Consider the following 143,701-nt stretch of genomic DNA (forward strand, 5'->3'; position numbering starts at 1 on the left):
AAATCATGAATCAGCTTCTATTAAGAATCCACCTTCCTCATTTCTGCATAAAATCCTTTCTAAGAACTAAGACCTGTTAAAATACCCAACATCCTCTATCGTCATGTCCACCTGCCCCAGGGAGAGGCCCGCTTCCATTGGCTCAAAGGACAGCCAATGAGCTGCCGTCTCAGCAGTCTGGGGGAAGGCCATTCAAATGATGTGGCTGAGTATTCATGAGGTCCAGCTTTGCTTGGAGAACCTTGTCACACACAGCGAGCTACGGTCACAACAGTCAGGACTTCAAAGGCAGCCAGCAGCCAGGGGCTGTTGGTGAGAAGTGTGAGTGACAGGAAGACAGACGCAGGGACAATGAGACGGGCTGAGAGTGTGACACAAGGGCAGTAGATGGAGACAAAGTTTGGAGGCGTAATAAAGAGAGAGTGACAAACAGTGCAGTGAGTGATTCTTAAATCTGTAGAGGAGAAGCAGACAGGAAAAGACGTCCTCGGACACAACATTTTTCCTCCTGTTCGCAGCATGGTGGTAGAGTGCACATGGATTTAGTCGACCTCTACCTCCCAGAGTGTTTCACCTACCACTTTGACACAGAGTAAGTACTTTCGCTCTGCAAAATGACTAAACTGAGCAGTGAGGTGTATACTCTTAAGATGAACAAGTGTCACACACACTGAGCTCAGACTGTGTGAGAAAGTTATCGTAGTAATGACTGACTGCTTCCTTATTTGACCTGTGGGGCTTTATGTGTGTGTCCTATGACTCATAAAGTTTCTGCTCGTGCTCACATATTTGCTATTTTTTTCTGTTTGTGCTGTACACGTGTTTACTTACTGCTTTGCCTTCTCATGGTGACACATTTGTGTGCTTGATATAAATAGAATTTTGTGCGTTATGAGAGTTGGAGTGTGAGAACCAGGATCCACGTAGATCGAGAAAATCGTGAGTGATGGAGAACTCCAGTGATTCATCTGCTGTGCTTAAGCATCATCACTTTTCCCTGTGTCTTTATATTTGCTCCTCCACTGGTTACAATTTACAGTCTCATTATTTTTTTTTTCAGAGAAATGCACATATGTAGCTTAAACATTTAACATGATCCCTGTACTTGCCATTTACCTTCATTATTATTTAGCCAGTCTAAATTAATTTGCCATTAATTACCAGTAGGCCAGAGTTATTTCTGATAACCCTGACAACTATTTCCCTTAGCAATTAATCATGTGATTGTTGACTTATTCATCGTACAGTCTATAAAATAAAAAAATAAAGAAATTAAAGTGATATAAAACAGAAAAAAGAAGAAAATGCTCACAGTTTAGCTCATCAAAATAGATTCTGCATGTTTGCTTTAAATGTTCTCAAACTATTAATCAGTGTTCAGAATAGATGCTGATTTTCCTTCTGTTGACTGACATCGATTGATCGAGTAATCGCTTCAGCTGTAAGTGTAATAGCAAAGGATTTACATCAGTCACATCAAAGAGGAAAGTTCTTGTCTCTGTGCCTTTGGGGAGTTTGGTGTGGAAATTTGTTTGCATTACAGTTGTCATTGTGTAGCATGTTTGTTTGTTGATAGTGAGGGCGAGTGGGTAAGACCAGTTCAGAGGAAACCATAGTCCTGGTGTCAGCTCATCCAAAGCTGGTAAAAATCTTCCCCCGCAGACATACGGACAAAAAACCAAAAAAACAAAGCAAAGCCTGTGACAAGACGTGCAAAGCAGCTGTTTAATTACCCCAAGACTGCTTTTTGATTGCCTTTCTTTTCTGTAATCATAAAAAAAAAAAATGTCTTCGTTATGATCACTGCTGCTTTTTATCAGCTGTGGTATAATCACTTGGCTCTGAGAACCCATCTCATCAAGCATTTTAGAATTGAAATTAACTTCCTCCAGCAAAGAAAGATCAGGAGAACTCAGATACAGACAGACAGACAGACAGACAGGTGAAGACCATGAAGACATGTGGATGTACAAGTTGGCTGATTGATGGTGACAGAAGCAGCCAGATAAAGAATGGGAGAAAAGGTGGCGATGGCTGCAGATGATCCCCTGTGTGGCACGCTATCCATGTTTCAAAAGCCTGTGGGTACAAGCTCCAGCCACAGGCACCTCGTCTCCCAGCTAACAGCCTCGTCCAAAGCCTGACTAAGGCTCTTAGGGTTGGCTGGGGGTGCCACTGATCCCTGCTCATCTCCTACTGGCTCATTAGTGAAAAAACACTACTGAGACCCCACTGACCTAAATAGCTGCACCTCGGGGTTGGGGTTAGAGCTGAAAGGTTAGTCAACAGGACCTCAGAAATATTTGCCTTTTTTTGTCATATTGTGTGCAGAATCTCTATCGCTTTGCATTTTATTTTCACTTCCCCAAAGCCTTTTCTTCACTCTGTTTTCTCTGTATTTGTTGGTCAGCTCCCTCTTACTTTCCTTCCCTCCCTGATTTCTTCCCTCCCTCCCTCCCTCCTTCATCTGTTGGTTCATTGTCTGCATTATGACACTGCTCATTTGAAAGTGAGTGTTGCCCTCTCTCTTTTTCTTTCAACACCCCCAGGTTAATGAGCCACAGGACTGCCCCTTTCTTTCTGTTCCCGTCCGGCCTTTTCACACTCCCTCTCTCTGTCTGCCTCTCTTGTAATTTCCTCCCGTCTCTCTTCTTCTTCTCTCTTTTTTTTCCTCCTTGTCGTTTCACGCTGCATTTTGGTCTTTGTTGCCAAGGTGCAATCAGAGTTGTTTTGGACACAAAGGAGGTAAAGGTATGATAACTTTGAATGCCCACTGGCACACACACACACACTGATTTATCTGCTGCTGCTGCTATTGCACCAACCGTCTTTTGATGGGCTTTTGTATATTAGTAATCTGTCAGAGTGAATACTACATCACATCTGATCACCCCACTCTAAAGTCATTTCATTATGAAAGCACCCCCCCCCATGCATTATAATGGGAGAGTACAGAGAATACCTAACTCCGTACCTGTCACAGACTTGACACAGCAATATGGACGGCTGTGATGGATAGCCAATAAGTAAACCCGCGAGTCACTTTAAGAGGAAACTGAAATCTCTTCACTGTACTGTTTTTATAGTCTTCAAAGTGGATTGGAGAGGTGAATGATGGAAAGGGAGGAGGGGGGGAGAATTCTTGTTTGTTGGTTATTTTGGTAAAATTTGGGTGTTAAAGACTTGAGCAGGGTGTTGTGGGAAATGTTTCAGTTCTGGTGCTGGTACGATACCTGCATTTCATAACTACGTGATATTTTTTTGGAAATCTCATCCTTAGGGATGTTGACACGATTTTCCAAGAAACTGTCAAATGTTTACAGCTGCACTTATATATTTATGCTCACAATTGATCAAATCAGCAGGTGTAACAGAGAGTTATCATCTAATCTACATAGCTTTTAAGCATCCTAAACTAATTGTTTTGACTTTGTTTTGACGTATTGCACACGACTTCCACTTTTGATTTACTCTCATCACTCTCCTTGACATCGTTTACAGCCCAAGAGGGAAATGTTTTCAGTCAGAGAGCTAAATTCATTGTGTGGTACCTGCCAAGCATCAAATAAAAGATGACCAGATGACGTTAACCAAAACAGAACTAAAAGCAGAGTGAATGTTGACAAATTCATCAGATAATTCAAAACCACAACTCCAAACAAATGCTAATGTTGTTCTTTGTCCACTGCATGTGTAAACAGGCAGTTATTTCAGACTGACAAGATCAGGCTACTGTCTAAATAATTGAAGAGATGACCATAATCTCATTTTCACCAGGAGTCGGTATATTGTATGTATAAATTCGCCAGTCAGATCTGATTTTTTAAAAAATAATAATAAGGTTTTAAATGCTTTTTCCCCTTAAGGTTGGTCCTCTGCTACACACGCGCAAGGTAACACCACAATCTTTTTACGGTTCAATCCAGAGTGCTGTGGCATGATGCCGTCAACCCATCCCTTTTTCAACACGAGATAACATGGGTAACAATCCTGAGCAACTGCACAGCCACCTTCCCGCCACCAAGCGGTTGAAACTGTTGTGCAGCAACATGACTGGCTGTCATAAATAGATACAAGCAGTTGAACAGTAACTTCACCTAAACTGCAGTCTAAAGTTATGATATCAAAACTTGACCACAGAAGATTCAAATTCAGTTCCACTTTGATACTGCGTTCTATGGACATATTTCTATCTGTGCAAAATAGTATTCAGGTTTGATACCCAGCCTCACATATGACAGCAGTTGTTGGCTCCCCTGATATCTTTACTTTTCGGTCTGTCTCTTACTGTCCGTCTGTGGGTCTGTTGGTGGGTTTGTAGAGGGGGTCAATAGCGTGTGCCCATGGTTTACCCTGGGGGTGGTTAAAAGCAGTCAGTTTTTTTGCCTACCAAATGTCTTGCGGCCGAGAAAACGCTGATTTACATGACAGGAAACAGACTGACTTTGATCCACCTCACCAGGCCAAGATGAGAGTGAGAGAGACGTACGGCTGTAGGGATACTCAGTGTGTGTGTGTGTGTGTGAGAGAGAGAGAGAGAGAGAGAGTATGTGTGTGTGTGTTTCCCTGCATGTGGAAGAGTGTGACAGAGAGTGAGACAGCAGAGGGCTTTTTAAAGTTGGCCTGGCGACAAGCAGTTGCATGCAAGTATGTGTTGGGGTGTTTATGAAGACACTTGCTTTAAAATGTGTCTGTAAGTGTGTGTGCAGGGAGCTTGAACATGTTCCTCATCACGTGAACCTGAAGAGCATGTAGAGAAGTGGGAGACTGTCTATGATTTTTATTTTTACATGCACACATGAATGCCTGACACCACAATGTGAGTGTGTGTGTCTTCAGGATGTGTGTGTGTGCGAGCAAAGAACACATGCCTGTGAGCCTACTGTACACTTCAGCTGGTTTCAGATGCTTTTTTTCTCCTTGGTGTGGTGACAGAGAGTCTGTTGTGGTCACATTGCAATCCAATAATAAAGTAATGATACGCACTTTGACATGCAGACTTAGAAAGAAGATTTATTTCAAGCAGTTATAATGGACGTATTCTTAGAAAGTAATCCTAAAAATATGCTGTTAATGCCAGGACACACGACATGTGTCATGTCATTAGAAAGATTGAGATAATTTTCAACAGAAAGAAAAAAGTACACTGTACGCTGTTTTTCAGCCCCATGCCAATACTTTTGGCTTAATGCTTACCAAAGCATACCAGTGCACAAAGCAAAGTCTGTAAAGACATGGTTGGATGAGTCTGGTGTGGAAGAACTCGACTGGCCCACACAGAGCCCTGACCTCAACCCCATCCAACACCTTTGACTTGAAATGGGACAGAGATAGGAATCCAGGCCTTTTTGTCCAACATCAATTCTTGACCTCACTATTGCTATACTGCATGAATGGGCAAAAATCCCCACAGAAACACAGAAAGCTGACTACGTATTTAGCATGCAATGTTATTAAAATTCCATTTGGCGTAATGGTCAAGTGTCCCAATATTTTGTTCATATAGCATATTTTGTTCTTGGAACCAGTGATCTCAGTTGCTGCATTTCAAAGCATTTGCTGTTACATCACTTAATGCTTTTTTAAAGCAATATCTTCATATTTTCTATAACAGTGAAAATGAAAGCTCTTAAGTGTTGAAATAAACTGTTAGCTGTTGTAGGCTGGAGTGTTTGAGAAGTATGATGAGCAACTAAGGGACACAAAGACAATAGAGAGAGATTAAAAGGCAGAGACAAAATATGTGTGCAAATGATGACCGCGTTTAAATTGAATGTACTGGCGATGTTGATTGCTGGTTTGGACATTTTCATAGGTTTGCTTAAGCCACCTCCTTCTTTGAAAACAAAGCAGTGTAATGGACAGCAGCTTTGCATATGTGGGAAATCACAAACGGCTGGTTTAGATAGGCCTAAGATGGATGAATGCATGAATGAAGATGTGGATATAGTTACAGCTTTGAGAGACTGATGAGGATTTAAAAGGTACAGTCGAAAGAAATAGGAGCTTTTAAAGTGTTTTCAAGAAAATTTCAATTAACATAAATGATGATGTATATTGATAGAAATAATTTATGGAAATTATTTTTTCCCAAGCTACTATTAAATGATTACTATCTGTGTAAATGATGCCTGACTTAATAAAACAAATCCCAGCCTACAGAGTTGAAGGTCAATTACCAGTCATTAATATAGCAATACCAAGGTGACTAAAGCTTACCTGAATGTCAAACCTCTCACCATTATGAACATGTATTACATTAAGGTGCATATGCAATCAAATTTAATACATTGTCCTGTCTTCCTCTCTGCTCTTTTTCTCCCAGACATCTTGACAGGATGTCAGTGAGGGGCTTGGACCCCACCTGTCCTTCCACTATAAAGCGAGAGGCCTCCAGCCCCAGCCCCAGCTCTCAGGGCGACGTCAGCCCTGCCCAGCCCAGCCCTGGAAGCTCTTCCTCAGACACAAACTCCAGCTACGGGCCCCTGATCAAAGGCCAACATCAATGCAATGGGCTTGACTCACCAGGCCTTTATGGTCACACAGCAGGGTTGGCCAGCAGCGTCGGAACAAACAGGTTGGCGTTTGCATTATGTTGAGCTATGTTTTGTGTGTTACTATCTGAGCACATTTCTCTTAATTCCTCTCCTTCACTTCCTCCCTTCTTCTCTGTCCGTTCTTAACCACCTCCTATCCAGGAGGTTTGGAGATGAAGAAAGCCCAGTGAAGTGTGAATTCATGCTGGGCACAGTGGCTAAGCGGTTGTGTCTGGTGTGCGGTGACGTGGCCTCGGGCTACCACTACGGTGTGGCCTCCTGTGAAGCCTGCAAGGCCTTCTTCAAGAGGACCATCCAGGGTAAGAGGAAGACACACACACACACACACACACACACACACACAGAGAGAACACACATTTACATACAGAACCATGCTCAGTTTTATACTTAGTAGCAGAGTTTATTGTGCATCACTGATAATGCCTTCCTGCATCATATAAACCTGTTTTACAAGCAACACGTTGCAGATGCAGTCGCACCCTGAGCATTTGTTTGGGTATAAACAAGCCTCGATCCATTCCACCTTCCAGCTCTCAAACTGCAGAAAGGTTTTAAATAAAGACCTGTTTGCAAACAGCTGATATGCAGTTAAACTTGAAGCGTATGGTGTATATAGTCAACATGTTAGAGTTTGGGCTTTAAAGCTTCAGATAACATATGGCGCTGACTGTGTGTGCATCCGCTTCAGCCCTGAAATCTGTCAGTAGTGAGAGCCAGAGGAAAGCATTGTGGGTGTTTTGAAAGGATCGTCCTGTGCTTTGCCGGCTCGCGGCCCAGGTCGAGGACCTGGCAGGCTGCGCTGTGTTTAGGCCTCTAGAAGTTGGCCACTGTGGACAGGTTCAAAGGGCAAACAGGATGAGAGGCTGTCGGATCAAACAGGGAGATCTGATGTCTGGCTCATCAGATACTTCCTGTTTCTGATTGAGGGAGGCAGCTGAGAGCGCCTGCAGCTGGATGGATGCCGTCGGGCTTAACGTGCACATTTGGCTGCCATGACTATTACTCCCAGTTACGTGCTAGAAGCGTTTTTTTTTTTTTGGCGGTTGTACTGATTATGAACTATGAAACTAACATTAATGAGAATGTTTAAAGGTGCATTCCACTGATTTAACGCCTGAAATTTGGTTTACTCATCATAAGGAGTACTTCACAGCCTGTGAAGTAGCCCATTGATTAATGTCCTCTGTAGCTGTGGAGGGAACATGTATGAGAAAATAAGTCTGGTGATGTCATAGTGATGTCATCAAGGTTATCTCAGTTTCTGTTTAAGATTACAAATTTCTAACAGAAACCCTGGGTCACAACAACTGTGGGTGTGGAATTTGACAAGCAGACACGGTCTAATGAAAGACCCTTACCAGTTGCATTCTGGGAAATGTGTCCACACCAGGGACTAAAAGTCAGGACATCTCTGTCTCTACAGCGTCAGTTTTGACCGTTTAAATCTCTGTCTCATGAATCTCACGACTCTACGGAAGTATCTTACTAAATCATTGGAGTACCCCTTTAAGCTCTGATTTTTTTCAAAAAGAAATGAAGAGATGATTAATGATAATGTTTAATTATTTCTGAATTGTCTCCATTCTCCATCTTATGTTTGTGCTTTTCTTTCTCTCTTCTCTTCCAGGCAACATTGAATACAGCTGCCCAGCATCCAATGAATGTGAGATCACTAAGAGGAGGAGGAAGTCCTGCCAGGCCTGCCGATTTGTGAAATGTCTGGCTGTGGGCATGTTGAGAGAAGGTCAGCTATACACCGAAAATCACTTTAAGACCTGGGTCAAATCAGTGTTTGAGCTGTTTTTTCAGGGATTGATCGGTTGGTAGACTTGGCAGGAGTTCAAAACTCATGCTTTAGACAGTTGAAACAGACAAAAAGCACCTGGAGAGTGACAGCTAACACAAGTCTGACTGCAATTTCTTTGTTGTGCGTTGCTGAAAACAATATGCCGATTACCAGCTGAGATTCTCACAGTTTCTCACCTGATAAACTGGTGATGGCATACTGTGATTCTGTGGACTCCAGTGAAACCTAAAACTTTTGACAGTTAAACTTCAGCCGCTTAGTGCCAGCTGTGGCGCGTGTGTGTATGTGTGTGTGTAGGTTTGTGTATGGGTAGTAAACACAGAGCTGAACAATGCATAGACATGTCTTTGAAGGGGAGGAGAGGGCTACTGACTGTTCGATTGTGTCAGTCTTTACTTCACCGGTGCTCCTCTGAAATAGCTTCTGGAAATCTGCCAGCGTGTTTGTGTCAGTCTGTCTGCAACACTGAAGCAGCAAGTGAGATAAATGAAGGAGACATAGTTAGGGGCACGTTAAAATTAAAATGTAGCGACTTTTCAAGTTTAGATTTTAAGTTTATAAGTAGGGAATTTAATGAGAAGAGTAACCTAGCCAACCCAGTTTACTACTTTGTGATAGAAAGCAAACTCAAAGGTTGAATAAACATTGAAAACTCTTTTGCTTTAACATTCAAACACTTTTGTGCAGTCAATCTCTGCTGTACAAAACTTGATTATGTATGCTCAGAAATATGGATGAAGAGTCGTGACATGTATACATACCGCACAGAGAGTCTGTGACAGCAGTCAGGTGCTCTTTTAGTCCGACTGTGTGCCTGTCTGGTGACATATTGTTGTCCAGATTTAGAAGTGACTCAAAAAGGAAAACATTAGCGACCTCCTACTGTACTGGCCACTTGCTGCATGCTGTGTAGAGATGATAATAAAGAGGGGACAGAGAAGATAAAGTGTGTTTTGAGGAAAGAGGAACAGAAAACTTGCATGTCGTTTGCTGTCACTTAGCAGCTTTTCAGCTCAGCCACTAACGGAAAAATTATTTTTTATTCAAAAAATATTCATAACCCGACTCCTGTCTCATAACTGTCTGTACACCATGCTTCTGTTATCCTGTGACAGAGGAAACACAACAGGCTGCAACAGCTTCTTTTTGGACTCTTTGTTCCCTCGGTTGCCAGCGCTGACAAGTCGCCTTGCTAACAGTCAGCTGCGTGAATTTACAAGTCAAATTTGTTAAACCTGAACTTGAAGTTAATTGATTTTAATGCAAAATTTTGCCAGTTTTCCCAAATGGGACCAGGCCTTCCTATAAAGCTGCATGTTAGCCCATCTTATTTGGAAGAGAAAAGTGACCTGTGAAATCATAACCCAATTGGTCTGTTGTAAACATTCTATACGGGCCAACCTGCAGCACATATCAAATCATGTCATATCAGTGCAATGAGAGATAATTACAAACATTTTGGTTTTACCTTCAAATAAAATGATAATGTGGCTGAACGGTTTGACTTGTTTGCAACCCCGTGTGATTGTCTGACCACTCGTCAGACGTGGTTGTGTCGGTGTCACCATATTCTCCACTATCAGCAATTACTTTCATAAGTACAATGTTGTCATAACCAATAGAAGTGGTGGCCAAAACCATGAAAATAAGATCCTGGTTATAATAAACTGGAATGATGCTTTAATGTCACCTACTCATCTCCAGCATCTGTTTATTGCTTCTGTGCATGTTCCTAAATATGTGTGTGTGTGTGTGTGTGTGGGGGGGGGGGGGGGGGGGGGGGTACACAGAATTATAGCATCTTTACACTCGTATCAGTTTGTGTATATGAGTTAGTTTAAATGTGTCACATTTATGCCCACACCTCTGTGTGTTTTTGCCAATGTGTGCATGCCCTTTTTCTAAATTAGCTGCTTTTAATAGGGTTGGGCCATCAACAGCATCCCAGGCTGCCTCTCAACCCCACCGCCCCTCGCCACCCCCCTTTTGCTTTCCCTCCCCCATCGTAAATTCCTCCAGATGCCTTGTGGGATTCCTGGACCTCCGTGAAATGCGAACTGCCCCTCATAACTCCTGTCGTAAGCGCCCTCGTAACGCGCTTCACCGTGTCTCATAATGCCCCTGTTCCCTGGAGAGGACGCAGTAAAGGCTGAGACAGAGGAGCTGTGAGGTTTAATGGGGAGAGTCAGAGCCATATTAAACACACAGCTAAAAGACATATAGACCCCAGGCAGGATTTGATTAAGCCCTGTTTAGTGCTCAATTCTCCAGTTGCTGTCGCTTCTAAGGGCAGTAAACATGTAAAACATGTATGTTAGCAAAAATCTGTGCAGTATTTCAAATATACAATATATCATACAGATGTAATTGTGTGACCCTGTATTTTGACAGTTTATGTTCTCTGGAAATATGGTCAGTGGTGCAGTAATACCTCTATTTGTCTCCTCTTCACTGTCTCATCCCCACTTCCTGTCGGCTGAAATTGTTTGGTCTCAGGTGTGCTAATCATGCTGTGTTAATCTGTGTTCTGAGAAAAGCGTCAGAACAGAGTGGAGGGACTATGTGTGTGTTTCGCCGCCAACTTTCCAAATCCTTTTCATTGGTTAACAAGAAGCAGCGTGCAGGGAATGTAACGCCACTGTATCGTTGGGAGCAGCCATGTGTACATTTGTCACAATATCTGAGAAGCGTGGGATTGTTTATACTGAACACATGCTTGTGGTGACAGCAGCAGTGATGGAGGTGAGGGGCAGTGCTGCTGCAGGGGTCAGTCTGGATCGGGGGCTGAATGTCAGTGTTCCTGATCCTGCTGCACTGTGTGCGTTTTGGGAACCTGTAAAGCCTCTCATTCTAAGATCCAGACACCCTCAAAAGAAGGCTGAGTGATGGAAGCGGCAAAAAATAGATCAATGTCTGAGTAGTCTGTGTTTATCGAACTCTGATGGGCTGTACAGACGGACAGGAAGGAGGTGTGTGTGTTTGTTCTGTTATCCACCAAAGCTATTCTCGGCCTTTTGGTTGTCAGCACATTCCACTGTGAAGAGTTACACTCAGCTCAGATGTGTGTGTTTGGAAAATTGTCACATCTGAGCACAAACACACACACACAAACACACACACACACACAAATAAACCCATAAAAAACACACTTTTCCTACATCTTGAACAACCAGAAGTTCTGTAATTAAATTATATAATTTTATTTATTTTGTGTCAAATCTGATGACAAGACACATGTAAGCACCCTCATCCCTCATCTCACACTTCAGAGTGCCACCTGCTGAGTGCCCAAGATAATCCACACTTACTATTTGCCCCTCATGACATCACCTGAGGGTCAGGGGGCATTGGGTTTATCTGACCAATCTCATCTTTAAAACCTTACTCATTGTCTTGAGTATGACCTGTTCTCTTCATCCTCTTAACTCCAGAACTGCCAACTCATGGCATGGCTATTCCTTTTAACAAAACAACCCCAACTCAACACCAGTTTACTACCTTTTCTCTCAACCACATTGCACCATCTACATCAGCAATTTGCTCATTTTTCACATAGATGGATCTGTTGATGTCTGAACCTTGTGTTATAATATATATATAAGTCTTATAATTTAATTCATAACACTATTTGGACTTTTTGATAAAATGTGTAACAGCAGATCTAAAAATGACTTTATCTTTGTTATACATTCTCCTGAGTTTTGTGCCTACATTATCCTAAATGTTTCTAACAATGTCCAAACCCAGAGAAATCTGTAATTTTAATCAGGCTAAAGGGGCGTTTCATTTGGTCGCCCTGTCACCATAACTTCCAGGAGAGTCTGAAAGTGAGGAATGAAGTCAGTGAATGTGACTGAACGTGACATGAATATGTGAATGTCTTTTGTTTTCTTATTAGGAGAATTTTCTTTATTTGTCCCACAGTGGGGAAATTTGCGTTGTCACAGCAGCACAAGCACAGCAATAAGGTGCAAAGAAGTTGAATAAGAAGTATGCAGAAACTATACAAAGTAGATTCTTGATATTTACAACTAAAATTCTTTCCAAGGAAGGAAAACTGCACAAAAGAAAAAACACACACAATATAAAGTGACGTCAGAGCAGTACAGAAAGTTACAGCTAAGGTTACCACATTGCACCTGACCTGTTGAAGTCATTACACATATTTATTGTGCACAGAGTAGGAGCTGCTGTAACAGGCAGCCACTCGTGCAGCGCCATCTTGAGTTACATTATTATTAAGAGATCCCTAGCAGCAGAAGCTACATACTATGCATTCAATGTTGAACAATTTTGTTTTTGGAGCTTCCACCACTGATAAGCATATTTACATACTGAACATGGGCATGAGAATGAATCTGGGTTGGTGACACATTCACAAAGTGATTCACTTAATTTGGTTTATCATCCAACTGAAGGGTAGTTCAAAGAGTGTTTGGTATTTCTTTCTTATGCGCTTATTACTTATTAAAAGTTTACTATGGTTATTTAAGCTTATTTGCTTAATCATCACTATATGGGTGTATTTTGATCAAATTGACAGATTTGATACCATTTTCCAATTGTGTCTCGACCCCATCACAAACGATTCAGAAGAACGTTTAAGGAAAAATTTAAATACAAAAATCTCAAATCTAAAATATATTTTGTTACTTCTGATAGTGTGATGCAACAGCTGAGTGTGATATTTGAGAGTAGCCTTATGGAAGGGCCCACTAGCTTACAGTGAAGGTCACGGGCCACGTCCTCACCCCATCACTTTGTTATGGGTGGTCCCCTTCTTTCCATTGTACCTTCCTCCTATCTCTTCTCATGGTACATTAAGTAATAAAGCAGAACTTCAATAAAATTGTTGTCATGGTAATAGCTTCACTATATAATGACACTTTAGAAACCAATGACGCTGACAACTAAGAACCTTTCCATAAACTGATACAACCCTACAGCACATTTTACACGCCTGATTAAGAGGACGTTGTGTTATTTAATGTGGATGTTCATGCAAACTCTCCATAAAGATATGCATTAGTAAGAACAAGTACAGGAGGCAGCCGGCTCAACAGGATGGAGTAGCAATGCGAGGTGTCAAGTGGGAAAATAATTCCCTTGGAGTGTCTCTTTCAGACGCGAGTGCTGTTATTGATCTACCCAGGGCCACTATGGCCGTTTACACTGTGCAGATCAGGTAACCCAACACCACCACTAAAGAGACGCTCTCAGTGACTGTCTCACAGGATGTGTGTGTTTCTCCTCCACAAACATGAATCCAGTCAGCTTTTCCTTATCTAACTGCCCCTACACACACACTCTTAACACTGGCAGGGTGACAAGGTTACCACAATGCTTGTTAAGATGAGCAGTTGTCATCAGTTGCTCTAAAGTTGTTGGGTGTCATGTTTCAGGATGCGCGCTGCTGTGCCATTAGCTGTTTGAACTGTGTCAAATACATACAATACAGGACTGACATGTTGTCTGTTTAGATAAGTTTGTTGCTGTTTTCATCAATGCTAATGAAATATGATAAATTACAGTCATCTCAGTTCAAAGTTCTCATCTGCTCACCTGATGTGATTACTTTTGGATTACTAATCAAACAAAATCATAATTTCAGCGAGTTCTCTTTTACATCCGGATGGCTTTTTAATCTTTAAATCAAACAACAATTTCTTTTTCAGCAGTATTCTAAACACCATTTTCCATGAGTAAAAAATATTATGAAAGATTATTAGTATTATTATCATTCAATTTTTTTTTTATTATCAGCCACTTTTTTTGTAACCATATAGTCAGTGCATGTGAGTGAATGTTTTATGTATTTAGCACTTTCCCTGTGATATAAGGGCACCCGGGCATGCAGGCTATATTTAGACTGTTTATGCCATATGCATCATTAATATCTTGTGTTTGTGTTTCTGTAGGTGTGCGTTTGGACCGGGTTCGAGGTGGAAGGCAAAAGTACAAGAGGAGAATAGACGCAGAAAACAGCCCGTATCTGCATCCACAGAACGCCTTGCCTCAGAAAAGAACATGTACGATTACACGCATTAGCATTAACACACATAACTGCGGTGCATTATAAGATAAGATGAACTTTATTGATCCCGCAGTGGGGAAATTCACTTGTCGTGGCAGCACACAGGAACAGAAGAAGAGTACAAAAACAGTTACAAAAATATAGAGGTAAAATAAATTAACAATTTACAAGGTACAGTAAACACAGTACAATATACAGCTATGTACAAGTCCTCATAAGGGAGGAAAAGGGGACTAGACCATAGAATTATATAGTCTAACAGTATTATTGTTAATAATGGAATTCCTTTATATGATATGACAGTCTCTGATTTCATTTACTTTCTGTGTTGTCTGTCATAGCATTTAACTATTTTTTTTATAGCTGATATTTGCTAATTTAAAAAAAGAAAAAAAAAACAGCCCCAAAATGCCTTGCAATTTTCAGATAAGCCTGTTGGTTTGCAAAAGGCCTATCTAGCCATTTCATTACATCTCATAAAGGAACACGTTATATCTTATGATTCAAAATCACACATTTGGAGCTGTGTGGTTTTCACTGGTCAAAAATCATATTTCATTGAATAAACTGCAGCAGAAATACAATATTTTATTAGTGGTGGAGATAACTTGGCTCTCTCAGACTTTAAAACACAACTACTGACCACTGATGGTCGTCTTGCTAGTGATGCATTCTGTTTGTGAGTTTGAATATTCATGTATTAAAATAAATATCAGCAACAGCATTTCTCAAACGACTCTAACCTTTTTAAACACGGTCGTTTCAGATGGTGTTTGTATGCATGTGGCTATTTTAACTGGCTATATGATATCTCATTGAGATTATCTGATTAAATATTCTAATTTCAATCCTCCTCCCTCAGTCACTGTTGGCAGTGCAGAAGAAAACAAGGTGGTGTCGCTGCTGCTGGTGGCCGAGCCAGAGGGCATCTTCGCCATGCCGGACCCCACTGTACCTGAGAGCGACATCAAGGCGCTGACCACACTGTGTGACCTGGCTGACAGGGAGCTGGTGGTCAACATCGGCTGGGCCAAGCACATCCCAGGTATGATTCAGGCTGAAAGCCCCGGGCCCAGTCAGTCAGTCAGTCAGTCAGTCAGTTGTTCGCTCACACAATCAACCACACACATTAGCTCACATTAAGTCTATAATCAGATCACAGGACGAGATTGTTGTGACTTGAGGTTGCCAAGACAGTCGCTGGACGCCCGGAGGAGAGGGCATGTTGAAGTGGCTGTATCTGTCATCCTTCGTGTGTGTGTGTGTGTGTGTGTGTTTGTAAGAGAGCCATGCCCTTGCTGACTAGTGTGTGCTTCTAATATATCAACCAGATGACCAGTGGCCACCTGGAAGTTTTAATTCATTTCCTGGGCCGTGGCTGCGTCTGAATTACGGAAATCCTCTTGACACTTGAAACACACTTAACTTCTCCTCTGTCACAAGCGCAGCACAAGGGATGTCCAGCGTTTTTCCTTTCCTTTGGATGAGAGAGTGGAAAGGAGAGGGGAAGTGCATTCCGACAGATTAGTGAGATTAAAACGCTGGTATGCAGCTATGTTGGCGGTTGTAATCGTATCGTGGCGGCAGGGCTTTGCCGGTCTGTTTGATACCTGGCTTTGGAGACTTTTAAAATACTCCCGCATGGAAAACAGCACTTGCATTTGAGTTTTGTTTGACAGTAGAAAAGTCAAATGTATGCTGAGTGAATGAATGCAACAAATAAAGTGTCGATCTGTATGTCGGTGCTAGTGCTGAAAACTTATTTAAGTGACAATGACAATATAACCTCACAAAGAACAAACAAGAAAGTAAATAAGATTACTTAAAGACAAAATAAAATGAGTAGGATTCCACCAGCGATTCAAATAATTAGACCGACAGTACCAGGACATTTAGAAACTGAAAGATACAGATGGCACGTAGAGTGTTTTTCAGGTTTTACATAGTCCCACTCCTCACTGCAGCTGTTTTTCCCCCATTTTGTATTGTGTGGAGTCTGTGAAGTATCAATTGCAATTACGATCTCACATAGCTCAAGTCTTTAAATTCCAAAAAATATTTCAATGACAAAGTGATCTTGGGTTTCAGTGATGCAGAGTAAACATACAGTAAACACATAACAGATGTGACACAATTGGACAGAGTGGAATAAGATGAGTTTTTTCAGTCTTAAGCCACTCAATAGGGAAACAAAAGGTGAAAAAATGTTAAATGTTAAGAATGGATATTAACTCAGTATACCGGAGCCATTGTCACGTCTCTTGATCTTCACTTCTGTCCTGTTTTCTTATCATATTTTTTTCCTCTAACTGAAGCCCTGACTAATCAGCTGTGGTTATCCACACCCAAAACATCACCAGGGAAACACCTGGGTTTTTTGTTGATGTCTGATCTCTGAAATGCTTACAAAACAAACAAAGCAGGTGTGTGTGTGTGTGTATCTCTACCGTATATGTCCTCGTATTTCTTCCTACACAGTGGACATGAAGCAACCGTTTGAGTGTGTGTTGGTGTTTGGTGTCCCTCATCAGCATTTCCATTGTTCTGTTAGAAAAGGAAGAAGAGCATCACCACCTCCTTCTCCCCCTCCTCACCCCCTCTTTCTTCTCGCTCCGCCCTGGGCTGTTACTGTCTTCCTCTTTTCTCCTGTTGCTGGCTCTTTACTGTCAGCGCACAAGACAGACGGAGTCGGACTGATGGGTGTATTTGTAGTCCTTTGCCAGTGGAGGGTTTGGCTGGGAGAGAGGAGCAGCGGTGAGAGGCGGCCATGTACACAGCAGATACTCACCGGGGGGTGGGGGTGGGAGGTGGATGTGCAGGAAGCCTGTATTCATCCAACTGTCAAGTAAATTGCATTTGTAATTTTGAAATGGCACAACCCCACCCCCCCAAACAAACAACAACAATAAAACTAACAAAAAATTAAATGCAACAAAGAATGAGTTGAAGAAGGTAAATTGGCTTCTCATGTGGAAAAGCATCACTGATGAATTTTTTCCACTTTATTTAATAACACAGGAGGAGAACAGAAGCAGAGAAATAAAATGGCAGATAAAGAGAAAAAAAGATGAAGAAAAAACTGAGAGGTCCTGAGATGACAGAGATCATTAGATAGAAGAAGAAATAGAAGGATGAGCCAATTGAATCATTCAAAGAGGTAAAAGAGACCAAGGCAGCTTAATGGACAGGAGACAAAGAAAGAAAGATAGAAGAAAAAAGAGACATAAAAAGAGAGAATAGATATTTACAAAAATACTGCCCCTTCCTAGCAGCGTAATGACCATGTCACATCAGCTCTGGATGAGTGGCAGGCCACACGGCCCCCATCGCTGGAAGGACCAGGTTCCTGGGCAAAGTGGCCCAGGCCATCTGAGTTCTTTGCCCAGGGGGAGGTGACTGTGATGGGGCTTCTGTCCTGGCTGCTCCCCCTCCTCTCTGTCTGCTCTTATCAGGCAGATTGACAGTGATGTGGTCTGAAGTCTGAGGGCCAGACTGGCAGATGAGCTGGCTAAAGACCAACTGCCCTCTTTGCTTTTGGCCTTTTTGAGTCCGTTCTGCAAGTTGGCTGTCAAATGTGTGTGTGTGTGTGTGTGTGTGTGTTTTGTGAGAGAGACTGTGGTGTGACAGTTGTTGTTGATATGGTACAAATAACACTGGCAAGACAATTTCCTGTCCTAACTGCCCTCAGAGCCCTTCACTTTGAAAAAAACATTGTCCCTGAAAACATAGCCTTCTCTCCTTATTGAAGGTTTAACTTGTATTGGTCCTTAAAATCTATCAATATATAGCCTGAGATTTCATCACACAAACTCACACAGGTCTCCGTCCCTGATCAATGATCCAGTGCCAGAATACTGATCCCTATCTACCAATGAAATTGTGCACAGACAGCGTTTCCAATCAATCAGAGACTGATAGTGGGGACAGGGGCGCCACTGACGTCCCCGTGGCGATTGTAAAGAGCAATGGATCCTGATAACGACCATTCATGGTGTCAAAAAATACACACGCCTCCCCATCCTCCCCTCGCTCTGTAAAATCATCTATTTAATTACAGTAAACGTGTGTGTGAGTGTGTGTATGCAGGTTTATGTGTGGGACGTGAGCAGGTTTAATTGCGCTCCTGTGGGGTGTAATTGTCAATCAAAGTGGGTGTGTCCAACAGTGTGTAATTAAATTCGCCACCTATTAACTCCCTCTGTCCTTTGTTATGCCCTTTGCAATGTCGTCCTATTATGAGGGAATCATTCTGATGCAAGAAAATCATGTAGACCCCACTGTTTAAACTGTATGTTGTTTTCATTAAACTAAACCTCCATTGACAAAAGTAAAAAGTCAATTCAAACCTAAAACACAGAAACTGATGATGATGGACTATTTTCAGCCCAGCTACAATGGTTTTTAACCAAATAAAGAAAAAGAAATAAAAAATCACTAATCAACAAATCATTAACAATGCATACTACTTAAAGGAACAATTCAAGATTATTGACTTTCTTGCTAATGCTAAAGCTATATTTAAATACTGAATGTGAGTTCAGGCATCTTCTGGAAACTGTGAGAAAATGTAAATTTAAATAGAAGTTGCTGGTTGAGGGAATGTGCATACAAATAATACTAATAATACTAAGAAGAAGAATTTCAACAAATTACTTTGTCTAATTAAAAGACAAATTTGTGCATTAGAGGATTTTTTTCCCCCTAGTGTGGGTCAGTCTTAGAAACATATTGGATCCTACAATTCCCATAATGCATACCCCAAATTTATGAAGCAGGTGTTCTGTCAGATTTTTTGCATTTAGAAAGCTTTATCTGTAAGAGGTTTCCCTATGTGGAGTTTCATTTTAATTTTTTTAGTAATGGGCTACTTTCTACTGTCATCTTTCTAGGCTTCCCCTCCCTCTCTCTGGCTGATCAGATGAGTCTACTGCAGAGTGGATGGATGGAGATTTTGATTCTTCGAGTGGTGTTTCGCTCACTGGCCTTGGAGGACAAGCTGGTGTATGCTGAGGACTACATCATGGATGAGGAGCAGTCAAAGCTTGCCGGGCTACTTGACCTCAACAACGCCATCCTGCAGTTGGTGAAGAAGTATAAAGTCATGGGGCTGGAAAAGGAGGAGTTTGTGGTCCTTAAAGCTATTGCGCTCGCTAACTCAGGTATTAAGTTAGTTATTACAGAGATTAGGCTCTTTGACTCTACATGGTCTTCTCAGTTTTTAGCCATGCAAGTGATGTAGCTCTATGTATGAAAATGTTGGTTAGTGGATTGGCAGTGCTGTGTCTAATTTTAGCCTCACAGAGCTCCCAGCTTAGCTGTAAATTCTTGTATTTACCTCAGTTTTATTTCTCCTTATAGACTCCATGCAAATTGAAGACTCAGAGGCAGTTCAGAGACTCCAGGATGTCCTTCATGGGGCCCTACAGGACTACGAAGTCATCCACCACCCAGAGGACCCTCGCAGAGCCGGCAAACTGATCATGACCCTCCCTCTCCTCCGTCAAACGGCTGCTCGTGCTGTCCAGCACTTCTGCAGCATCAAACAGGATGGCCGCGTGCCTATGCACAAACTATTCCTTGAACTTCTGGAGGCCAAAGCCTGACCCAAACACAGACCCGGCACAGGGGTTAGGATGGTAGAAAGTGAAGGAAAATGGGTGATGGTGTGGTTTGACACTATGTTTTTTCCATTTCAGCTTTGACAGTAAAGTTTTGAGTCTACAGGCACCAGAAGTATGTTCTGTGGACAAGCAGTGGGAACATATTTAGAGCAACACCCCTCCTTCTCCCAGCGAAACTTTGAATGGAAGTGAAAAAGCGGTTTAATTTGCATTTAGTGTCTTTGACGATGAGGATGTTGTCATCTTTGCTGTCCGTGACTCTAGATTAAGTGTGTTGACCTGTATTGGAGGTTCAAGACGGACGGAAATGCAGCATAAAAGCAGAGGAAATCGCCTTCTAGAGATATTTACAGTTACATGCCAAAAGTAGAGCTTCTTTTGTCAAAAGACCACCTGATACTTGAAGATCCTCGTGGATTATTTCTTCCATCTTGAAGCCTGTTAATCTGCATTCTAGTGCATTTAGAAAGCCTTTCAATGATTTGAGTTTCTTTGTCCTTTTTGTATAGGAAAGGTTAATGTCTCCCAAGAGGTAAGTCTTGCCAAAGAGTAAAGACTCATACTATTGAATAATACCAGCATACGTCCACAATATTATAACGTGGCCTGTAAGACATTCACATAAATCTGCATCCCTGCTGTGTTGTGTATCGCAAAAGTATCTATTCACTACATTCATATATAGACAAATAAAGGGAGACAATTAAGTGGTCAGAATCTCATAAAACAATAACTGGCCTCCTGATTTTGAGAAGAACATTTCAGGGAAAGAGTACTAAATGTCATGGTACAACTAGTGATATTTATTTAAAAGTGTCTCTGTTCAGTTGCTGTTTTTTATTTACTAATGTGGCATTAATGAAGAGTTGATTAAAGCAATTACAGTGAATGATACTTTTTTAAAAAGATTTTTAAATGATAGCATTGTAAAATAATTTTTTTTACTAGCTTCTCCGCTACAGCACTGATACATATGTATGCCACATTATGAAATTCAAGAATACATGATTATAATTGGGGTACGTACTTGAAGATAATAATGTAATAGAGTTGTTGTAGACCCACAGATATAACTTTAACCTTGTAAAATGGCTGCCATATTGTATAATCTGGATTAGAGAGGCATTGGGTGTCCTTTCTATGGTAGAAGTCTATGTGTAGGATGAAATTTGTGCACTATTTTTTCTTTTAGCCATAATGTTTGGGGAAACTGGTGATGGCGCTCTGTTAATCTGTTAGTGTTTCTGTGTGAAGAGTAGTTTTATCTGAAGTTTGTCCTTTTTTCCGCGCACATTAAATGAAGGGATTAAACTCTGAAGGAATCTCAGTACAGTGAATAAAACATCTTGCCCCTTAGTTTACTCAAGGTACTGTGACACTAACGTGCATATTTTTTGAGACAAGATCATAGCAGCAGTATGGCAGTTTAAATGTTTGTACTGTACGTTTTGCTGTATATACATCATGTCTTATGCCAACAGAGATGTTTAAAGATGCAAATAAGCTTTGTCTGGATGAGCTGTGCCGTGCTATTTCATTCTCAGGTGGATTCTTGGGCAATAAAGATCATCCCCTTAATGCAAATCCCATATCATCTGAGTGTCGTTTTTCTCAACAGGGAGACAGTGAAACACATTCATTAAGAGCTTGTAAGAGGGTGCACTCTATTCTGCACGCTCTGACAATAGATTGTCATTTCCAAGTAAGACCCATTATGGCACATTCAGGCCATCAGAGCCCAGTTGGATAGAGATTTATAATTAAAATGATAACCTAATGAAGTCTAGCAGTGGCTCTGGGGAGTGCTGGTCATCAGATGCCTGTTGAGGCTGACAGAAGCTGAGGCAAGCAACCCATCGCTTCATCATCATTAAATTGTCCTAAGACAGAAAAACGTCTTCTAGTTTTACAGAAAAAGTAATAAAATGTTGGTCATGCTCAGCTTTGTTGCAACTCCTTTGTTTAGTATTTACAATCAGTACACAAACTTTTAATAAATATTTATAACACATTACAAGGTAGTTGGAAACAGATATTTCAAAAATTAAATAAATCAAAAACTTTTAAATAAATAAAACTCATGATAACATGTTGAACCCCTAAGTTCAATCTCAGCCTGGAAAACTTTTAGCATTTTGTCGTCTTCACTAGTGGATGGAGGTTGTGCATTTCAAGAATGACGTTTGTACAAATACATGAATACATACACACAAAGTAATCATATTAAGTACTTTATAGAATAAATATAATGCAATGATTTAATAACATGATTTCACACATTACAGTCACTGACAAACACATTCAGAATTTCCTCATATATCACACAGACAGTGGAGCAGGTGGACTCAAATGCAGAGGACGGCAGGTGAGCAGGATCAAAAAGCATCTACTTGCTGAAAACAACAGATACTGAGACACACAAAAAAGCAGACTGAGCAGACAGCCAGACAAAACTCAAAACTGGTGCAGGTGGAGAGATCGGCAGAGGAGCTCAGGTGAAGGGAATGAGAAGAAGAAATGGGAGAACAAGAGAGGAGATGATTGGCTGGGGAAAACACTGGGACCAGGAAGGACTAACGAGGCTGACGTAGGACAGCTGTGGAGGGAAAAGCATGCAGGTAAGCAACAGCAGACACAACTGTCAGCACCGATGACAATGTAATGTTTATTCAACATTAATTAAAGCAAAACTGAGCAACTTTTGAACAAAGAAATAACAAATTATTCATGTTACAATTGAAAAGCTGAATTAAAATGAATAAAATGATCTCTTGCTCAGTTCAGCACACTCAGGAGGTGGAGATATAACCAGTACCGCATGGTGGTTAAGTGGTTAATATTAGCTAAGATAATACTGTGATTTACTGAGTGAGTTCTCTGACTTTGTAGTTTATAGTTCTCTGTTTGTGCTGCAGTGTACATTTTATCACCGTCATGTAAAGCTACATAGACTCACTTCAGTTGTTTATATAGAGCTAATAAATGCTAAATATGGGGTTAAAATAAAGTGTTACCAATATGTATATTCAGTCATCTTTTACACCCCACATTTTGAAAATGTAACTGGAAATTATTGCAGCGATGAGAATTGACCTGGCTTTATTAGACTGATGGAACAAGCAGATATTTTGCAGAATTTGATGGTTTTTGATTGAGTTTTCAGCAGATAAAGTAAATATTAACTGGAGAGGTGTGCAACTTTCATGACTGGCTTTGTAACATGAAGCGTGCAATCTTGTTTACGTGTACAAGACGAGGAGAATAAAATAAACCTGAGGAATAATGACTGGTGAATTGAGAGACAAATTAGAATCAGCAGGAACCCATTTGTCCTTTATTCCTCCTTATCTGTCAGCAGAAGCTAAATAATGTCCTTATTTACCTGTGGATAAAACTCACAGAGTGCACTGAGAAATTTGGAACGAGCTGGAGAGGTTTCACCACATCAGCCGTCAGTAAGTGAGTTAGTGATCTTGAGTGATATATCCCCGTATGTCCCTCTCCTTAAATGAGTTAGTATGTGTCTAGCAGCCGTGTCACCCAGACACCTCGGTGATGGATGAGGCCCAGAGGAGATGGGCTGTAAAAAAAGGCTGATTCTGGCACTCAAGGGTGAGATCACTTCCTCAATAAAAAAGCATTGTCCCGAATCATCACTGCAAGGTATGAATGCTGATTAGGTATTAGAAGGAGGAGAGCTCGTCTGTAAAAAAATAAATCAAATGAGCTTTTAGTCAATGTGAGGGGGACCCCAGAGTGGCTGTGCCTGGAACTGGGGACCAATGGCATATACAGATTCAGATTCAAAGAAAATGTTAAATAATAAACTTATTTTGGTTGAATTATTATGTGGCAACATTAAGTTGTCCTTGTTGTGTACTAAAGCTGTGGGGTTTCTCCAACACGTTTTCTACTTCTTTGCTTTAAGATAAGCACAGAGAAACATGACGAATGTGAAAGCCTTCCAGTATTAATCTCAGGACAGCTGACGAGTGAGATCTTAAAGAAAAAACAGATTTTGAGTTGAGGGATAGGCCTACTTTAAATGCTATTGTCTGGGAGGCCCCACTGTCCACTCCACCACGGAGAATCATGTTTAATTTAGAAATCTGAGGTAGGAGAAGAAAACGAGACCACAGAGCAGTAAAATACAGCCTGGTCCTCCTCAAATCATCCCAGGATGCTGCTGACATATTTAAAAGTTTTATGCCTTCCTGCAGCACTACCATGAACATCCTGACAAGCTGTTACAAAGTCTGCTGCTACCTCTGGCCTCTCATTCTCAATCATCCCCCTCACAGCAGAAAGACAACGGTACATGTACAGTTAAAGGTCATGCGAGGACGGCGCAGAGACTCGTGGCTTCAGTTCATTGTAACTTCAGTTCTGATAGGGATGACAAAATGTATTTTTGAGCGCATGCAAGTGTTGTCAGCCGTAGCATGACAGCAAAGTGCAAAAATAGCTGGGACTCAGGATAAGTGGCCATGCAGCTGCACTTGTATATTGAGTTTCCTCTCTGCTGCTGTTGACTCATTACCCTGGACACTGCCTCGCAGCAACTTAACCAGCAGCTGCTGTTTAGCGCCACCATGTGGTTGTACAGTACATTGCAAGAATACAATGCACTTCTTGTGTTAATTTAAAATCTGTTGAAGGCTATTTTAGGTTTAAAAAAAAAGGGTTAAAGCTTTTAAAAGGATTGAGCACAATAAAATTCTCATTTATTGCCTACATTTTATCAGTCACAAAAATGCTGAACCAGGTCAACTCTCATTTATAATGTTTAAATATTCACCATAAACAGATTACCATAAATGTCTACAGCTGTCATGTTTATAGCAAAAACAAATTATATATATAAAAACATGTACTGTGGTAACCTCATACTCTCCTTTGAGTTAAAATACCCATAAAACAGCATGCATTAAAAAGATAACAGCTAAGATATAACATTGTGTTATCATTGTTTGAGATAGAAAAAAAATATTTACTATGTGGAGGAGATTCTCATATATGATGACTGATTTTGCTAATGTGGTAATTAGGATAATTAATGCATTAATATGATAGTATGTGTAGCCACTGTCATACAATATAAGGCCTCAGATTAATTTAGGGACAGTCACAGGAACAAATATGTTGTACTTCTGGGCTCATTAAATCACTTATTTTTCTCTTTTATGTAAAGAAAAGAATATGTTATTATTATATTCAATGAACTCTCAGCACTTTTCTATAGTAGCTTGAAACAAGGCGATCACAAGGTGAAGTTGCATTTGGGTATTGGATACGTTGGATACTGTGCTTGAGAACCACATTGCTATGATCATTTATCATCAAGACAGGATATAAAAGCATAAATGATGCATTAGTGTTAAATATAATGACTAAATTGAGAAATATCATGAAATAATGTAGAAGACCTCCACAAACAGGGAGTGTCTAGCTCAAGAAAAGAAGAAAAAGACACTGGCAAACGATGTTCTAAAATTAGAATGGCTTCATTTTTTATTATGACACCAAAATCCCAGTTTTGTATATTTCATGCTTTGCAAATTATTCTCTTTATGCCGCAACACGCTGTCATGAAATGTAATATCTACAATGTCGAGTCAAGACTGTAAGAAATACCAGAGCAGTTTCAACTCAGATCAAACATTGTGGATGTACGACAACACCACACATTGTGCACACGTTTTAACATGTAAGGCTGCATATTCTCTTAAAAGAAAGGACACACAAACACGAATAGTGTAACTGAGGATCAGAGGGGTGATATGGCCCCACCATGCCTCTTCAGGTAAACTGCAACTTGACACCTGGCTGTTACCATGGCACAGCTAAAGACAGGCAAAGGTTCATGGGAGTTTCGGTGCTTCAGAGGATGCAGTCTGTTCAAGGTTCTTTTAGCTCTGATACTAGATACAATGCTGCTTCCTTGTGCTGTCTAGGAAACCTCAGGGCAGGGAAGAGGACATGCACGGTCTAATGTTTTTCCAGGCTGTTTACTCATCAGTGTGTTGTTGAAGAGAGCAAGTCAATAAGTAAATGTATCAGGTGTAAAATATTGATGGGGCAACAGGTGCGATCCTAAGCGCCCTGGCAAGTCTTTGCCCTTCTGATCAATGTATCACACTAGCGAGGGGCTACCAGCACCCCCGACACAGGCCGAACCACGGACCTCAGCACTGGTGAGTCTTTGGGTGGTTGCACTTCTATCTCATTGTGCTTTTTTCCCATCACTCCTGCTTCATTTTGCAACAAGAAAGTCTGAATCTAAATCATCTTGGACAGAAAAAAGTGGTCTAATTCTACTCACTGAACAGAAATATGATGTATCTCTATACTGTGTAATCTACTGATACACATGCAGAGAACTGACCTGTTTAAGACAATAGATGTCTTTGAAGTATGAACATATTAAAGTTGTGTGTGGTGTTATCTGTAGTCTAGAAACTAGGCCATGAGCACAAGTATGTCTCCAATTACCGTGTTATCTCCTCCACAGTACATGTGTGATCGTCTTTCCTTCTCATAGAGTGTTGGCATGTGACTTTATGCTATCAGCTAAACCCAACAGAAGGTTGAATGAATACAGAAAAGAAAAGGTTTGACAGAAAGAGACATCCTCATTGGTCAATTAGACATTTAAATGTGCCGTGTTCTAAGGTGACATGAGTCTGGTCTAAGATATTTTTTATCTATATCTCAATGCACAGTAACCTTTCTATGTTGTCTGACAAACTTCAGTTGATAACTGGATGGTTGTGAGGAGATTCTGGGTCTCAGAGACCAGAGAACACGGTCACCATATTAAGGAATACAGAATGACAGCAATATAACTAAAAACTTGCACATTTTAAAACCTTTTCACCAGATTCACCGAGCCCCACTCCTCCTGGAGGAGGAGAAGCAGCGGTTGGTGAGCGGGCAGAGGGAGGTCAGGGAGGCCCGACAGTAGTTCGGGAGTTGTGGTTCATCGTGGTCATGACAGGCATTGTCCTGCTGCTGCTGGCCGTCATCTTAGGTGTCATGCTTCATAAGGTATGAGACAGTTTGTTTGTGTTGCACAGCAAGTCAAGGGTGGAGGAAATGATCACAACATCTTTTCTTTCATTTCATTTCTCATGATAATATGAATATGTAGTGCAGTGAAGTACGAAACCACTTTCAGGAGCCTGCAGCAGATAGTGGTAAGCTGTCAACTTGCTGGTACCTGCTTTACTTATAAAGAAACTTCAACCAAGTCTTTTCTCTCCTTAATCCTGCAATAGGCCCTGAACAAACCCCCCTTCACCAGAGAGAGACCCCCACTGGTGGCCCTGCCCATGCAGAAGAGGAGCCCCATGGCTGTTTATCCGCCCAGCAACTCTGTTTTGGTGAGGAGACATTCATTTACTCATCACTGTTCAGTACATGAAGCTTTCACCAATAATATTAGGGCTCTTCAACAGAAACACATAATGGGAAAGCATTAATACTAATATGTCAAAATGTGTGCTGCAAATGTGAAGAAAGCTTTTTCTAAGGAGGAAAACTTCATGCTCTTTCAAATAAAAAAAAGAAAACAAGATTTATTATTTATTATTATCTGTTGTCGTCTGACAGAAGATACAAAAGAATCTGTTGCCTTACCATCAGATTACTTGGCTGCTTCTTTTTTTCCTCAGGCAGTGAGACTCCTGAAGTCATCCACTTTTTTTCATCAGTTTATATCATTTTTGTCTTGAGTTTGTTATATAGTTTTGTGTAATGGCAATTAAAGTCATCTTCACTTTGTAACATTTTTATTAAGTTGGATTTTGCTAGCCACCCTCATTGAATTTTTGGATGTTTATTTTATAAATCTATAAAATATAAATATAAAGTTTGTACAAATATGGCCACTTTGCCAGTAGATTTTTAATATCAAGAAATTATGTGTCGTCTAAGCCGTATAGATTCATATTTGGGAAGCACAAAGAAATCTGATGAAAATACAACTTGTGTCCTTGCCAAAACTGACCCAGGCACAATGTATGAAATTATCTAATCCCACAGGGCAGATCAACAAATAATAACAACTGTATAGTTTCACATACGGTCCATGTTTTTCTGTTTGCCAGTGAGATAGAATGTACTCATTTAGTGTAAATGAACACACATTTAATTTCTTCCTCATAAGTCTTACCTGCTCTCATTTTCAGTTTGACACGGTACCTGACACAACAGGCTTCTCCAACAGTGTAACACTCAAGGGCTTCACCATGAAAATAGAGGTAAAAGCCAGTGCCTTACCAACACATTCAAAAAATGAACATATAAAAAATGCAGCTGTATATGTGCATGGGATACACATCCCTCCTTCTCCCTCCCACCAGGAAGTCCTGGAGGATAAATGTGAACCAGCCGATGAGGTCCCACCGCAGGGTGAGTTGGGCATCCTCAGTGTGAACTCCCTGAGGCGCAGCGTCAGCCAGGTGATGGATGGGAAGTCTCTTGCAGGAGACGATGGAGCGTGGGACCCCAACATTTCAGGCCATGACAGTGGGATGGTGAGAGACTCCAAAAACATATGCTGAACCTGTTTAGACCTCTCTGTCAGCACAGTTGTTTCTGCTGTTTCATAGCGTATTCTCATACTTCCTAGAGAAAATAACTGCATAGATCTTTTGTGTACTTACTAAGAACCAGCACAATCACTGATTACATTCTCACAGCTATTCAACAGTGTACACTATATAAACAAAAGCATCCAGATACACCTCTTTATTGGCATGTTCTTAAGGGGTTGGGCTGGACCCCTCATTTCCAGAGAAGGGACATCTGAATGCTTCAGCATACCGAGACATTTTGGACAATGCTATGCTTCCAACTTTGTGGCAACAGTTTGGGGAAGGCCCTTTTCTATTCCAGCATGACTGTGTACCAGTGCACAAAGCAAAGTCCATATAAATTAGCCTTTTTAGTCCCGTAGTGGTGAAATTCTCAGGATATGACTGGGTGAGTTTGATGTGGAAGAACTTGATGGGCCCACACAGAGCCCTGACCTCAACCCCATCGAACACCTTTAGGATGAACTGAAAGGGAGATTGTGAACCAGGCCTTTTCATCCAACATCAGTATCTGACCTCACAAATGCTCTACTGCATGAATGGGCCAAAATTCCCACAGAAACACCCCAGAATCCTTTGGAAAGGCTTCCCAGAAGAGTGGAAGCTGTTAAAGCTGCAAAGCTGTCTATGTATTTATAATGTGATGTCGTTAAAATTGTGCAATGGTCAGCGTCCAATATTTTTGTCTATATAGTGTAGAAGAAATAAGACATTAACAGCTTGGACATTTACACAGATGCAGAAAGAGCAGTTTTAAGCCGTAACATTTCAAAGTGTCTTTAAGTCAGCAGTCCTGTATCGCACATTTAACAACCTCCATTCTTCTTCCCTACAGTTCATGGATGATGAAGAATTTGTCGACACCGTCAAAGGTTTCAGCACGGTGAGGAAGGAGCACACCATGTTCACCGACACCAACCTGTGACCTGAGGATGACCTTTGAACCCGACACGACACTGGACCTGGATGTTTTAATGTTTTGACAAGCAAGTCCCCACACTCACATAAAATGCACCACGTTTGGTTTGAACTCCACACCAGCTAAGCAGTGTGGTTATGAAGAGGTTAGGTGCAGCAGAAGGGACTACTCTTACAGTGAAACATGAAGCAAGATGAACCATTGTGACTCATGACAAGATTCATCGATTCAGTACCTGTGAAATCTAGGAGAAGAAAAGTGGGAGGTCCTGACATTTAAAGACAACATGTCAAGATACCTTTTGAGTGGGAAAGTCTAAAAGCTTAACATTAAAACTTCTTATCGCTGAATACAGACTGGCCTCCATGACTGTAAACTTTTGCAGCAAGTGCCATTAAGTTAGTCAGTACTTTCCAAAATGCTGAATGCACAGACCTTTTTTCCTCGTTTTTGCTCATTATTCACTCTTGTTTTTTGTTTTTTTTTGTTTGTTTGTTTATCTTTTTTCAGAGTCTGAATTAGGTTTATAAATTACAGTGAGCAAATGTAGTCTGGTCAGGCGATGGCATTCAACCAAGTGAGTTCAGCAAAGCAAGCTAAGCATAGGGTTGCTGAGTATGCACTGGCTTGCTTTTACTCACAAGGTAATAAAAATGTATTGTATCTCTAGTTTGGGATGATTATATACTAATGATAAATAGTGCAAGAATTATCACGGTAATGAACACGTCACCTGGACATGTACAATCTGTTGGTACAAAATAGATCTATTAAACCAAAATTTGGTAAGGTCTCTCTCTCTCACATACACACCAACCAAAACCACATGAAAGTCTTCACATATTAATTTATTTCAAATGAGTTGCAATGCAACAAAACACAAGTACCATTACAGTCAATCAAAAGGTTACAAAACAAACATTTACATAATAAATTAATATACTGCAGTACCACATGAGACAGTAAACACAAAACCCCAAACTGGGGAATTACATTGTATTAAAAACAAAATGGAGTCTGTTTAATGTACAAAACTTTTCAGGCATTTACAAAGGCAGCCTCTTTTTCTGGTGCTTGTTTTGTTGTACATACTGTATATAAATATAAATCTCTAAATTGTTATTACACTGATATGTCAACTACTGCTATCAAGAGACCAGAACCAGATGAGAGGGGTCTGGCCTCGGATCCTCCAGTAACTTCCATACTTGCTGCCATTTCATTATACGACAAAAGATAAATTTACACAGCTTGCGTCATTTTCACTGAAGATTTTGATCGCTCAAGGGGTGTTAGTTTTAAATAGCTCATGTGTTTCACTGCTATAAGCCTTCTGATGTTTAAATTTGCCCTTTCAGTAACCCGTTAACTGAGTTTTTCTGCATTTGCTACATGCAGCTGTCCCTTTAGTGTAATATTAATGTCTGTAAACAAAACAAATGAATTCTCATTAGAAACAGGTGTGCAGCAGTACAGTTACATATAAATAGTTAGAAATAGCACAACAAGCACGGTCTTCTTCAACAGAAGAGTAAATCCACCCATTTTATCCTCCCTCAATTTGAAGCAACTTTTGTGCAATCTTTCCCAACTTCCATGAACTTTATCACCCCCCCTTTCCTTCTTCCTACGCCCTTTTCTCCTGGCCATGTACACGAGACATGCTTAAAAAAATTTAACCAGTAAAAGCGCATTCCTTTTTTTTATGACTGTCCTAGACTGATTCTAAAGAATCTAAGTTTGCTGCTAGATGTTAAAATTGCATCTACATTATCGTCACTGAACTGCTCCACCAAGCAGATGCTACTGCAGGGTGCGCCATTTAACTGCCAATTACACCTACAACAACAAATCATGACATAATCAACATCTGTAATGCTAACCTGATTTAGACAGGAGGCTACTGTGATTAACCCCACCTGCTCATACAGGCTATTTAAAGAGATTTGTGAAAAGAGAAAAGTGCAGTGAGTTGAAGTCTGGCTGATAAACTTCACCAGAAACATGCAAAGACTCAGGAATCTCAGTACCTTCCAGAACAAGATTTTGAATTGCTAACACTGATGATCATACCTGAGAGCTAGACTGGACCTGATCTGACAGTGTGTGGTGCACCTGCAGTAGGCTGGTGATCTGAACATTAGTGTACCGATCTGCTGATGGTAGCAGACATGCAGCGTTAGATTGGTGGTACATGTTTTTTAAAGGGGCGCTCCAATGATTCAATATCACACTAGCTCTCCCTTGGGAGACTTGCGACAGTCACATGAAAAAATAATTTCGATTAGCCAAGGCTGAGATATTCTGACTTTAAGCCCAAAACACAGTTTGACCCTTCCTTATGGGTAAGCAAGCACATCTGTCAATCTCATAGAAAGAACCATAAGTTTGTAACACAGGCTTTCGGTTACAAATTTGTATTCTCAAGAGGACCCTCATGACATCATCATGACATCAACAGGGTCAATTTCTTTAACAAAGCTCCTCTAGAGCAACAGATGACATTAAGCAACTGTTTTACATCGTGAGCAGTATTGTGTAATGTGTAAAATCAGTGGAGTGTCCCTTTAAGGTTGTTAAAATTCTCTTGCTCATGATAATAAGGTAAATTGTTGGAACAGAATGCAATTCTTTGTGTTGATGTGCTTTTGGCACTACTACCTTAGGCTCCTAAGCTTCAACTAACGCTAATCTAGTGAGACGTACTCGAATAGCTCTACATGTTCCAGTACTACATGACCAGATCACTGGCAGACTAAAGTGCTACCATAAAATTTACACAACAGCTAGAGGATTAACAGATAGAGAAAAAACACAGCTTTTAAGAGAAGCTTAACTCCACAATTATTAAACATAATCTTACCGACACTATCTAACAATATAACCAGTTCAGTCATTTTCTACTAATGTTGCACAAGGTATCTGCAGACTGAATCGTAATGACGACTCCTGGGGAAGTGAAGTTGTCGAGGATGGCGGTCACTACTTGAGGGCTCAGAGGTCAATGGACAGCATTTACAGTGATCTTGCAATGTGGTCACAAACTTTACTGGCAAGTCCCTAATCTCACTAAAAACAAACCCCTTTTTCAAAAATATGCTTTTCATGTTTTGTTCATCTAGCTACAACTTTCAGAGACATTTTTTTCCCTTTTTCAAAAAGTAGAAGTTCCCAAAACTGTGCAATTTCTCTTAATTGTATACAAAATATTCCATTTAAACATTCAACTAACAGCTCATCTTGAGCATAAACCCAAAACCAACATGCAAAGATAGGCGGACCTACACGAATTGGGTTTTTAAAATTAAATATTTTCCTCTTTGATTCTTAGCAAGTAGAGTTTTCAATCTCATGACATCATATGCAATCAATCAACAAATTATGGCAAAGATTTCCATACAGGAAAAACTGGATTTAAGCTTTATATCACAACCAGCCTGGCGCTTTGAGATTCCACCAGGATTTGTTTCCCCCGTCAGGCATAAACTAAACAGATTCAAATGCATTCGAATTTACGAAGCAGACAGTGAACTGCATCTCCCTCACACAAGCCTCCTGATGAAGCTCACTGAATCAAAATACACCCGACCCTTTTCTAAGAGCTGCTGTCTATTCAGGAGGTGAGGTGTTCAGAATAATACTGATTACTGGCATTCACAGACTAGTCATCATGCAGTCATACCAATATACAGGGATGCAGCACTCTGACATTAAGAAGTTAAAACATTACAAATGAAAAGAAGTATGGAGATTGCAGAATTATATCTACATGAAAATCTTAGGAGCAACAATAGTGGCAGAGTTTTAAAAAAAGCCACAAGGAATGAATGTCTATGTGTTTGAAAAATACGGAGGAAGGATTTGGATTTTCTTTTCTTTTTTTTTTTTTAAATCCCATTATCTGGGTTCTTCCGGATTACCAGCACCCTCTTCTGATGGTCCGATGACTGGCTCTGGAAGCAGGAAGATCACCTTTGGCTTTACGTTGGACAAAGAACTGTGGAGACAAGAGCAGAACGGCTGATGATCAACGCTGTTTTGATTCTCACCACGGCACATGAAGGAGAGCTGTAAATTATGGAGGAAGTTAACTACCACAGAGAGAAAATGTGGGGTGAGGAAAAAAAGAAAAATACAGGAGAGGCAGACACGTGAACAGCTTCTACGACACGTTCGCGTTAAAAGGGGGAGAAGTGTGTGTATGAGTGTGTTTGTGTGTTTCAGGGCGGGTGGAGTGCAGCCACAAGCACCGCACAACCCGATCGGCACTACAGCGAAAAGCGAGTGAGGGAAGGCTGTTGCTTTCTGGAGTGGAAAAGAGTGATACTACGAAGACGTACTGAGAGAGAAAGAGAGAACGGGGTGTTTGACAGGGCTCAGAAGAGAAGGCTGAAGGTACAGGATCTGTGTTAATGTGTCAGTGCCTCACAAACCTCAGCTTCCACTGCTCTCATACCAGAGCTACCCAAAGGACAATGCAGCACAGACAAAAGACAAGGAAGGTACAGGTCAACAGTGTAGGCTGGCAAGAAAAGCATTCATGTTTGTGTTGAGTGCTACTGTTTTCTTTTCTACTGTCAGCTTCCCTGAGAAATGGAGAAACAAACTTTGCACTTCCTCTTTCAAGCAACAGGGGACAGGGTGTCTGAATGTCAGGTGGAACCAACGCAAACAAACTGCAATGACTTGCAACAACTTGTGACTAAAATCGCACAGCTGTTCATCCGTTTCACTGATAAATAAAAGTGACGGAGGATGGCTGTGAGTTTACCTTTGAGAATGTAGTCTGTTAGCAGGGCAGGCACCTTCTCACTGTCATCCCTCATGGCGTGGAGGACTAGCAGGGAGAGAGCAGCAGATTACATTCGGAAAACAGAACATGCAAAGAAGTATAACAGAGAAAACTGCTTGAAAACTTGCAAACAAACATCGTTGACACACTCACTCTTTGTGAGGATCTGGAGGTCTTCCACTGACGGGGAGCCAGCTTTCTTCTCATAAGGGATTACTGTGGTCAGGTACTGAAAAAGAGAAAATCATGTAAGACACAATGAAAGACTACATGCAGGTGCCAATTGTTGGCAGGTATATTTTTATTGTACAGTCGTCTAATTGTTGTAAAGTGGCGATAAAATATATTAATGTAAACAAATGAACAAGTAAGTCCAGGCCTGTAACTTGCAGTTGGTTTCAAACTGAGACTTGACAGATAAATGTTCAGTTTAATGCAAGACACACAGAGCAATGATTATGCAACAGTGTCTTCTCGCTTTACAGCAAAGGAACAATGAGATGGGAACACACTAGAAGCTGCAAAATATGAAGTAAAAGCAATAAAATGGCAAGTGAAAGGCAGAAATCAAGTAACTCAAGAGTGGCTGAAGTAAAGCACAAAAGAGAATTCAAATCAAAGAGAAAGTGGATTTAAAAAATAAAATAACAGAACAAATGAAACCAAACGCCAGTGGTAGCTGTTGAGAAGGAAACAAACATGCTGGTGGCTGCCAAGAAAAAAAGGATGCGAGTCAAAAGAAAGAGCAGGGGCACCTGTTTGTCCCCTCCTGTGTTGCCAAAAGTTTGACGGAGGCCATTTTGAATGACATTGGAGAGTCCCTCCAAAGTGAGGAGCTACAAGGAGCGAGAGGAAGGAGGAAAAAAAGAGCAAACAGAGATGAGGACGTTTTGATATTAAGAGAAAGGAGGAAAAAAGTTGGGCTCTCTCATGCGAGCTATCTGTCAGGTCACGCATTTCTCTACTTGTACTGTGAAAGTGTGTGGCTGTGTGTATGTGTGTCTGTTTCACTGATCATCATTATAATCATGCACACAGGGCATATTTGTTTGTCTTTGTTTATGCGTCCCACACCACATGACTCACCGTGCCTGGTACATGCGTGCTGGCCGTCCTCTGGCCATTAGGCCCGGTTGTAGTCGTACTTCGGATTTTCTTCTTCTTCCGCAGCAGCTCGCGGTGCTCTTTCTGCCTGTTCTGCACGTCTATCAACAGCGAGATGAAGCTGTTCTTCACCTGTTATTTTTAAACACAAAACCCCATAATTGGTTTGAGGCTCAAACAGCAATTCACGTTCTTTATTTGCATGCTCTTAGAGAAATCTATTTTTATCTACTGTTAAAAATACACTTTGCCACTGAAGCAAATTAAACTGTGGAAATAAAGCTGCTAGCGATTCACTGACCTCGGTCACCTACAGAGTGCTGTGAGCACTGCAATCTGTTCTTACTACACAACAGATGTTCAGGTCACTGTCAAATCAAGTTTCTAACATTTATAAGTTTCTTTACATCAAAGCAACATTGTGGAATTGTCTCACTGGTTATGACTTTAAAATCGGGTGAAAGATGTCAATCCCTTTCTTTTTCCTTTCTTTTTTTTGTGGACATTTTTTGTACCTCCTTTTCATAGTCCAGTTCGTCTCGCAGGGCCAGAGCCTGGATCAGCTCTTCGCTGTAGCGGCGAATGGCCGTCTCCACTTCCTCCAGAGTTTCAGTCAGCTCAGACACAGAGAGCTGACGGAGCCCTAAGGATGATTTATTGATGTATTAGGAAGAAGAAAACTGAAGTACAGTGCATCCATGTACTTGCTGTGTGCATGGGTTTGTGTAAAATAATGGCAAAGTTTTGTAATTCACTGTATCTGTATCTGGAGCAACAGCACTCCTGTATGGAACATACAGTAGTAGTATACAGTACACTATACACTACACTGTACACAGTGTACACTGTACACTATACAGACCACTAATATGTATTAGCTTCCATTACTGCCATCAGTTAAATATCACATAGTCAACCAACAACCTTGTCACTGCTGAGATAAAGATACTTAAGTACATGTACAAATGTCAGTGTCAAGACCCAAACCTGGGTTACAAAGTATACAAAAATTTACTCTGATGTTTGTAATTGTAAAGTGCAGTCAAAATAAAAAATGCAAGTGTGCACTAGTCTATCTTAAGGTAGAAAGGCTTGGTGCAGCCCAACATTATGCACTCACTTTCTGACATGAGCTACCAAATCTGTCAAGAATATATGTAGTATCATATGCAGGTGTGTGAAACAAAATCGACAGCCTTAATGCAAACTGGGTGCTCAGTCTACACCAGTCTGACATCAGAAATTGTGCTCAAGTCAAATATATGCTGTTGATTATATAACACGTCAGAACAACGCAAGTGCTGCCTGTTTGCGTTTGTCACATATTACATAAGGATGTTATTGCGCATGCTCATGTCCGTAGCTTCATGTGCAGACTGTGCGACCTATTACACTTCATTAAGTGATTCAGATAACTATCAAAGGGCAGCAGAGTGTGAAAAAACACTGTTGTCTCACCATGGGGTGAGCACAATAACATCAAAAGCTTCATGTTACTCCTTATTGTACGCTGACCATCGCCGTGTACTCACGGTCCTCGTAGCTGGTGTTGGAGCCGCAGCGTTTCAGAGCGTGGAGGTCCTGAGAGAGCATGGACAGGTCGGACTGCGAGGGACTCTCATCATCCTCTGGGTCTGGAGACTCCTGCATCATCTCCTCTATCTCCTCAATCACCTAAACAACACCACCCACACACAGACACAAACATGTTCACACAGCTTCTTCCACTGATAGTTTTGTGGCTATAGACGAGGGAGGTTTGTCTCAGCTGGTGTTGTTGTAGTTTACACATGGATATTTACAGCAGTGTGTTCCTGCATAATATTATTACCTCTGGTGTCTGGTAAGGTACGGGCTCCAATGTTAACAGAAAGATGAAAGCAGCTGACAAGTTCATTTTTCCAGGTGGCCATTTCGGTTCTACTTAGTCAGTTTGTTTATAGTTTGCCCCTCTGAAAACTATTTTACCACTGAGAGTGTGAAAAGCTACCTGTTCAGCTGTGAATAGTGGCTCCTCATTGATACTGGAGACAATGATCGAGTGCATGTCCATCTGTTCCCTCAGCTCCTCATCGTCTGAAAGATCCAGAGAATGGTTGTCCACCTTCTGTCCATTAGAAAAGGAGGGGAAGAGATTTCAAACAGAGAGAAAGACAGAGAGAGGGAGAGGGAGGGAGAGAGAGAGAGAGAACTTGGATGAGCCGACAAACAGGTGGTTAAGCAGATTGAGGGCAGAAGAGCAAACTGCTTACATTTGCTTCTTCTCCTGCGAGGTAACATGTCGAAAACACTGCAGAGGTATGGAAATGTAGCATGTTTACTCTGTGCTTCAAACATTACAAGAGATATATGTGCATATATATGCGTTACCTCGTGCTCAGTGAGATTGAGAGTGGGCAGGTGTAGGGTGCGAGTGTGCGATGTCTTCCAGTCCACAGCCATCACATTGCCATAATTATCTGTCAGGGCATTCCACACCCTGGAGGAAAGGATTGGAGAATAACATATTGTGAGAACCATATAAGCTGAGAGTTAAGGACAGAACAGAATTGCTAAGTTGCCTCCTCCTTGTTGCTTCTTTTCACTGTGACACAGCATTACTTGGCAGTGTTACAGTATGTCCTGCTGCCTAACCAAGCCTTCACCACTTCACTGTGTTCCTGCTACCGCTTCTCACAGCAGCCGCCTGAAACCACTGACGAATGCAACAACTCCTTAACCACGTCATATTTTTCCTCCATAAACATTCCCTAGTGAGAAACACTGAAGCACTTGCAGTGGCTTCACCATAAGCAGAGCTGCGTCAACTTCCTGGCAGCTCATATGGAAATGATTTAAGAACTATGTGTGCAGATCATTAGTGCTTTTGCAGATAATATTGGCTGATTTGGAAAACAGTGTCATCATTACACCGACAGACTGTTGAGTGTTTGCAATACTCAGCAGTGAGCAGAAGTTGACAGAGGACATATCACAGCCTAGCAGATGGTGGAGCGAGGTCTGTGTACTGATTACAAGTTTACTGATGAACTGTGAAATTCATCATCTTTTTTTAAAAAAAAGGTTTTGGCTATCAGATTTTAGGGATCACTGAAAAATATGTTTGCAAGTTTGCATACATTTTCTCATTCATGTGCTCCCCCTTGAAAATAAACCTTGCATTCATGTGTTCATCCACATGTTTTCAAACACTGACAGAAAATCAAGTCTGTGCCAAACATGAAATCTACATGAACATGAAAGTCACTGTGTTTTTATTCCTGGTCCTGAGTGCTGCGAGCAGAGTGAGGATGGATGCTGTGAACCAATGTGTCACAGTAACTCTGCATCGTCATACCCTCTCTCTCTCTCACACACACACACGCACGCACAAATGTTTATGTAATTGCATGTTTTTCCCTGAGGTGCTCATGCACAGCTTGGGGAGTGGGGGGCAGTGGTGATGTTCTAAATAGGGCAAAGGCTGTTAGGAAATATTCTTTGTGCCTCAAGCAAAGACACTGTCTCAGACACGTGAACGCAGGCCAAAACACACCATTCACGTCACTTTCACTGAGCGCACTGCCATTTACAAGTCTAGTTTTCAAGTAACCCACTGTCTTGTTTCTACATCAACACTGTGCCAATTTGTCTGAGTTACTTGCTGAATACATTTATGCAGATGTTGTTTTATCTTACACACATGGGCACACATATAATGCACATGCATAGCTCGGCTTTCACATAAACACATTTTGCTTTCTAAGTCTCTTCTTTTTCTTCTATTCTTACTCTCAATCAAACCCGCACACATACACACATTTCCTCCTTGTCCTCCCTGTTGTTTGTCTCAGCCATGGTCTTGCTGGAGAACTTATTAAGCACCAGGGCACGTCCTGCAAAGTGCAGCCATCCAGAAAAGACTCACTGAGCCTGGCGCTGCTCTTTGGGCTTCACTAGGCTGCTGTCCAATTATTCTATTCTGTCGTCCCCCTGTTTCTTTACCTACAGCAACCATAGAATCATTTTTCTTGGTCTAACAAGTCTTTCTACATTCTCCTAAAGATTAGGTGCACCAGTATCTGTGAGACCACTTTTTGTTGTGACAAGCTCTTCACTCCTGCATTTGTAAGTGTGTGTGTATGAGCCTGGCAAAGGTGCAGTTATGTTACAACTGTCCATGTAAAAATGTTCAAGCACCACGGCACCACAAGTCCTCAGTTCTCATGATGAAATGAGCAGCTGATACCTGTGATGTAACCCGCTAAATTTGTTGTGATTTCCACTTCTCACAGGACCAATTAACAATTTATACATCAAATGGTAAAATAATCAGCAGGTTAGCCACTTAGAGCTGCAAATGATGACTATTTTTCCACTACAGATTAATGATACTCTCAATCATTTGATATATGATTTGAGAAAAAAAAATGCACATCCAAGATGACATCATCAAGTACCTTATGTCTAACCAACAGTACAAAATCTAAAGTTAACAAAATCACAATAATGTAAAGAAAGAAAAAAGTAACAGCAAGTGATTATCTTTGAGATAAACAAAAGCAACACTATTATCTGAACGTGTGTGGTCAAGCAGAGGATGGTTAAGATGTTATGTGTTTAGATGGAACAGTCACACAATGTTGCAATATTACAACAGAACAAACAAGGGAAGTGGAGGGCTACCTGTGCAGCCTACACACCTCTGTAAAGAGATGTCTATGCTTGGCGTGGGATTGATGTGACCGGCTGCTGGGAAGTAACTGCATGTCCTCATGTGAATGTGTAGTTATGACATTTGAGAGTTTATGAGCTGCAATAACTGCAGAGGACCCCAGACTGAGAAAACAAGGGCTGTTATCGTGTGTAATCTTTCAGGAAGTAATGACTGTATGAATGAAAACTGTCATTTTGTGTGTGTTTGCCGTAAGAGGGAACAACGACAAAGATAATTTAAATACAAAAATACAGAGTAAGTGTGTAGGGGTGAACACCCAGTCCCGGACACTAATTATACAGTTTCTGGATCGGTGGTTTCATTGGCTAAAATCATTCAATCTAGCATGAAATACTGGTAACGTGGCATGAGCCCTCCCTTCCCCTCTAACACAGACACACACTCACACACATAACCACACAACGTTACTAATACAAAACAAATACAAACCCTTGATCCATATTTTCAGGGACCATACCGTTTAAGTACGTTCATGTATTCATTTTTTAATCACTGCGACACTGAATGTCAACTTATATTCAAGGCTCCAAGTTGAGAAAACAAAGAAACAGGTCTAACACATTTTGTTATATTACGACAGAAAGTGTCTTCTCGTTTCTCGCAAAAACGCGCTGGCTAGCTAAACTTTGGACGCCACTGATTACTGCTAAGCTAAAGTTTCGTTCACCGGGTTAACATCAACGTTAGGTTACCCGGTGAAGCTAAAGTGGCTAGCTAGCGAAGAGATTAAAAGTTAGCACAATCAAAACATAAAATTCGCACTCACTCGTCGTCTTTCAAGTAATTATCCTCTGTGATAGGTTTAATGGGGGCTATGTTTTCCGTCGTGGTGTTGTAATTTCGGAAACACACTGTCAGCTTCTCATCGAAGTCGTGGACAAGGTCCTCCATCGACTTAAAGCTGCAGATCTCCCCGGAGAAACTGTTGTCCAGGTCGGAGAAATCGTCTAGGCCCGACGACGAATCGCCTACATTAGAATTCAGTTGGTCCAGCTGGTCGGCCGAGGTCGAGGACGGCTTGAATTCGTTGAAATCCTGCCAGTCCTCATCGAAATGGGCTAACGGCGCCGCCATGACTGCCGTGGGAGCTCGGTTGACAGCCAGTTAGACCGCTCGAAGGTGCTCCGTTTTCGGCTTCTAGACACTGGACTAGACGGTGGGTGAAGAGGACAGAGAGAGGGAGAGAGGAGGAGGGTGACGTCGGCATTGACGCCCCTCCCCTTTCAGTTGTAGCAAAACAAACCCATGTCTTCTGTATCTCTAACAGACTGGTTGTTGCGTTGTTTATGTTGTTTATGACTTATGACCATTAGCCAAGGAAGAATATTTACAAAGTAATTTTAGGAAAACAGCCCTTTGCCCACAGTGTACATGTCAGGAGTGTCTCACTCTGGAGGTTTCCTGAGGGCATATATAAAAATGTATTTAAATGTTTTGTTCTATTTAGATGGAATAAACTGCTTACTACTGTTGTATTTGCCTAATCCTTTCAGAGTTTTATTCTTCTGTTAGTTTGCACACTTTTAAGATTTGTTAAAATGTAATAAGTATTTGTCCATCGACTAATATTCCACCAGGTGGCGCTATGAGTCTGATGGTGCACATTAATGGAGAATCATCGTGATCTATATTCAGTGAAATATTACAAACTAAAAAAAAAATCACATGAATTAATTGAGACAATGTTTTATGTAACCACGGAATATTGAAATAATCCAGTACATTTAAAAACATCTCTCATGATAATGATCTGCTATATCATGATGTCCTTGTTTTCACAGTAACAGTTTACTTCAGGTCATTTTTCTTCCATTCCAGCAGTTTTCTTTCAGAAGGATTCTTTTCCCAGGTTTGTTTTTCTCAATTTCATAATCATTTTGCCCAATAGCCCTTTTATTTCATAATACCACTTTTCATCGCAAAGCCATTTCCTGTCAGTCAGGACAAATAGGGCAGAGGCACTTACGCTGACTGCAACAGAACCAAGTTCAAAATGCATTGGATTATTTCACGATTCCATTATTTTGTCAATAATTTATTTATATTTTTAATATTGAACACCTTGGGTCTACAAAGAATAAATACTCATGTTTTTGCAGAACACATGCTTTTTGCACCTGTCTCTCAAAGTAAATAGCACGGTTTGTATAGAAATGTAAGGCGAACAACAAGACTTACTCAAAATAACGTCACTTTATTGGCAATTGTTCTTATTATTCCTAATGGCATTGATGATAGTCTCTTACCAGATGTTCTGGCTTCAGACATTGCTTTCAAGAAATAAATGATTGAATACAAAGTAAAATTCTGACACAAGTTCAACCCAGTGTTGCCCACTACTGACCGCTTGTCACATGCTTTGCCCAAAGCAGTGATTCAGGGTCAACCTGGATCCCTCTTCTGTGTTTACAGGTGGGAGGGATCAGTTTTTTGGGTATGTGAAACTTTGTTCTTGGGGTTTTCACAATCTCTTGCCCCATCAAACTTCCATGGGTCTTTGTTTTCTCAAAACCCTGAATGCTTTATTGAAAATATGCATACATTAACACTTTCCTACACAACAATACAAAACAGTACAATCACTTTTGTAAATAACACATTGAACGCAAAAGCCACACATCACCACTTCCCGCCCTGGCCCAAGGAACTTAGAGATGCTACAGTAAGCCCTTAGTATTCCCCACCCAGACCCTACCCACCACCACCACCACCACCACGTCTGAGAGAGAAATAAGACATAGTTAAATCAGAAACAACTCCCATGGTAAACTGAAGACAAAAGAGGAGTAGACACCAGGTTGCATACACACATAGTATTTGCCAACAGTAGGCAACTGATGGGCTTTACTGAAACTCTTGTTTGGGTTCTCAGAGTGTATGATTTGCCTCCAGTCTTCTGAAATAATGTCGGGTGTATGAGAGGAGTCCATTCTGCAGTCCGGGATATGAGATAGAGGTTATTCAGTGTGAGATTATCAGGCCATGACACACGCAACCTACAGAAAACACCAGTTTGCCTCAAGTGATTTGGCTTTGAGAAGGGTCACATCAATGAACAATGGCACACCAAGAGAGAGAATTCAGTCAGTTACACAGACATGCCGTAAAGTAGACTTTCACATGAAGGAAACTCTTTAAAGGCGAGGGGTGGATAGTTCAAAACCTGATTTGATTGTAGGTAACACACTTCCTAAAAACCTTTCCTACTCCAATTGGCATGGGTGTTACTGTGCATATTCGTTTGTAATAGCGGTAGATCAGATGCAACTGAAAACAAAGAAACAAAAAATAAAACAAAACAACGTATATATATGTATATATAAAAGAAAGATAACGGGTTATTTAAAGATGACAAAAAAATGAGGACTCCAAATATCTGGTTATATTTTAATATGATCATACAAGGGATAGAGGTCAACCAAAAAATGATATAATGTGAACAAAAAATTTAAGTAACAAAAAAGTTCAATAAAAACAGACAGAAAAGCACTGATTTTTAACATGTTTTACTGTATAGCAGTCTGTAGCAAATAGTCATTACATACCCTGAAAAAGGGAGGAAGAAAGCTTTTAATGGTGCAATGACCACTGAATAACTTGGATTGAGAGCATAGGGGAGGGGTGTTTAATGCTGAACTCTCTCTAAGTTCCAGGAGTGGTACCCTCGAGGTGAGGCCATTGTGCCTTATTTGCACAAGGCTCAGTTTTTAAAATGTCTACAAGGTAAATCAGTCACTGCTTTTGGGTGCATAGAGGCATACTGAAGGAGAGGTCCTGTAGCTACCTCCCATAACATTTTGAGTCTTTGCCAATGCAGCCTTTTGAGTCATCAAAACGGCAAGTGTGGCGACCATAAGACTGTGTGAACCTTATGGATTATGCCATTGCAGTAGGTGCAAGAGAGAAGAAAGACCACTCAAAGTGCGGGGGGGACGACATACTCGAGGGTTGTGCGCAACTGTATGAACAGGAAGGCAGTTTCAGTGTATGTGTTTTAGGATTGCAACAACACTCCCTAACGTCGCTGGTTCTGGTCACTGGTGCCTCTTCTCTCTAACTACTCAACCAATAATTACAATCGATGACTTCTCATATGAAATGACCCTTTGCTAATAACACAACACCTTACAGCTTTGTGAAACATGCCTCATTCAAATTCACTCTTTTAAAATTTCTATTCAAGCAAAAATGATTTGCTGCCAGTAACTCAGTGCCATTTGAATGCCAAGTGGTAAGGAGAAACAAATTCAAATGTAAAAATTAAAGCCCCAGATTAAAGAAAAGTTTTTCTTTTACAAAATGGCTCTCAAGTATTCTTTGTTCCACAGATAGAGGTCCCTATGGGGCTTTGGATAACTTAGACTTGGTTTAAAATCCTCTTTACAATTTAACTATGGGATTAGGAGCATAAGGGAGGGGGGTGGATCTTCTGCTGGTGTGAAACTGAGCACACATACAAAAAAAACACACACACCAATTAAACCTGCACCCACAAATGTAAAATCTCATTAATGTGTGCATGCGTAAACGCTCTCAATCACTCTCACACACACAAACAGAGGAGGGACAGCAGTCACCGGTGTGCAATCTAAGTCGACCTCTTTCACATCTGAAAGCATGTCTTTTAAAAAAGATCATAGTATATGTCCAGACAGAGGGGAAACCCACCTCCCCAACAACATCTGACCCCCCCCACCGATGATATGTGACCTGTGAATCCTTCTCCTCTTAGGCAGATGTAATGGAGTTGTGCGGTAGCTAGCTCGACAGAGGAAGAGGGGGCTGGGGGCTGTCAGTTGGAAACATTACAGCGACTGTCCTTGTTAGAAGTTAAATTAAGGAATAAAAAGTTTGTTTTCCTAATGTCGACAAACAGAAAGTGGAATCTTCACACTAAAGCTTTCCACGGGCACTACTTGAGCTAAGATTCACCTCTTAAATGAGAATTACGCTATGACTATCATAAAAAAATCCAACATTTAGCATAGCCTTTTTGGGTTCTTTGTCAGCTGGTCAGTCTGTGTTTTCGTGGTGGATTTTTTCGGTCTCTGTCCAACAGATCGAATATGAAGAATATAGCAAGAGACTGTGGAAGAGGAAAACATACGTATAGGAGAGTTGCTATATCCCCATATGCACCATCCTCCCCCAACAACACCCCACCCATGTCCATGGAGACATATACAGGTATTGTGAGAGACAAACAGGCAGACAGAATGTAGTCCAATGAGCAGACGGCTGGTCTGCACGGTGTCTGTCTGGAGGCATCATGGGGACGCTCCAAGCTCATGGTGGAGGTGGGTTTCCTGGGAAACTCTGCGAGGGCCTGGCATGGCTGGTGACCATGCAGCAAGATGGGAGGAAGAAGGGTCAGTTGGAGGAGGAGAACAGCCGTTACAGCTCACCAGAGCATGGCGGTCATATCCCGCTGGGCATTGACTGGTTTTCCTGCGGGTCAGGATCAGGTTTTGAATGCGGACCTGAATTTTCAGAGTGTCCGTCATAAACGCCACCATTTTGTCTAGGCCAGTCAGGAGACAAATTTTTCTCACTTTAGTTTTCTCTTTTGTCTTTGCGGGTCTTATTTCTTATTCTTCTCGTGCTTTAGGTCAGTGTAAGATTTTATTCGCTCGTTCAGATTTTGTTTTTTTTCTTGTGGGATCCTTGGGTTGTTGTTAAAGAGAGACATCATCTGGTCCATAAATGACCATCAACTGTCCATGTTACTGCAGTTCTCTGGGGGAGAAAAAAAAAAGAAGAAATCAGGTTAATACAGAGATGGAACATCTTGTAAGTCAAGAACATTCAAAACAGTGATGTTTTACTGTAAAGCTCTCTGCTCCCTCCATACAGGACAAGTGTTACATAGTCAACATAAAGCCGCAACAATTATTTTAGTGCCAAGTATGGTGAACACATCATCCAGCAGAGGTTACCCATGACTATTTTTCAGTGATGCTTGCAGACAGATTTGACTCTTACCGTTGAGTCCATCTGCCTCTTGTGAGTCCAGGAAGGGTGCAGGACCCCACACACGCACTGTGCCGTCATCTGAGGCAGAGGCCATGAGTCCTGGGATGGCTGGGTTCCAGCTTACACAGTTAACAGTGCGTGTGTGGCCCGTTAGCTCAGCAATGGGAAGTTCACCGCGCCGGTGCCAGATGTACACTTTGTGATCTGTGGAGAAGGAATGACAAAGGCGACGAAATAAGTGGAACTACAGAGATTCTGGAAGAAACATGGATGACTGTTCACGATTAGAGCAAATATATGACAAATGATATGGGTCAATGTTATTGCAACAAGAGACATCCTTATGAGATTACTCAGATCACCCTAAAACTGAACCATATCACTCCACTCTGAGAGGACCCTCCATGTGTGTATATATATATATATATATATGTTCTACCGTTGATTTGAAATTAAATCAAATTATATTAAATTATTCTGGTATTATACTGGTATTCTTCCAGTTCATATTTTACTCTCTAACTGCACCTTCGCTTCCACTGGCAATGAAGTCTTCATTGTGTCCTCCAAAGCAGGAGTGGATGGTGTAGAAGCCCTGGGTCACACCTTGGTACTTCCTTACCAACACCCGGTCTTGAAGATCCCACAGGTGCACTCCCTGCAAAAGGATGAAGAACAGATTATAACAACTGAAATGTACTGCGCCATGTTTCTCAAAACATAGGGGCACGGTTCTTTAGAAGCAAATAAGCTGATATTGGTAACGGTGGAGTTGGTCAAAAAGCTTACCTGAGTTGCTACATTTAACAAAGCTAATCTTCCATTCTTTGAAACAGTAAAAGACATGATAGGGTGGTCCTCCTGAACTCTGTGAACAACATGTAAACAAAGCATGTGAATAATACTGAATAATGCAAATCTAAAAAGATGGAGTTGATATGAAAATCTTACTAACTTCGGCACACGATACAAAATCACATACAAAATTATGGAAAAGTCTAAACACATCTTCACTTATTCAAGAAATTATTATGTTACAGAATTATCTGGGAAACTAGTTTCCGCTGGAATTTACTGGCCAACTTGACTGAAGTCCGCTTGTTTAGTAGCATGGAACATGAACTCCGCTGTGTGTATTGAAAATATGACAGAAACAGTCAAAATGATTTAACTCAGCTCAACATTAAAGGTCATACATGGCCAAACAGGTTTTTTCACCTGATTAGATATCTGCTTAAGCTGATGTTGGGCAGAGCCATCCTGGAAATTTCATGAGGTCATCAAACTAATGATGAAGCTGTGAGCTGTTTCACTTGGACAGATGTAACAAAGCTAAGAGGAGAACGGCAGAGGTATCCATCAAGCACAGTCGGTACACATCCAATCAGTCCTGAGATGAGCTATAATCACGTAGATTAAATGAAAACTCTCTGTACAGTAGTAAGGATTCCATCCATCTGTAGTGCAGATTTTAGGATCGTCACAGTTATGTCAGTAAGATCAACAGAAGGTGGTGCTAATTCTCCAGTGAGGTGCAATTATACCGGTGTAGGAGAAGAGGGAGCATTGAAACTGTAATTAAAAGAGCGACAGTCAGACCTCAACTGGAATGTAGAAAATGTAATGGAAATGCGTTGGCAGTTGTGTTTGTTTCATGCATTAATTTGGAGAAAGTTAAAGCCTCCCCATCCCCCACAGACCTGATGTTTTTTCTCTGCTGCCATTTTTCAACTTTCCACCACCTTTCCCACCTCAGCCAATCATAAAAACTTTTTCTAACGAACTTCTTCTTATAATAATTCAGTAATAACAATAACTCAACTTTAATTCAGGCATACTACAATACAGGCACATACATGTTTCTGTCCGTAAGGTCCTCAAAGTTGTACCCCCGGATACGTTGGTGGGTGTCTGAGGCCAGCACTGCTCTACCATCACTCAGGCACCACAGGCACTGCACCCTGACGCCCTCCCAGGAGTCCAACAGGTTACCATCAAGGTCCTGACAACACAGACAGCAGACTCCTCAACTCTCATTCTTTACAGGTTACCTGTCACTGCAACCTTATTTAACAAGATGACCTGACAGACGCTGTTCCTTTTTGCTTAGACATCAGATAGAGTATAGAGTAGAATCTGACAAAACATGTAAGGTCAAACTGCTTTCTTCTGAAAAACATGTGATTTGACTGGCAAATATAGGCTCATCTGTGAATAAGTTCAAATTTCCCTTTTTAGTATACTCACACCTACATACACAATTAACCACACATAGACTGTTTCCTTGCAAAATAGATACATGCATGAACAACGTTTTCAACCAAATGTGATAAAAAGACAAATCCTTATGGGTTCATTGAGTTCATGTCTGGAAAATCAATACACGGAGGGTCTAGTTATCTTGAGCCTGTTTTAAGAGGACTGCAGCACATAACAGCTGCTATACATATATCATGACTCACATTCCCCTTTTTTAACCCCCCTTCCCCTGCAACCTTACTGCGTCTTTAAAAACGCACCAGGCATTTAGAATTGATTGCAGAGACGATACACAATTTTTAAGAGGAATACAGACATTAAATACTGGGGGCACTTTCTCACACAAACACATTTAAATCAAAGTGAATGCTGAAAAGGAAGTGGGGAAAAATTCTGCCTCCACTTACACATTGATAAAACTGTCCCCTCTGTCCTCCAGTGACAAAACGTTTGCCATCAGGGTTCCAGGCCACACTGGTCAGACTGTCTTCATGGGACTGGGACATTTTGGTCCGCAGCTCCCCCGTCTGGTTACCAAGGGGATTGGCAGAGACATTTCAAAAACAGAGGAGAGAAAAACAGGGGGAAGGGAGACAGCAAGAAGAAACATTAAGTAAGAGTGGGGGAGGGTAGAATAAAATGAAAAGAAAAGGGAGGGCAAAGGATGGGAGAGGAGGAGAGGTCATTGAGTACACACAGCCTACAGAGTATCTATGGCAGGATTTGAGCATGTTTTTCTTTCCCACTTGTTTACTGAATTTAAATGAGAAATCTTTAACATCACAGATGTCATACTTTTTACATATTTCCCCTCTCATTTTCACATGAAAAACAGTGCTGGCATTTTCTAGGTTAAGATGTATCACCAGTACAGGATTATGTAAAGCTATAAACAATGTGTTACCTGCACATTCCATAGCCACAGCTCAGAGCAGTCATCAGGTCCACAGGCAATCAGGTAGGTGTCATCAGGACTCCAGGCTAAGTAAGAGACACCATAAGCATGACCATCCAGGGTTCGCAGCAGCTTCAACTGGTGGCTCTCCTTTTCAAAAGATAGGATGAAGAGGATTATGAGCAAATTAATTTGGAGACATAAAGGCCTGGGTTCTCATTATCAGCAGTATGATGATTGCATAGATTGATTGAACTAAACTCAAAGTCCACATTGGTGGGCAAGAAATTACATAACAGAAAAAAAATCAATTAAATGGATTTTCCTCACTGCATATCTTAAGGGCCACTAAATTCAAACAAGTCTTTAAAAAAAAATCTCTATATAGAAACAGACACCAGTGTCAGTTACCCATACAGACTGAGACGACCAATGTCACAAAGAAAAGCAGTATATTTATTCTCAGAAATAAATCTGAGGCAATGACAGATTTTCAAGCAAATATGGGGTCAACAGCGCATCAAATTGTTCCGTTTCAGGAGCTCGAAAACGTGTAGGAGCTCGAGTAGTGTGGACGAGTGTTTCGGATTCAAAAGAAAACGGACTAGTGCGAATGTAGCCTTCATCTAAAGTCTAAATAATGGTGATTTGTGTATTTCTGTAGATAATATCTCATAATGTAAGACAGAAATTATAGTGCTTTAAAGAGCTACATATATACATGAAAAATGGCCATAAGGATTTAGAGTGTATCTCTGTAAGATATACATTTTAAGAAGCCAAGACAAACCTTTGTCCAAATGTTAAGACCCGACCACAACATTCCTGCAGGGTAATTTTGCAGTGGATTAAATAATAAAAAAAGAGGCAGCGTTTGTGTATTCAAGCATTTTTTTCACACTCACCGGGTCCACTTGCCAAATAATGACGGTAGTGTCTTTAGACCCAGTGGCTAGTTTGGTGCCATCATTTGAGAATTTGCAGAACCACACTTCATTACAGTGCTCTGTCAGAATCTGCTGGGTGTAACAGGGGAACTGCTTCCTGCAAAATGGAGAAAGACAAAAGTTTAAAATGTGTATACATTATATACACACATATATATATATATATCAATCAAATATACAATGCAGGAGGGAAGACATAATAACATTTCAAACTTAAAAAACAACAAGATCAGTGAACCCATAATGAGACAGTAAGATGCTAGGGGCAAGACACAAAAGAGAGCGTCAATGAATTAAGACATCTGGGGTAGAAGACAATATTTAGGAACACAAAAAGGCATTTACTTCATGTTCCTCAACATTAGAGGTTTACAACAACAGGTGGTCAACTGAGACATAAATATCAGATGCTGCAGTATGACATACGTGTAGCACCAACCTGCTGCAGACGTGATCGAGGAGGAGAGAGACAGAGTCCAGGTTATTGTCCAGCTTGGTGTTGTGATAGAGGCAGCGGTCCCTCTGCAGTTCCACCGCTTGTCTCAGCAGCGTCTGCAGCCGCCGAGGGGGCAGCATTACAGAAGGTGGCAGGTATGCTACAAGGACAGATAAAAGCACACAAATTGAACTTCAGCATATGGGTCATGGGTGTAGTCGTACAATATGAAGGTTAACTCTACAGGGTTGGTGTGTGTACATGTCTCCTTACTCTGTAATTTGTCCAGCAACCGGCAGCGCGAGGCGGTGCCCTTGCCCTCCCACTCTGCCTTGGCCCTCAGATCCTCAGCATGGCTACACATTAAGTAACTGTAGGAAGACAAAGCACACAAGCTCAATGGGAAATACAGTACTTCATAGATGTTAAAATGAGGAAATGCAGGTATTGTTTGAGATACGAGTTGACAAAAATGCAATGACAGAGCCATAGATACAATTGGATATAGCTGACTATTTTACCTAAGACAAGTGGCAGATCAATAGATTATTTTGTCCACTAACTGGCAGACTGTTAAGAACAAACAGGCTTGTAGGCAGTGCTGAATGATCAGTGCACCTTAATTGATTAGATAATGGATCACAGGAACGTGTCTACAGAGAGAATGAGCACTGTGCATCAATCAGACCATGGATTAAATGATACTGCAGATACTGACACTCTTACATGATATGTTCTAAGAACTTATTTATATTATCATATGTATATTGGAGAGGCAAATAAATAGCAAACTAAAGATCAGAGAGGAATACTGATCCAAGGGATTGACTTTGACATTTAGTGAAAGCATTCTAAGCAGTTTAGGTATAAAAACAAAGTGCTAAATAGTTAAATTAATTTAAATCAATTATCTTACCTAAAGATAAATACACCTCTCTACCAAAAAGAGGCCTCCCACTCTACCATTTATGCTGCATCTTGTTAAACAGTAGTTTTGTAACAGCAACGAACATTAAAAAATGCTTTTTGTCCTATTACATGAGAGATATGTTCCATTTCAAAAACAAAGGATTACCAGCACTGGTGTGAGCTGTAGGTTTAGTGATTACAGAGCTATCTAAGAGCTACACAGGTACTCAGCTGTTTTTAGGTGTGTTTTTGTGTAGAACCGTCTGATGACTGCTATGAGACAGATACAGCATTACATTTTGTAACAGTACCCGCTAAGTACGTGGATGCGATCTGTGTTGTACTTGAGTGGCGTCAGCTCTCCCCGGAGCACCTGCAGAGCCTCCAGGACTTTGCCATCCTCCAGATACTCTAGGTACTTCTGCTGCAGTAGCAGGAACTTCATACGCTGGGTAGAACAAACCCACAGAGAAGAGATTTTATAAAATGCAGAAAAAACAGAGAAGAATAAGATGAATGAATGAATAAGTTTCAACTACTGCTTCAGGTTTCAATTTGAAATAGATAAGAAGGGACTTGATCCAACATCAGCTGGTCTGCATGACTAGAGTTTTTCTTTTTTCTAAGGTTATATCACTTGCCATCAAAAAAGTGATAGCATATTGCAAGGCAGCATAATGACACTGACATTGTCATAGGACATATGGCAATGTCAGCATAGCCTACTGCATTCAAACAGAAGACCACTGGCAAGTGCTCAAAAGTCACTGCTGCTGGTCCCTGTTAACATTTGTTCTAAGAGTCTCTGTCTTATCTCAGGTATGCAGTAGGAGCTGCAGCCCTGACAACAGCTGCACACAAATCTAAAATCCTCCCACTAATGTTTACTAATATAAAGTCCAAAAACACACAGACATCTCTTTACTCTTCAACTAGGCCTAAGACATAAGTAAACTGAACTACCAGTACTGCAGTGAATGACAACACTAATCTGCTACAGATTCAAGACCTAAAATGGCTACCAACATTGAACACACAGCTGAAAATCAGCAGCCACGTTTATTCTTGCAATAACCCAAATGGTGATGACAGTTAGACAAACTTCTGACCCATAACAGCAGACATGCGGGACCATTTCAGAGCTTATTTTGTCTGCTAATTAGCATGCCAGTTGGGGCTAATTAGCCAGGACTGAGTTCCATTTCCAAACTAATACTGTAGTATTATCAAATATCCAAAAGATAACATTTTGACATATACAAAGGAATGTTTTGAATTTGCAAAATTAAGGCTACACGTTTTTTTTCTTAAAATGTAAAATTTTGACACAACATAAAATGAAGATTTTCAACAACCAAATTTAAGCAAATTAATTGTGATAATGATATTTATTAAACAAAATATTTTAAATTTGACATTTTACTTACACGAACAGAATCATGCATTAACGTGGTGTCCAAGGTTCCATCTAGAACATTTTAGCTTTCAGTGTTCCCCAACAAGGACCTGAAGCCCTGCATTATAACAGTGTGATTCTAGAACTTCCATCTATACCTCCTAACTGACTGGGTGTCATTCAGCCCGTTCAGGTTTGGGTAAGGGGAGCTTACCACAATAGCATTGGGAGAATGCATCAGTGCTCTCAGCTCATTGAGATCATTCTCAGCCTGGACCAAAACAAAAGGACGGTAATGGAGGGGAGAGACAGATAGAGAAATGGTTAGTTCAGCAGTTTCCATGTATACACTGGAAAAAAACTCCCATCACGTGAGCATTAATACAGAACGTATGGTCACTTTCATGTCTAACATGGCTGTAATAATGGAGCTGTGATCATAATTATAAAAGATAGAAATTATATAAGATAGGCCTATCTTATCTTAGAGAAAAAAATAACACCGCCCAAGTCTCTCAAAGAATAGTGGCCTCTTACTACTTTGGAAGTACAAAAGAAAACTAGATTTCAGGAATCAAAGTAGCATGATGGTTTATTGACAAAACCTAGAGCACCCATAATTTTAACCCCATTTGGCTTACGGTAAGTATGGTGTTAATTTTGCATTTCTGACACTGATTCATTATACCAGAAGAGTCACGAGGCCATTTTTAATAAGATATGTGCTTTTATAAGTCTCAACAATGACAGAGCTGTGCAGCAGGAACAGTGTAACACTGAGCATATTGATTTAAAAGCCAATTACATAAAAACTCCTTAAAATGCACTAATATAAACAAATTCCACATTATTAGGTCTAATGGGGCCCTCCAAAATTACACACAATAATATGCTCGACTTTCAGTGGAACTAACAATAATGAGCAGTTTCAAGGCCAGTCGACTTACCAAACAATCTTCTCAAACCATCATATCAGATTTTTCCCTGAGCTCCTAATTTTAATAATGGCATAAAACATTGTTTTGACAAATACAATCCAAGACGTGAAATAAATTAATGCTATGCTTGTTAAAAGTCTCAATAAGGCTATGTAACCTGAAATGACCGGTTCTGAAGCCACATCAGTAAAATCTGGCTCTATTTGGTAAGTGGTTGAGATTGTGCAACTGTGGCCCAAATACAGAATACTTTAAGTACTTGATTGGTTGTGCTTTCCCAGGCTTCTTTTAGCAACTGTTTGCAGGAATCTCTTTTATCTCCAAGTTATGTGAGATGATCTGAGATATGCATCTGCTGGTTTCTTGACCACACAACCTCTTCATGTTACAGTACAATACAGACCACAGTTCACTAGGAAGGTCACCAATTCACTGTCTCTTTAAGTGCTTGCTATTATGTAACCATGGTAACACCAGACCAACCTTGTCCCACTCCCCCTCCATGACATGGTTGCGGAACTTGGTGGCTGAGGGGTGTTCCAGTCTGCAGCCTGACTCCTGCATCAGCAGGTCCACTGTCTGACTACAGAGACACAAGAAGGGGGTGGGGGGTGGTAGAAAGAGAGAAAGAGAGAGAGAGAGAGAGAGAGAGAATAAAGATAGAAAAAAGAGAAAATAACTTTCATGACTTTAAACTTTAAACAACAGGTACAAAGATAACATCTGTGAGACCAGTCGGGACTAAGAAAACATAATCTTATCATTAAAATGCTGAAAAGTTATTATTTGAATGTAGTGGCATCTCTGGGCAGATTCTTCAACTTTTCTTGATTTTCTAATCACCTATGGCATGTCACCATGACTGTGCTCTGTTTACAAGCTGGAAGATCTGCAACAAACACTTTAGGAGGGGGGCAATAGTAATAACACTGACTGACAATGGGATGAGCACAATTTCACGGGCAAAAATGTCTCAAGGAAGCCAGTCCACAGCAGTTGGAACCCAAAGCGTTATTTGCAGACACTAGATAGACAGACAGATAGATAGATACTTTATTGATCCCAAGGGAAAGTCAAGCCAACCAATTCACTAGGAAGTTTGCTAACATGGACCGAGCTTCTAATGCTTTTGACATCTTCCTCTCAGCCTGTCAACCATGACCATCTGTCCAAACACCACCTCTCTGCAAACACACTCCACCACCACAAACAGGTCTGCTGAGATGTGTGTGCATGATAACGAGAGTGGGCTGGAGATGGGGGTGGCTGACACCCTCAGCATGATGACATCATTCTCAGGTATCAATGGAGTGGCGCAGCAGCTCTGTGTTGAGCCTCCCATCCAGCTGGCTGCTACAATGATTTCTCTTGCATTTCCCCAGCTGAAATGTAGGGGCTCTGTTTCATACCAGGCAATGCCATGTATCCCCCTTGACCCACCCTCTTTGTAAACACAGCAAAGCAGTGCTGGCTTTTATAATGCCTTGTAATGGCAGTTACACTTTCACAGCTGGATTCCAGAGAGCTGTGGGTGTCTAGCTACCCAACAGTTACCACAACCTCTTTGAAGAAAGGGCCTAGACGTACATTTTTAAAAAGCCCACTATGCTATTATTAGATCCAAAAACAGGCTTCCATCTAAAACTGCTGATAGAGAGCGCATTCTTCAGCCGCCATGAAACCAACCGATTATGTTCAATTCGGGACCAACTGTCGCCCACGGTATTGAATGCTGGCTTTAAATAAATACATGCCTTAATACATGCACGTCACTGCTTGTGACTGACTGTTGACACATTGCTGACACAGTGACAGATGCATGAAGAAAGTTAAGCTTTAGTGATAGCTATATGTAAGTGTGAGTTATCTGATAAGTAAAAGACTGGCTCGAAATGACAGCTCAAAATGTGAAAAGGATGCAGTCGGAATACTGAAATAACCAGGGCAGTTTTCATAACCATGCTAGTTATTATACAGAGTGGCCGACCTATTAATGTTCCTCCTACAAGATGTCGCAAAGATCAAGTTATTTTTTCCGACGAAACCAATCTGGAAAATGAAGAAAACCACCAACCATCCTGGCGAAAACCTACGTTGAAAATCCGCACATTAACATTTCCTCTGCATTTTTTCGTAATGGCCTTGAAACGTAAAAATGTAAACTGCAAACTCGATAATCCTGCATGTACTTAATTAAGAAGCTAAATCAAGTTTATCCATTTCCATGACATTGATTTTATGCTTTGCAAATCGTAACAAGACAGCAGGTCTTGTTTTCTCTGAATAAATGTTACCAACGTTAGATGATGTAATGCCTTTTATTCAGTGCGAAATCTGCAACGTTAATTAAAGCATCATCTCACTATTAGCACATAAAATATACTTCAGGTTACGATAAACCTGTAAGTCAGCCAAATGTTACTGTGTTTTATGTTTGTGTGAGGCTTTAATGTCAGGACACACCATCTCAGCGCAGGCTACTGCTGTTAGCCATTAAGCTAACTGTTATTGTGCAAGATGGACCCCTTCTTCCTACCAACTGCCGAGCTCAGAGGCTAACTACCCCATCCCCCCATGTTTGTGTCTGTCAAGCGTACTAATAGCGCTTTTACCAGCTGCTGGTTCGTAGTTTATCGCATGCGAAACACAAGTAACACAGATTATCGTTCACATGGCCAACGCTACCATTAAATGCATTTATAGTTTTTTCCTCGACTTTGAATAAACTTACTTCAGCCCTAGTCCGTGGAGATGTTGCCCTATTAATCGTATGACATCTTCCTCCGCCTGCGATAGTCGTTTTTTCTTTTTCAACGAACCGACCTCCGAGCTCGAGGCCGTAGCCGTTGTCCCCGAACCGGGACCGGTTGAAGACCCGTTACTAGTACCGACACTATTCCCGTTGTCTGTGTTGGAGAGAAGCCCATTGGAATGGGTTCCGCCGGCCGAGGATGACTCCCCGTTTTGTGCGCTGTTAAGGCAGGAGAGCTCTGAGGATTCTTGTCCCTGTCCTGCCCCGTTTGCCTGCATGCTGCTGCTAAGGTTGTTGACAACACTTCGGTTAAAGTGGATGGCAGAGGTGGCTTGAGAGTGTGGAGAGTGTGTAGCAAGTCCTAGGACAACTCCGGACAGGCCTGTTATAACTGCTGAAGCCCCGGGCTCTCCTGCTCCCTCCGCCGCCGAGGCTCGGTGCTTCTTCCGCGGGGGCGGCGACGCTCCGCCGGTGTCCGAGTCGGAGGAGGAGGAAGCGGAGGCCAGAGTTTCCTCACCGAGAGCGGCCGTGGTTAGAAGCCGGCGGAGCTCCGGGTGGGAAATGAAGGTTAACTTTCCAGGTTTGAGGCCTCGTTGTCGAGTCAGAGCGGACTGTCACTACTGAGGCGCTGTCAGTTAGCCCGTTTTTGTTGTTGTTTCTCTCAAAACAGCTGCAGCTCTAATGGAGTCCCGACGCCCTGACGTAACCGGAAATTCCTACACTACCAGGCTTCCGGGTAGAATTATAATCCATGGGTGGCGCATGAGAACTTAGTTAGCATAATAATTAACTGATAACAATGGCAAATCACATTAAAATTCATTCGAATGTCTCCAAAGGATTGACTTTGATATAAATGTGTGAAATTTGTAGTGACTTTCCACAGGTGACCAAGTTTACGTTTCTAACTAAACTACTTGCATCTCCATAAATTTAGCCACAAATTATTTCCCAGAATAGTTCTAAATAGGATATCGGTAGAATTTTTTTGAGTTCAATTCATGCATATTTTCAACTAAACCTTTCAGGAAATAAAGGCCGACAAAGACTGATCAAGGTCTTTACTGATGATTGAATTCATCAATAAACTTAAAGGTAACAAGTGACCAGAGGCACATTGTATTACACCATTGTATCTATGATTAGATCACTGCTCAGTTCAATCAACTACCAAACAAACTAAACGACTGAATAAAAAATGAACATATCCAAATATGATGAAATGAAATATGAAATATGATGTCTTGTAACAGTTCATACCCTTACCCATAGCACCCAAAATTGCATTTCAGGATACATAAAATAATCTCAAATCTTGGTGCAAACAGGTTTTATTAACACAGTATAAATACAGATTTTAAGCTACATTATTTTATAAAACCTTAGCTCAAGATCATCATCAAAGTAATTTATATTTCTGTTCCAAGCTTGTAATCCTCATACCACTCTGAACCAAGTGTAAAGTGATAAAATATTTAATGCAAGAGCTCTGGGAGATCATGAACTGTATTTCTGAATTATGTACACCTATAGAGAACCAGTTTCTGTTTTTAAATCCCTTTGTTTCTTACAGTGTTATTTTGTTTTAACGGTCTACTTCGCTTTACATTGCTAGAGAGTATATGAAAAAGATCTAGGTAAATAACCTGTGTATTTGAGAGAAACTGGCCTCATATTAATGACATGTCACTGGATGAAAATGGTCAAGATATATCCCCAACTTGGTGTGGCAGGGTAGTGGTCACTGGGCCATTGCCATTGGGTTTGTCTTTTCCTTTCATGAAGAAAGTTAGCAGCTCTCCTTTCCCTTTCACAAATATGGGCCCTCTCCGAACAAAGCGGAACCCGTACTCCTTCAGGATGTTATAGCAGTTCTCCACCACCTGAGGAGAGAGCAGGGCATAACATTTAAAAGATGAAGAAAGTCATAAGTTCAACATGACAATGAAATAAGAACAGAGAGTGATAACAGACACTTAAGGGTGCTGTCTGTTTTTGTGTTTGTGCTACCTGGATATTTCCCATAACTCCAGTAGACTCCATTCTGCTGGCTACATTGACCGTGTTGCCCCAGATGTCATAGTGAGGTTTACGAGCACCTATCACTCCAGCCAAGACCCCCCCCTTATTCAGACCTGAATGACATCAATACGGAAACATGAGAATGTATGCTCTTGTAAATGTGCACATATACAGGCTTACACACACACTGACGTACACTCACCAATTCGGAGCATGAAGTTGTTGAAGGACTGTTTGTTAAGGTTGTTGAGGGTTACTTTCATAGCCAAAGCAAAGTCTGCCAGATCAGAGAGATGTTGCCAGTGTTCAATCAGTGACTGGTCCTCTGGCTGTGGAACAACAGTACAACATACATAGTTAACATCATCACCAAATGCAACATCAGTAAAGATAAATTATATAACAGACTGTCATACTTGTAAACAGGTATATTGGTAAGATTTAGGCTCTATGAGTATCACACCTTGCGTCTACTGTATTCATTCATGTTGCTCTCTGGAGTGAGTCCTGACGCGGCCATGTAGGTGCTTCCTATTGTCTTGATTTTAGTGATACAGCGGAACTCATCCCTGTCTAGTAACTGGAGGAGAGAGCAGACATCAGTTAGTCAAAGGGGGCTACATGCACGGAAAATGTCTGCCAATGTTCACACCATGAGAGTTGCACCATCTCAATTTGTACAACCAGTCTGTAGACAACAGTGGTGAGACTCACACTGTCAAAGTCCGAGATTATCTCATTGAGAATCCGCAGGCACTCAATGCCTCCGTTGTTAATACTCTCTTCAGTGTAGAAATCAGAAAAGTTGGGGATGGAAGCAAACATCACACCTATTTCACTGTAAGACTGGCTGTACAGCTCCTACAAATGACAAATAACATGATGTAAGTTTGCTCTGATTTTATATTGTGATATTTTTTCCCTGATAATCTTTTTCTTGAACCAAAATCTCATCACTTAAAAAATGGAATATACCACAGGACAGTGCTAATATGTTATTCTGGAAGGGACCACAAGATGGCACTCATATGCAACAAATGTCACCGTAATAAGGCGCAAGTGTCACATATGGTACCTTCAACACTCACTAATGGTGCAATTAACAAAAGGTTTATTAAGTTGCTAAATGGTAATCATGCTGTTTTACTGACATCCCTCATGTTCTTTTCTTTTTCTATAATCACTGCCCTCGAAAACACCCACATATCTAAATGATACTACAACTGGGTCCACGCTCATATGTACCTCATCTCTTTTCTTAGAGCCTAAAAAATGTTTGGCCACATGCTCCGGCAGCATGTTGGTGACTAGCGCTTCGTTCCAGCGCCTCATCTCGAACACCCTCTCCTTCTGGTCGTGCACACCGATCTTCCACAGGAACAGCTTCCTGGACTGATGCTCCAACTACACACACCACAGAATGAATGGAAGTCATAAAATATCAAAATTAAGTAAGCTATTTGGAGAAAAAAAAAACAGAATTAGAGAAATGTCATAACTACTTTGTGCTTTTACAGGAAGCTTTCCCCTGGGGGTGCCGACTTTCAAGGCTGTGGGTCAGCAAAGTGTGATACAGTGTTGGCATAAAGGAGAAATTGCTTACATGGCGGGCAAAGAAGTAGAAGCAAATCATCATGACAATGATCATCATGGTCATGAGGTACTTGGATGGCACTATGGATGTTCTGGAAACACAAAGATAGAGGAAGAAAACTGATAACACTACCATCACTTTGTGTTGCTAATTAATACATGCTAGGTTTATAACTGTATTTTATTAGCATGTGAATATACCAGAATTGTTCTCTGTTGGCTATTTTATTTATGTATGGTCAATAACATTCCATAAGAAGACACTGTTTGTTTATCTGTTTCACTCATTTCTCACCTGTATGAGGCAAACTGTATATAGTCATACAGGTCATATATATCTCTCCAGCTGTAGATGTTAACAGCTCCAGTTGCAGTGACGACAAGCACCATGAGTCCCAGTTTAATCAAGTGGCTGACCTGCACCAACATGGTGGTGGCGATGAGTGACATCACAGCCATGAAGCTGTAGTGCTTTGGATTCTCTGCACAGCCTCGGTCACTGAGTGACTCCAACATGGGGCCAGAGGTACTGTTGAAAACTCGAAGGGACGGTGGGACACAACTCAGCTGCAACACAAGAGATGAAGTGCGTGAGTGATTTTCAGTGAGCACCTGTTGTGTAGCCGAATTCATAGCTCGGACATGATTAGTGAGTTCACATCATTTCATTTGACTGGACCTTTAAAATACTTTTTTTTTTAACCAATACAATCACATACAGTTGTCTTATTGATTGTTATATAGCTATATTAAAAATACTATATATTTCTAAAGTAAATATATAAATTAAACCGCTCGACTTCCTTTTTCCAAGCATTTTTGTTCAAGTGTAACTGTCACCTCTACTTGACAGCTAGGACAGAAAAAATGTTCACTTTTACATCCTCTATTCCTGTCAGATCTTCAAGGCAGCAGTGTGTGTAACAGGTTGCTCCTGTGAGGATGTGACAAATGAGCCAACAGGCAGCGAAACAGACAACTAATGGACCCACTGGGGATATGTAGTCAGACACATAAAAGGCAGTGATGGTTTGATGAGGACAAAGTGGAAACACATGAATGGAAAGATGCAGACACAATATACTGTATGCTGTGAGAGCAACACTTGATTAAAACTAGGGTTAGGTAGGGTAGGTAAGTTATTTTAGAAGCATTTCTTGTTATATTTGAAGAATAATCAATAAATAAATTAAATAAATCAATTGCTCTGACAAAAAATAAAAAAGATCAACACTACAGCTAAAAAAATAGCAGAAAGCACTCACCCAAAGAATGTTTGTGACATTGATTTTGCTTGCGTGTATTGCGTAATTGTGGTATTTAGCATAGAGAAAACATGAGTGTCTTGGAGTCATACCATGTCGGCAATCACAGCCATGGTAAGAACAAATATGGCTGCCATTGCCCATGTGTTTCTGGCCCACCGAGTGCGATCAATCCACATTGAGAAAGCCACCAACCTCCTGGAGAACATCTGCAACAAACAAACGTCATTGTCAGCACCAAAAGACTTCACTTCTTTCACTTCATGTAAGATTCCAACAGTGTTGTGTCACAGATTTAATTTTACATATCAACATTGCCTGTGAGCAACTGAATATTTCTCTCTTTCCCAGAGTGCCTTTTTTAATTGTGCACTAGTTTTGTTGAACACCTTGAACCAAAAAAGTTTGAAAAGTGCTGTTCAAAGACAGTGTCAATGAATTCTGTTTCCCATGTCTATAAACATGGATGAGAATTTTGTTTTCTCACCCTGGGGAAGATGGCAGCCAGGGAGCACACTGTGAGGATAAGCAACAACACTTCTCCTACTACGAGAGTCACATAGTTCACAGCCAACCTAGAAGAGTATACATATCCAGTCACTTTCTCGGTCCATCTTTGTCATTTTCATATCAGGTCTGAATTGAATGCATTTTGTAAGATGTAGTGAGACAGACCAATACATGTGAACTCACAGTGGATCTATGAACACCTCCATTGCTGTAATGAAGAAGAGCACTATGATGCAGCAGCAGAAGGCTGCTCCACTTCGCTTCTCCTTCTCTGAGGAGTAGCGCTCCTCCAACTTCTCGTCAACAAAACGCAATGACACAGTGTTGATCTTATGATCCTTCATTCTGTGAGAGATATGGCAATGGGAAAAAGTTTTTAAGGTGAACAGGTATACTTGCAACGGCAACATATAACCTCACAGCTTTGTTTGTTTGTTTGTTTTTCCATTTGTCTCATTGTCTTACATTTGCTGAGTTTCTCTGTCCAGCAGCTCCTGCTGCAGCCGTGTGTTGATCACATGTTCCTCAACCATCTTGCTCCTCTAATCACAGTCAGCAGAACAAGAGAGATCAGACAGGAAAGATTATTAACTGGCTGAAAAAGGATTTTCAAAGAGCGTACGTGCTTTTAATGGAACTGAAGATTGTGTGTGTTTCTATGCATGGCTATCAGTGTACCATTTACACATGTGTACTGATAAGAAGACCTGGGTCTGTGTTCCAAAAGTTTACTTTGGACCCAGGTTTATGGTTGACAGTGAATAAAGACATTTATCATAATTCACCTCTGGTTTAGACTCAGTGGGCGTGGACTGGGGTGAGGCCACGTTGCCATTTGTTGCAGTAGTGTTGATCAACTGGTTTGAATTTCTGTTCGACAACGTGCCCTGTTTCTGAGGGAAGGGAAGCAGGAAAAACATCTTCATGTGACCTGAATAAAAACTTAAGTATGACAGGAAGTACTTTTATTTAATGCAGTGTTTGAAAACCATTCATTTCAAATACTACTATATTAAATTACTAAATTAAAATACTAAGCAAAATCTAGGTTTAATTAGCTACTAAACATGTTGCCTGAAAGAAAAAATGCTTTAGAAAATAAAACAAAAATTGCATAGAAAGACACAAGTCACTCACATTTCCACTGAGCACATTTGCCACGTGTTTAGGTGCTAGAACCAAGTACGTGTTAATGCCTTTCTCCAGCAGGTACTCGCACCTCTCTCCACCATCGCCTGGCTCCAGTTCAAATTCTCCATGTAGACTGTCCTTTGTGGTCTGGGAAATGTGCACTCTCCTGGGTAGGACATAACCTCTTGAAATAAAATGCATGAGAGAATTTGACTGCTCACTATGAAATGAAGTATCACTCTCATACCCAGGAATCCCTCCAGACTCCATCTTATTGGCTACAGTGACATCTGTGGACCAAACGTCAAACTGCCACCTCTTCTGGCCAAGCACTCCTCCCAGCACTGTGCCTGTATGAACGCCCACACGCATGTCCACTTCGGTTTTAGTCTTCTCTCGCACATACCTGAGAAAGAGGGAAACATTTCTGCTGTCATTCTGTGACAAGAAGTCCGCAGTTCCTCACCCTCATCCTGTCTTTTATGTCTCCTTAGCTTTTTCCGCAGTCAGAACATACAATTTCAAAAGTCAGGCCCACCTTCTTCCTCTTATGACTATTCATATTACTCACCTTATACACAATATATACAAATAAATACCTCTACATTGTCACTGGCTCATCTTTAGGTGTGTTCATGTCTTGGATTTGTCTCACAGTTTGTGAAGGTAAAACCACTACTTACGAGATGGCTTCTACCATCGCTAGACCCATCATTATGGAGCAGGCGGCATGGTCCTCTCTGAAGTCAGGAAGACCACAAATGCAATAGTAGCAGTCTCCGAGGATCTTAATCCTCAGCTGGTGATATTCCTGCAAGATTCGATGAAGTGTAGCAAAGTAAAACATTATCTAGATATCTAGAAAAAAAGACATACATGAAAAGAAACATGATGATACAACATGATACATCATTAACTCCAGCCAACAACATGCTGAACAGTACGTTTGAGCCATGCTCTGAGCTATTTGATAGAGGAAAAGATAAACAATAACACAGACTCACTGCTGCCAGTTTATCGAAGCGCGCAAACAGTTCATTAAGCAGCTTTACGAGCTCCTGGGCACTACAGGCTGAGGACAGCTGGGTGAAGCCCACTATGTCAGCAAACAGGATACTGGAACAGAAGTGACAAGGTTGCAATGTAACATTTAATGAGCTGTAAAAAGCTCTGAGGAACGAAGATCAACACGACTATTAGGAGTTTAGAAAATTGCTCCCAGAAACTGCTGATTGCGTGATCCTGACCTGACGTTTTCATGGCGGTACATGTACATGGTGTTGAACTGCTGCTGTTGGACCTCTTGCTGATTGGCCTGGTTCTTCATGCCCTGTAGCATCTCATCAGCAATGTGTTTGGGCAGGATAGACAGTAGTAGTTCCTCCTACAGGGAGACATAGTTGAAGGAAAGTTAATTTTGTCATGTTCAGTAACTAAAAGAATAAACAGTCCCTATGTGAATGTGTGTGTACATATGCATGACAGATGTGTTCTGGTTGGCCTGTTTTAGCTGTCTTCTAGCAAAATCCCCACTGAAAAGGCACTCTGGGAAATATCTGTTTATGTTTCTCCATCCCTTCTTCAATTAATAAAAGCAAGGCTGGAGACAGTTAACATCACATTATCTTTGACTTCAGTAAATTAAAGCTATGGATTATCATGAACTCTCAAATACAACATAAGAAATAAATAACAGCAAATCATTGTTAATTTATTGACAGTTTGATTGCACGCAAAATGAATTACATCCAAATGGTTTCTTCAGTCTTTTATTATATTATATTTATTTTTAATAGAAAAATTAAGACAGTTAACTAAACAAATGGACTATAAAATACATTCACATTGTAGAAAAGGAGCAGCTATAAAAGGGAATACGGTAGAAAAAGCAGTAGAAAAGGAGATTAACTGGTAACCTATGAATAAGACAAAAGATTAGTAAACTAAGAGCAGTAAAGGTGCTAATAAAACACAATTAAAAAAAATGAATATCCCCAAACCATTTTGGCAAATGTATTGTTGTCCCAGAGCTTAGTGTGACCATGCTGGGTCAGGTCCCCAGTGGTGGCTTCACTAGTGAAAACAACAGTCTCGCTAATCAACCTGTTGGCCCTGAGCTGAACAAAACACATTGTAATTAGGCAGCACAGGGTGTTCTACCTCACAGGTGTGTCTGTATATGTTTATGTGTGTGTTTGCCCCAAATAAAAAAATGTGTTATCTCATTAAGCAAAGTATTTGTGTGATTGTGTTTGCTTGTTTGTGTGTGTGTGTGTAAGCGCACGTTCCTCATACCTGCTGTGTGCTTTGTTCCTCCAGTGTGAGTTTGACTTCTAGTGACTGACGAGCCTCCAAAAAAGCTGTTCTGTACTTCCTGTCAGCCATGTAGTATGACATCATACCCACCGTGGCTGCGCACAGGTACAGCATCACATTGGCTAGGAGCTGAAGAGAAGGGGAGAAGATGTGTTCGTACTGTGTCTAAGTGTGTGTGGTGGTTTGTTTCCACTTTGTAGCCAAGTTGTAGCCAAGTGTTCATGTGCAGGATCAGTCAATATGTGGTAGGCCCTTGAAACTCTCAGACCTCACAAGTGACTGAGGTGAACATGAAGCATTTCACCAAATCACTGTAGTTTAGAGATGAATGAGCTGGATTCAGAGGCTGTACTGTGTTTTTCTTGACCAACATTTTTAGCAACAGATTTAAAAGAAGCAAGACAATTTTCTGAGGAAGACGGCACATTTTACAGGCAAGACTTGGGGACATCATAGAACATCATCGCATGCCACATAACATACAGTTGATGGCACAAAAAGCCTCATGTGACATGCACTTTGCTACTGAATGCCGGTGCCACAGAGTTGGGGCAATTAAATTGGAATAATTACAGTATCATTAACCAATTAATTTAGTTATTGTGACCACTTTTACTTTCATGATATTGCTGTCTTAATTTTGTTGCCCTATGACATGGCTATGTGTGAATTTTGCAAGAAACACGTTTTGATCACTGACTGCATGTTTTGGTCACATCACAATTGCATCACAATTGAACTCTGACATGAGGAACCACCTGTCTTTCTGACCTCCCACTAAAACAGTGGTCCCCAACATGTTTGACTTGTGACCACTACTCTAAACTAACCCTGCTCTCCCTTGCACACCCGGTGCTCTCCTCACCTTTCTGACCATCTCTCACACCTTTGGCCTCTTTCATATATTAGCCTACAAGTAGTTAACAGTTTACTGAGGGCAATATTTACCTGTCTCACCAGCATGGGCCCCTGTACGTTATCCTCAAACCTTTGAGCCACAGTCACCCCCAGAACAAGAGTGTGTATCCCACAGCAGAGAGCCGTGAGCAGGAGCAGCGGCACAAGGTTCAGTGGGAGTGTTAGAAAGCTGGAGAAACTAAAAAAGGCCTGCCAGCCCACTGCGTCGCTGGCCTGGGGAAAACGCTCGTAGTTCAGACCCATGTAACATAAAACGTGGACGGTGACCATCAGCCACAGTATGTACGGTACTGCGCCGCGTGAGACTGGCGATGATGGGAGCTTCTGGAGCCAGCACAGCACGTAGAGCACAATGTCCGCAGCCAGCCCCACAGCTGCGACCACCACCATCGCCAGCTTGTCCTCAGTGTACACCACCGCGCACATGATGATGATGAAACTGTTGAAAAGAGCAGCAAAGATCACCAACACGAGCAGGTTCTCTTCTCTCTGTCGGCGGAAGTAGTTCTGGTAAAGCCTCTCCAGTGACTCTGGCGTGAAAGTGAGGCGCACGGAGCGCGGAAGGCACCAGCAACAGCTCGACTGGAGCACGGTCACCTCGCGCGTCCGAGCCGCTCCATGACTGGAGTCACTGGGAATCTGCGCTGAGTACTCCACTGAGTACTCTGCAGACTGCTCCGTGTCTCTTGTGTGGACCCGGTTCAGAGACATATTGGCTTCATGGAGATTAAACTTCTCTAATACTGTCGTGCAACATCATTCCTGAAGAGCGCAGAATGCAAACATCCGTAAAAAGGAGTTGGTGCGTCCCACCGCTACTTTTGGAGAGAGCAGTCAAGCTTGTAATTTTGCGCAAAAATCCATCCATCTCAGTCAAAAATATTCCAGCACAGAAAATAATTGTATCCCAGAATGCCATGTAACAAATAAAAGCCGTTTCAAGGACTAGTTTCACCATAGAGTGTATCCACAGTGAAACCTCGTTTATCTTTAGAAAATATCGCCATATTTTTTCATTTTATGGTGCCATTAAATTCCTTAAAAGTACATTAGCTTCTGAGGTCCTCATTGGCGTGGAGGTGCTGCTCTGTCCCCAGGCTGTTTAAGTGGAAAAACTTCTTGCAGCCCCTTTTTCCTTGTTGTTGAGGTCCTCTGTGATGCCAACAAAACCCTCAAGCACCGGTGGACATTCATTTGCATGCAATTTATCATCCTTTTAGAGACGGTCAGTATAAATAGGCAGAAGACCATCGTGTGTTGATGTATAAATCCATATTCCTCACGGTAAGATCTGGACGTAAGATGCTCTTCAGCCTTCAGATATTATTCTTTGTTTCTCTCTCCTCCCACCTCTCCCCTCCTTTTTCTAAACAGCAAGCCCTCTGTTACTGTTGCTAAGATGAAACCAAAGTAACTGCCAGCTGAACTTGTAATCATGTCATGGGAAATGATACCAGTGAGGTGTCAAGAGGTGAGGGAAAGGAATCATTAAAGCTACTCCACAAAACGTCAAACAGCTGACTATTTATCTGATCCTCTAATTTTTTTTTACAGTAATTAGAGCTACATTTTTTCAGAGCAATAAGATGTCAATATTTGAGTAAATACTCAAACCCAGCCTTAGTTAAAATTCATCATCCATTTTATTCAACACTTTGAGGCACGATTGTCAGGTTTTATCAATAAGCAAATTATTTAAAAGGCAAAACATACGCACACACTGGCATTGATACTTTTAAGTTCATGTAGATTTACAGATTTACACACACACACACACAAATGTACAGAAAATGTCTCTCTCTATACTGTTTATCCTGCTGTTCCATCTAAAATCAATCACCTCTGTGTGCCCTTATTGTTGGTGGTGATTTTCCTATCATCCCACTAAGAGTACTTCCCAAAGCCAGCACTATAGCCACCAGAACTCCCACAGTCCCCAGTCTCCCCAGAGCTGCAGTAGCCAATGTCGCAGCACCAAGTGCCCCAGCTCCGATAGGGGCTGCTGCTGCGGTGACTGTCTCCATGCCAATTCCTATAATTAGCTGTGGCCCCGTGAGAAGGCCCCTTTGTAGATTCACCTGAGTGTGGAACGGGCTATTTGGTGCACCTAGAACAAATGCCCCTATTGCAACAAGGGTGATTGTTATAAGTTCAGTTGTTGTCAGCAGAGTTTCTTTCAGTGCCACACCTCGCATTGCCAACAAGGCACCAACAGCAACTGAACTTAAAGCTGCAAGAGTTGAATTTCTAGACCCAAACCTTTGTTTGGCTGCAACACTTGCGGCTCCGAGTGAGAACCCCGCGGCTGTAGCTGCTCCTAATGTTCCCCCCAGGCTGCTCCGGACCCCAAGAGAAGAGCTCAATTGCAGAATGACTCTCAGGGCTACTGATGATATTATAGCAGCTCCCACAGCCACCATTCCAGTCATGTCTGGCCCCAGCCCGACCACAGCCACTGTTCCCAGGCCAGCTCCTAGCAGCCCTGCAGACAGAAACGCCACCCAGAGGACCGACTGCAGCATCAAAACTACCTCTGCTTCAGACCCTTCTCGTGCTTCACCTGCCCCTAAACCTACTGAAAATCCCATTATCCCTACAAAGACAGAATAGAAGAATATCCTCTCCAAAAGTCGACACCTTGTTTTTGGCCTTGGTGTCATCCTCTCTGTCAGAGCCTTTCGGAGGGCACAAAGCACAGAGATGGTCAGTCCCATAACGAAGAGTCCAACAGTGACACCCATTCTTCCATATACGACACTGAGGTAGAGGGTGGTGAAGATGATTAATAGAGCTGTGGTCATGTCGTTAATATTAGTAGAGTATGAGTAGACTGTAAGGACCAGAATCCCTTGGGCTGAAATGTAGATCCATGGTGGAAGGATGCCCACTAACACACCAGTAGTGACAGCACCCACCACAACAGAAGCTCCGGTTGTGGCCTCAAGTAACCACAGCAGCCTCACTCCAGATTTGGTCCACAGCTTCAACACCATTGCACCAAGGAGGAATCCACTTCCCAGAGAAATGAGGACTGAGGTGAAAACAAGGCATGCCGCCACAACCCCAACACCTGTAGAACCAGCTCGTCCAGCAGCCAGAGTCACAGCAGTTAGCAAGACGCCATCTTGAGTCAGTGTGGGCTCAACCGCAAATAAGGCAGCTTCTCCAAATGCAAACCCCGCTGCTGCACTTTGTAGGATTGTCTTCAATGCACCACCAACACCTGTGAGAGGTGTAAAGACATGACAGTGAGTTTATTAAACATATTCTCTACCATTGGTTGAAAGATAATTCGCTTACATTCACTTAAATATAGCAATTAAAGTGGTACTCAGTCCGTGAATTGTTATGTTGTAAAATGCCCACTGTGGATCTGATGTCTGAGACAAGAGAGATGAGAGAGGGTTAGCTTGGTTTGGGCTAATATTCTCAAAATATTTTTGGTTATTTTATGTCTTTGTTTTAATAAAGGACTTTACTTGTAATGGATTACTTTTATATTGTGGTAATGGTACTTTTACTTGGATATGAATACATCTTCCACCACTTGTTCACACAGTTTGTTCTCCATGTGAACTACGAACTACGCCTGTCGCTTTAAGAGAAAAGTGAAACCGCATGAATTGATCTACGCTGAAACTCAAACCCAGGAAGTCTGTCTCAGCTGTAAAAGAACAACAAACAATTCAGCAGACTGTCTCTACCTACAGAGTCGTGCCAGTGCAGCTAATTCTCTGGAAAAATAATTCCAGTCTGTGCTTTGGTTAAATTTAGCTATCATAGCTTCAGCTCAGTCTGTGCAGCATTTGGATCCTGTTCATATATAAACTCTGATCCTTCCTTCTATCTGCAGCCTCATGAACATCTGATATAGTGTTAAAAATGTCAAGTTTAGCTACGTGTGACAATGTTTTTGCATTGCATTTTTGCAGTCAACTTACCCAGGCTTGTTTCTGCCATGGTTCCCTGTGTACCGAGTTCATAGGCTCCACCTTTTCCTGTTTGATGTCACTTTAACCCACCCACAGAGGGAAGAACCAACCACAGCAACCATTGTTATCAGAGTGCCAGTGTGACAGCCTACCATTGACCTGTGGTGTAATGTTATATACTGTATACAGTGAAATTTTGGACTGATGTCACTGATGCTATGCATAATCATTTATGTAATTCCATCTATAACTAACACAATGACAGAATGTATGACTGTGGGGTCAATTGTTTCACAAACTCTGGTCCCTGGGACAAAATCTTTTCAAACGAGAGACCGTATTATAATTTGTGTCTGAAAAAATAAACTCAGATTGAAGTATGACTATATTCAAACCATAAAATAATTTGACTTTTCTAGTCATAGTGCACCCCCCGCTGGACGCTACTGGACCCTGCTACATGCTGGATGTTTGAGTTGCTTTCTGATCAGACAGAAAACACACAGAGCCATGGAGAACTCAGCACCTCAGGCTATGCTATGAGTGTCATTTTTCAGACATTAACATTTCATAGAACATTTTTTAGAGTTTATCATAGTTGTTGCTTTATTTGATTTAATTCTTTCCATTGCCACATCATTTTATAGCCTTAAAAGCCTGTTTGTTTAAGAAATAACTGAGTTGCTGTGTCTAAGATTCTGTGAATTCTTTTCTTCACATGTAAAGATAATAAATAATTTTCACTTTCAATCAGGTAGCTGTTTGCTCCAACTAAATGATTAGACATTTGACTGTTTTCAAAATGTCTGTTTATATATAGAGCAGGACCTGTGCTACATGACCCATCAATGAACACACCCATCAGTCAAACTCCTCATATCTCAATAAATCGACCAACAATATTAACCACACATGGCTGATTAATATCAGTGGTTTAAGTGTCAGCTGAACACTGTACATTATAAGTTCCTGACACTCCTGCTATGATTACCAAAGGGACCTTACCCATAAAACAGGCAGATGAAAGTTTATAAACTGGAATTAATGATTAGTAAATAATTTGTTATTGCTTTATAGATCACTTGTGATAAGAGTGTTTGCGTGCAAGGTTGTGTAAACTCCTGCCCTACTTGTATTCTTAACAACGTGCGCAGAGCACGGCTTTTACCACCGCAGATTTGATGGATTATTGTTGAACCCTTTCTGAATAGTTTACAAAGTACAATTACGAAGTACAAAGTAATTATTTTAACCATTCAAAAAGCATAAAGCTTAACCCTCCATAAATGTTTCCTTAGCGGAAATCGCAATTCATATTTTAATGCTTCCGGTTCTGTGGTCAGCTGACTGACTCTAATATGTCACGTGACTTGCGCTTCTTTTCCTTGAAGCAGTTCGATTCGGGTTTTTCCAGTCGATCACTGAAGTGTTCGGCATTTATTTAAAGGTCTGAATATAAGAGCGGAGATTCTAAACTGAGGAGACTTGAACCTCCATCTTCCTCTCGCCAACAGAGAGCCGGTCACTGAATTCCGGTAAGTTAGCTTATCTTTTCACAAAGATTCATTTCAAGACTTCATTTGAATGTTTGCCAGTCAACATGGGATGTGAAACCGTTTATAAATCTATGTTTAAACCCCCCTTTTATTTTTCTTTTAGTATACAGTTAATTTCTTTGTAAACAAATGGAGCAGGTGATAGGTAGTGCTTTGGTTTACGGTAATGCATGTCAACTTGTACCGTATATTCCATATGATAAGAAGTCCTCTGTAAGAAATGCCAGGATTTTGATTTAGTTTGCTGACAGTGCTGGAAGAAGTCATATGACAGATTGTTGTTGCTTTCAGTAGCAGTCACGCCCAGTCAGGTGAGACTCAGGAGGTGTATATGTGTGAGAGGTGTGAGAGATGCCCGTCATGCAGAATATATAACGACATCCTTCACAGGGCGGCTGTGATCCCTGTGCACTTCAGGAACACCTGAACCTTTATGTGTTTCTGCATACAGTGCTGACATCTGATTCTACGTTCAGGTATTCCCTCTGCAGGAATGCATTTGGCAGCGCTTCTGTTGGGCTCTGCGCTCGCTGTGGCTACCTTCGCCCTCGACAATGGAGTGATGAGGACCCCTCCTATGGGCTGGTTGGCATGGGAACGATTCCGCTGTGACATTGACTGTGAACACGACCCCAAGAACTGCATCAGGCAAGCCAACATAATACGAGTATTACACTTTTCTTTAAAAACAGCTGCTATTGTCTATGTTTTTCTAATCAAGATATTAATTATTGCTAGGATATTATACAGGGTAAATTCCATTGAAGCAGTAGTCTGGTGCTCCTGAAGAACAAACCCCTCTAAACTGGCCCTTCAGTGTTACAACTTTTAAAAATAAAATAAATATAAAAAACAACAACAATATTTAAGTTTTCCAATTCAGGTTCTGAAGCAGGATTGCATACTTTGAGATGTGATTTTTAGATGTGCAAATGAAGGAATGAAGAACAGTTCATGAGCGACACAGTTACATTGTTACATTGCTCTCCGTGCTGGTATCACTGAATGCCACAATGACTGCAGCAACTGATAGTTCTATTACAATTCTATTACAATAATGTATCAAATGATGATGTGAAAACAGTGTAAAAGGAATAAAAAGATATAAAAGAATAAATGTTAGGCTCGTTCATCCGGTGGCGTAAAACATGATTAAAAAAAGAATGATTATGTTGTACTGAGGATTTTTTTCAACTGCACCCAATTCACCCCAGAAAATCTTGCAGGTTTAAATATTTGTCTATCAGAAGCATTGGCTCTTTAATAAAACTTCTCATGAGACATTTCCGTCTTTGTTCCAGTGAGAATCTGTTCATCGACATGGCAGACAGACTCTCAGAGGATGGCTGGAGGGAACTTGGATACGTCTATGTGAACATAGACGACTGCTGGGCTTCCATGGAGAGAGACGAGAAGGGACGACTGCAGCCTGACCCTAAAAGGTAATGGTAGTGTGTATACCGAATGCTCACAGACACGACACACACCCACACACAGAGAGACAGGGTAAACACTCATTCGTTACTTATAAGCGTCTAAGTCAATAAAACTCAAACAAGGTGATAGCAGCGTGACAGTCATGTAGTCATATGATAACCAGAAAACACAACACAACACTTCACTGTTGTGCAGCATCAGCATAAGTAAAATCTGATTTAGAGCTTCACTGTTTGAGTACAGTAGTGTAACTATTCAGTTCTTTGTAAGATTTTTATATGTTGTAGTACCTTTACAGTGCCTTGATTTAATAAATTGGATGAGAAGTTTCTCTGCTGCGTATTGCATTTAGGTAAAACAAAAGTAGAACAAACAGAACAACTACAGGTGATGGAACATTGTTTGATTTATCATTCACTGAGCTGGAAACCTTGTATTGTTTGTTATAATTGTAGCACCTGTGCGCTTGCACTTTTTTTTCCACACTCTTCCTCAGGTTCCCAGGAGGCATCCCTAAACTGGCACGCTACATGCACGATAGGGGTCTCAAGCTGGGGATCTACGGGGACATGGGCACACACACCTGTGGGGGCTACCCTGGCACCCCACTGGACAAGATCACAATAGACGCTCAGACCTTCGCAGACTGGGGGGTGGATATGCTAAAATATGACGGGTGCTACTCCAGTGCCACAGAGCAAGAGCAGGGTAAGAACAGGAGAAGTGACTTTTACATTGTGGGTATTGTGATCTTGTTGACTTGATCGTCTTTGTTCCTCACTTGGACAGGTTACCCTCTCATGTCAAAGGCTTTAAATGCTACGGGCCGGCCCATTGGCTACTCTTGCAGTTGGCCCGCCTACCAGGGTGGCCTCCCACCAAAGGTATAATCACGATGTCGTAAAGTTTATATTGTCCACCTGAAGAGTGGAAGAATTATGTTCTAATACTTTAAATAAGTCTAGATTTTTACTTTTTCAACATGTGACACTGATTTTTCAGGTAAACTACACTCAGCTGAGTAATATCTGCAACCTGTGGCGTAATTACGGTGACATCCAAGACTCTTGGGACAGTGTCCTGAAAATTATTGACTGGTTCTTTGAACACCAGGATGTCCTGATAACTGCGGCAGGACCTGGAAGTTGGAACGACCCTGACATGGTCAGTTTCCTTGACATATTTAACGACACATCATATGTTCATGTATTATTAAGTCAAGCGATAAAAGTATGATTCATACATTTACTGGCGACTAAACTGAGCTAGACTTAACGTTTTATGAGAGGGCTGTCAAGTAAGTACTATAACTCATTTTGATGCCTAAAACACAGAAAATACAGACTTCATTTGTTGAACTACCTCCTGATTTGAAAATGCCATGTAATCTTTCTTAATTGTGTGATTTTTATCGTCCACAGCTGATCATTGGCAACTTTGGCCTCAGCATGGATCAGTCTCGCACTCAGATGGCTCTGTGGGCAATTATGGCTGCTCCTCTTTTCATGTCCAATGACCTGCGCACCATCAGCAGCGGGGCCCGCAGCATCCTGCAGAACAAGATGGCCATCAGCATCAACCAGGACCCCTTGGGCATCCAGGGAAGACGTATTGTTAAGGTAACACATTTTCATGGATCTTGGAACTTCTTGCTCCTCTGTTGTTTACATATGCAGGTCTTCTAGTGTTAATTTCATTGACAAATGCCAGTAGATTTTGTCATAGTTGTTGTTCTCACGCATCAGTTTTGATTCAGTTATTATCTCGGTTTTGTCTGTAAAAAGAGGTCGTTGACAAAAACTACGCTGTTTTCAGATGAAATCGAGACAATAAGTGAATAAAAACTAATGCATGAGGACAAAAACTAAATCTATTGACATTTTCCTCAACAAATGAAACCGAGATGAAAATGATTGGCAGAGACTTGGAAAATTATTCATTAATAAACTTAACACTGGTCTCTCTTTGTGTGATTGTTGTCCATTAATTTCTTTTAGGAGAAGAGTGGCATTGAAGTGTTCTGGCGCCCCCTATCAAAAAATGCCAGTGCACTGGTATTCTTCAGTCGCCGTAATGACATGCCCTACCGCTACCAGACATCCCTCAAGAAACTCAACTACATCATGGGTAGCTACAAGGTATGTCTTTCAACAGGCATTCATCTGTGTACACCGGCCACCTGTCTGGCTGAAATGATACAGCCCACCAGAACGCACCAGAACGCTATTGATTCACACCTTCTTTTCAAGCCATGTGAAGCTCACTAAAAAAGCGTAATCTGGTAACCTGCATGCTGGTTGTATTATTGATTACAACTGTTTCCCGTTCTCCTGCCTCTCTTTGCTTAAATAAATTAGTATCTTAAATAGCTGTGATCTGAGTTGATTTGTTACACTTATACTAAAGTACTGATCCACTGGACACACACACAGGTAATCGTACCTGTTTTATTTTCCGGTTTGCTTATTTAATATACATGAATACGGCAGGAGAATTGCTCAGTTTCTATCCTTTACTCTCCCTCAGGTCTTTGATGTCTTCACTGAAAAGACCATGGTGCTGAAAGACTTCACTGATTTTGTGGTGTCGGTGAACCCCACGGGTGTGGTCATGTGGTATGTCTCTGCACCTGCCAAACTGAGCCTCCATCAGTTCTATAAAAATGGTAAACTCCGGGTGTCGGCCTACGATGATGATGAAAACACTATTCCTCGTGTCTTCCTCTGACCTCTCACTGGCTGAACGTCCCAGCACCGGCTCTTCACAAAGTGTTTACTTACAAAACCTCACATCATGTGCTCAATGGATTTTACTGAACCAGTGCCTTTGAATCTTCCTAAATTAAAAGCATACTATAATGTCTACTCTGCTATCTCTTCTAGGTAATTAAATCACTGCAAGCTCAGGGACAGACATTTTGTCACAGCTCTGAAATTCTTCTCTCAAATTCTGCACTTGTGGCATCATTATTGAGCACGTTTGGAAAAAAAAGCAATGATTTTTGGTTTCACATGTGAAGTGTTTTTGTACTTCATAGCTCATGGAAGCTGATGGATTGTACTCTCTCAGCTGATATCACAACATAAAGCATCATCACTATCAGCACTGGCTTAGACGTCTGCACTGCTTTTATTTAACCTTTTTTTTTTGGAACTCAGTATAAAGAAATAGAACAGTCTTAAAAGCATAATATGCAGGAGCTTCCTTGAAACATAATGCGTAGACTCATTAAAACTAATCCCTCTCAGTCAACACTTGTGACCCTTTAGTCCATATCTGCAAAGACTCAGAGGTGTGTTTTTTATTTTCGTCATTATTCCTGTACTTCAACAATAGAGAAATCGGGAGAAATAAAGTTAAATGTTGAGTCTCATTCCCAGGAGGTCAAATACTGATGTTTTGGGTTGGTGGCGATTTGATGACCTGTGAGTGAGACTCAACAATCAACAGACTCTCTGACATACAGCAGCTGACAACTGCTGTGTGATACGCCTTTAAGTTGGCCCAAAAAGCACAAGGAAGGATGAGAAAGGGTTCTGTTGTGCTTTTTTCCCCTGAATTTTTAAATTTAAATAGTGCTTTGTCAGTTCTTCTTTTCTTTTAAGATCCAGATGTTTGCTCAGGATCATTATTATGAATGTGTGTTTAAGAATATAAGGTTTTTATAAGAAATTACTGAGTGAATGTTTCTTTTTTTGTCTTTGCATAAATAAATAATTTCAGTTTCACATTTTTCATGTTTTAGTTTGTTTTTTACCCAATAACACTGAAGGCTCCCACTGAGTCTATTTCAGATACAGTTGATGCCTCCACAGTTCACAAAAACATGAATGTGCTACAATTTCAGGAGGATTTTTGCATTATTGTCAGTTTATTAGCATGTGACTGACGTGGTTCCACTTCCTCTGCTTTTCAGGTTCATATTTTCCTTAAATGGCAATATGTTGTTATTCATTTTCAGCTTTCACTTCCCACTTGATTTATAAATCTCACCTTATGGTGGTTTCATGTTTTAGTTTCGTATCAAGCTCACCAGTACTACGATCATATGTATTTTTCAGGCAAAGATACATGATTTTGTACAGTGTGGGTAGAAACTTAACTCACAGATTAGTTTATATAATGTGCAGAGCGAGGAAAACATTATTTGGCCAACATGAACACAGGCACACATCCATATTGAACCAGTAGAGGTCAGCACTGCTCCTCAGGCTGTATGGCATTTCAGCCACATCCACCGCCAAAAAAATACACCTGCTGACGAGCACAAGGACAGTCAGCCCATTTGGCTCAGTCTTTTATCTCTTTGTTGTGATTTTCTCTTGTCTGGCATCACCTTATCCCATTTCCATAGAAGCACAACAATAATATACTTATATATATATATATACTTATATATATACTATACTACTTTATTTCATTCTTCAGTCCTCTAATCTCCTGTCCTTTGTTCATCATCTATTAATTCTTCATTATGTTCATTGGCTTCTCATATTCATTCCTCTTTTCTCACCTCCTCCTCCTTGTCTTATTCCACTAAATACTGTGCATTGTGTCACCTCTGACCTTGGCCTTAAAGCCCAGTGTTTGGACACAGCCTCAAGATATTGGAGCAATCACATGAGTGTGTGCATTGGCTACTGTGTGTGCGTGCATATGGCATGAGTAAACTTGCTTTGCTTCACATATACATATACGCACACACACACACACTTATGTCCCTTCTAGGTCATTTCAGGCCAGATTTGCTCTTTGAGTGTGTGTGTGTGTGTGTATGTGGGAAAGCGGATCCTTGCCTTCCTTTCTTTCCCTTTCAGTCGTCTCAGATATCCATTGGCTGGCTGAACACGACACATCTCTCACTGTCAAGGTCCCCGCCGCTTGGGAACATGATGTGGGAGGGAAGTGAAGGAGTTATGATAGAGAAAAAGAGAGAACAGTGCAAGTTGATTTGAACAAAGGAGGGGTGGGGGTGGTGCTGTCAAAAGTCTATTAGAAGCCGCAAATGAGCAAAGGAAGGAGAGAGTGTGAGAGATGAGAGAGAGTTGAGAATGAGTGGGAGGGGAGGGTGAGATGAGGAGTGAGAACGTTCCTGCCGATGCTCACGTAGGCCCACAGCTGCAGAGAGGCGCAGTTGCCACTTTTGTCTTTGAAACCCTCAACACCGACACCAGCACCCCTGATTCAAATTAGGGGTTGATCTCCCCCCTCCTTCTGCCGACACACGCGTTTGTTGTCACGCTGCTAGTCACACGCTCTGCCTCGCGCCTCTAAAATCCAACCCAGATGAAGGAGGGCGTCAAACGGTCGTGACAGCACTTGGGTGGATGGGATGCACGTGGCACTTTGCATATAGGTCAGGATGTATGCATAGTCCAAAAGGAGGCTGCACACAACTCAAAACCCCTATGATGCTGCCACAGAAAACGTAACTGAGCATTGCCTCTTTTGTGTCCCCTTTGCTGTTTAACCTTTTAGTCCCTATTTGTCACAAAATCTGAAGTTTGGTAGAAACATTTCTTACACGTGGACACATTTGAGTCTGAAAGTGTGTGACGGCGTTAGTATAGCACCATTAGACACCAGCGCTGGCACTGTGCTCTTCAGCTTGTCCTGGTGACTTTATCACTCCCTCTAATACTGCCTGTCTTCGTGCCTGGTTGCTGACTCATGGCATCACCATACTAACTATCTGATCCTCCAATCTAATATTATGTTGTTGTCAGAACCCCATAGCCTTCCATTTTTCACCCGACATGTAAAGAAAACCCTGAAGAAAGGAGCAGCAGCAACAGAAACTGATCTACACTTCAATGCATCTAACGTGTGATTTAAAGGTACCATTAACTCAACCACGAGTGAATCCCACTGGAGCCGAAGGCTGCAGGGTCAATAGTAACAGCTATTCTGCTAAGCTATTGTAGGTTAGTTACATTTTAGCGGCTAGTTTATCAGGTGTTACTGTTGTGTTGCTCCTACATTACGGTTAGATTTAGCTACTGCCTTATTTGTGTGGAATAGACAGACAATAACTGAGATTAAGTTGGAGCAACAAAATAGCTGTCACTACAGCTATTGGACTGGCCAGCCAGTTGATTTACCTCAGTTTTCTGGTGCTTGCAAGTTAGTATGAATACTGATTCAGCAAACACACTGCAGTTTTTATAAGCTTTTTATTTTTTCTTCCTTATATTTCATGCTTCATTAGTACTTATCTGGATTCCTTCAGGCACAAGCATTCAATTATCAAAATGTTGATGACATGACTTTTGTTTTTTTCTAAATGTAATATATTTTTGAATATTAAGCTTGGCTTCAATATTTTTTCGCAGTGTAAGTAAACAGAAGCAATCTTCAAATCCTCTACAATCCACTTCACTTTGAAATAAAAACCCTGCAGACTTTATGTAAACTTGTATTATTTTTCTAGTTTCTGAAATATCTCAGTTTTGGTTTTATGCTTTTTGAGTCCTTTTCTGAATTTATAACAGGTGTGTATTGTGCGACTTAGAGTGTCACATGACCTGTGACATCACCCACTGATCCTCTTCTGCTTTTCTGCTTTACTGTACTTTGTCTCTTGTAACTCCAGCAACTTTCATATCTCATGTGCAATTAGTACATCAAAAAGCCATGAAGTCTCACTTCTTTATATTTAAATCCTCTTTAACTGACTGCACTTTGATTTTCTACAGTGTCTGCATACTTTTAAGTCTGGAAATAATTCAAAATTTAAAATGTTCAGATTTTTCTTTACACTTATGCTTCTTCTACCTTTAACATTTTAAAAATGATTCAAATGTTTTCAACATTTACTGTAAGTCAGTTTTGTTTTTCAGCAGAGGAGTCTAATGCATTTACTTTTAAAGCAATTCATTTCACATTTCTGCTTTTCAGATTCAGTTCAGCTGTCAGCATTCACACTGTGTTTTCTCCAGGAAATGCATGTTGTAGTTTTAAATGTTTTCCTCACCAAACTATACCTTTCTATGGTAGAATAACTTTTATGTAATAAAACATATGTCAACAGTTCAGAAATTCTGGTCTAGTTACTGTGTCTTTCCTTTGTACATCAGAAGTGATCACGTCCTCATTTGAATGGTGTGACACACATGATGATACTACACTCCTCCTTTGGCCCCAGTACACAATTTTCTCTTCTGTTGGACTGTGACCTCATAAAGTAAAGGACAGTACAGACTCTCTGTCTGTTCTTTGATCCAAAATTACTGAGGCATCAAAATTATTTGGGATGCCAGGTGGAGGATGTTCTGTTCTGTTCTGTTCTGTTCTGTGCTATAGGCTGTTACAGCGAAGGACGTCCTGCTGGCTGTATGGAGATGCTGTTGTTTCAGCTGGAGTGAGGATGTGTGGATATTTCTGCTGGTGTATGAGCAAAGACGTGTGGCCAGGGTTTTATGGAAATATGTGTGTGTGTGATGGCAAAAAAATGTTATGTCTGCAACTGTGAATGACTACATTCACTGATTCACCTATGTCTCAACACTGATTAAAACAGTCAGTGCAAAATCTTAGCTGTTTATACCTCCTTGTCTGTAACCACTAAACAACCTGTGAAGCACTTCTGTGGTTGTGATTTTTATGAATGAATGTCTGGATTTGTCCACCAGTGGCTGCTGTTGACTCAGTAAAACAGAACCACCCGGTAACTGTTTCCACGATGCTGCTGCGTACGAGGCAGGCTGCACGTTGCTGAGGCGTTGGGTTCACATGGCAATTGGCCAGGCTGTCAGCTGGCTGCTTACTGGCAGCCTGTGTGGGTCAAAGTCAGACTGCAGCCAGTCTCTCTCTCTCTCTCTCTCTCTCTCTCTCTCGCTCGCTCTCTTCCCTCCCCATACACACTTATACAGACATTTGACCACACACACTCTGTCATGGTCTCATTCTTTCCCTTTAACTTTGCACACACACACACACGCACACACACACACACACACATACACACACACACACACACAACTTGGTCTCATTTACACTTTTTCTTTGCATTTCACTCTCCTTCCCAGCACAGACAAATCCTCTATATCCTGGATTCCAGGGAATACTGTGACCACTTTTACCATCCTGCCAGCACACTGTACATTTGTGAGCTTGTGTGGTCACCCCGTTCCCCCACGGTATTTCTCAGTTCCATCAAATTCCCTGTCTGAGGTTTCCATGTCAGAGCCTGAAGCCTTTCTGGGCAGCAGAACAAAACCCTGTCTTCTCTTTCACTGGCTGGAGCAAGAGCACAGCCAGCACAGCAGCAGGATTTGGCCTGAATTGGCTATCGGCTACAAGGGAAATGGTTGGAAAGGAGTGGAAAGAGCAGGTGGAGGTCTTTGGCAAGTCTGTTTCATCGGTATGCGTATGTGTGTGTACGTGAATGTGTACATGTGTGTATGTGTGTGGTTGGCAAGGGTCACACTAACAGAAATTTGACAGATTGCCAGCAGACATTTGATGAGCATTTGGTAGGTAACAGTTTGGTTGGTAACATGATGCCATTTGAGTCGCTGCTGATAATGCATTTGCCTTTTGGTTAAGCTCCACAATGAAACATCATGTTGCTGTAGAAACATTGACGGACAAGATTAGTTGGCAGAACGATTTCATGTGTGAAGGGGCGGCCAGTAAAAATAGAGACGTGATCGGTCAACAATGCTTCTCATAACCTTTACACCTTACACATGTGCATGATTTTCTGTGCTATTTTTGTTTGTGTCTATCAGCATTTAGACTCTCTTTTTTGTCATCACTCTCAGCTTGTCTGTCACCAAGACCACTTTTGCCTGGCTCTCTGTCAGACTGTCACTTGTTTGTATGACTGTGGGTAACTGTGAGTAACTATGTCTGCCTCTAACTAAAGATGTCCTGAATGGGAGGTCATAGCTCGTCAATGATTGTTTCATTTTGACCAATCAAAACACCATGGTTTGAGTTCTGTTCCTTACAGCAGACTAAATGTAGTCCAAAATGGAAGTCTAATTGGACAGCTGCAGACACCTCAGATGCATTGTATTTCTGTTTATATTGGTTCAGTTCATACACAGATGTCCGCACAGAACTTATGTGTACACCCTTTGATGACAAAGTCCACTTCAGTGGACCCTCATACACTCGTGAATGCAGAACATATATTTTGGCTTAAGACAGTAAACCACAGACTATTAGCCATGCTAGCATGGTAAAACATTTTTTACAGACATTTGTGGGTCCCAGATGATGAGTCCTAATGCCTTTTGTAATCTCTGACCTTGCTTTTAGCACCACCTGCAGATCAAAATCAGGTTGCCCAATATTTTGTTGTTTGACAAAATACCTGCAAAAACAATTGTTCCCATCAACTTCACCTGCATTTTGTGATAATAAATTAGAATAAAGTTATCATGTTAACACTTTAAGATGGTAAACATGGTAAACATATTGCACAGTGCACTAAACATCAATCTGTTTTGCATTTGCTACGTTGTCACCATGTTAGCAGGCTACTATTAGCATTTAGCTCACAGCTGTGTTGTGCCTAAGTACAGCCTCACAGAGCCATATGCATGGCTGTAGACTTTTAGTGTTGTTTATTCATCGATTCATTCATTCATAGTTGTCACATAGAAACTGCACTGACTGTACTATGACTGCAGTCAGAGGCTGCAGTGAAAAAGGTTACATTTTAAGAAATATTGGCTTATTGCTTTAAAAGATAATGAATGTTATGATAGGTTTTATAATTGGACCGGATCAAAATACGTAATGTTCCACAGTCAATTATTTATTACATTATTTGTTTAATATAAACCTGTTCTTTTTCATACATCCAAGCTTGTTTTGTCTCTCTCCCTCTCTGCCTCTCTCTCTCATCGACCTACTTCTCCTGAGGTGACTGTATTTCATTTATGTAAGAACTTTGTGTCAGGTGGGTCAGACATGGCTTGTGAGTACTGTGCTGCCAACCCCCCCTGCCCCCCAGGTCCTTAAATCCATGTCATTTGGCTCGCTGTTGGTTGGAAAAGATCAAACAGCACATGTAGGGTTGACCTTCAGCACAACGTCCCCTCCGCCTGCTGCGTATATCTCAGCAGGCGAAGAGCGTCTAAACATTAACTCTTGGGACCGGGCACAGTTTAGTCTAATGGACCCAGCCTGTTGTGTATATATTACTCAGCTGACTGTTGTCTAAGTATATATGAAGACATTTGAGAAGATATAATAAGCATTGTCTCTAAGTTTTAACTTCTGGAGAGTGAACAGACAGGTACAACAGGTAGAAAGAAAAACATGTTGCCACCTGAAATCTACAATCTCTGACATAATCACTCACTTACAGTGTTGATGAGAAACAGAGTTCAGGGTGCAGAAAGCACCTGCTGTACTGGCACAGCCCGACCAGAGTCCTTTGGCACTGTGGTGGGTGATGTGCACCTGCACCAAGGAGCCCACCTGTGCTTTGGAGCTCACATCCACAGTGGGACCTTGTTGCCCCCTGCAGCAAAGCACCTTTTTCACCAGACAGTGTGCTTCACAGTCTTGAAGCTGACATGTGAGTAGCTGTTCTTTCAGTCCATTATGAGCACAGTTGAGGCTTTGTGCGTGGCAAAGAAAAGATCTACTTGTCAAAACTATGACGCAAAAGTCCCCTGCTCTGTGTCACAGTGTCAGGGGAATTTTTTGGGTTCAGTTCATAGCTATGTGTGAACATTGTCACGTACGGAGCATTGTAAATGACGTATGGTTACACTGTGTCAGACAGGTACACAGTCAGATTTGCTTTATCTCCTGTGTGTCATTCTTGCTCTTTCACTACTGCTTGCTAGAAGAAGTGGAAGTACATTGAGGAATAATTTGCAAGACTGGCACTTTATTGAGGAAGTTGCTCTCTGGCACACTTTTTAATTATACCCTTGCCTGCAACCTCAGATCTAATGAACTATAAGAGGCCAGGCTACGCAAGAAATACGAGTGCCATCAAGTTTCAATAAGGCTAAGTTTTTTTAACAAGATATGTTTTGTTTATTTTATCACATCAATTCAACCGCTTACTTTGATATGACCTCCAAGGTCATTTGCATTTGCCCCATGACCACTGGGGGGCGGTAGGGTATTGCCCATGATGGGGTATCTGATCCCCAAAAACTCAGGTGCTTTCCCCTCAGAACCCATTGTGCCACACATCCGCCGACTAAATGCACCAGACCTTCACGAATGAATGGCATTTGTGGTCATGTCAGTTTTAGCTGACCTTGTCCCCAGTGCCATGCACTTATAATCCTCAATGGGAACTCAATCCACTATATAACAATCACACCATTCTGAGATCATTTCGTTTTCTTTTTCCCTCTGCCATGCAGTTGCAAAAGCTGCAGTGATCAAACATATATAACAGTGTGTGAAATGATTGTTTCCTGGAAAGTAAACACTCTCTTGTAATTTGGCTTTACTGGTCAGAGGGTACATTAGGTCAAACACAAACTGAGGAAAGGCACGGCAAGCAAAATGAAAGACAGAGGATTATAGGACGAGAGGACGTGCAGATTGTAGTCTTCATCCTAAGAACCAATAAATCATGTGTGGCTGACCCTCTGACTCTGGCACAATACATAGACACCTTCCACTTCCACTGGTTGCTGCTCAGTCCAAACATTTTTTCACAAAGGAAATCTCTAAACCATAATCTCTCATCTTAATATCTTATGCCACCCAACAGACTCTTATTCTCACCCCCTCTAGCACTTTGAAGTCCTGAAAAGCAGCCTTTGTTTTTTTCTGAGTGGTGCAGAAAAAAAAAAAAAAAAAAACAATCAGCTGATCTACCACTCATGTGAACAATATGGAAATTTGCGACATGGGAATTTGGGTTTGAGAATGCCACAAAAAGGAAAAATAGCTTGGAAATGAGTTATGCGAATGGGATTTGTGGTGGGATGAAAGGAAATATTGTTGTGGGAGGACCGATTGAGGTTTTGTGTGGGAATTTAAAAACTGGGGGCTGAGAGAAAGAGAAAATTTGATATGATATTTTTATCTGATGCTGTGTTTCCTGCTGCTATGGTCTGATTGCTGTACATTCACTTATACACACACACACATACACACACACACACACACACACACACACACGTTCATAGTATGTATAAATCCATGTATACAGTTTAACACCAAGTAGCTGGACAGAACAAGAGCTTTGTTTTCAACACCTATGGAAAATATGACTGTGTTAGGTCACAAGACTACCTTTGTAATTAGCCGGTGTCAAATATTTGACTTTGTCATTACAACCACCTGTCTCAGTCCGTGGTGCGCACACAAACTTGTTTTTGTCACGTAAGAGGACACTGTATCAAGTAACATTAATTCCCAGGAGACTTTGCCAGCAGTGTAGCATATTTGTAAAAATACAACATATCAGACTTTCTGTCAGCAATAAAATGATTAAGTATTGGATTTATTTCTATTGTTTTTCCTGGAATTTACACAGTTCAGCAGCTTTTATCAAAATGGATACAAGGGTTTAGTGTTTGTCATTAAGCACTTAAGTATGTTTTTATGTGTTTTTTTTTTTCAGGTCAAGATAAGATAAGGATTTTATATCCATCCATCCATTTTCTATACTGCTTATCCGTCAGGGTCGCTGGGGGGCTGGAGCCTATAGGACCTTATACTTAGCCAAAAAGCAATTATGCATCCCCAACATTTAATGGTTTTCCTTCCTTTCCCTGTGTGGAAAAGCTACTGCGTTCAGCCCAAAAAGGGATATGAGTCCCCATAATATTGTCTTGACTTGTCACGTCCCTGAATATGTATGGATTGGTCTTATAAGAATGTGCACTTTCTACATTTAACCTGCCACTACTTTGGAAAGAAGCTGAATGAAGTGCAAACATTTCACAATCTAAAATAACTCTTATGTGACATAATTTAACATCTATATTCAGCATCCTTTTACATCAAAGAAGATGCCAGTTACAGTGATGACGATGATGACGGCGGTGATAACCACGGAACTTTACGGCTTGAGCCAGCTCCGTTACTGAGAACTTAGAGGATATTTTAAACACCAGCTCTCACCACTGCAGAATGTAGATAAACACATACCATTTAAGTTCCCTGTCATAATCCTACAGTCAACAAACCTTCCCTGGCAACACTGCCCTGCCAGTTTGCAATGCTAAGTCACAATTACAGTACCCCTAATTACTGGGTTACCTTCGTGTATGTATGTGTGTCGGCGTATGCGTGTAAGTGCGCATATCTGTGTTTCTGCCTGGCCATGCCAGCATTTGCAGGACAAACAGGGCTTATTATGTTGGTGAGGGTAGGTGGAATCCCTCACTCAATGACTGCATGGTCCTCCTCAAGCTATAAAAAGTGTTTTAACCACAATGTGTCAAAAATATGCGCTGCTGCACTAAAAAAGCTGGAAATGCATTCTTAGAGTGGAACTGAAAAATCAATGTAAGGTGAGGAAATAACAAAAGAGAGATGAATAGATAAAGGTTTAAAGCTGCCTACTGCAGCTCTTTCTTGAAGAAACAGCTTCGTGCTCTCACTCCATTTTCACCCACAGAACTCAGAGTTATATTTGGCCTGTGGTGCTCTGCGTCGCCTTTCTTTCTAACCGGCCTTTTCCTCCTGCCTTGCAAAGAGATGGAAGGAGAAAATCGCTGACAGGTTGGTGACATTTATGCTAACATCTACGTAATGTTGAATATACCACAGTGGAGATTTGAACTGAATGCTAAAGCCTGTGAACATTTAGTATTGAAACAAACCAGAGCTTAAGCTAATGGCAATGTCATTTACTTTGTTTGTATTTGGTAATCCAAATCCAAAGTATTCAATAAACTGAAATTCTGATCTGATGATGGTGGTGGGTGGAAAGTTAGGGAATCACTGAAGTTGTTACAATTCACCATTTGAATGTGTGTATCAAATTTTGTGATAATTCAGTCACAACTCAAAATGTTAACCTCATGGTGGCGCAAGAGGAAAAGTTGGGGGATCACTGAAGACAGCCAGCTTCATGACCATCAATACACACTATATGGACAAAAGTATAGGGATGTACTGGGCCTTTTACTGCCAGTGAAGGGAAATCTTCATGCTTCAGCACACTTTGTGTGGCACAGTTTGGGAAAGGACCTTTTCGAAAAGCAAAGTCCATGAAGACATGGTTGGATGAGTTTGGTGTGGAAGAACTTGACTGGTTCGCACAGAGCCCTGACCTCAACCCCATCCAACACCTCTGGGATGAACTGGAATGGAGATTGTGAGCCAGGGCTTTTTGTCCAACATCAGCATGTGACCTCACAAATGATCTACTGCACGAATGGGCCAAAATTCCTGCAGAAACACCCCAAAATGTTGTGGAAAGCCTTCCCAGAAGAGTGGAAGCTGTTATGGCTGCAAAACTGTCTATGTATTTAGCATGCAATGTTATTGAAGTCCCTGTTGGTGTAATTGTTAGGTGGCCCAACAATTTGTTTATTGTGTATGTTCAAATTATTAAACGTACTATGCAAAGTGGTGGGCTAGCCAACATTGTGGACAGACTGACATTGCCATGTGCCATTGCCATTATGACTTTTCAGGTGAGATTTACATGGACATCTAATTCAATACACACCATCATCATCAAAAATTAGGTAATCTCAAAATAAAAGGTTATAGAGAGAGTGAACACAGAGGGCAAGAGAAGGATGTAGAAACTGAGCAATTGCTCAAAGAGTGCAAGCGGGGTGGAGTCATTACATGAGTGATGAATCTAAATTACAGAACAGCAGACAATGACCAGACAAATGAGCAAGAAAGGAGAAGTCCTTGCAGGAACTGGGTTAAAGGATAAACAAATCTGAGGTGACTCAACCAATAAAAGGATGTTTTGTCTTTTAGAGGAAATAGACAAAAAAATGAATAAGGGAGTATGCATCCAGAATTAATCAGCTTTATATTTTCCTTGCTTTTACCCTTGTTCATCTTGACCTCTTACTGTATATTCTTTCTTAATGTTTCCATTCCCAGTGACATGCTGTCCACACGGACGGAAGCCAAAGATATAAATTGTTTTAAATCGGACTTTGTGTACCAGGTAAAAAATAAAATGGGTGCATTTACAAGTGCAAACATTGCATGACAAATGTGCTTTCATTTTGTCACAGATAAATTCCAAGTGTATACTGTACACACACTTGTCATACATATATTATAAACGTGCATACAGTCACACTCACATATGCACCATACACAGAGGCTGTTGATGGCTGTCATAGTTGGGAGTCATTGCCGAGAAACGTCTGGTTCTTCCTGTGTCGCTTTCCTCTGAAACCTGAGAAGCAGAATTGACATTATCTGCGTGCAGAAGTGTTTTAAAGGGAGTTGCTAAAAAACCAAAGCAGTAACACCTGTCCAACACAAGACTGTAAATGAACCTGTGTGCCCCTGTTTGATCCAGTAGATTCCTAGATATACTAGTTCCTAAAGCGGCCAGAAATCTTGGAGAACTACCTCCCTGTGAACCTTAGCTTTAACTTTTGCTTCATGGTGGGGCTGCTACAAGCTACAACCTGTAGCTCACCCACCTTGGCCTCCACAAAGTTCCTGGTTTGTAGCTGTGTGGTCAGCGTCTGTTAAGCTGCCAATTGGGAACGCATGCCATTCCTGAGAACTCTGCGGGACTGGGGGGATCTGGTGACAGCAGCTCTTGGCTTACAGATAGTCGATGCTAAAATGAGATACACTTAGGGCCAGGCAAGTGGAGGAGGGGAGGGTGAGGCATTAGCGGGGGAGTATGGGAGGAACGGGAGGTATGAGGGGGAGAGGGAAAAGGGTAGAGAGAAGTGTAATGTGGGGCTGAGATGACCACGTGCCAGTGAGTTCATGTTTATCTCTCCTTACTTCACCCAGGAGTGAACCAAACAAGTTTCTTGCTTTGATGAATCTGCTGCACTGTTAACTTTCTTATATTATCTCGCTGCATATAAAGAGTTAAGATTAGACTACCGGCTTTCATCTCCACTTGATTTAACATTGTTTATACAATCTGTGTACACACTGCAGGAAGTGAAATGACATTAGGGTTGGTTACATTAACAGTACCTGACATACATTCGTAGCTGGAGCTTGTGATCACTGAAAATGCTTCATGAAGTTCCTATAAGTACAGCTCAATCTAAAAGGGTAAAGCCTAATACAGAATGTATACTCCCTTAGGCTGCGTTGGACAGAGAACATTCGCTTTCATGAATACTGTTTGGAGTTTATATTTGGGGCAATGTTTCATTCCTTTCTAACTTTTCCCTGAATTTGATAAATATTTGATTTAGTCTTGGAAACTGTGTGTGTGTGTGTGTGTGTGTGTGTGTGTGTGTGTGTGTGTGTGTGTGCGTGTGTGTGTCTGTGTTTTCTTATCTGTCTGTCCTTGAGCTTGAGCCTGGTAGACAAACCTTGGTAAGCCTGCAAATACAGATTATAGAAGCCTAAAGTAGACAATTTGTAGTATTTCTTGGATATTTCCCCCGCCCATGTACTGGTGAAATCACATCCCTGTTTTTGGCAACCCAAATCAAGCAGGCTTTTAGACTGAAGGGTTTCAAATTGGTTCAAATCACTGTTTTTTGTTTGTTTGTTTGTTTGTTTTTTTTGTTTGTTTGTTTTTTCCTGATCCTATGTTTTAAGCAGGGCTGTCCAATTTGACCACCTGAGGTGTTTCCAGTGAAAATTAAATTAAATTAAATTAAATTAAATTAAAAAGAGAAATTACTGTCCATGTTGTTGTTTTATTTGTGAGCTAAAAATTTTTTTAATTATGTAGGATCTTAACAATTAATTATTTTTCATCGTCTTCATCAAAGGTTTGCCCAGGAAGTCAGTCAATTACGGGAACTTAAATTAAAGTACAATACAACTGGTGTCTGGTTTTTGGCTTGTGGCCCACCTCTAAGTTCCAGCTTTTGCCCTCAAAGGGAAAAACTATGGGCACTCCTGGTTTTAAGGTTTGTTTAGGTTAGAGCACTAAAACAACTTTGTAAGGGTTTGGGGAAGATAATGGTTTGGGTTAAAATTACATACATAACCATCAACATGGTTATAATTACAACTGCTTGGTTAAGGCTAGGCAATGAATACATCACCATAGTAATGGGTAAAGGTAACGTTCACCGTTGGCAAGAATCGGGAAGTGTCTCCAACATCCTGCCACCCAGGCTGAATCCCCCTGTGGACTTTGTGGCTATCGAACAATGTCGCATTGATTCCTCCTTTGCCCCAAGAGTCAAAATTAGTATGGCTGCTAGACAGCGTTGTCACTTGAACCTAAACATATGTTTTTGGACTTTTGCTGAAGCAACTGATGTTTTAATTTTTTTTTTTTTTTTTTTGAGAGGACAGTCTCAGTAATAGTTGCTTATTTGCGTCATGCCCAGAGAGACACATAAACTTAAAAGGCACCAAAAAGACTGTTGCAGTGATGATTCAACATTTGTCAGAGAGAGAATTGTTTTCACAACATTATACTGTAGAAGAAGAACTCTGTCTTTATCTCAAGCTCTACAAATAAATACTGCCACAAAAAGACTACTTTCCTAAAACACAACTCAAGTCTTTTATGATCATCCAACCAAAATAAATGATCACGGATGACAGACATTTAAACAGACAGTCTTCAAATCATCATACATCAATAAAACTCCAATGGACTTAAAGTGTTTCCACACAAACCTGTTTTGTTGCACATTTTTAGTTTGAGCATAAATTATTATTAAGTATTGCAACAAAAATAAATAAAGTTTCGACACTTTGATGAGATGGAAAAGTTGATGTAAGCAAAAAATGTGACAGAGTGGAATGGAAACCGAGTTAGAGGATAAATCATGAGGACATGCATGAAGCATGTGACTACGTCCACTGAAGCTTCTGTTCCACTGAAGAAAAGGAAAATGGCAGCATGACAGGAAATGTCAGATCTTTAGAGCATGCAAGAGGCTTTCAGAGACTTTTTGTCCTCAAATTAATACCCAAAACAACCATAAGTACACCCATATTTCCACCACGTTTTTCACATCATTTTGTTTGACTGATGCTTGACTGGTTTCATTCATTGTTTGGGTTTCACAACACCTGACTGGAGAATTAGCGCCACCAGCTGTTCATCTCAATGAACTAACTATATTGTCATAACAATAGTAGACAGAAATGTGCATTAATTCACAATTGCTTTGGCAGAATTCAAATTGTCTGTTCGATACTAACTGGCTGCCTCCAGATTTCAATTAAAATGTGTTAAACTTCAGGCAATCATGGTAACACAACTTTTTCTAAAACGTTCAGTGCTGAAGTGGATCCTGTGATGCAATAATTTACTCTGTGATGCAGCCAATTCACCCTGTGATGTAACAGCTGCTATTGCAAGAGTTCGCTTGGCAATGCAGCACAGCAGCTGGACCTGGGATGCAGCTGTTTGTGCTGTGTTGCAGTAGCTTAGTTGTGCATCAGCTTCTTCTCTGGGTTCTGTCAAATGGTGGTTGTTTCTGTGATGCAGGAGTGTGTTCTTTGAGGCAGCAGTTTATATCATGATGCAGCAGGGAGCCTTCAGATGGAGCAGGGAGCTTCACTAGTTTTGCTGGATTTCCTGAACTGATTTGGCAGTAGCTATCAACCCATGTAGGTGAAAAAGCTTAAATATGGCACAGTAAGTAGATTACACCTAATCCACTTAGGGTTTTAGATTATTACCCTAATGTATAGGAAATATACTGTATGATCACAACATGAGACATAATGCGACAAGGTCACACATAAAGTCAGTTGAAATAAAATAATAACAGGGACTGTTTTAAATTGTGAATTTGAACATAAGACTGTTTAATGTATTTGAGTAGAACTGGTAAGCAAAGATCTGAAGTACTAGCCATGGAGTTTTGAGGGGACATAGGAGAGACAAACCTGAGGCACAGGTCAACAAGGACAGCAACGCACATGCTGATGTATTGCTGAGCATATCAATTTCAAGTCATTAGTGCATGCCCAACAAGGTGACTTTAAACAGCCACCAACAACAAAGTTCAGTATAGACTCACTCGAGTCAACTCAAGTCAGTTTTATTTATAGATGACCCATCTCTCACTCAGACCTCTTACTATGTTTTATGTTTATTTTATTATATACCTGTGCATTCCCTTTGTCTAGCTGCCAGCTTGCTATGCACCTCAATCTCATTCATGCCAATGTTTTTGATGGCGTTTCAACTTCCTGATTTTTTTGGACTAATGTTTGCTTTTTTGGCCTTGCCTTTGCTCAACCCTCTGCTTTCATTTCCCTGCAGTGACTGTCCACCTGCGTAACTAACCCCTGTCTGTGAATTAAAGACTGTGATTCTGAAGTCAGTTCTGCGTCATGTGTTTGGGTCTTATTCACTGTGTCCAGCTAGCCTTAACAATAGAGCCCAATATTACAAATCACAAATTGAAAAAACCTCAGAAAGAACAAGAATGGAGTATGGACGATACAAATGACCAAATTACAGATCACCACAGCTTGTAATCACATGTACAAAAACAGGCTTCAAATTACTGTTGGGGCAACACTAGAAATAGACATGAACTTACATTTGAACATTACGGAGAATGCGATATTTCACTTTAGGCAATGTTATCACTCCTATCAGACACCACTTGACCTCCCAAATTGAACTCATCATTTCCCTTTCCCCTAACGTGCAATTTGATTGACTGGCAAGCTTCAGCAGATGGAAAGTAATCACATGTAAATGATTTAAGCGGTCAGAAATAGGCCGATTTCACAGAGAACATGCAGAGAATGTCTTAATCTCACCTTTTAGTGGCCCCTCAAACTGCTAATCTCTCAGAAAAATCTACAGCTCCTGCACACCGCGTCTCTGTGCTCCATGTTACCAGCAATTAGCCATGGCTAATTAGCAGCACCACCATACAGCATGTAATAAAACAATGAGTCATGGCTGAGTGTCATGGCTCTATGCACCTTCAGATGTTTCACATTTTTAAAAGCAGACATTAATCATGGATGACTAGTGTCCTAGCAGATCATTTGTCTGAAGCCTGTAACTGACTTTATTGCTCCTGTTCCAAATTCCTGTGTGTCTAGAGCAACACACGCCTTCTTTTCATTAATGATCTGGTCTGTTTGTTTTGCACTTGCACTTGCAGCAGTTTTTCTCAATAATTTTATCTAATGATTTAAAGGTTTTAGTGGGATCTGCTGGAAGAAACGGAAGATAATAATCTAATTTTGCTTTCACGTGTTTAATCGTCTGAAAATAAGAGTCCTTTTGTTTTGAGCCTTTCTTTCTTTCTTTTTTTTTTAAGTCTACAGAGGGAGTGGGTCCCCCATGTTTCTTTATTAATCCAGAATGGACAAACCAAACATTTTCACATTTTTAGTGGCAACCAGTGGCTTGGAAGTAGAGCGTGAGATGACAGCTATTGCCTGTGTCTTTGTTTTACTTTTACTACTTGATGCCTCATATCATGACTGTTGTGTTGAAATTGTTTCTTCAATATTGCCGGTTTTACCTCTGCCAGACGACTATGGAAATTAGACTCTTTGCTAATTCAGATGAACTTACAGTAATGTCAGTTATGTGCTGTCCCTGAGAAATAAAAACTGAAATAAATAATAATAAAAAAGAGTAGATTGTAATCTGCAACTTCACAGCTAAGTCTCACTAAATCCTACACACCTCACCTTTAATCTGTTTATCTATTACAATATGTTTAACTTATCTTTCAGTCGTTTATCTGTGCCATTTAGGCAACTCTTTCAGCTGCGTGTCCATTAAAGCTAACTATTTCAGCTGGAAATAAATTACTGTTAACAAAGTCATTTCAGACATTTATCCACTAGTGGTTGAAATAATTATTTAAAATGTTTATCCTTGCTTTTATCTAATGATGTCAAATGTATACCCATTACTTTTACTAAGGATTACAACAATTTAAGTGTCTTTTCCACCCCGCTCCACTGATACATATACATTTATACTCCATGTACAGCAACTACAGAAGTACTCTCTGGTGTACTTTCAGTCGGGATTCACAGTGTTAACCCAACCTGAACTACATACCAGCACAGTCAGTGAACTGTCGGTGAAATGTTATCCAGTGAGAGCACTATGCCAGAGGCGCAGGAGTTTGGTTCATTATGGGAAAAGTCAAGGAGATGCTGCACTACATGTTTATTGTCTTGGGCAGCTGATGCCAGTGAAATGTTCTGGTCAAAGTTTGTTGTGGTCATTCAGAAGAAAAAAAAAAAAGATCTCTGTGCTCTAAGTGAGTGAGATCAGAGAACTGAGTCATAGAGGAGGAAGAGAAATAGCGAGAAGTGAAGTGAACAAAAAAGTAAAAGGAGGGAGAGGTTGGACAAATAGAAGGCATCAACTTTGACCAAATGGCTTGTGACATGGCAGTATGACAACCTGGTAGTGCAAGATAACACTGTCAAAGACAATAGAAAAGAGAACGTAATCTCTTTTTAAGATTTACATTTAAAATAGATAACACGTGTACCAGAGAGAGGGAAAACTAAATCAAAGAAAGCAGATGCATATCACACCATTTGTCATTTCTATGTTTCTAAAAAAGCACCTTGTGAAGGAGTTGACACATAGGTCAAATGTCATGGAGGGTAGACATGCCGGATTTACAGCGCAGAGGAAAATGTTTACATTGTAGAGGAGTCTGCTGTATAGAACAGGGGTGTATTTATATAGGGCTGTTTTGTACATGTTCTTATTTAAAACAAAGTCAAGCAAACTATTATTTATAGTACAGTCTTAGTATACCACATACTTGGAAACAGGCAATTTACAATAAAAAGCTACACTATACAAAATTGCTGGAAAATGTTACAGCAGTGCTAATAATAAAATACATAAATACAGCAGAATTCTATGGTTTTTATTGTATTCTAGGATGATTACAGAAAATGTTTTATGATACTTCAGTTCTGCTGTAGAAAGAGGAAGGGATGCCAGTTATTTTGATAACTGGTCTTTGAAGGCCATTTGAAACACAACAAATTAACACGAGTAAGTAAGATAAGAAGTCAAACAATAACTTGAGTGCAGTCAGAACTCCCTTTTTGGACTTTGGGATTATAAGAATTGAGTTTCACTTTGTTTCACTTTGAAAGCATTCCTTTATACACTTCAGCAATGACTGCCAACATCCCTGACCCTTTAATCACTTTTTTTTTTCCTTTGGGTGAGTGAAAGAGTAAATTAGTGTTGTTCTTTAACTTAATCCTAAAATTTCATGCTTTCTCGAGTCAGCTTCCCCGGCTATTTTCTGAATGATTTGTGGTTGATCAGGAGTTGGATACTTCTGCCAAATTATAACACTGAGCCCTTGTGGATTCTCTAACAAGGCCAGGCCTGTCTAATACAAAAACACAAACAGACCCAGCTACTTTCTGCCTGATCTGCAGTAATTCCCCCCAGCTCACATCACTTCCGTACTTGCAGATATACAGAAAGAGTATTTTCCACTACAGCGCCAAACACATGAAAAGTGGATAATTTGGAACCAGTGTTTTTGAGCAACACACTGAATCCCTCACATTTTCTGATTGAAGTGAAAAGAGCATTCAAGGAGTCTCATTAATTATAGCAATTATTACGGTCTGTTCTGTGTTCTATAATCTTGGAAGAATAGTTTGACATTTTGGAAACAGGCTTAGAAAGTTCCTGGTCCGGAACTATTTGAGTCTGACTCTACTCCCATATCTGTCCATTAAATATTGCTTCCAACACTCCAGGAAGTCATTGCTAGAGGCCAAGAAACTCCTTGTAAAACCAAGTAAAACCCCTTGTAAAAACGTGTCATTTTACAGCTTGTTTTTTGTATTGATAAAACAAATAAAATATAAACTGATTCACAGAGAGGCAGGTAATCTGAGTAGAAAACAGTTTTTTGTGCTGTCCAGCTGATCAATAAATCCTACAATTGACACGCAGTTGAGAAGATATAAACATAAATATACCCATACACTGGCCTGGTGGGTGGTAATGCTGTGGTAATGAGTTTAAGCTGGACTACACCCACGTGAAGGGTGGATGGGTGCAGCCAGGCTGGCAAAACCACGATCGACTGGTCGACTAAGTGCTACAGAGATGTTTGCTCAGCTGTAGAGTGTTCAAACACCAAGTCTTATATTTACGTGAATCTCGTGCCAGATCGTGCCATCCTGCATTAAGCTTTACAGCACTTTTGAATGAGGCGGTATAAAGTCCCACACTCTCAGATCAGTTTCGCTCTTTCTTCCTCTTTCATTCACACACAAACGCACACATATACGGATGAATGAGGAAACACTACAGCAGTGCAATTCCTCATCAGCTCTCCCTTCCTCCACCTTATTCCTTCTCAATCATGCTCTCTTCCATCCCAATCCTCTTTTCTTCTCCCCCTACCTCAGCTCAATTAGTCTCTTTTCCACCCTGCTCCACTGATCCCTCTTTAAACTGATTTCAGTCTTACTCCCATTCCCTCCCTCCTTCCCTCTCCGGTTCCCTGCCTCATGACTCATGGAGGATATTTTTCAGTGTCACAATCAGTCGGAAAGTTGGGTAAATATAGATCAGAAGCCTTAAAGACGTAGTACGTGTGAGTGAGCACATACATGCCGACACTGCGGACGCCAATCAGGGAGGGGTTTTTGCCGAGTCGTCATTTCTCTCGGTTCACATCAGCAGTGTGAGGTGATTTACCTGCCTGGGAGCACGTCGCCTGCCTCAGGTTTTGAAGCTAGCATGATCTTTAATCACGCCTCCATTGTTCTACATTTCGTTTTAATCCTTCTGCTCTGAGTGTTATTAAATCTGATCTAGTTCCATGTCTGCCTGGACCTCAAATATGTATTACATTTCTCAGCATTACATTACAGAAAATGCCTATGAATGCATGTGCATTGTAAAAAAAGCGCATTGTATTTTAGTGCGTCTAGGTTGTGAGGTTTTGGCTGGTATTGGGAGAATGTACAATATCATTGTAAAGAGCATTTGTGCAATATTGCAGCACAGTTATGCAATATTTATGAAGTAGGAGATCTGTGCAGTATTCTTTGTGGCATTGTGCAATGTTTTGGTGTAGGGTTGCTATGAAAATATTTTGATATTGTGCAATATCTTTTATATATGACATCTGTACTATATCTTATGTGCAGATCTCTTTTGGTGCAGGGTATCATGCAATATTCTTGGTATGTCTGTTTTGGTGTGATACTGGATGTTAATTGCAGTTTCATTGCTGCTGCCTTCTCTCAAATGCCCAAGACAAATTTCTCTTAAGGGAGTCAATAAAGGGTATTCTAATCTAATCTAATCTAATCTCTGTAATGTAAGAATTAAATAAAATAAATCCACAAACACGCATCAAACAGAGAAGAAGTCCCTCCCCTTTTGGTCGAATAGCATGCAACCTAATTAAGTTAAGAAGAATATAGTGGGATCATACATAAGGTTTTGTTCTGTGTATTTGCAGCCTCTTTCCAAAGTGCTCTGAATGCGTAAAATTGCTAAATATGTTTTATTATTTGCACAAGTTGCAACTCAGAGAATCATCACTCAGCAGCTCCCTATGAGTTCCGCTATGAAGCCTTTAGCATCTTTAAACTCACTGTTTTGTTTCAGTCCCACCACTTTCATTGCTGTCATTTATAGCTGCAGCAGGCAGATATGTTCAATATCAATAAAAAGCTGTAAAAACTCACCTTTGGCTACACTAACTGCTAGGCACCAATTGGCAGACGGGCAAAAAAAAAAAACAAGCAAAAAAAAAACAAAGCTAAAAGACTGAGACATATATTGGTAACACGGATAGACAAAAACACAACTCCAAATTAATGCTAATAGTCTTACAAAGCTGCTCATTGTGTAAATAAGCCAATATATAGGTTCACCATATCAACTTCGCAATGTGACAGTATGTCATTGATATTTTTACAGCCTATTTCCACTGTCTCCAAGAGGCCAAAAAAACCAAAAAAACCAAAAATCTGTTAGAGCAGGTGTAAAGATTTTATTTTGCTCTTTGAACATGTTCATGATGATGTAATTCTTTGTTGGAAACAGTTTTGCAGCAGTCAGTGAGGCCAAATAAATTAGCCTCTGGCAGCATTTTTAGAGGCCAAATTTAAACGAATTAAATATCAAACATAGACATTTTTTGAGGAAGTTATAAGTATAAGGATTTGCACGAATATTAAATTTAATTTTTTTTTTTTTTTTTTTTACAATGGAGCATTTGTTTCGAAAGTCTCATCTCAAAGATTGGTGACTATTAACCTAATCAAAAGGTGCATTATAACCAAAACAAATACATTGTGACTAGATCAACAGTATCACTATCTTGTAGTTTTTGGAGTTGTGTTAGTCACTCTCTAGAACAAGTCTCTAGAATGACTTGTTTGATTTAAAGAATGCAGAGACTACGGAATGCATTCATCTCTTTTCAATTAAACAATTCCGATAAGAACGGATACTCTGATAAATCCTCCATCATGTTCTCCACCCTCCTCTCTTTACAATCTCGCACATGTGGCAAAAAACTATTCAAATGTGAGTCTGGGAGTGATAAGACTCTTTTAAACTGAAAGGAAGGGGAAGTAGCCTTCTCACACAGACACACACACACACAAGCGTATACAAGTTAATTTGGAATTGACAAATCAATCTATGATTGGGAGGAGGATCTCTTTACGTTTAAAGGGTCAGAATAAGCTTTAAAGGCTAGGCTATGTAAAATAAGGAGTTTGCACATAATAACACTGGACTCTTTGATGGTGCTGAAGAATGATTTCATGTTTATACTTTAGAAATATGACGTCTTTCAAGACTGTGTTAATTCGGGGGATTTTAGAACAAAGTGGATTGATGTCAAATTGTCAATTAGCAAAAATTACAGTTGTGTGTCTTAAAGCCTCTGCAGCAAAATATGTACTGTTTTTTGTCACACAAACAACAAATAACCCTTCCTTGATACTTATATCAGATTAAAGCTTCCCAAACAGTTCAAACAGTTTAAATCAACACAGTTTAGCTAACGGGCTAGACAGGCAGCTAGCTTGTTCGGTGGGCTCTGGGTTCCTCATAAATCACAGATTAGATGGTTTATAACATTCTTTGGGGTGTTTTAGCCCACGAAGGGGGCCCTACAATTTACTGGGATTATATGGTGTGCTTTATATTCCGGTATGCACATAAAGAGCATGACTGGGGGAGAGCAGGGCAGAGCATTAGCAACATGCAGGAGCTAATCTAGAGGGAAGCAGCAAGCAATGGGGATAAGAGGCAGCGAGTTTCAAAACAAACATGGCCAAAGACCAAAAAACCTCTACTTAATCTACATTCATAGGGGTTAGATTTGGTCCAGGGGCCTGGAGATCAGCTACTGCTATGGTGTCACTGAGCAAGTCACTAATCCTGTCCTCTAGTAGCTAAAACTGCTCTTTGTCCTCCCTGGCAGACTGAAAGGGGGCTAGTGATTTAATAAACCGGCAAAGCAGAACAGAAAAGATGACTGTTTTCTGTTCTGTTTTAGTTTGCTGTAACATTCATGCCCGAAGTGTCATGCCAAAAAAGTGAGAATTTCTTCACCATCGAAGAAGGCACTATACTAAAACAGCTGCGGTGAAGCAACTGACAGTGCAGCCCATGAATCAAATCTGGAAACATGTTCCAGGTACCTTTGTTCCAGGTATTTTCTTGATTTCCTACAAAGGTGCTTGTGTTCATGGAAATGTTAGCCAGTAGAGGTGCTATCCTAATGCTGGAGTCAGTCCAGATCTTTAATTCCTTTCATTCTAATGACGCAAACTGCATTGTTTCTTGAACAAAGTGGATATTGCCTCATTCACCTCACACACAGTTTGTCTAGTTAAACGTTACCTGTCTAGATGACTCACCAATTTAAGAAACGTCATTCGGGATGTTTGCATAGTCTAATGATGTACAACTGCAAAGAACAGAGTAGAACAGATGCCGTGTTGATTCAGGTAGGGTGAGTTGATGAATAACAATCCAGTAAGCTCCGCAAGTTTCATCTTCTATCTTGACAATTGCAAAGTAAAGACTAGAGTCACCCTATTTTTGCATGGTAACCTACTAGAACACAGTGTATTATTAAATGATCTTACATTTTATTATGGCAAAACTTGAGCTACCAAATGTGTGTATTCTTGTTTTGTTTTGTTTTTGAAGGAACCCTCTGCATGAGCACCTCCTCTGTGTTGATAGCAGTCTTATTGTAATGTAATGTAATATACTGTATTGCTTAATTTACCCTGAGGTTAACGAGTATTCATAGAAATGTGTTTTGTGCAATTATGGGCAGAAATGGTCCTACCCTTATCCTTACCCTCACTTTAACTATGCCAAGCCGTTACTTAAGTCCAACTATCTCTTATGTTAACAACAGCATAACTGTTTTCAACTTAAGAACTATATCTGAAAATAACATTTTTTTTTTTTTTAAACCTAGCGTTCCAACATATGGGTTCAGGCACAGGTATTTCTGCCCATGACTGTGCAAGAAATATTTAAAAATAAAATAACATTTAAAGAAATTCATAAATCAAAAAATAAAAATCAAGCTTTTAATCTCGTTAACATGTCCATATTGTATGTTTTATGCTACAAGACATAACATGAGCAAAATATGGCTGAGCATTATGTTATTACTGTATACTGTATCAAAAAAGAAGTCTCAAAAAATGTGGATTCAGACAGCAAGGATTTCATAAGTCACATACATAAGTAGAGGCACTAACAGGAATTTTTCATTGGGTTGGCCAGATTGGGCCACTGAAAATCTTGTTGTGCCACAGCACTGGGCAAGTTGGAGGTTTCAGAACTTGACATTGTGACGGATGAGGAAAAGTGGCTCTTTTGCATTAACTATTATGAAAAACATACATGATTGATGTAAACCTGTGGTGTTGAACTATTGCTGGAGCCTACTCCATCGCTAGGGTTTCTGGTTGAGATAAAACCCACTGCTACCTGTGCACCATAACGAAGATTAGCAATACATCTGAAAATGTGAGTCAGAGTTTGCAAAAACCACTTTCTAGGGCACTACTGAATGTTGAAGATTTTTACAGCAGATTTTGCTGCAACATTTATATCGATGTGCTGCTCCATCCATTTAGGGACGCAGCGAGTACAAGCTAACACATTGGTCAACCAATTTTAGTTTATTTTTCTTGTGTTTTATCTGTTGATATGTACATGTCTTGGTTCTGTTGAAAAAAGAAAGTTATTGTAAATTTATTGTAAATTTTACTTTACTTTTACTGTCCGATATAAGCTGCTGGATTGTTGGCTATTGTCATTACGACAATTCTAACAACTTCCCAATATGTCATGATAAAAACTGTCCTCTAAAGCTGCTTGTATAACACGTAGGAGATGTTTTCCTTCTGAGCTTTCTGCCAGTAAGCCATTTGTCCAACTGATGAGCAGAGTTGAAGGTTCCAGCTGCAGGTGAATGGAAGTGATCACTATTTATTCATAGATTCGCGAATACTGTAGCATTACATCTAAGCCATTTTAAAGCGCGGGGGTCTTTCTTCATGGCAGAAGCTTCTAATATGTAATTTTGATAAACAGAAATTAGTTTTTATTGATTTAATCAATGCCAGCAGAGTAACTTTAAATTTGTTCTCATGCATGTTTTCTTTGTTAAGGGTTGTTAACCATAACCCAAAACATCACCACAAAAACCTGACAAATTAAACTGCTTCTGTTGCTACTGACTACTTAGCTCCCCTTTTCCCTCAAAGATTATTTTACTATTGCTACATAACTTTTGGCAAATGAAAAATGTTATCGTCACTAGAGATCACAACAATTCTCAGAAACTGTTGTTGTTTCCTCCAGCTCTTGGAGGTTGTCTACAGTCAGACTTAACAGATGAAATTATTGCAAACTGCTTCAAAGTGCCATTTTATTCATGAGGCTCAATATCTGTCTGTCTGTCATGAAAAGCGTGCAGGAATTTCTTACTTCTCTCATCTATTTCCTTTCGGATTACATTCTGCAAATTCTTAGTAGATGTGTGAGGATCAGCTTGCCGCACAAAAACATGAAAACTCATGTTGCCTAATGAAATCTTTTGAAAACACAGCATTCACAACACAGCAACCTTTTACTTATTTTATATAAAAACAATATAATTTGAAAATAAATATGCTTTACTGTTTTACATAGACACAGAAAACATGTTAATAGTGAAGAAGAGACAACGACAACTAATAATGAGGGCTCTAAGACTGATGGCAGAAAGGATGCAGATTGTTATCCAAATTTAAAACCGCTGGTTGTGTTGTGGTAATGTATGCTGAGCTGCTAGCAGTAGTTTATTTGTTTTTGCATCTTGCAGGACGGACAAAACACAGGTCCGCTACTTGCTTAAATACTTAAATACAACTTACTAACATCTACAAACAAATATGCGCATCGGCAATGCACATGAACTCACACTCACACACACATATACACATACACAAACACACACGTTAAAATTCTACACACCCTTAGATAAGAGGGGTTGAACAATCCAGAGGAGATGTCATCAGCACATCAGTACAAATGATCCATTCAGGGAATGTTAACAAATATTTTTTTTTTGTTGTTTTTTTGTTTTTTGTTGTTTTTTTCTGTTTGTGTCAGAAAAGCACAGAGAATCTCCATGCTGAGAGTAGCCATCAGTGACCTTACACATGGGGGGGTAGGACAGCTACAGGTACATAACACTGCATATATAAATAGACCAAATTAAATATGGGTAGAGGACTGAATACTGAAAAATACTCTATAACATTATAAATTATCTAGAATGGACTATGGCATAAAGGCATATGAAGTATGTACAATTTCAGAGAAGAAGATATGTAATCAGTGAATTCTGTATTGAGCTCAACATCTAACAAAACTACTTTGACAATCCCCTCTCCTGAAAAAAATAATTTAAAAAGCACTCAGATTTGTCAGTACATTTTGTGAGGCACAGTATTTCAAATGGAATCAAACTACAGTATAGGATGTTTTCAGTGGTTTTCATGTAGGGCATAGCAAAACATTAGATGCTACAGTATATTGATAACCAGTATCCCTTTAAAAGTATATGGCACTCCAGAGTCTCTTCTCTTGCAAGCTGATCGCATTATTGACATTGTGAAAGTCCACGTCAGTTCTGCACTGTCCTCATAGGAAAAGAAGCAATATCATGTGGCGACAGATTCAAGATTTCCATCAGCTGTCCCATTTGTCCCACTCTTATACTCCGAAAGCAAAAGCAGGCACTGACCTACGAAAATCCATCCGTCATATTTTAAATGAGAGCGCTCCCATGTCCTCTTCGGCCTCACCCGCTGTTTTAGCAGTTAAATATATCTTAGATTGAGAGGTTTTGCAATTTATGATTGACACACAACCACAGTAGACTCATATCCAGTGAAGTAATTGCATACAAGGAATTGACAACAAGACTACACCTGCATCACAAGGCTGTTAGAAATGCAAAACCACATGGCGGCTATTTGCTTTTTTGTCAAATGATGGGTTTAGTTATTGGTTTCCTTAGCAGCATAACAATTCTGTACTCTTTTTTTCTTTTATCATGGTCTATATACACACAGATATACAGTGGGAGGAAACTTCAGTCCTGTCTCTCTTTTTGTTCTCTCTTAGTCAGTCCACGGGGAATGCTTTCCACAGAAAAGAAGAGCTTACGGTTCAAAGGTCAAAGTGCTGTGCTGTGAAATATCTCTAGAATATTCCTTCATCTTGTACATCTGGTGTTCCCACCTCTCTCATCTTCTTGGCTTGTCACATCTAAACAAGAGGAAAAGAATAAATAGATAAGAAGTAAGAGCAAGGAACATTGCTACAAAGGGGGTAAATAAGCTGTAGAGTGCTTTTAGCTCAGTAGTATTTTCTTTTAGTTGTCTGTCTCTGCAAAATTGCTCTCCTTTTAGCTCTGTTTTTGTCTCCACCAGCTCCTGAGGGAAACATCAGCTATTTAACCATTAAATGCATTTAACCATTAAATGCTCCACTGTGTTCACCAACCCGTTGCTAACTTAGCAGTGCTGAAGGGCGCTGGGCAGGTAGTGTGCAAAAGATTTTTCAGAGCTTTTTGATGGGACAGTGATGTCTGTGTTACTAACCAAAAAAGTACATTTGTGGGCCATTATTGAGTTGGGCAATTATTCTCTGTGATTGTCACTATGACCTGTTCCACTTACGCTCTCTTAAATGACGGTACTTACTTGCAGGTCCTCTCGTTGAGCTCTAGCTGACGCTCTTTACAGTATTCGTCTGTGTGTTTGCAGGAGCACCGGCAAGTTGCAGGATCCTGCACGAACAAACGTTTTCTCCTCTCTGAGCAGTGATCACAACATGGCTCACAAACGCTGGACAGAGAAAGACAGACAGAGGTGGGGAGGAAGAGGGAGAGAGGCAGATTATCACAGTGTACAATTACTACCCATAAGAAAGGCTGCCCTTAGGTCAGCTCTTTCATATGCTCTTGTTTGCTCTTCCAAGCCACATCGCGAAAAGTTGTACAGCATGTGACAGTCGGGTAGTGTTGCACACCGGTTCCCACACAGCAGGCAAAAATCCAAGCAGTAAAATTACCCTCCCCCACACCCCCCAAACCCTCCTTCATCGATTGGACCACTCACAAATGCCTTGTTTGTATTAGACATGCATTGAGCAAACCTCTGGTTCATGCAACACAAAACGGCACATCGGCTTTGAATTGCTGGTCATTGACAACACACCTCTTGCTCTCAGCCTTACAATGGTCAAATGTTACAAATAGTCAGCTTTTGACAAAGAAGACTCGAGGGTCTGCTTGGTGCACTGTTAAGAAAGATTTCATTTTATTGAGTGAAAACTGAAGAATTTCCGACAGAGAGGCATTAGATTCAGAACAGAAGCTGAAAGTGGTTTGAATGACATTTCTTAGCAGGGAGGAGAAAATGGACATGGACGATGGCTCAGGTAGTCCATTGACATCTCAATATACAAATTACAAACGAACACAAAGACATTATGAGCACTGAAGAAACATGAGATCATCTTTATATTATTTTGGAATAAAATATGGGCGCTTTTGAATAGTTTCAGAGACAAAAGCAGGCAAAGAAAGACACAAAACACCACTTGCTAAACAATTTGCTGGTTAACAATACCCCCTTGCAAAGAAAGAAAAAAAGGCAGTAGATAGCCATCACTCATATCTTTACATTACATAAAAAGTACCAGCATAATGCACGAGATAGCACAACCTGTTTGTAAAGATGAAAAGAACAAAGAGTGGAAAGGAGACGGGTGTGAGACACAGCAAAGCAGCACAGACTCAACACTGAACACAGGACTATGATTACAATCCTGGTGATTCCAACACAGATACGAGAACAGCATGAGCCAGTCTGCACGGCCATGCTGGTGGAGCTGTGATCTGTTTCAGTAGAAGCTTCAAGTTACAGCTAACAGCCAATCTGTTTATTCCAGCTTCTTTAAACATGTCCATTATCAGTTATAAATCTCCCTATCTACAAGATGTTAGGGGCAACTTGTACCTCATATTTCTACTGTTTTTCATGGTATGCTGCTGTATCTCATCCCAACCATCGACCTGCTCTCATCCATAGAGAGAGAAATTCTTGCAAACAGGGAGCTGGTAAGGTTGGAGTAAGATTAGATGGGTATTTTGACAGGCGGAGGTGGATTATGGTTCATATTTTATGAGATGGGATATGGCTAGTAAGTCTGCTGTACTTCCCTAGTCATCGTTGTCATGTAAAGTTTTGCTAAAGCTACATTAGCAAACAAGGTAGCTTAGACACTGCTATTTTGAGAGTGCAGAACATGACTGACAAGACGTGGTTAGGACAGTACACGGAAGCAGCATGCTTATCGCTGTGGCTAATGGGCAAATTAAATGGGGCAAATGAGCTCCTCCCAAATGAGCTTAATTATGAGAAGCGCAACACTCAGGTGCAGGTAGGTGGAGAAGGCGGAGCTGACATACGCATCGTGAATTGTTTTGTCACGGTTTTTCTTTCGTTTTCTCTTTTGGCCTTTACTCTTGCCTTTCCGGGATTTTCTGCAAGAGAAAGAGGACAACAACGCAGAGAGAGATGCCTGAGAGACTGTGGTGTTAACTGATGTGTTTAGAAAATCATAAACTGGTCAAAAGCAACACTGCTTGATAGCAATCCTTTTAATTTGTCTTAATCGAACAGCCGAACAATCATTCTGAACACCTCATTCTTTAATTTGGTTTTTGTTAGTGATAACTTGTATTGTGAGAAAGGCATGAGGGAGGGTTCACATGAGTATTGTGTAATATGTCTAAAATGGACTATTTCCCATGTTTTTCACTGTGGGAGAAAAATACAACCACTTGACATTTTGTTGAACTGCTGAAATTAACTTTTTTTAGAGAAACCAAAGAAAATGTGTCCTGATTTGTAAAGGCTTAAAACACACACGCTCAGTAATGCAGCTAATTTTAGGTGGTTTCCACACATCCTGTAGTCTGAGAATGAGACGAATATCAAATGTTCCATGTAAAATCCTGTTTTATTGTCCAACTTAGGATTAAAAAAAGAATAGTACAATGACTTTGGAGACTGGAAGCGATTAATAGCTGGAGTTTTGGCTTGGTCGGCTGTTCTGAAATTTCCCAGATGGGCTGAGCACAATGAACTCAGACATTACCAAAACTGCATCTTTCAAGCTATCTGGGTCAACTCTTTATAGCTGATTCAACTTATTTCAGACCACAGCACAATGAGAACAAACTTATAAAGCACACACCTGCAGTTTAACAGGTGCAGGCTGGATAAAATAACGGGGTGCACGTTCAAATACAAGCTGGGTCGCACATGTTTTTGCAGTTTAAGGCGTACACAACTGCACAGAATACTTTAGGATACTCAAATAGAAACGTAATAGAAACGTGTTGATTTTTTTTAAAGCAAAGAATACTTTAGGATACTCAAATAGAAACGTAATAGAAACGTGTTGATTTTTTTTAAAGCAAAGAAAGAATTTTTTTTCTCACCCTGTTTAGATTCTGGCCCGCGCTAGGATGAGTTCAGTAATTACTATATGTGCATGACACATATGAAGGTAAGGGATAACATTTGTGACCTCAGCACTCCATATGTTAATGTGTATTTCGATCACATTGCATTTCCTTTGCAACATCAAAACAGACATTCTTTTACCTTTTATCCAGCAACAAGTTGCATCTTAAAAGTTCTTTTAAGTTCTTATCAATGTTTGTTTTCAGATCAGAATGCAGAGGTGTGAACTCGACTTAGCTTGACATGAATTTTAACATCAATGACTTGAGACTTCATTTGTAGCTCAGCCTTTTGACTTGAAAATAATTAAAGGTTTAAAAGTAGATTATAAAAGATGTTATTTAGAAAGTGTGCCACAAGCCATTTATTTACCATAATTTTCTAAATTCACTAACTTTAGCGCCAAGGGTCCAAAATGAACACTGTTAGATTTTCTGTTTGCTAGTTGAAAATATCTACTGCATTTTTCGTTCAATTATGGGCCTGCTGCCTCTGTCCTCTGCTGTCTGTTTGTGTCAGGGACAGAGACATCCCAGTGCATTCACATACACCTCATAAACTCCACCACATCTACAAAAAACATAGACAATTGCAGACAGCTATGCAACAACTTACAACTTCATTCGACATTTGAATGTGGGCAACGAGTAAGTCAAGACTCTGTTGTGGGCGCTGCTTCTGAAGAAGCTTGTACTATGACTTATTTAGGACTCGAAGCTCAAAGTTTAGGACTTGGGACTTGAGTTGAGACTTGAGTGCAAAGACTTGAGACGATGACTTGGCCACACCTCTGTCAGAATGATATAATGATATTGTTCTGTGGAAAAATTATGAACAGTTACTCAGTATTGCCACAAACTGTGCTGCAATATTGATATCTGGTCTTTTTCTTTGTTCTGGTCTACATTATGTCTGCTGTGCAGGCTGTGAAAGCACCCAGCTCAGTCTGTGGAAACACTGCATTTAAAAGTTGTATTTTCCCTGAGAAACTAGAACCTGCTACTGGATAACAAGTAAAGTCTAAAGCTATATGAAAGCTCAGTGAGCTGTAATTTGCCATGGTGGTCATTTGAGCTAAATGAAAACATCAGCATATACTAACATGGTCACAGCGACAATGCTAGCATGTTGATGTTTTGTAAACTGTATGGTATACAGCTTACCATGTTCGCCATCTTAATTTAGCGCGTTAGCATGCTAACATTTGCAAATTAGCATTAAGCACCAAGTACAGCAGAGACTGATGGGAGATTGGTCATTAGTTTTGCAGGTATTTAGCCATAAAGCAAAGACAATTTGTCCTTATCATTGAGGTCCATGTTGGGACTGAATGACACATATGACACCATTCAATAAAAATATTCAAGGAACAGGATGAAGCTGATGTGTTTCAAATGTAATTTCCTCTTTCGTTTGTTCAAACATCAGGTCTAGCAGCTCTGTGCACTATGACAGTTAACAAGTTTACCACCTCAGCAGGAGAACTCATCCTAACAGATCTCCAGTGACCCGACACTACTGAAAGGTCAGCAGCCATCGTCAAAACTAACACGAGAGTATGAAAGCATGAGAAACAGGAGTTGAACGACCATAAGACCATCACTTTGTAGACGTAAGCCACCAAAGCTAAATGAAATAAACAGTTAAGACGAGGTCGGAGGAGGTCTGACCTTGAGGAGGTCTCAAAACAAGGCCTTATCTATATGACAGACGACCTGACATAAAACAAAATATAACCAACAACCACCCTGCAGTGGAAAAATATTCATGACTGTTCGCCAAAGGAGGATTAAAGACTTTTAACGACCCTTAACACACTGCCTTCTGCTGCATAGGAATCACACTTAAGCAAGAACCATAAACACAAAAGTTTAACGGGTCTTCAAAAACACTGTTATCTATATCAGAGCAGCCAGTAACAGGAGTTAAGTGGGATGTAAACAGTAAAGAAGAGAGAAGAGGAATGTAAAGATGAGATAGAAAAGGGATGAAAGGTGTAAAGGACAGGTATACAGAGGTCAATGAACTCATCAAGTGTCATTCATTCACCCGAATGGATTAAGCTGGTTTTCCCCCTGTTTATCACTTGAGAGCTACATGTAAATCTCAAGTAGTAGCTTGTCTGCAGGGGTTTTCATGAAATATTATCATTGTGGGGCATTTTATGTGTGTTTGAGTGTGACAGAAAATGCTGAGACAGATTTAAGGGAGTGAGAGACGGTTCAGTTAAGTTAGAAAGAGCATGTAGGATAATGTCAGAAAGCCTGAGAGATGCAGATGACTGAGAGTGAGAGTTTGGTAAGAAAAACAGGAAAAAGATCAAATCTCAAGTCCTCATTGTTTCCCCTGAAAAACCCAATCTCCATGCAGAAAGAGTTCTGTACTCACTTTTCTCTCTGTTCTTTCACTTCCTTCTTTAACCTGAAAGGCAGGAACAAAACCACATGGCATTAGATCACAGCATGCTGTTGTTTCCCAGTAAACAGATACATATCAAGATCATCAGAGACCAGAGGCTCATTATCAGCATGTATGGGCTCCCATCAGTCTTTCCAAATCATGTTACATCATCGTCCGTTACCAGAAACTGTGATAAAAATGGCTTTCACTTTCAAATGCATGGCTTAGCAAATGAACCAGATTTGTTGGGAAATTATGCACTGTGCACACAACAATACACAGGCACACAAAGGGGTGTGTTCACTGATGGACACACACACACACACTACAATAGCAGGTTGCCAGATTTACTTCACTTCTCGTCCATGTGACGTCTCTTGTCGATAACACCATGTGGAGCAATAAATTTGCTGGCAACGATTATCCAGAAGAGTTAGGAAACTGTGTTTCATTCAGAAAGGTCATTGACACAGTCCCAGGTTTCTATTTGAGAGACTGGAACAAAATCTACAGAAGATGCTGAATAAAGCAAAAAGGTATATTATTATTATATATACAGATTATCTGAAGATGACAGAGATCTATAAGTTGCATGTACTTCTGTAGATCTCCTGCCCTGAAGTCTGTTTAGGTGTATGAAGAGGTGAAAGAAGGAGTAACATGCTTAATTTAATAAAAGTTTAATACCACAGTGGAAATCTGCTAATCTGCAAGCAACCGTGTGGAATTCATATTTGGACTTTCAATAGACATTTTTTGCCTTAAGGTATAATTATGAGGTAAGTTTTAATTTCACCATGTAATGCACATGTAATGGATATACAATAATGACAGACTGCTTCCTTCACTTTCACTATGCAATTGTGTCTGCCACCCAGGAAAATGAAGTCTGACTGACAATCCAGTCAGACTAACTGCCTGGCATCATTTCTGTCTGGTTTTGTGAAACCATTATAGACTGAATGAATGAATGGACTCATGCTTTTGTCCTGTGCTGCTGATAGTTGCTACTGTGAGGAAAACGGAAAGCAATCTGTTTGTCTGTGTGACAGTGGTGCCAACAATAATACCACTTGGAATCACTGAGGAGGAAAGTTGTTTGTTTCTGCTTTAAAGCAAAACTAGAGCAGTTTTACAAACAAAATGTACTCAAGCTTCCAAAGTAAAAGTTCTAAACAGGCAGAATGGCTCTAGGCAAAAATTATAAAGCATGAGGTCAGCCTCACTGTAGTGTTCCTCTCCTGAAGCTCTATAAGAGCTGTATTAAATGTAATGCTCATTGAGGTCAGAGTATAAAATGAAAAGTGCCTCAAAATTAATGTCATTAATGTATTTATGTACTTTAGTTTTCCTGACTGTTTAGAAACATCTAACATTCACAGTGACTTGAGAATCTGTTAATAGCACTTAATGTCTATAAACTTTAAAAGAGAAATGCTAAATAGATTGAGCCTCTAAAATTTTCTAAAGCTACACTAAAAGTTTATAGCTATATAAAAATGGTTTTACAGTGATGTATTGTGTCGTTACAGACAGCAGTAAGTTCAGAGTGATATTTCTTTATCACAAGGGTCTCTGCAGCTTGACAGATGCAACCTCAGTCACACCAGACGAGACAAAAATACAGCATGTCAGATTTAATGGCTTAGAAAAAAAGCCATTAAGTGACAGCAAAGCTTGGTCCTCAGCCAGTAGTTCTCTTTACAATGTTTGTTTGCTTTTTAGATTTCCCGTGAATGTGGGAGGATGATGCATGTCCCTTCTGTTTTGCTGTGTCACAGTTTAATAATTCATGTCACACAGCTCAAATCTCAGCCACCATAGTGATCTGATTCTGAAAAAACACCAGGAAAGGACGCGTCTCACCACTGCAGCTTCCAACAGCAATGAGCAAGAGCAATGAAACGTGACTTATTTGGTTATGATCAAGATGATATGAAAGTGAAATGTTTCGTTTTGTTTCACTTCTGGGAATCATCAAAATTTTGTCAGGTCAGTCAAGCTTGAATGGCAGCTCAACAGCATGTCACTGACTAACCACACACGTGATCCTAACACTTATCTCTGGCTTCACAACAGGCTCTAACAGATTATATTAGCTGCGTATCGAAACGAAAGAGAGAACAAAAAACAATAATTCATAAAACGTATAGATCAGATTAAATCATTCTGCCTCACGTCTTACCAGAATAAGTCCCCTTAATGAGGACATGGATCAATAAGTTATCACACCTATGTAGTTCCAGCAATGACTTCTATATGCCACAGCAGGAAAACAAAGGATTAGATAGCACTGTACTCTCACGAATGCATCTCCTTTGTTTGAGCAATGTGATGGAATGAGGATAAACTGAAGCAGTATGGAGGACATCTTCTGCTTAAACATTCTCAGGTTTTTTCAAGATCAGTGAAGCGAAAGATGCATTGATAATGTGAGAATCTACCTGACAGGCACCTGTTAAATGTATCAGAAAACAATAACTTTACATATTTGGTTGAACTCTACCCTCTTACACAAATGCACAGTTGTTGTTAGTATTTCATTGACACTGTGTGTGTGTCGCAGTGTGTGCCGAAGATTTCTTACCTACACTCGCATGCGCTGTGTTCTGTAAAACTCATGAAAATATCATTTTGTTGCCTTTGGGGTTTTATTCTTTTAATCTGTAAAAAAAAGAAGAAATGAAAAACGACAGATGAGAGTTAATCGTATGTTGATCTATAGTACTCTTTAACTCCTTGTTCTCAGTGTTGCAATAAAGACAAGCAAAGGTAGATGGCCGAGGATCAGCAGCCCAGGAGATCTAGATGAACAAGTTGCATGCAAAATGACTTGCTAAAACTGCAGCAGATGAGACATCAGCTGTGCTGTAAGGAGACTGTAAGGTTCCTCATATTAATATGTAAGACAAACATAAGTTCTATATTTGTATCATATTTTCCAAATCATTTTCCACTGTTTGAGCTTCGACTGGTGCTCTTTCATTGCTCATCTTTTTATTTGACTGGAAAATTAGCATTACAAACTGTTCATCTCAATTCCTGCCCAGTTCTTACTATTTGCACAAACAGTAGTGGATGGAAACATGTATTCTTCTTCCAGTTTTCTAGAAATTCACGTTTAGACAAACCATGAATGAGACATGACAGGAAAAAAAAAAAAAAAAAACTTCTTCAGTCCTTTCTAGAAATAAGAGTTTTTTCACCTCTCGGCTATTAAGAGGACAGATTGCCTTGAAGTAGTAATGAAGTAATGAAAATTTAAAAAGCTGCAAGTATAGAGCTGATTTTTGCCAAAATGTCAGGGCAGGGGAATTAATGCAACCAGAAGAACACTTGGATTGTTCAGGGCCAATCACAAGAGCATATGTGCCCTTCTGTTGTGACATTTCGGCAAAAATAAAGTATGGCTCAGACACAAACACAGACATAAATAACACGGCTGACCTCCATTGTAATGTTATAGCTGGATGTGGGCATGCACTGCAGCATCTCATCATTGCAGCAGCCAGCACAGCGCGTCAGCACCACGCAGGACGGGATGAAGATGTGCTCCACCTCGTCCGGATACTCCTGCAGAATCTCCACCAGCAGCTCCCGAGGCTGACACAAACTCTTGTTATACACCTCCATTAAAGGGATCACTGGGAGACAAGAGACACAGTGTACAGAGGTTATGAAATGGCAGCAGAGCTCTAGTATAAACCACTGACTCTTGAATAAAATACTCCTGTAACAATAACACACACCTAAAAGGAGATGGGAATTGAAAAAAAAGCTGGCAGGCTCACAAGGGAGTCACGGTGATAGAGATGAAACACACGTACATGCATACACATGTTTAACTTTGTATTCTTCCACTGGGAAGTACTTGGTTCATACAAGTAAATGGACTTCATGCTACTTAGACATCCACTCGTGCAATTTCAATCTATATATTTATCTTGTTCTTATAAGATAATTCCTGAGCTTGAGGGTCACCCCACTGTGATTCAGTTCACCTATAGCTGTATAATAATAGCTGTTTTTTCACCTTAAGTCTACTTCCCCCCTCTCTCTGTCTTTGCGGGAGTTCTGCTCTTGAGAAAGATATTAGCACAGAGACAGGCAACACCTCCAAAATATCACTCAGAGCCTAAAACAACCCCAGGCTGACAGCCCTCTGGGAAGCCAAACCAAATATACAGGGCCTGAACAATATCATGAAGTTCAGCTTCTTGATTGTCCAAATTAGATTGGCCAATGCTGGGATTGTGCAAAATGAAATTGTGGGCCAAGAGGGTGAAATTCCATTCTATAAATGAGCCTGGTCACCATAACATTTCCCCAGTTTAACCTCAGACAAGCAGGAATGTAGTGCAGAATGGAAACATCCAAGTGTTGCGATTTAGGGGTGAAATGCTCTTATTTCCTGAAAGGCAGAATTGGGGGGGGGGGGGGGGGGGGGGGCACTCCAAGACAGGGTCAAACTAGGCAGTTGTCCACCAGGAGGCGATAATTGCCCTTTCAAGTCAAACCAGCCCTTTCCTATTTGGCTGTGTGCCAGCTAGGGAGCCCTTTGCAGACTGTATTCCCACGGTGCCCTGTGGGACACCTACCGTCATGTGGACCTCTCTCTGTTTCCTTCGGTATGTGGGCACTCTGTAAGGAGAAAAAAGCAAGCTGTTAGTTACAGAAGGTTGTGCAAGAGCTCAGAACTGCCAGTGCGTTTTACTTATCCAGAGTTGCGCAAAAAATATATTTACATTTTGACATTTCTCTTGGCCACTGGCAGAATATGAAAACCACATTATGTATCTAATCTTCAGCTAGCCTATACTCAATATAAGGGGCAAGGCAGAGTCAAGTGTTCATACTGTGTCTTCTATGAAAACTGAAAAAAAAATTACAAAAATAAAGTTTTTAAGACCATGATTTTTATCCAACACATCTGGGAGTATGTTCATGAATGTCAAATCTTGAAGTAAAAATAGCTGAGCCAAGTTATGAATATATGGCTCAATCTTAAAATTACTTCATTAGATTATTAGATTACTGTCATACAGTCTACTGGGCAAAAGGCCTTATATAGCCAGACATTTAACCTGAGGTACTATGTGCCAGACAAGCTAGTTTAAATTCTACCACAACTGCTACGTGACAAAACTTTAACTGTTGAATTACTGGTTGCGTTTCAGTTACCAAATCTTTGATGTATGCCTCCATCGCCTCTTGGCAACGCGGATTAATAACAGTTGCCATTAAAACCGGTAAGAATTTCAGCCTGCTACTTTCGCTCACAGGGGGTAGCTGTCACCACACCAGTCCGACCACAAAAGATTTTGGCAACTTTCCATCCGTGCGTGCGTTACGCACAGCTTTATCTTGACTCACGCACACACACAATCGTGCGCCCGCTTCTTTCTTGCTCTCTCCCTCTCCCTCTCCCTCTCCCTCTCTCCCTTCTCGCATAAAAGCGCGCGCATCTCGCGCAATATCTCGCCAATATTGCGTGAGACCTGCTCCTGTAGCGCCGGCTTGTATTCAGTCGGAAACTTTTTTTCCATTCCTTAATGAAAAGTGGAAAAAGGGCCTGGTCGTATGTGTGCCACAGTCTCCACCCCCTTCTGGTGGCGTGAGAGGGTCCAACCTTGTGGGCTGAGGGACCCCAGCCCTCCAAAACACGATATACTTTATTATTAATGGATGGGTGTCAGGCTGTGAACACCGGCCCCTAAACCGAGTGATGATAAGTCGACTGATTATTACCACTTGAGACAGCATCCTGATACTATTCAGCGCTGACTGGCTGGCTTAGATGTCATTAAATGAACTAGTTCGTTAATCAACACTTTATTTGACTCTGAAGAGGGAATATTTCATGAACTTAGGCGTAAGATGCTGGAGAATGAGAGCTATTTTGCAACCTAAAACACCCTTGCTTTCTTTGAGGTGGCAAACTCCTATTAGAAATAATCCTTCAAAGTCCAGTCATGTTGCTGGAAAATATGCTGCCTCCTAGTGAAGTGGTATTTTTTCACCTTGAAACCTTTGCTCAAAGCCTCTGTGGGCACACTGCGCTTGATTAATGATTATATGGAAAACGATTTGCAATGCAACGTCAAGCAGCCATTAAAATTCTCGAGTCAGCCTGATTAATCTGAGTAGTCACGCTTGTTTTGTTCTGAAAGCGAGTGTTAAATTTCACTTTGGAAAGTAGCATTTCTTCTCACTGAAGCAGACTAACCATGAGAGCAGTCTCAGTGCCAGGAGTGAACCTGCGCACATGTCCTAATTCAGAATAGAGCCACTGTGCCTTTAAAGCGTAATAATATCTCCAAGGTGGTTTTAGAGCAGGCCTGCAATCACCCAGCGTCAAACTTCACAACATTATTTAAAAATCATCACATATGCCGCATTTGTAACACAACAGCGCACCACCCACGAGAGTGTGGGTTACGTTTATACAGTTTGGGCACTGCGTAATGACTGTTTAAATCTCCCCAAAGCCACTAAACATTTCAGCTTGTTTAAACATGAGCGATGACCTAGCCAGAGGAAAGACAAGGACGAGCTACACATTAATGACCAGTGGCTATTTCGCAAATAGAGGTCGACTTTTTTTTTTCAGTTTACGCTCAGCAGCTCACCTTGACAGCTGACAGCGTCAAAAATAATAGTGTCAAACTGTCAATAACGTTCATGGTGTTGGAAATCCAATCCAAAGGCAGGCGACGCTTTAAAATCCAAGAGGCCAATGAGGCGATTTCTTCTAAAACAATAAGTACAAAAACACAAGTGAACCGGCTAAAACTTCTCTACAAAAGGGGCAGGGGGTTGTAATGACAAATCCATGTTGGTCCGGGGTAGGAGCATACAATCCTTTGCGCAGAACCTCTTCCTTCTCAACTGTTGCCAATGATTTTCAAGATATCCAGAAAAACGAGAATCCAAGACGCATAACTTGTCACATTGTTCCGCAGCAGACCATTATTTTCTTGCAAGGGAATAGCAATCCACATTACAAAAATAATCCCATGCTTGTTGCGCCAGCAGTCTCCAAGAAGCTGTCCATTTGAAACTTGTACTCTACTCCTGTGTGCAACTTGAACCCACGGACCAAGATGAGGTTCAGTGAAAAGAAACCTCGCTGAGAGATACTCGCCCCAAAACTTTGTCTTTGTGCTCTGGGTTTCTATTCCTCTGTCACTGCGCCTTCTCTCCTTAGGACAGAACCGTCCACCTCTCTCTCGGTCTCTCCATAGTGTGGTTGTGTAGTGTGGCGACTACAGTCCGCGGACGTGGATGATTGGTGGATCATTAAAACAAGGTAGGTGTGTCCTGTATGGGCTGATATATAGGCTACAGCACCGCGAGCGCTCTGAGGTCTTTTTCAAAAGTTTTAAACGGTGAACGACGACTCATGTGACCACATCAGCAGCAAGCTACTAAAAACGCAGAGCTGAGTTCAGACGTGCTGGTCTATTTTTATTTCTTCATTTGAGAAAAAAAAAAGAAAGAAATGAGGGCATCCTGATATTGTGGTTGTGATATTTTATACTTGAGTCACCGGTTGAAATATCATCCACTGCTGCCATGCTTTTAATGCACTTCATCATTTCCACACGTCGTGGACCGGCTGCAGCTTTTTGCGCAGCTTTAAGATCCTTATCAAAGACACACAATCTAATGATAGCCTATTATGGATTGTTATCGGTGTGCTTTACACGCAGACCTCGTCCCAATTTAAGAAGTTCACTCTTTGAGAGGAAATGGACACATTTTAATCCTGTCGACACTATGACCTTGGATGCTCCCCTTTTGCGAATCTTACCTAAAATATTAATTTCCTTAGCCATAAATGCTATAAATTATTATACAAATGGTCAAACGTGTATTTGGCTAAGGTAAGGTGAGTGCCACACCTTTTCCTTTCCAGGGACTTTGATGATATTATAGGTGAAATATTTTCCAGTCTTGTGGCTACTCGGGTTTGTAGGAGAGCTTATGTGCCGGGACACGTAGTCGGTACGTATGAGTTTTAGTGTGCGTTAGTGTGCGTGCGCGGGGAAACGCTGCCGTGTGTGACGGCATGAGTTGTCACTGCATCACGCTAGACCGATCTGACCGGCAGTGCGGTCTGGCACGCACACACTAACGGAAAGTAGGAATATGCTCGTCGTGACTTCCTCCCCGTCACCTCCCTGACGTTGAATGGGTTTTCTGTGTGATGTCCCGGTCAGGTGGTCGAGGCGGACCGCTGGTCACGCTCTTTTTTTTTTTTTTTTCTGCAGGCAGCAGCTGAGACATCACAGCGAGGAAGAGGAGGGAATAAGGAGCAGAATGGACTTTTGGAAGAGAGTCTATAAGCGGTTCATAAAGGAAGTGACAAGTCGATCCTCAATGAAAGAACTTCGCACAGCTCCTTTATCGTGCCTGCCACTGTTGTTATCGATAATCATGATGATTTTGTTATTAAGGACAGGCAAACATTCTCTTATCTCCAATACTGAGTGACCGAGCATGTGCACGTCAGTGGTGCAGAGCTATAGCAATAACACATCATAAAAATACTCTATTACAGTTAAAAGTCCTGCATTAAACGTTTGAATAAAAAACATTAACATAAATTAAGTAAAATTAGTTACTGAGCAGAATTCCCCCTTCCCCTGCTATTATATTATTGGATTTATCATTTTGTGGATTGTTATCATTAATGTATTAACATGTAAACAGTGGCTGGTTGACATGAAGCTTATTTTAACTAACTTATATACTGTTAAGTCTATAGTAATACATTTGCCATTAGTATTTTATTTATAAATAAGTATAGGTGATACAATTATAAAGTAGCCTAGAGATATCCATGTACAAGTACCTCAAACTCAAAAGTAGACTTAAACACATTTCTTGGTTATTTTCCACCACTGCAACTTGTTTATTTGGATTAATGATTTTTTTTTCTTTTCTCCAAAGCTCATTATTGGTTCAAAGTTTAATGTAATTTTGAAATTCAGTTCTCCTCTAGCGTGACATCTTGCTAAAGTGGAATGAGTTCAAAGGCTTCCATTGTCATCTTATTTGGATATTCTCTTTTCATGTTAGATGTCTTTCTTTGACAACTAACTGATTAAAATATTCATTGAGTTGCTGTCTGTCTGTAATATTTCTACATAATACCATATATGTACTTGTTACAGCTCTATGAAGAAGTGATGCCCTCTGCTGGACTGACAGGACATTGCAGCAATACCAATGTTATGTCTACCTCCAGAAGGAGCACTGACAGATTGACAGACACCAAGGAAGTGGAAAGAGTTGATAAGTATGTAATGACAGAAGTTGGCAGCTATGTGCCTGACATATTAAGACTTGCTTGCTACACTCATACCTTAAAGTGCAGTGTGGAAGAAAAAAAAAACGAGACAATGAGACTTTACACAAGAGAGAATTGAGACATGATGGAGCAAGAAAGCAGAGACACAGAGTGAGGGAGAAAGAGAGCTTTCAGGACGAGGAGGATTCAGCTGTCATGTAACTGGAGCAGTCCTGAGAGGAGTTCCTTGGCTCTGTACCCGTCCGTAGTTTAATTGAAGAATAACACGTGGGTTCATTAATGGTTTCACCAAGCTCCTGTTTCTGCTGACTCAGAGCGTGTGTGCTTTTCTGTGTGTGCACTTAAGTGTGCGAGGTTACAGTGGATACAGTGTATGTGTGAGTGTGTCCAAGTTTGTGCTGACTGCATACATACACGTACGTAAACACACTCACACTTTATTAAGGTAGCCTTTTCCTAAAAGTACAACAAACAGCCTCCCCTGCATCCATCTGCACAGCGAGGCAGGTCTATCAACGTCATCATGCTAACTGGATTACAGGGTGATTCCTGTGTTTACAGTGGGGGCAGCAAGTGCACTTTTATACTACAGCAAGCCCTCCTTGAGAATCTACTTAAGCAAAAGAGAGAATCACTACATCTTGTTTTGAAGAAGCAAATGCATTGCATTTCTTGTGTCTACTTCACAATGCCACCCCATTGAAGGCTTTCATTGTGAACTGTCTAACTGTTTGGTTTGCATTATGGGTAACTTCCAATACAGTGTTAAGACACTGGAGACTGAACAGTGAACAATGATATTAATGAGATAAAATATTAGACTGTAAAACCTGTTTCCCATGCATCTCTTGTGCATAGTCAGTCTGAACCCTGTGCAGAAATGGTGGACGCTGCCACTAGCAATGAAAGCTTTCATATAGGGAGTTAACTGCAGAAGAGAAATACATAGATTATAAATACTGGAAAATATTGGATTGATCTTAGGCTTTTTACTCTTTAGTCACTTTAGTTTCTATTGTGCTCAGATGGGTCATATTCCTACAGGAGGCCTCAAACTCTTAAAAACATGTCCAGAAGCTGAAATTGTATGCTTCACTGCTTAAACAATCAATGAATGATTTTCTCATGCAGAAACAACTCTGTGTGTGTGTGTGTGTGTGTGAGTGAGTGTGTGTGTGAGATCATGTGAGAATGAAAGTCACATTGTTTTAATGTATAATGTAACAGACACATTCCATTACCAAAAGCCTAATGGCCGACTGCCACAGTCTTTTATCACCTGGCACCAAATTACACATTCTTCCTTTCTGTTCCCTCTCCTCCTTTCCGCTTATACACTCCCTTTTGTAAGTAGTGAGTCTTCACCTTTTGGCGTGGGTTCGTGAGAACCTAAGCTGCTGGTATGGCAGGGAGTGATTTGCACAGCAAGGTGCTTCTAACTGAATTATCGGAGTCAACTACTTCACAAATCTTATACAAATTATCCAGGAATTAACCTTCACCGTGTGACCCGATAATGTGTTCTGATAACAGTCACTGTTAAACACCATGTGACTGAGCTGCATACGTATGTGCACATTTAAAAGTAAGAGCATGGCAAAACATTAATGAGGTGTGTGTGTGTGTTTGTGTATGTGTGTATGTGTGTGTGTGTGTGTGACTTGTGTCAGGGATGTTGTACTGGACTGCAGCAGAGGGCCCATAAAGCACATTCAAATGTTGGTGTCTGTCAGATTAGGCTCTAAAAACATGAAACATATGTTGTTGCAACATGCTGCAGTAGGGATGTGTGTAATTTACTTGAAAATGACCGGAAAAGATCCTTGCGTCTTATCAAATCTCAGGGACAAAGCAATTCTTTCTGTTTTAGTTAACATTTGCCAAATGTCATTCCATTCCTCACAGAAAATGTCTGACGGCCATTTGGACTTGATGCAGCACAGACGACTTTACTCAGTCCTGATAGTGGTGGTGTGAATCATCAGCCAATCAGTGCTGCGACTGCTGACCCTGCCCAGCTGTGAGGAGTGTGCCGTACTGAGGCAGCACACGTCCACCCGACCTTCATTACCCTCCTCCATCCTCCTCTCTTGTTAGGATGAGGAGAAACGTAGGAGCTTTTAGATAAAGTAAGGGCTAAAGTTCAAGTACTTAAAAAGCAAGAAAATTGGTTTTCCCTTTTCTTCCCTCTCATGCTTGTTCTTTTCTTTAGCGAGCAGTATATTCCACCCTCCTCATCACTTCTCCTTCTGTTCTCTTTAGTTTATCTCCTCCGGTCAGTTCCAGTAAGTGAGTCGTTGTTTGTGTAGTGTACTCTCAGTCGAGTAGTTCAAAGAGTTCATAAGCCTATTTGGTCAGCGAAGAAGAAAAATGAAAGGACAGAGCGAGAGAGGAGAGAATATGCTGTACTTTAACCCGACCAAAGGCTAGACCTGTCAACATTGATCATATTCCAATAAGTTGGGACTAGCACTGAAGGACCACATGTTCAGGAAGTCACACAGCAGAAACAAGTAAATCGAGGAGTTAGCGGAACAAAGAAAAACAGGACCTGCGTTAGTTCAGGTCAGTCTTCATAAAAATGCATCTATAACTAGCTTGCATTGGATGATTTATTTACCTGCTTTATTTAGCTCCACAGCTTTGTTATTTTTCTAATTTTAAGCCCTAATCTGTTTACACATGGAAAAAGAAAAAAACATCCTGTGTAATGGAATTAGTTTTGCTTTGCCTTACTTCAGTCGCTGAACTAAGATGCTCAAGGTGCTCATATCTCCAAGATGTATGACTTGTGTGACTAAATGTAATTTGTATACTTTAACAAGTTTTCATTCCTAAAGAACAAAACAAGTGATACTCAATGTTTTGCAAAAAGGACACATGCCAGTAGTTTCTAATCTGTTGTTTAAAACCCAACCAGGGAGCTGAAAGAAGCTAAAACATTTCTTAGAGCTGAGAGAAACTGCAGAGCTGGATTGAAAATCTCTGTGGAATCTTCACAACAAGTCACGCCTTTCATATTACATGTGGTCTTTTTTCCATTGTAAGTATTACTATATTGACAACTACAGCCTTAAACTGAATGAGAGATTGCCTGTGAATAAAGACAACCACTGATGACTGCTGGGAGGATAGGGGACACAGACCCTGGTCTCCGTTTGTTGAGCCCAGCAAAGCTAATCTCATTGTTTAATCTCATTGTGTATAAATAGCAGAAGTAAAATTCCTCATTGAGAATACAAAGTCAAATCTTTGTCCAATCCTAAATGTCAAGGCATTTAATGAATGGTATTTGCTGTGGATGTTTTCAGCTTTTATCTCTTGTGGGAACATCTCCCAGGTGTGTTTGGGGACTCACAGCTTAAGTCACTTTCTTTACACACACAACGTTTTATCTGTGTGTGCCTTTCATTGTGCTCCTGTCACAACTCTCACACCCCTGCCTGTTGATGACCACACAGAAATCCTCACAAGCACAAACACAAACACAACCACTTATCCGAATGCACTGCTTCTGACAAACACTGACCTGTGACCTCAGGTTTTGACCTCAGGTTCATGCATTGTGAGGTGGAGATAAATGCCCAGCTGATTTAACAACCTAAAATACACGTGGGCCGCTTTAAACCTCTAAACATAGCAGATCAAAGACTACACCGTGTCACTGGATACTTTCTGCCAAAGACACAAAACAAAGTGCCCATAAAAACTTTGGCAGTGTGTGTTATGGATTACCCAGTGTAGAAGAGACACAGTTTCTGGAAGGAGATATCGCTTTTGATTTTTCAGCGATGCTAATGGTGAGGTTATGGTGATGGCAGCGTCACTTGCTATGTCAGTCCACCATTTGGTCTGGACTGAAATGTCTTCAGATGGCTTGACTTGAAATTTGGTACACATATTCATGTTTCCCAGTGAATGAATCCCGATTGCTTTGGTGATCCCCTGACATTTCCTTTAGTGCCACTTGCAAGTTCACATTTGTGGTTTTGGGTGAAATGTCTTGACAACTTCTGGCTGGATTGCCTCTAAATTTGGTACTGACATCGCTCACAGGACAAATTGCAATGACTTTTGTGATCCTCTTACTTTTTTACGACTACAATACCTGCAAAACTAAAGACATTATCAGCACTCTCAGCTGTACTTTGTGTTTTGCGCTAATTAGCAAATGTCAGCAAGGTAACAAACCAACCAAAGATGGTGAACATTAGTACAGTAGAACAACAGTATACCTGATAAACATTAGCATGTTAGCTCTGTTATTGTGAGCACGTTAGCACAAAAGCAAGCCTACCATGAATGTCACTGACACAAATGACGACTGTTGGCCTTCATTATGGCTCACATCTAATGATTAATGAATGTGTGTGAGTCTGGCTTTTGCCAAGTCTGTAGTTCAGCAGCACATTTTGCTATGACCCGTGTATGAAAATATGTGCCATTTTTATGAGTTATACATTCGTCTTAGCTTGAAATGATACCCTCAATGTTTCCGAATTTGTAACAATTTAACATTTTCCTGTTGAAACCACATGGAGAATACTGTAACGTCATACACTCAGTGAACTCACTCCACAAGTATTTACTCCCCTGACATCAAAAGGACCAAGCCCATAAAATGCAACAAGGTCCACAATTGCATCATATACCCGTTGATTCCTAAACTGACTCTGTAAACTTCAGTCTGTTATGATGCCCCACCTAAAGCACTTTGAAATACTTCTTTGACTAGTAACAAATTGTGGCATTAGTGTGCGTTGTGAAGCTGTACATGTTGTTTTAAACATGTTTACACTGCGTTCTGCTGTGAGTTCAATAGGAGTGTTTTTTTTTTCTCTTCGTGATGTGAATTCCAGGTAATCAAAAGCATGGAAATTAACCCGCAAGGTAAAAGAGGCAGGTAGAGTACACCACCACCCTGCTCCTCCCCCTTAAGAAAGCTATTCACTACATTTCTGAGCGCAAGAGTGTGAGATTAAAATACACACATATTCAATGTAAGGACATGAACGTTCACATGTACGCATGAATATACTTGGCCATCAATTCAAAACCATAGTTCAAAGGACAAAGCTGACAATAGTAAGATCAACAGAGTGACACATTCAGCACAGACACACCTTCAGTCCTCTTCTAATCCTCCAAACGATTTTATACATATTATATTTCTGCACACAGTGTCGCATTAGACTGTCATGATATACCACCTCTCCTTCCCAGTGAGGTTCAGCCCTTAACCATAATGACAGACATCCTGCCAACAGGACTGTGTATGTGGTTTTGCCAAGGAAAACCCTATTAACAATGAACATGTCATTGCAGTTTTTTTTTTCCTGTCTGCCATTTGCATGCTCACTACTGATCTGTGTTTGTTTAGAAAGTGAGATCAGGAGAATATTTGACCTCTTTCATGTGGTTGTAAAGGCTGGTGTGGTGGCTTTCTTGTTGTGGGAAGATTCTTACATTCAAACATGCACTCTCTCTCTCTCTCTCACACACACACACACAATAAAGGCATTAATTCAGTAAAAGGTAAAAGAGAAACTTTTGTAATGTTTACTAAAGCAGAGCAGGATCCTCCAGACAACAGCGTGCAAGAACTTTCCCTCTAATAGGATGTTATTTTAAGAGACTGTAAAGGAGTTAATCCTTATTTTGTGTGACATATAAATGTTACACAAAATAATGTTACTTTTTTTTTATTTATTTAAAAAAAACAGATCAAGATAAGTTGCAAAAGAAAATAATTTACTGGTGACAAATGTATCAACTGTGTTAGTGTTTGTCTAAAATCTTCCAAAAAAACCAAATGCTGCCAAAGAATTCCTTGTTGCTACATGTCCTAATCAATCACACAGCTGGAAAAAAAAATCTTTTTTTTTCACAACAATGAGCTCCTTCCTGTTACATATAAAGTGGAATGCACCATCAGCAAAATGGTTTTTTTTCCTACACACAGTGCAACTTCTAAAGAAAAGCTGGGATATTGTTTAAGAGAAATGTAAAAATAGTACAAAGACAATATTTTTTAACAATTTAACTGTAAATATATGCTTATTCTGAATTTGATAACCAGAAATAACTTTTCAAGAAAGTTGGTGCTGGGGTAAACAAAAGACTACGAAAGTTATGGAAAGTTCAACAGACACCTGTCTGGAAAGTCTCACAGGTAAACAGGCTAACTGGTAACAGGTGATAGTAACAGGACTGGGTGTGAAAGGCTCAGTCAGAAAAGGCTCAGTTGTTCACAAGCAGAGATGGGGCTGAAATTCACCACCACCTTTTTAAAGATAGAATTGTATAAATGATATTACTACATGTGTTTAGAAAGACTCTAGAACTGCTGTCAGGAAACACAATTTGTTTGTAAATGATTGCATTATTTTATATATTGTACCATCTTTCTTTGGAACTGTGTTGTAGGTGACCTTAATTCAAGAGTCAAGATTCACAATTACAGTAGATGGTTGTGGAGGTAATTTTACACTTTCCCTTCTATGGCTGCTCCATCAGCACCCATATTCCTCTTCAGAAGCCCTGCTCTCTCCATGGATGGTATGTTTGACTCTAAACCATGTGGTAGGTCAGTTATGAGGAAACAATGAAGCTGGGAAACCAGATGTGTTTCTTGTTGAACACGCATTTTGCAACAACAACAGCTTTGGTTACTTTAAAGTTCTTCCATTGTTATTATTCAGTTATTATCACTGGGTTAAATCTTGCAAATCCTTCCCTTCCATCATGTAATCACTATAATCAACAATAGAAAAATAATTTCCCCTAAGACGTATTAGCAGTACTCTGTGCTGTAATTTAATTTAAAACTGATTTCACTTACTAAAATCCACTGATTTCCCTAGAGCTGAGTGAGCAATAAAGACAATTTACTGACTAATTGCTTTAAACAGCATAACCCAAAAGGCACAAATCCTGGAAGAAAATTACATAATCTTAAAATTTAAAAACAAAATGTGGCTGAAAGTTTAAATCAACCTTCAACTAACAGGATGACTGAGTCATCCCGTTACGATAGTGTTTTTTTTTCTTGATAAAGATAAGTGAAAGTCTCATTCATTTTCCTTTGAACAGTGTTGCATGACTCACAGTTGGAGATCAACTGCGAGCATGAAATCACGTTGCAATGGAGCGTCACTATCCCTCACTGGTTTCCCAACACAGAAGAAACTCTGCATTGAATTGCATTGAATCATTGTACTTTGACAAGCTCTCCGTGGTTGTTGGTTTTGCCCTCGGACTACGTGGATACACTCAGTTTTTTAAAAGTTATTTCATTTCTCATTTATTTTGTTTCCTCACTGCGTGAATAAATAAAAACTTTGTTACACAGATATTGTAAAAAAAAAAATTTTAAAATCTACCAATACTAACTGGTCATGCAAGCAATAGTCAACTTCATGTTTACACGTGTGTAGTTAAAGCTCTTAAAGCCGTGGTGTATGAATGCAGTACATGGACATGGCCATAATCCCCGAAAATTGAAATGTTCAACAAAGATCACTGAAATGGTTCACTAATTGCTTGCCAAACATTTGTATAGAATAGGTTAAATGAATGGGTCAAGTTAAACTAAATCGTTTAGAGAACATGTAGGTATATGCTCACAAATATTGATATCTTTTATAGATAACCTGTTAAACAACTACAAAGCAAACATCTGAATCACTGAATCTCAACCAATAAGCTAATGAAATATTCCAAACACTTTATAAACTCTCAGTAAGCCACCCATATGGGGTAAATACATTTTTAAAGTAATAGCAATCGTAACATACATTTTTGCATATTGACTTCCTTGTGAGGTGCATTGAAAAGAATGCAATTTGGGAGCATGTTTTGGCCCTCTTCATGTCAGAGGTCAGGGTCATTGACAAAATGTGCTACAGGAGCCTGGAAGGGATCACTCAAGGCCTCTTCAGTGGAGCAAATACCCGCTGAGAAAGGAAAGTAAAGAAACACGAGCACTACTCACACCTCTTCTGATGCCCTGAGAACTGGACATATCGGGTGAAATATTGTCTTGTTTTTGGTTTTCCAAAGAAGAAAAACGGAGGTCAAAGTGAAGATTCAATTTTCCTCGGTGTGTTCCTCCTTTTGGGATCAGTGCACTACTTTGGAGACAAGATAATTTTGCATCACTAGGGCATTCATTCAACCTGACAATTTAGAAAACAAACCTTCTGTGTTAAGCAAACTTCAAACAAAATAATATTTCAGAGAACTTGATACGGTCTGTGTTCATGTTTATGACACTTGTGGTTTTCTCACCAGTGTCAGTAACCAAAACAAAATCCTCTGGGACAACATGGACCACGTTTTAGGAAGAGTGGATAAACACATATGTGTTAGTGTAGTTGTGTACATATTTGTTTGTAAATAAAAGGCAAGGTATGCATTTTAACATTCTTGCTTTGTTTGATTGGCAAAATTCCAAGAAAATGATGCTCACCACAAAACCTTTTGTTGACCTAAAGAATTGGCAGGCTGAAGGAAATAAAACATACTCTCAAACTTGTTTGATGAGGCAGATGTTAATCTTAAGAAAATGAAACAGGAGCAGGTCAAAATGCACACAATTTGCACAGAGAAAGTGTGATTGAAAGCAGAGGAACTTTGCAGTGTGTGTGTGTGTGTGTGTGGCCATGGTTGTGGTTAAGCCTCCAGGAGACGAATGTAAGTCTATGTAATGTCCCCAAAGGTGAGTGTGTGTGTGTGTGTGTAGACTCTTTCAGGTGGCTAAATTCCCTTGTCTTTGTTAGCACTGCTCGTTTCGCTGTGACTGAATCCACAGACGGGCAGTGAAACCCAACACTCACTCAGGGAGAAAAGCCTTTCCCAAAACTCTGGCTTGATTTCTTTACGAGGTGCAGTGTCACACTAGGTGGGCCTGCACGCTGGGGAGTCTGCAAAACCTGACACTGAACACGCCAAACGAGCTCACGCCACTTAAAATTTACTCAAAGAAATTAAGACGTTGTGTTTTTCTAGAGCAGGATGCCCGAGATTTAATACGGTGGATGTAAATCAAAGAAAGAGAGAAGAGATGTGAAGAGAAAGTGGAGTGGATCAGTCAGTGCTGACCCCTGTTCCTGAGGGAGGGTTATTTATGTGAACAAGGTGAGAGATCAGGCTCGGGTTATGAGGAGGCTGATTTCTGGTGTTGACAAGAAACTTTGACATTTGGAGTTTTCCAATGACTGAGAGTTGTAGTGTTTAAGTTGTGTTTTTCCTGACTGAATATTTTAGCTGCTCTGAAGACATGCTCAACTGACTGATGACTGATGACATTTTTTTTAATGCACCAGTGGCAACTCATTAATGAGATGTGATCTCCTTGAATCTCCTGCTCCTGATTTAAAATCTACTTTATTCATTTCTTTTCCAGTGCCATCTTCCTCTTCTCTTCTACTCCATCTATCTCATTTACCATCCATCCTGTGTAACCTCTGACCTTTCACCATCTGTATGACCAATATCATTGCTATCTATCGGTCACGCAACCTGTATACTTTCTCTATCTGGCCCTTTTAAATCACTGGTTGTCCTCAGGTTGTTCATCTTGCTGCCAGACATTAAATAATATATAAACTCATGTTCTCTCTCACCCCTCATCCTCTCCCTTCCCAAGGCCAGAGGCTGTAAATCTGAGCGAGCTGCTAACTGTCTTATCTGCTGTGTATATTGGCTGTCTTTGGTTTGCCCAGGCAGAGTTTTAATGAGGACACAGACACCCTCGCTTGCTCTGTGTGGTCTCCTTGCAGACTTAACGATATAACAAGGTACACTATAAACCTCGGGAGGCGATATAGCTGCAGTACCCGGGAGACAGTTTGGAGTAGATGCTAACTGGCTTGTGCTAACATTATGACGCATATGTCTGGGTCAGATAAAGCAGCAGAAACATGTGAGCCCACTCTCATTACAAAACTGGAAAGAGGGAGAAGCAATTACCTTGGAACATGCTTTACATGTACGAAGTCCCTGAGCTGTTGTTATGCAACATGCTGTGAAGGATAATTTGAATAGTTTAGATCTGCTTGCCAAACGACAAAGGGAAAACAGCAACAGGCTGGAGACACTTCATGGAGATGGGAAGTAAGAGGCGTGAGCTCCAAATGCATCCAATGCAGCATGATCCAAACTGTGGTTTTATTAAAGGATATTATTATGAATGACATCACTAGCTTTACAAACCATGAAGCTGGAAAAGTTGGTTGACCATTTTAGTCACTGCATGATGATGGGAAGTGGCTGGAAGACACATCTAAGCTTCGTGCCATGTGGTGTTGGGCAATAACTAACGACTTAATAACACGTTACAGTGATGTGATCACATTCATCAGTAGCATACACAGGGAATTACATTTTGTAAGCTACTAATCCAATGAGTTTGCTAACTTACAGCTGTACTAGGAGATGAGCATAACAGTTTTGTATTGGTGATGCAGACATCTGCTTACTTGCCTCTGTCCTAGGCCTTCGACTATACATGCACACATACACACTAGAAAACATGATGGCTGCCCTCTGACAGCAAGAAGACTTTGTTTAGTCAATACATTGACACAATGCTCAAAAGAAGCAACCACTGAGCTTTTCAAGAAGTTAAGTGTTTGCAAATTTTGGACAGCCTGCAGATGTCTGTGCAGCCACCTGTGTGGATCCTCGCGGACTTGGGCAGTTGTGGGGATGGCGGAGAAACTACGTCTCCCTTTAAGATGAAATTATGCTCAAAAATGTGTTGCTGTGTCAATAAGATATATGACAAATTTATAAGAACTTTTTGCTTATTTGATTGGTATTATATTTCAGACAGACTTGATGTGTCACTGTTGGTGGAAGCACTTTGTGCATAAACGTAAGAGTTATACTCTGATTAAATGCTCTGGGGCACATCAGTGCACGACTTATCAGATCAGTTTATTTAGCATCCATCTAAACAGCGATGTTGAAATCTTTACTTGGAATGATTTCAGTTACATTAAAGGAGTACTGTCCTTGCAGCTGCAGCTAATGATAACATTTTCCAATCACTCATCACTCATTGATTATTACACTGTAATTTAGCTGGCACTTCATGCCATCATTATTGACAATGTTATGTAACTGAAAAGCAAAAATCAGGTAATCCATGACACAACACCTCAACACCTGCTGGCAAACAGTTGGAATTTCAAGGACAATTTACTGCCCAAACATTCATTGAGCAATGTTATGGTGTCATTGACACAAAGTGAGATAAATTAGTCACATCGGCTTTATGGCCGATGTTCAAGTAACCTTTGGAAGACTTCGCCTTAAACAATAACACGTAATGTTCATCACTGAGGCATATTGCCGTGTTTACAGATCTATTCTCCATTGTTAGAAATATATGTGTTTAATATGGCCTGGAAAGCCAGCCCAAACACCTACAGCTTCCCACACACGTGGCCGTGATGTGCTATGAGGCAAAGAAAATCTTTTTTTACAACCCAATTAAATTTATTCATAGGTTTGGATGATGGGAAAATGTATACTAAAATCCCTGCAGGAGAGAATCAAAGTGTTTTAGCTGAATTCCAGGCTACAAATAGGTAGCCAATGATGGTAAACTGGAATAAAAACAGGCACGGGATTTGTGGATAAAATGCAAGACCATTGTTATTATAAAAATGTAGAATATCATATATACATATAACACATATCCACTAGTGTGCACTACACACACACACACACACACACACACAGGCCTACTTCTCTCTGACCTGTTTTAAAGAGCAAACTTGTATTTTTGAAGTTGTAGTTTCTTTTCCACGTTAAATCTCCAAGTTCCGAGTTCACCCTAGCGTGGAAGTTGCTGATGCTTCATGACGAAGGCTAATACTTGAGCTTCTTTGAAGATGACCCACATTCTACACATGGCTGAGGACACAGCAGGAGAAAGGACTACTTTCTGACCCTGTGCTACGCTGACCTGCGGTTGACCTCTGCTAAAGTAAGAAAGGGATCCCTTCAGTGAACACTGTCAACCAAACACTCACCATTAACATGTCAGGTTTCACCGATCAAAAAGGTGATCCATGAACAAAGGCAGTGTCAAGCAAAGGTAGAACACATATGGTTTAGTTTTGACATGTTTTCTAATTAAGAGCCAGGGACAAACGTAATCATCTGATCTTGATGTGGTGATTCAAACCGATATCCCTGCATCTCTTTTTTCCAGAAAGCATCTGTGTTACCAAAACATCCTCTCCCTTGGCTATTGTTTCTTTTGTTGCCATGATTAGATGATCTTGTTTGGAAGAAAGAAAACATCTTTTGGGCAGGTAAACAATCCAGGCAAAATCAGTAACTTTAACCTCAGACCTCAAATATTCCAGCAAATCATCAGTGGTTTAGGAAGTACTCAAACACAACCAATCCTACGGGCAGCCTTGTCATCGTGATGAATGCCTGTTTTTCCTTTCCCTGAGGTAGTTCAGCACACAAGGACGTTAACTTTACCACCTACAGCACACACATACTTAGAAAAACACATGATTTTGTACCATCATGGTAAACGTCTGAGGTAAGCCACAAACGTCCCTCTCCTCTTGACCTCTTTAAATGTAACCACGCGAGTGTGTGTGAAATGTCAGGCTGGGTTTTTAGGCCACGGTTTCCTGTAAAATACTGAGTATTCATACCGAACTGATAAACAGCCAACCACATCAAGATCACCATCGCTAGCCATGAGAAAAACAATCCCAAGGCATACAAATGTAGATTTAGCAACATGTAACTGAAGGGTTTCTGTACATAAAAACTTACTACACACTGAAGTATGAACTCAGGCAATGTTAACATATGATCAGTTGGCTCTGGCAGTTATTGAGATGGTGTTCATACATCCAGAAAGCAGATTCTTTGAGGAAAACATGGAGGGACACTGATAAAACTCTATGCTCTAAAAGGTGGCGACAGAGAAAGGGGAGGTATTTTGATGGTAACGGTAAACAGCCAATCAGTTATTGGATAAATTGTGTCAGTTTAACTGATATTTGAAGTTGGAATAGGACACAATCATCTTTTGATTAATAAAACTTAATTCACTCTAATACAGTCACTATATATAAATATATATATGTATCATAGCATTTGCCCTGCACACTACCTGGCTGGTTGTGCTACATGCCAGCATTACCAACAAATTCCAAAACTGGATATATATTCTAAACTTGATATTAAAAGTTAACAGGTTAAAGTTGTCTTATCAGCTTTATTTGCCAAATACACACTGGTAGACAGCCAAGTACACACATACAAAGAATTTGACTCAGGCTCTACGTTGCTCTCAGTGTACTCAGACAGAAATATGCAGAACAGCTGAGAACAAAGACAACAAAGCTCAACAAATAAAGTATTTTTCTGCATTATGACCGTCTAACAGACCGTTTAATGTGGCAGGACTGCAGCCTGAAAGGCGCAACCCAAGGAAAAAAGATCTTAAGTGCACCACAAATATTTATTTTCCAAATCACACTTCTCATTTGAAATTTCAAACTGCAAATTTTAAATTGATGTGAGGGATAAAGTGTGATTGATAAAATATGGCATTATGTATTGGAAGAAATTGCAAAAATAAAACTTTCAAATTGTAATTATTAGAAAATAGAGCTGACAAAATAGTTCTATACATGTGCTGACTATATATCAGTACCACTTGCTGTGGTAGGAACTTTTACAAATTGCCATTAGGTTACTTGTCTCTTAGGGAATATACATTTCATACAAAAGGGAGATTTTTTGGACTTCACAAAGAAATGTCTCTCTGAAAAAGAGAGAGGAAAAAAATAACACAATGTTAACAAGAAGAAGAGGAAGTGCAGGGAGTTAAAGGAAAAGAAAAACTGTCAGGGGAAGACTTATAGTCTGTGTGTGTGTCTGAGTGTGTGTGTCTGTGGTTTTGCTTGCCTGCACTTCTAAACAGGCCTGCTGGGGCCAGGTAGGGATGTCAGGAATAGTTGTCGACACACAAAAGACTGCGCTTTTTGTCACCCGGAGGAAGGCTGCATGCCAAAACTCGTACGTGATGTAGACAGACGACAGGCCTGACAACACTGAGAGCATATGGCAGTGTGTGTGCGTGCACGTGTCTGCATGTGTGTTTTTCGTGTGCGTGACTGGTGCATGCACAAGGCACAGTGGGCCTCAAGAGACAGATTTCTCCGTTTGATTAGTTTTCTTTCTCAGGCCTTAGCTCCCCTCCTCCAGCAGCTTAAAGCAGCATACATTTAGAGATATAGTCCATTTGTTACCGTCTTGTTTCTAGTATATATTTCCAATGAATCATTAATGCTTATTTTTTCCTAATTTCTAAAATAAAAAAATATCAAAGGTATACGAAAACAAATAGCTGCCCTCGGGAACAGAGATCCAGATGAGCAGACAGTAAGGTTTATAAGATACCATGCTGATTGATTACACATTCACCCTAAATATTTTCTGTACCAACTGGAGGTCTTTGTTTAGGCTTCATGTTTTCTGTAATGGATGATCTACTCTAGTTGGGGGAAATTTTCAAATCTTTTCTGTTCTGTACATAAACAAATGGCAGCAAAAAGTTTCATCTGACAGGAGGAAATTCTCCAAAGTTGACTTTGAGCTCATGCCAGTTTCAATAATGTAAAGGCGTGGGGCACCCAAACAAAAGTCAACCAGAAAGCCTCAACCTCATAATGACATCTCTCTCCCTCTCTCTCTCTCTCTCTCTGTCTGTCTTGCCGGTTTTGCAGAAAGTCAATATTGACCTTCCGCCATAAAGCAGGATCTTAGATCTAATGCAATTTACTGCAAACAATAAAATACAGAGACGTGAAGGAGAGAGCCCCTTGCACAAACTGATACATGAAGATGTATGAAAGATTATTAGATTAGTATTTGATTCTCAGTTATGCTACAAAGGAGGAGAAAGGGAGACGAGAAAGAGGAAGGAGAGGGTTGGGAGCAAACGCAGCACAGAGAGGCCTGGAGGAGGTGTTAAAGGCCAGTAGGTGAGAGCGTTTAGCCTGGGGACAGACAAAAGAAAAGCAAAAGCTTGAGAGCGGAGCTGGAGGGCAGTGAAGGGGAAGAAAGAGGGGAGACAGGAGGGGTGAGAGGAGTTTCAGGGTGGCAGTGAAGACCACTGAAGCTCTGCAGGAGTTTGGGAACCAGTGAACCTTACTCTACCCCCTACTCCTCCTCTTCTCATCCCCCTCTTCATCAATGTGAGGAAAGCCTCCTGGTGTGCCGGCGATGCGTTTCCCATGAGCTTTAACATGCGGCCCATTAAGTCTTCTCTCTGATGTCCTCTGCTGTTATTATTCTGCATTCTGTGGAATCTTTATGGAAAACAAAATAATATTTTGCAGAACACATTTGAGGAGAGGCGAGTAAGATGAAACGATGGAGCATGCAGTGTGGGGAGGATGATGATGGTCAGTTTCGGGATGATGACACAGTGATTTCCAGGGATGACTATATGGTCAGCTGTTTCAGCACTTTGGGTGGTGAGTAAAACTGAAGTACAATCGTCTCATGAAGCATCTCGACAACTATTGGATCAACCTTGTCTCTAAAAAGAAATGTCAATATCATAAACCTTTCAACCTCTGGTTTAGATCAAGGACTTTCTTTTCTGTCCAATACCAGTGCCTTTAAAATATGAACTTTCTGCAGTATCCACATGGCAACTTTTGTGTTGAGGTTAAAGAAAGATTGTAGTTACAGCAAATAAATCTTGACTGGGATTCAAGGAAAAATTTTTCGAGTGTCAAAAATGTGTCCAGGAGGAGTTATTTCAGCTCTGTTTACAGTTGTATGTCTCCTGTGCTCCTGTTGGAACAGATTAAATCCTATTTTAATCAATCCTGCTCTCTACACTGGCAGTTTAACGTCTGCTTTTTATCTGTGCTGTGCAGCACTGAAGCTGCTGCTGCTCTGCCTGCTGTGGAGATGTGGTGTTATAGCTTGTCGCTATCTGTCAGTGATGAGCTAGAGTCTGACCTCTCAATTCACTGCACACTATAGAGTAAACTACTTTGTATCTGTTATATAGTGAGCAGCAAACAAGTGATACTTAAATAGAAATGATCCTGACATTCAAAAAGAGGGCAGTGGTTTACAACCTTTTGTCATCAAAATGTATGAATCCACATATTCATAGTAATTGAATTTCTGTTCTTGTGATGTCATGTTTAATTAAAGGCTTTGGGTTAACTATTTAATAAGACACAGAGTGAATAACAGTCTGTCCCAAATCTGATACTCAATATCTCAGAGACACTTCCCACTGAGACCCAAGTTAATAATTAAAAATTCTTGAAATGTGTAAATAATCTCACAACTGATACGGAGATCTGACTCCCCCCTTTAGCAGGAAGTAAGAATGTCTTCTGAGAAGAGAAATGACACACCGTGCTTATGTGTAAACAAGCAGTGATTAGATTCAATGCAAAAGCCCTTATATCAGACACATCCAAACATGCAGGCAGACAGCTCTGAGCTAATCCTGTAGAATATCAAAGAGAGTCCAGGCTCCTGGGAGAGATGGAGGGAGTGACTATGGAAGAGAGAGAGACAGACAGATGAGGGAGAGAGGTCAGGATATGGCAGGGGAGTTCAAAGAGAAGATGGAGAATAAGAAAAGGAGAAAAGGAGGCTCTGGTAGAGAGTTAAGAGAGCTCATGTGTAAAATTAAGAGAATAAAACCCTTTGTAATCTGCTACTCGCCCAGTGGCCAATCACCTGTTAGCTGTTGCTCACTGGATCTCTCAAATCAACTAACCAACTATTCAATGAATAGTTACGCAGGGCTTTTCATAGTCTTAAAGGTCATTTGATTGTCGTTGAAATGTATCACTTTAAGGTGCCAAAAAACACCTGGAATCATTTCGCTCTTTTTCATTAAAGCTTTCTTGCAGTCATTTCTAAAGTACAGTGAGCAGTGTACAGTAAGGAGGCCAATGCCGAGTGTGTTCTGACTGAGCGGCCTCGTCAGCCTCCTCTTGTCCCGTTGCCCCTGACGACACATCCCACCTGGAGCGAGGCCAGCACACCATTAAGGAGATCAAAGCTGGGTAAAGTGGATGAAGCTTTGGCTCTCTCTTTTTCTGTCTCTGTTTCTCCCATACACATCTGCCTGCTGACATTTTTTTTCCCTCTCTTTCTCTTGTTAATGTTCACAAAAATCTAATCATTTTTATTTGTAGTTGTTGTGATGGTGACAGAACTGCTATAGATTAGCAGGGAATGGAGAAAAAGGGTTGGATTTGAGACTTATGCAGATTGGTTAAGAGCTATTACCAGCAACAGTTTGCAGATGTGGTCGGCCATGGCAACTGGGACCTCCCATTCTTAACACAGGGGCTAATTACTCCTGTCAGCACTTCACTTCACAGGCAGTACTTCAGAGCCAAAGTTATGTTACTCACAACCACTTCAAGCCTTTTAGTTGGCAATATTTGGTTATACTGACCACAAAAAATTATATTCTTTGATTAAAACTTTACACAAAATTTTAAACGTGACACATAAATAATGCAGCAATGACAGCCGTCTCACCCGACTGTCACTGTCACTGTGGAGGAGTACAACAGCCTGGCAACGCAAACAGAGAGCCAGTGTAACTTCTATGTGTCTCCTCCCTCCGTTTGCTATGTGAACAGTAGCAAAGCTGTGAGATTGTCTTGGATGCCCTCGTCTTCTGTTCACTCTGGGTGAGTGGAAAGTGGGAGTCTTCTGAAAGAGGGCCAGCATCCAAGCTTGAAACTCTTCCACAAAAAAACTCCATTACTGTAAGGGTAGTATACAGTAAAAATTAATTAGAAGAGACTTGTAATTCTAGCTCTTGTTTTCATAGTTAACAGGTTGACGGGGGAAGTCAGCCCTGTGTAAATTCCATCATCTTTTGCCTGTAAAAAATAGCAAATCAACGTAATTGAACAACAGATAAAAGTGTTAAGTTTTATACCAGGAGACAGCTGACATAATTGCCTCAGGTTTCCTAAAATGTTACCCAGGAGTAAATGACATTTGTTACATACAGTCCATGCATAATGCCTGCATGTGTCTGACACCTCTGTCAAACTGTACAGCAATATTTACACATGGCACCTGATGCAGCTATTAAACACCCAGACCCATGAGGTGAGTGTCACAATCCATAAATATTCATGGATGATTGACCACCTTGTTCCCTGTAAACTCTTACACAAAAGTCAGTCCATATTGGGGTGGAGCAGCAATGATGTCATATGTCATATTAAGGTTTTTTTTTCTTCTTGTGGAGGTTTGGCAGCATGTAATGGACTAAAAACACTCACATCTGCATTTTTCTTTCTGTCCTGAAACATTGGTGTTTTCAGTCTCCTCCATGACTCCAGTGGTCTTTTTTTTTTACATAAAGTCTTCAAAGTCAGTGAAATATTTGTACTGCCTCTCCCTGGGAGGATTTGTTTAAAAGCTTTCAGTGCTTTTTGCAAAAAAGAAAAAAGGAAAAGATATAAGAGGGCAAAGCGGACCTGGGCCCTGCAGCAGGATATTTGTTGAAAGAGCGGAAACCAGATGGAATATTTGGTTATTCTTACCAAATGAAGCAGATCAGAATAAATAATACAGAAGCATCAGAGCCTATTCCCTTCGGCTTTGAAAGGACAAATTAATAGGCCTTATTTGCACTACATAACATGCATACTGTAGTTCTGAGTAGTTAAATCACCAAAGAGATCCTGTACCAAATGTTTACAAAGATTTCATTTTAGTACTTCCAAACAATGTTAAGTAATTCAATAAAACAGCCTGTAATTGGATTCCCCTTACTCGAGCCAATCTGCAAATTAAACTTGCAAAATGGATTACTGCATCATAACAAAACGCTCACCAATTTTTTTCCCCCATAAAACTGGCCAAGATCCAAGTCCTGCATTTGTTAGGTCCCTGAGAGGCCCAGCATGTCCTGCGTCAGGAACAAAATGACTCAGGAGAGTCACAACAAAGTGACAGTCTGACCACACCACAGTCCTCATGTACAAACCAAAAGAAACATTTCATATAACTTTGCTATTGTTTTGCAGATAAACAGTGCTCGTTAGTCACTACTCTGGACTCCAAGTCACATTAGAAGCCAGTTTTTCTGTGAGCTCATCCCTGATTTGCTGTACTGTAACATCACAGGGTGGGAGAGGACTGTGAAGACGTGTGCGTATACTACAGTACCAACAAACACTCAGGAGAGCGTGATGCCTGCGAAATGGACCTACGTAGCACCTACGTAGATAGTTTGCTGCCATGTTTCAACGGACGCAATTCCGTGCAGAACAAGGTCAGTCTCCAGGAAATAGTGAACCAACATAGCTGTGCTGCTCCCACTAACGTGGAGGTTTGCAGGATGCAACAAATGAAAATAAAGAAACCGTCTGCTTTAGTTGGAGTTATGGTGGACAGGCCCTGTCTTTCTGTGAGCTTCCCAAGAAATGTTGCCACTATCCATTCTCAGAGGCATGAGTGAAGAGCTGGATATGGCCAGTGGATGTGTGTGTGCTTCTGTTTATATGACATTGAGTGACTGCACTTAGATGAACATCAGATATGGTAATGAGGAGGATGATGTAATGAGGAAGGTCAACTGACAAAACATCGTAATTTTTTAAATAAAAATAAGCCATTGATAAACCAACTTTGGTTCATACCACAAACAGGACTTTTTCACTCTACTATACTCCCTACTACATCTGTGAGTTTGAATGCATGGGAAATACAGAAACCCTGCACAACCATAAAGTTAGTCAACATTATACATTTGTCAAAGCCCTTTCATTTTCAACATCGAACCAGAAGTCTCACTCAGGTCAGTGAGGAGGCTGCTTTCTGGATGTTGTGCAGATGTTGGTCTCTTCACTCCAACAAAATCTTTCCTCCAAGTATACCCTTGTTTCCATTTAAAACCAGAAAAAAAATATTTTATCTATTCCTTCAATGGTGTTCTATAAAGGTTTACTTTTATGGCATCTAGAGACTTTTTTCTATCACTGTGTAGTGGGAGTTTGTGGATAATCCGCTTGCCTGTTTTAGCCTGGCTGAGGATCTGAAGAGTGTAACTTGTGAAGCCCAGGTCAGTAGGGATCACTAAAGACAGTTCAAAGACACCCCACTGCTCTAATAGTCTGCAGGAGGCAATGCAGATAATAGTTTATAAACAATAATGGAGGTTTATTCTAAGCAGCCAATGAACCTAAACACAGAACAAGTTCAAGACTGCACGCATATGCTCACAGAAATGAATGAATGTGAGTGTTTATGGAAGAATCTGCCTTGTCACTCTTCCTCTCAAGTCTACACATGGACTTCCTGCTCATCTGCACATCTGTGTTAGGAAGCAGCTTTCACAAGAGCCAAAGTCAAACAAGAGAAGGTATCAGATCGGGGATATTTGATCAGTTTCCATGGTAAACTCACAAACAGGGTCCCTGTAGAGAGAAATACTCTCCTGGCTGCAGTTACTGGCAGGTCCTCAGGAAACACCGGCAAAAGCCATTTTCCAATTAGGCTAGAGTACCGTAAGTTGTCATCACTCTTCTCAAGTACCCATGTGGCACCACCATAAGCCACTGCTGCTTCTTAGATTGAAGTCAGTCGCAGAAAGAAGGGAGTTTTGGACTCTTCTTGTTATTTGAGGACACAGTTATATAGACAAAGCTATTACAGGGTCGCACTGAACAGTGAATGAAATAAAATTCTGTGACAACGCTGGGCTTCTATGCTATCCAAGAAGGTATAATTCTTTCATTTACACAGCAGTACTATTCTAGTGGTTGCATGCAATGATGCGGTCTGGTTGACCTGTAAAGGCTTGTCACATGAGTCAAACTGGAGTATATGAAGCTCAGTCTAAACACCTTGTGTTAGCATGCTAACGTTTGCAAATTGCAGGTTTCACAAAAGTCATTGGGATCATTTCACTAGAGTGACTGTTTGTACAAAATTTCATGTCCATCTCAATTCAATGAATAGTTGTAAAGTCTGTCTCTGTCTATCTATCTAAGTCTATCTATGCCACAGGCATAGCTTAGAAAATTTAGTTTAGCTTTCAAAAATGAATAAGTAAAAAGACATAGACAAATGGGTAAAACAGCATGGGGTAAATCATAAAATAGTGTTGTTTGGCAACACATTTCACTCAGCTGAATCATCGCTTTCATTTAGCTCAGGTTGCTACTAAATTTGCCTGATGTTAGTGTTGGTGGACATGAGTAAACCTACACGGTTCAGTTTTACCTGAGTCTCACTCTAAAGTCTAAGAAAAATCAGTCTCCTCTGTGGGGACAGCCCATTTTTCCATTTCTCAACAGAATTTTCTGCAGACAAACTGCCCATCTGCAGTGTGTGCTTTTCATTCCTTCATTCATCCTGGGAAGTTAACTGATACGTGCCCTTTTCACCAGTCTTCAAAACTTTAATGTGTGAGTGTTACTCATTTTTAGTGGGCAGCAGCTTTGAGTGAACAGCTGGGCTGTAGAAATAACTCTAAGCCTCCTTGTCCAAGGACAACTCAACACTAGCCTTTCAGAAAACTCGTTTCTTATTATATGCTCCCTGACCAGCAATGCCAACCTTGTCAGGGGTTTTGAAATAAATCCTGTAGGAAGTTCATAACCTTGAAAGTTTCAAGTGATCCCTCCTGTAACCTGTCTCTCAGATTAGAACTTATTTAACTCTTTCCCTTGTTAAAAAGTGAAAGACCTTCCGCATTGTTTGTCCATCCTGGGAGAGGTATCTCTCTTCTGTGGCTCTTAAACTGAGGGTCTAAGGATGGTGTTGTGGGCTAAAAAAGAGCCTGACTTGACGATTATCTGTGGGTTCAATCCTTTTTATATACACAGTTGTTTGGCGTAGGATTTTGACCATCATTTGACCAACATGTGCCTAATGTTTTTATCATTGTCTAAATAAGAATTGTTGGCTTTGTTCAAAGGTTCCAAGTGATACCACAGTCCTACCAGTTTTGTCACACTAACCCACTACCAGGATATGCTGCAATATACCAACAATGGCCAGCAAGATGAAGACTACAAGTTAGAAACATGGATGAAAATAATCCTTGATTTAGAATACTTTAAAAAAAATCCGCTTTGCCAGTGTTTTATGAGAAAGGAAATGCTCTTGACAGGTTTGTGAGACCCTAAAAATACACACCAAGCATGCTGGGGTATTACACTGGATGTCAACATAACTTTTATTTCTTTGCAAGAAAGCTCCAGGGGGACCCTTTAAAACCTGTCTGAATGCTTGTTTCTCACCCTGCTGGAGATCTTGGAAGCAATGTCTCTCCAGTTTCCAGATCTGAGGAATTACTTTGTAGAATATTACATCATATGACTCATCATAGAAATGGTGCCCCCAATCTAATATACAAGCTGTGACAAGCTGGAATTCTTCAAGCTAGCTGTGAAGTTGCCGCTGCAGTAGAGCTTTATGCAAGTGTGTTTGCCTCTAGGTGCAACAGTGTCAAACAAGAGGCCTTGTTTTACACTTCGCTGTGAAGACACCACATACCCCCACAATCAGCAAATGAGCGACCTCCTCCTGCCACCAAATGAGGGGGAGTAGGAGCGACAGACAGAAGGAGGAGGAGAGGAATGTCAGACGGAGTGGAACAGTTCAGTAGTCATGCTTACTTTGCTCTGTAGGTTAATTACCATACTGACAGATTGATTACTGAGAGTGACCATGGGTGGGGTGGGCTCGGGGGTCGGGGGTCTGGCAGCAGCTGTATTCCTTAAACTTTAAACAGTGTGTGCTGTTGTTTGGGAGTGAAAGTGGAACTGCAAATGGGGAAATGAGTATAATAACTGGCTAAAAAAGAATGAGCACGACCATTGCCAGACCTCAGTGGATGTACATCACTGCCTGCTTGATGACAAAATTTATCTCTCTCTTTGTGTTTGCATATGTGTGTGTGTGCGTGTGTGTGTGTGTGTTGGACACCTGGAACTTGAATAGAGTGTTTAGGATGTCTGTATCTGTATACTTTTCAGTTTAAGGGTCACTGCAAAGGTCCTTCTCGTCACTGCAGTTGGAAAACAAACACATCAACAGACACACAGACACAGACAGACACACACACACACAAGATCATTTTCTTGTCAGCAGCTTCTGGCACTGGTCACATATTTTTGGTAATTATCCTTACTGTGTGCTGTGGCAAGTACAACATACAAACATGTTAAATGAGTACACAGACTTGTCTAACCCGCACATTAAACACAAATCCATACATGAATACGCTATAATCATATACTTGGATTCAGACCATGTTTTCAAGTATTTATAATAGAAAAAACACGGTTGAATGAAACAAGTAGCCTGACCTCTGCATGCACTGAGCATGACATGCAGATGTGTGTGTTGACACTAGTTTCAACACAGCTGTTTTTTATTTGGCTTTAAGCTTCATTTGGCACACGAAGGACACACACACATCAAGCATCTGACTACCGCAAGAGGTCCAAAATGGTTTGCTTATGTCTGGGTTTGTCCATGTGCACCTCAACATATAATAAATGAACAAATAAGATCAAACTACTGCAGCATAATTTGGAGCACGAGGGTGTTCAGTTGGATTTTCACATCTGCAGAGTTCTGCCCTGCACAACCTCGTTGACCTCATCACCTGACATTATGGATCTTCGGGGCAGCCAGGCGAGGGATGAACCAAGAGATAAAGAAGGAAGTGAAAGAAAAAGGGGGCTGTCTATGTAGCTTAAGCGGTTTTTTGTCTTCTGCTGTTGGGGATCAAAGCTGGTTTCTGCAATAAGAGCTGTCTCTCTCATACGGAGGATTAGTACGAAACAAATGCAGCTTTGACTTGGCCCTCCCTGCGTCCTGCTGGAAGGAGGAGGAGGAGGAGGGGCGTACTCCAGTGCCAGCAAAGGTGGGTACATTAGAAGCACAAGAAGGATAAATGACACTTCATTTGGAAAATATCCTGTAAAGTATTTTGGAAAGCACTGTGCATAAGATCATGATATCCTCCCACATACAAACCATCCTTTTGATGGTGTGATGGGTGAGTAAGTTTAGGGGAATCCCTTGCTCAACCAAGCTAAATTCTCATCTGTCAGACAGATAATGCAGCAGGTATGAGATGAAACACTGGAAAGTTGAACAAGTACACACTGACCACCCTCCTTGAGTATATGTGTGTGGGGGGGTGTGCGTGTGTGTGTGTGTGTGTGTGTGTGTGTGTGTGTGTGTGTACTTCTTTGTCCTTGGGTGTCGCAACTAGAAGTTAACCTGAAATTATCAACCCTTTCTGAGCCAATAATATTAGTAATAGTAATTAATAGTAATATTCTGTAATCTCAATTTGTTAATTTAATAAACATGAAATATTAATTCTTCAGTAAGATGCAGGCAGAAAACACATTAAGGGTCAGTGGAAAACCCTTCATCTCCATGCCTATATTAGGTCGTCCTTGTTGATATCAAACTAAAATAGAACT

The 143,701-nt window shown here is 40.6% G+C and overlaps 7 protein-coding genes across 16 annotated transcripts; 3 read left to right on the forward strand and 4 right to left on the reverse strand.

The window, feature by feature from the left end:
* Positions 1-219: 219 nt before the first annotated feature.
* LOC124050804 (estrogen-related receptor gamma-like) lies at positions 220-21,603 on the forward strand. Its single transcript, XM_046373652.1, has 8 exons — positions 220-592; positions 6,326-6,577; positions 6,699-6,856; positions 8,185-8,301; positions 14,283-14,393; positions 15,261-15,443; positions 19,288-19,557; positions 19,757-21,603. The coding sequence occupies exons 1-8, from the start codon at positions 537-539 to the stop codon at positions 19,999-20,001; spliced, it is 1,392 nt and encodes a 463-aa protein (XP_046229608.1). The 5' UTR covers positions 220-536; the 3' UTR covers positions 20,002-21,603.
* An 839-nt stretch (positions 21,604-22,442) lies between these two features.
* On the forward strand, positions 22,443-30,204 carry si:ch211-57i17.5 (usherin). Its single transcript, XM_046373274.1, has 6 exons — positions 22,443-22,637; positions 26,900-27,066; positions 27,297-27,401; positions 28,209-28,280; positions 28,383-28,556; positions 29,452-30,204. Exons 2-6 carry the CDS (start codon positions 27,010-27,012, stop codon positions 29,539-29,541), a joined length of 498 nt encoding a protein of 165 aa, XP_046229230.1. The 5' UTR covers positions 22,443-22,637; positions 26,900-27,009; the 3' UTR covers positions 29,542-30,204.
* Positions 30,205-33,351: 3,147 nt separating this feature from the next.
* fez2b (fasciculation and elongation protein zeta 2b) lies at positions 33,352-41,332 on the reverse strand. Of its 2 annotated transcripts, XM_046373272.1 has the most exons (10): positions 40,915-41,332; positions 37,802-37,910; positions 37,422-37,538; positions 36,964-37,105; positions 35,947-36,074; positions 35,414-35,563; positions 35,083-35,163; positions 34,481-34,556; positions 34,307-34,372; positions 33,352-33,532 (listed from the first exon to the last, which is right to left on the reverse strand). In XM_046373272.1, exons 1-10 carry the CDS (start codon positions 41,220-41,222, stop codon positions 33,516-33,518), a joined length of 1,194 nt encoding a protein of 397 aa, XP_046229228.1. In that variant the 5' UTR covers positions 41,223-41,332; the 3' UTR covers positions 33,352-33,515. The 2 variants fall into 2 exon arrangements, with proteins under 2 accessions (XP_046229228.1, XP_046229229.1); XM_046373273.1 differs by lacking the exon at positions 35,083-35,163 and having other exon boundaries at positions 40,915-41,329.
* Positions 41,333-43,521: 2,189 nt separating this feature from the next.
* wdr26b (WD repeat domain 26b) lies at positions 43,522-57,382 on the reverse strand. The gene is made up of 14 exons (XM_046373001.1): positions 56,633-57,382; positions 54,385-54,484; positions 53,178-53,234; positions 51,879-52,015; positions 50,932-51,029; positions 50,662-50,818; positions 50,181-50,319; positions 49,285-49,425; positions 48,788-48,907; positions 47,978-48,123; positions 46,911-46,989; positions 46,650-46,779; positions 46,131-46,325; positions 43,522-45,884 (listed from the first exon to the last, which is right to left on the reverse strand). The coding sequence occupies exons 1-14, from the start codon at positions 56,929-56,931 to the stop codon at positions 45,859-45,861; spliced, it is 1,824 nt and encodes a 607-aa protein (XP_046228957.1). The 5' UTR covers positions 56,932-57,382; the 3' UTR covers positions 43,522-45,858.
* A 584-nt stretch (positions 57,383-57,966) lies between these two features.
* On the reverse strand, positions 57,967-71,622 carry LOC124050537 (adenylate cyclase type 3-like). 4 transcript variants are annotated; one of them, XM_046373200.1, is made up of 22 exons: positions 71,471-71,622; positions 70,350-70,419; positions 66,439-69,631; positions 65,470-65,619; positions 64,422-64,558; positions 64,179-64,290; positions 63,858-63,985; positions 63,422-63,580; positions 63,181-63,340; positions 62,829-62,936; positions 62,509-62,585; positions 62,227-62,388; positions 62,021-62,108; positions 61,626-61,742; positions 60,564-60,835; positions 60,279-60,360; positions 59,921-60,079; positions 59,390-59,536; positions 59,139-59,255; positions 58,878-59,004; positions 58,664-58,788; positions 57,967-58,536 (listed from the first exon to the last, which is right to left on the reverse strand). In XM_046373200.1, the coding sequence occupies exons 3-22, from the start codon at positions 67,117-67,119 to the stop codon at positions 58,357-58,359; spliced, it is 3,288 nt and encodes a 1,095-aa protein (XP_046229156.1). In that variant the 5' UTR covers positions 67,120-69,631; positions 70,350-70,419; positions 71,471-71,622; the 3' UTR covers positions 57,967-58,356. The 4 variants fall into 4 exon arrangements, with proteins under 4 accessions (XP_046229156.1, XP_046229155.1, XP_046229157.1 ...); XM_046373199.1 differs by lacking the exon at positions 71,471-71,622 and having other exon boundaries at positions 70,350-70,442; XM_046373201.1 differs by lacking the exons at positions 70,350-70,419; positions 71,471-71,622 and adding an exon at positions 69,709-69,999.
* Positions 71,623-71,716: 94 nt separating this feature from the next.
* LOC124050538 (alpha-N-acetylgalactosaminidase-like) lies at positions 71,717-77,066 on the forward strand. 3 transcript variants are annotated; one of them, XM_046373205.1, is made up of 9 exons: positions 71,717-71,875; positions 72,287-72,544; positions 73,198-73,338; positions 73,830-74,041; positions 74,123-74,217; positions 74,336-74,497; positions 74,755-74,952; positions 75,331-75,471; positions 75,860-77,066. In XM_046373205.1, the coding sequence occupies exons 2-9, from the start codon at positions 72,390-72,392 to the stop codon at positions 76,058-76,060; spliced, it is 1,305 nt and encodes a 434-aa protein (XP_046229161.1). In that variant the 5' UTR covers positions 71,717-71,875; positions 72,287-72,389; the 3' UTR covers positions 76,061-77,066. The 3 variants fall into 3 exon arrangements, with proteins under 3 accessions (XP_046229161.1, XP_046229160.1, XP_046229159.1); XM_046373204.1 differs by having other exon boundaries at positions 72,373-72,544; XM_046373203.1 differs by having other exon boundaries at positions 72,388-72,544.
* Positions 77,067-102,498: 25,432 nt separating this feature from the next.
* Positions 102,499-117,117, reverse strand: vegfab (vascular endothelial growth factor Ab). Of its 4 annotated transcripts, none has more exons than XM_046372603.1 (8): positions 116,494-117,117; positions 114,463-114,505; positions 113,312-113,508; positions 112,452-112,528; positions 109,853-109,885; positions 106,402-106,476; positions 104,630-104,773; positions 102,499-104,192 (listed from the first exon to the last, which is right to left on the reverse strand). In XM_046372603.1, exons 1-8 carry the CDS (start codon positions 116,545-116,547, stop codon positions 104,171-104,173), a joined length of 645 nt encoding a protein of 214 aa, XP_046228559.1. In that variant the 5' UTR covers positions 116,548-117,117; the 3' UTR covers positions 102,499-104,170. The 4 variants fall into 4 exon arrangements, with proteins under 4 accessions (XP_046228559.1, XP_046228558.1, XP_046228561.1 ...); XM_046372602.1 differs by lacking the exon at positions 116,494-117,117 and adding an exon at positions 115,046-116,487; XM_046372605.1 differs by lacking the exon at positions 106,402-106,476 and having other exon boundaries at positions 116,494-117,113.
* Positions 117,118-143,701: the final 26,584 nt, after the last annotated feature.

Source organism: Scatophagus argus, chromosome 19 (genome assembly GCF_020382885.2).
Source record: "Scatophagus argus isolate fScaArg1 chromosome 19, fScaArg1.pri, whole genome shotgun sequence".
NCBI lineage: Eukaryota > Metazoa > Chordata > Actinopteri > Scatophagidae > Scatophagus > Scatophagus argus.

Excerpts from the sequence above, each read along its gene's own strand:
- LOC124050804 (XM_046373652.1), top strand. The coding sequence starts at position 537 with ATGGATTTAGTCGACCTCTACCTCCCAGAGTGTTTCACCTACCACTTT. Across the intron at positions 15,444-19,287 it reads CTGGGCCAAGCACATCCCAG|GCTTCCCCTCCCTCTCTCTG; the intron begins GTATGATTCAGG and ends TCATCTTTCTAG. Across the intron at positions 19,558-19,756 it reads TATTGCGCTCGCTAACTCAG|ACTCCATGCAAATTGAAGAC; the intron begins GTATTAAGTTAG and ends TTCTCCTTATAG.
- si:ch211-57i17.5 (XM_046373274.1), top strand. The coding sequence starts at position 27,010 with ATGACAGGCATTGTCCTGCTGCTGCTGGCCGTCATCTTAGGTGTCATG. Across the intron at positions 28,281-28,382 it reads GCTTCACCATGAAAATAGAG|GAAGTCCTGGAGGATAAATG; the intron begins GTAAAAGCCAGT and ends CCCTCCCACCAG. Across the intron at positions 28,557-29,451 it reads CAGGCCATGACAGTGGGATG|TTCATGGATGATGAAGAATT; the intron begins GTGAGAGACTCC and ends TCTTCCCTACAG.
- fez2b (XM_046373272.1), bottom strand. The coding sequence starts at position 41,222 with ATGGCGGCGCCGTTAGCCCATTTCGATGAGGACTGGCAGGATTTCAAC. Across the intron at positions 36,075-36,963 it reads CAACACCAGCTACGAGGACC|GGCTCCGTCAGCTCTCTGTG; the intron begins GTGAGTACACGG and ends AATCATCCTTAG. Across the intron at positions 34,373-34,480 it reads CCTCCAGATCCTCACAAAGA|TCCTCCACGCCATGAGGGAT; the intron begins GTGAGTGTGTCA and ends TCTCCCTGCTAG.
- wdr26b (XM_046373001.1), bottom strand. The coding sequence starts at position 56,931 with ATGCAGGCAAACGGGGCAGGACAGGGACAAGAATCCTCAGAGCTCTCC. Across the intron at positions 50,819-50,931 it reads GTTGCTGGACAAATTACAGA|CATACCTGCCACCTTCTGTA; the intron begins GTAAGGAGACAT and ends CTGTCCTTGTAG. Across the intron at positions 50,320-50,661 it reads CTCGATCACGTCTGCAGCAG|GAAGCAGTTCCCCTGTTACA; the intron begins GTTGGTGCTACA and ends TCCATTTTGCAG.
- LOC124050537 (XM_046373200.1), bottom strand. The coding sequence starts at position 67,119 with ATGTCTCTGAACCGGGTCCACACAAGAGACACGGAGCAGTCTGCAGAG. Across the intron at positions 62,109-62,226 it reads GAGGTGTTCATAGATCCACT|GTTGGCTGTGAACTATGTGA; the intron begins GTGAGTTCACAT and ends ATACTCTTCTAG. Across the intron at positions 59,005-59,138 it reads ATGAATACAGTAGACGCAAG|CCAGAGGACCAGTCACTGAT; the intron begins GTGTGATACTCA and ends GTTGTTCCACAG.
- LOC124050538 (XM_046373205.1), top strand. The coding sequence starts at position 72,390 with ATGCATTTGGCAGCGCTTCTGTTGGGCTCTGCGCTCGCTGTGGCTACC. Across the intron at positions 73,339-73,829 it reads CTGCAGCCTGACCCTAAAAG|GTTCCCAGGAGGCATCCCTA; the intron begins GTAATGGTAGTG and ends ACTCTTCCTCAG. Across the intron at positions 75,472-75,859 it reads ACATCATGGGTAGCTACAAG|GTCTTTGATGTCTTCACTGA; the intron begins GTATGTCTTTCA and ends ACTCTCCCTCAG.
- vegfab (XM_046372602.1), bottom strand. The coding sequence starts at position 115,105 with ATGGCAACTGTTATTAATCCGCGTTGCCAAGAGGCGATGGAGGCATAC. Across the intron at positions 114,506-115,045 it reads AGGCATACATCAAAGATTTG|AGTGCCCACATACCGAAGGA; the intron begins GTAACTGAAACG and ends TTCTCCTTACAG. Across the intron at positions 104,193-104,629 it reads CTCAACGAGAGGACCTGCAA|ATGTGACAAGCCAAGAAGAT; the intron begins GTAAGTACCGTC and ends CCTCTTGTTTAG.